Below are 144,179 nucleotides of genomic sequence, written 5' to 3' on the forward strand. Positions count from 1 at the left end.
ACGAAAAATCTGGACAGTTTCAAAAGAACAGAGAGAAACTGGAGACACTAATTTGGAAAGTTCAGTGCCAGAAATGGCCTTAAACAAATAAATGGAGTATGTTTTAAAGTTCGTTACCTAGGTGGGCTGTTCATCTACCAATTACTTCCCCTTCATATCAGTATGCACTCTGACTTCCAAACAGCATGAACACCACCTTCCTGCTAACTGAACAAAAAAGCATCTTACTTGTTAGTCTGTAATAGGAGAGTGGCACTTAACTCATTTGAATACAGAAAGAGCAGAGTGGGTTATTCAACAGTTTTATAAAGCATACTATTTTCTGTCAATTTAAACTACTATAAAGTATTTCAGTTGTCTGGCAATTTCCAATTATCGTCTCCTTACACATACATGTGTTTGTCAATTTATATTGCTCTTTAACTTAACTGTACTGAATCCAGAACTGAAGGCATGTACTGTATGCATTTTCAAAGCAAGCTCTCTGAAGGGAAACCTCCTTTATTGCACTGAAACACTCCTGTGGAAACAGTAGAGCTCCGATGTTGCACAGAGAATGGATACAGTTGTGGTGTGATCCTGTACAAACTCAGATATTCATAGTAGTTGCAATTACACAGAAAGTTTTAGATTCTATTAGATTACTAAATTATTACCAAACAATCCAGGCAGATTGACCTGACCTAATCGACTGCTTTGATCTGCCTGTAAAAAATGGAAAAAACAGAAATCTACATAAACTCATTGAATTGTAATCCCAAATGAGCCAATCAGACTTTGTCAATTAGCCATAATCACAAAGCCACTTATTCCTGGGTTGCAGCTGCCCATAGCCTGTTTTTCAAAAGCAAAACAGGACTATACGTGGTCAGGACACCATAAACACATGCACACAAGACGATTCCCATAATAATTAATAGTAATTAACTGTATTTATATAGAACATTTCATTCAAAATGAATCAATTAGAAAACAAAGTTTTTGCTTAACCAGCTTACCAGAAGTCTTTGGTAATTGACACAAACAAATCTTTTAATATGGTACTGTCCATTCAGATTTACAGAAGACTTTTCAGAAAGTTCCTCATAAGAGATACATTCTCAGAATTACTAAATGGCCAAGAAACAGAGGGTATACATGAGGAGTGTCTGCTTAAATTGGGGTGATGTAATGAGTGGAGTACCCCAGGGATTTGTACTTGGACAATTGCTCTTCCTAATTTAGATCAATGATCTAGATTCTGGTACAACTAGCAAAAGTCTGCAGATGATACCAACGAGAAGGGAAAAGGCAAAATATATTCAAAAGGACTTAGACTAGTTCAAGACTAAAGTAGACTGCATTTGAATGCCAGATGAAATTTAAACTACATTCAGTGTCATACTTGATCTGTGTCCCTTTGAATTTCTTTTGCAGGGTGTAAGCAAGAACATAACACCTTAAGATATTGCTGCTCTGGAATCATTTCAGAGAAGAGCAACCAGACATGTTCCTGAGCTCAAAAGCGATGCCCTACACTAACAGTCTAAATAAATTGGACAATGTTCGTTCTGAATCGAAAAGGGGAGTTTTCGAATTCACACTTTCAAAACCCTCAAAGACATCGACAAAGCAAATCCAATAGAGTTTTTCTGAAACAAGAGTGAAACATGAACCGAAGGACACAAGTTGAAACTATGTGGAAGTGGATTTAAAACTAAGAACAGGCGCAACTTGCTGGGGAGTACAGGACAAGCTGCCAAGCCATGTCATTGAAGCCGATACTCTGGCATCCTTGCAGAAACGGCTGGATCAGATCCATGGATCAATTTCCTACTGAAAGTAAGCCAAAAAAGCTGGAATGGCCTCCACTCATTTATGACAGTTCTTATGTTCACATATGGGAGGAGAACCTCCACATCCAGCACTGAAGTGCAGCACCCAATTAATAACACGCTCAGCAAGTATGCTCAGCACTAGCTCCTCCATACAGTGGACTAGGGGGGGATGTGAGAGACTGAATTAGGGGAGATCTTCAGGTAGGCCACATTGTTCAGGGCAAGAGTGCTGCTTTTACAGGAGTGGAGTTTGCACTCCTCCTCTTACGAATGGTGCCATGAGGTATTAAATCTCTAAATGACTTCAGTTATACTGTAAATGTCTTGTCCAAGAGACGCCGCTTCCTGTAGCACCCAATCCCCGGTAACCATATTGGGCATTGCGTCCGGACATTGTGATCTAGTGGGAAGAATGCCATCTACTGGTCCAGTCCACTCAGTGGTAATCTGGTTTTCTTTGGAGATCTCCCATAGCTGTATTAACTAGGACTGTCCTTGCTTAGCTTCTGAGATCCTACAAGGAGATAACTCTGCCAGAGATGCCAATTATCCAAACAAGCGTGTCTCTAGAAGGTGGAATTAAACTAGAACCAAAGGGAAGAAACTTCAGGGAAAAGATGCAACATCCACACAAAGGGTACCCCAGTCCAGAATCAAACACCGCACTCAAGAGTTGTGAAGCAGCAGCTGTAACCAGCACTCAGGAGCATCGTTTGAAAATGATGTAGTTTTCTTAGGCATCCCAAGCAATCCATCAGGGCTGCGTAAGACCAGTGAAACAGTCTCTGTCTTCACTGCAGTACTCTCATCAGCTTTCCTTTGGCATCATTAATCTTTGATCCCAGATAAACTGGAGAGACAAATGTGGATAGGACGCCTACAAGATATGGCACTGTTCCCCAGCTTTTCTTAGTCAGGCAAGGCCAAACTGTTTCTCTGCCTTACCTGTACTCACTGCTTACAGCAGTTTGTAATATCTGTCCCATGAGGAATTAGGAATGGCCTCAGCTATTTGCTCCTACTGGATCGTGCTACCTTTTTCAGTTCTAAAGGGAGCTTCAAGGGTGTTATTTTTAAATTAGTCAGAGAATGCTGCTAAAAATGACATGTTATAGATTGTGTAATATAGTGTATCTTTTTCAGAAAGTCTCAAGAAAGAATGAAGTAATTTGGCTTACCTGCCCACCTAGAATAGCTGTAAGAAGAACATAAGGTTTATGCATTCATTTTCTTTTGAATGGTGTAACGTACAGTACGAAGTAAAAATCTCAACATTGATTTTGTATGCTTTTAATCTCATTTGCCTTTTGTCATTAACCTTCATTCTTTTCTGTCACTGCTTATCGCTCACCACCAATGCACTCTGCATGGGCTTGCTTGTGGGCAGTTGATCACTGGCCTGATTTCAAACGTCAAAATGAGGCGTTTATCAAAAATATTATTAATTAATTATCAGGGCCCTTGACTTACGTTTACAGTCTGTAACCTCTTCCAGTTTGAAAATGTGAACTATTGTTGTTTACACTGAGACGTGGCTTAAAATGACTAGTTTGGGAAAATGGAATAGCACATAATTAAGATTTAATTTATCTCTTCAAAATATTGTTGTATTCAAAAAAGAAAATTGCCTTGTTAAGAGTTTTTTCTTATTTTCAGGAGAAAACAATAAAGTATGACAGAAATATAATCTTAAATGCCCTCAATCACAACGATTTAGCTAAACAAATGCTACCTATTTTGACTTCACTTTCTGATCTGCACAAATGTAACTTTCAAAAGTAAAAATGAACAATAAAGTTATTTTAGTTATTATTTTTAAGTCCTTGAAGTGGTACTGTATAGGTAAATTGCTCATGGGAATACCTGAGTTAACTAAGCTTTTATAATAACTGTAGCCCTAGAATGTTACATTATTATAACTGCAGAAAAATTGTATATCCTGTACCTTATCCTGTATCTGTTTTGCTCTGCACAGTCAATATTTATCCCAAAAGTGTGGGTCAGGTCTTTTTCTTTCATACTTCGATTACATTTTTAAAGTAACAAAAAAATATCTGATTAGTGGTGAACTAAAACATATTTTGTTGCCTTCAAAAATGAGTATTTTCCAGGACCGAGTCAGGATTATTCAACACTTCTATTGCATTTCTTAAATACTTTTTCCTGCATATCTCATAATTATTGAATTGATAGTGCCTCAATGAAAATGAAATGAGTTCGGAGCTGAGGTCTGCTGTAGAGGAAAATAATGAAGACTGGTGAATCAGTGTCTCTGGTCTACATGTCATATTGAAATCAGAATGCGCTCTGTTTAAACTGGGGCAAAAAAGACAACATTTTATATTACATTATAAGGTTATTTCCAAACCCGAAAAAGTGTGACTGTTAGTTCATATAGGAAGTGTACAGTATGTTGACAAAGAAATGTATTTTACCACCTGTCCAGAGCACAACACTATGCAGTTTAAGTTCCTCAAAATACTGTTGATTTTTTTCTAATTTTGTATAAAAAGAGGAAACGTATGTCTACCATAATAAAATGAAAGATATAAACAGGCAATCAACTGCAATTTTTTTAAAGTGCCTGTGAAAGTGTAATTTATAAGACTAACAGGAACAAGAAAACCTGAAGAAAGAAATTCTGTGAACACCATGATAGTCACAGTGTTAAGGAAAATGGGAAAAACATAAATTAAAAACATAATTAAAAATGAATAAACACATGATAAATAAATATGCTTTGTATCTATTCATCATGGCTTAAGGCAATTTGGGTCCAGAATGTCTAGCAGAATGTCATACCTGCTAGAAAAAAAAGATATTAAAATTCATGGATGTTTAGATCAAACTAACTGGAGACTTGCTTATTCATCAAGACATTAAGGCAGAACAGTGTTAGCTCATTATAGAACCTTAGTGTGCTTTAAATTAGTAATTATTAAAAAAGTCTTGACCATATGGAACATAATAGAACATAATAGAAGCTGACCTTTTTGGGTTTAGTACAAGTACAGGCCCCCAGGCTGTCTACTGTTGGTCACAAATAAAAAGGATGTGATTAGCTATATTCGGGTGCCTAAACATGTAACAGTGCGCTGACATGTAAGAGAAAACAATGTGTAACAATAGAGGACACACAGTTGTATCAGTGGTGTGGTAGAGTAACAGAAAGTGGTAGTAATTTAAAAAGTTTTTCTTCCCCTGTTCTATTTAACAAATTCCTTGCATTTTAAACTTTGATGTTGGAAAACTATAGCACAACTCTCCATCTATTTAAAGTAAGGTCTTCTCCCTATGATTGATGTTAGATATAACAATTCCAAGCGCCAAGGCAGGGATAATTCTTTACAGATGTTGTCAAATTACAGGTTGAATGGAAAAAACGTCTTTTCTTCTGGCCACCCACAATAGTCCCCTTGCAAAAGGTACATGCCATATCCTGTAGTGTACTGTAGGTATGGTATTTCCCAAGCCAGACAGAGGCATGTGGTTTGAATGACTTCCAGTCGCTGTCTAAAGGAATGACTGAATGGTATTTTCAGGTGCCCTGAGACTGTATGAACTAGATTTTTAGCTTTTTTACCTAGCTCTTGCATTTCTGCTGGAGAAAGTAAAAGACAACTTGTATTTAGACAAAGAACAATTACAGTCCATTAACAAAAGTATTGACTTTATTTTGTCAACAACTTTAAAATAATTGTAAACCATTACTTTATTAGCTTCTTTGTGTCTTTTTAATTGATCTCATGTTTTTCATTACTAATACACATTAAAGATTAAAGTAGCCATGAACACATTATTCAAGCATCACTTCATTTGAAACATAATGAATGAAATCAAGGTATCGATAATAATTCTGAATTCTAAACAAATAATAACAAATAACAGACAGACTATGAGAGTTGTTCTCTCAGATAGGCCCTTTAGCATGAGCCTACTAGCAGTGTGTAAGTAACACTGAGCAGTATATATGTGGCAGTCTTCTGTGAGACAATGTGTGTGACTTACATAACAGGGTGGGCTCCCAAGAGATCAAAGGCAAAATTGCTGATCCTGAAGAACAGAACATTGTGTTTCTTTCTCTGCTCCTGAGGGATAGGGAGAGCAGGCTGTAAGGTGGTGATGATCTTTAGTTCAGGGAAGCAAACCCAAGCCCATGTGACACCTTACAAAATCAGACTAAGATCAGAACTGAGTCCTGAAAGTCTTGGGTCAACAGAAAAAGCACTGCAAGCAAAGCCAAGGATGCAAATGAATAACAGACTAGATCAAACATTAAAAGGAAAACTCCAACCCTTAATTGATCTCTCATGTCATGCCTAGTACTGCAGTTATCTCAAAAGTGAAAAACCGATATAGCAATGGATAATATCTCTCTGATGAAATTATTGCGGAAATGTACTGCTATGTGAAACCTATTTGATGCTATAGAGGTTAGAGTGGGGATCTGCCTGCAGGCTGCAAAGGAAAAAGTAGATGTTAAATTCACAACGAAAAGCAGAAAGCAAACACACAATGTTTTGACTGCTGAGTCGCCTTCGAGTGTGAAGAAGAGAGAGGAAGGTATTAGGGATATAAAGAAAGGGAGATCAAATGATAGGGCATGTGAGAATGGATAAGGGAATATGTAAATGAATGGAAAATTTCTAGAAAAAAATTAGTCACGAGGACCTGGTAGGAGTTGTGATCCAAGTTTAAGGATAACTTTTGCTTCGGATGTCTTTCTGGAATACAGGTTCTGGAAACCCTGTAAAAGGATGCTGACAGAAAGGTCAGTGTAATTCTTTATCTCTTCCATTAACAGTGACTCCCTTTCATCTCTCTCCTCTCTCTCCCGTGATTATACTGTCCTTTTTTCTCTGCATCTTTTACAGGGTGTCTTAGAGTTTTACCAGACAGACATCAGAAAAGGTGGATCACACCTTCTACCTGCACTCCATGACAGAATCATTTCTTTTTTTAAGACTTCTCCGTTCATTCAGAGATTTCAAGTTTTCACAGCTCTCCCTCAGACTCCTATTAGTCTGGATACTCTCACCTGCAGTGGCCATTCTCACCTGCTCTGTACTTTGTCCTCCTTTGTTTCATATCCCTGTACCTTTCCTCACTCTCTCTCTCTCACCTGAAAGATGTTCAGCTGCTGAAATGCTGTGTATTTTATTTATGCTTTTCAGTATGAAATTAACCTCTACGTATTAAAACCTATTTGCCCCCTTTCCCCCAATGAGGATTCAACTCACTTAATGAGCCAAACAACTATTTTCCTAATCTTCTTTTTGCTTTGTTTTCTTTAAATAAAGAGTGACGATTGTCTGGGACGAATTGCCCAGCCAAGCTGTTGATGGTGACACACTGGACTTCAAGGAGACACAAGTAAAGGCTAAAACACAGAGAGGAGAACACATTTCAGCTGTGCGGCCTTCTTCAGGTATGTTTCCTTTCTATTTTCCATGCAGCTTTGCAGCCAACACACTCCGACACAGCTCCCCAGCTCCCCAAGATGAACTGGACGGGGATTTGGGGATCAATCCTCCAACAGCAAATCAAACAAGCAAATCAGGTCAAATGGCCTTGGTATCTATTTGCTCTACGTTTCTTTTGGACTGCTTTTGGTAGTGGGGTGTTTGCATGAAAATAACTTACTTCCTTCTGTAAAAGGAGATTAGTACATTTCAGGTTGCTGGTTTGTCTGTGAAGTCTTTTAAATCTCTCTTAACCCATGTAGAGTCTCCATATAAGCGTAAAAGTCAGCAAGGTACTTTAATATTTCCCAAATCAATCTATATTTCCCTTTCTCTTATTTCTTTCTAAACCCCTGACACAGACTCATGCTGCAAAGATTCCAAAAAGAAAAAAAAAAACATTTTTTGAAGCACAAATAAGTCAATTAATTATATGTACTTAGAAAAAGATGTAGAAGAGCTAGAATTTGCTGATGCAGTTTTAATATGTACATGAAAAAAATATTTAAAATTTTATTACGCAGATCTTTTTGAATTTTACAGATGAAACAGCATAGTTTTCTTTTACTCATGTGTCCTAGATTCTTCTACAGATAAGCCACAATGAAGAGTTTCATATCTCCAATCTTAATCTTCTCTCACTGCATCACCAACACTGAATACTACCAGTAGGTTCTATTATATGTGAATGATCTTAAAGGATTTCCTTCAGAGAAATAATGAAGTCTGTAGTTTAATAATATAATAGTACCTCTAATAATCCAAATTATTTTTACATATGCTCTTGGCCCATTACTGAAAACCTGTCTCCTGCTTAAAGTTTGAAAAGTTAACATCAAATACTTCAACGGGCCATCTATAACATCTTGAAAATAGCTTAACAGTCTTAACACAAAATATTATTTTTTTAGAAAAAGTACCTTTTGAAAACATCGTACCATTTAAAAACAGCTTACAATATGTTAACCTCTCAACTTCTATTACAGCTTATGATCTTTGATGTAACACACAACTGTCTATTAACATCAACCTTTTTTTGACTGAAAATGCAACTTTTTAATATTATTGATAATAGTGATTTGATAGAAAATAAATGTTTTCCTCTCCATTTTAATGAACTGGCATGAAATATTATCCTGTACATATTTTTAAAAATCAAACACTGAAGGCTATTCCCTTGATTAAAACAGAAGACAGGAGTGATAAAGAGCTACGGAAATGATCGATCATAAGCCAGTTTTTTCTGTTTTTGTATTTGAATTCACAATTTTTTTCTTGTACAGCCCACAGTATTCTTGCATTTTTTAAACTGTGAGTCCCATACAGCAATAGTCACAGAGGCCTAACAAGTCACTAGGCAGGCAGGTAACAGCCTGAGTTAGTGGCGTCTGAACCCAACCAGTTACTCAACTAACACACTGTCAGTGCTTTTGCTGGATTAGTAAACACATGATACGTAGATCTTTTTAAATTTATTTCTCAAGGACTAACACCTATCCTTTACAAATTCAGGGTGCAAGAAAACATTAAGACACAAAAAATTGACAAATGAGTGGAGGCCTTTTGGTCTATTTAAACAATTTGGTACTTAGTAATTAATTGTTCAAATATCTTAATTACTATCTTTTTAATCTTAATCATCAAAATAAAATGTCTGATAAAACATCTGAAAACTGTTTGCATGTGTTTGTGTGTGGAAAGATGAAATCATGCAGTAAAAATAATATTATTTACTTGCAAGAAACACATCATATAATATGAATCTTCTTAAAACATTTCTAAACATTTTTGTTTCTTGTAGAACAGCCACAGAAAAGGGGGATTTTACTGCTTACTGGAGGTGAAACAAGAAGTGTTGTAATTGGAGGTTAAATGTCCTCATATTTTTTCAGAACTTAAGATGTGCAACTTGAATATGTCACCTAAGCAGTTCCCGCTTCTGTGAAAGCAATGCTCGCTGTCAGCAGATTTCAGTGACCAATGACAGACCAGCAGCTGCCAGAGCTGCCCTTGCCAGGTAACTGGAAATGGAAACGAAGGCCGCTGAGTATTTCACAACAGGGCCTGTGTGAAGGCAAAAGGAATCAGAAAATTCCCCTCTGTCACATTTTTATCAGAAGAAAAAAGGGAAGAGGTGAAGCACGAACACGGAACACTGGTTTAAGTGTATTTTTAGAATTCTTGTTAAAGAATTCTGGGGTTTTCAAAACATGCTGTAAAAGTCATACTTAAAATGACAATCATATGCAGGTTTGTATCAGCTTTAGGGGAGGTGTATGGCTCGTTTCAACTGAATGTCTCTTGTTTGAATGTAAGCTACTCCGGAAGACAGCTCTTCATGCGCTGTAAGTTGTTGTCCATATTACACTGCCTATCCTGAAGCCTGTGTTTTAATTAAGAACTAAAATGGTTTACAGGAAAATCACAGATCTCTTCCTTCTCTTTTTCATCTTTCATATCATGTGGCTGGAGCTGAACGCTATGCAAGAAAGCCATCAAGTCCCTGATAAATCAGGATTTTGCTCAGGTGGTTCCCTTGCACATTGAATATGGTCTGAGAAACAAAGGTTGAAAGTTTGTTTCATGCTTTTCTTTTCATTCAGGTGACATCTCACTTTTCACTTTAGAGATATCATGTCACCCCATTTGCCACTTCAGAAACTTGAATTTCAACAACTTGTGAAGGTTTCCAAGTTTAATTGAAACTGTCGTCCCATCCAGGGTGTATCTTGTATTTCCAATATAGACTCCAGTTTACAGGAATCCTCCCCAGGATTAAATGTCTTTCTGATAGTCAGTGATAGAATAGAATTAACCTGTTGGAGCACATTTTTATTTGTGAGAAATCTTAATATACATCAGTGTACCAGAAACAGATACATGAAAATGTTTTTGATATGGTGAATATCTAATTCTGACCAACGTATTGGTGACAATTACTACTATATTGTTTACAAAAGACATGTAGGAATGAGACTATGTTGCTTAAATTATATCCAGGCTTTAGCAAAATACATTTGAAAAACATTTAAGTCTTAATATTGTAGTTTAGATGATTAAATTATTTTTGTGATGTTGTACGACATATGAAGTTCTGAGCTTAGGTCAGAAGGTTTTCAGACTTCACCAGTTAAAAAAGGTTGATCTGGCTGTAATTGCTTTACAGAGACAAGTAACTGCTTTATTAAAAAAAACTGCAGCTCTGAGTTCATTTAGGCCTAAAAGGTAATTTCCCATTCCTGATGAAAAACGGAAGAGGACTAGGTAATGTTTTAATTTGCTATTAGGAATAATTATAGCTTGGCCAGGGGCTACCTCTCTACCAGCTTAAACAAGAAAACGTTTAGCTAGTATTTATCTTTGTTAATTGTCCTGAATAATAAAAAAATACCTAATTGTCTGAGGAAAACACTTCAAGAAATATATTTACTCAGGGTATAATAGACAGAATATGCAGTGGAATGTATTTACTGTTCTACAGTATATAAGTTTTATCTTTTTAATATACTCATCCAAACGTACAGTAGCACCAGAACTGGTTCCCATTATACATGTTGGAACTGTGTTTGTGCGAGAGCTGACTCCTGATCCTGGCTTTACCTAGAGCTTTGTGACAGTCCGGGCTTTCACTTGTCGTCCATCACAAACTAATACAACGAGCACTTGTGATCGTCGCTGTTCCGTGCGGGGTCGTGCCCCCCGCCACCCGTTCAGTCCAGCGCACCTGGGACGCGAACCCAGGTCTCCAGTGTAATGCAACAGGGCACCAACCACGTGAGCTAAAGGAGAGCTCCCTCAGCCCAGGCAGCTGAGGATCCTGCTACGTGCAGTGAGGGCGCTGACGTCACCACACTAGCTCCGCTACACACTGTCACAGATATCTGACACACTGACAGACCCCCACTACACTGTATCAGGGCACACTGACAGACCCTCACTACACTGTGTCAGGGCACACTGACAGACCCTCACTACACTGTGTCAGGGCACACTGAGAGACCCCCACTACACTGTGTCAGGGCACACTGACAGACCCCCCCACTACACTGTGTCAGGGCACACTGACAGACCCCCCCACTACACTGTGTCAGGGCACACTGACAGACCCCCCACTACACTGTGTCAGGGCACACTGACAGACCCCCACTACACTGTGTCAGGGCACACTGACAGACCCCCACTACACTGTGTCAGGGCACAGCATAGTCATTATGTTCTACAGCTGAGAAAGGAAAGATGTTGTCATTTATTTATGGGAAGTTGTGGGATAGATATTTTTGTGCCTTAAAAGGTTGAAAATGTTATTCACAGAAACCATGTGTGTAGTAAAACGTCTGTTTACACCTTATTAAGTAAAAAATTCTGAAACTTAATACTTAAGATTAAACTGAACACACAGCTTTTCTTTTACCTTCATAAATCTGAATTGTGTTTTTTTAAAGGTCACACCACATAAGCAATACATTCTTACTGATAAAAAATCAATGGTAATCTTTTTTACATTCAGTACTTTACATTTTGTGTCACTGATCATGATTTTTAAAATACTCCTTATTAATGGCTGTATTTCAGAGTGAATTTAGGAAGGCCTAATAATCACAAACGATAATGCAAATCAGTAGTTGTAAATGTTCTGAAGATGCAAATAAATATTTAAATGGCTGTACATAAATTTTAAATTACTAAATATACAGCTTTGCTTTTATTAGATGATATAACAAGCTTAGCACTCATCCCTCCAGGTTGCACATTACTGAAATAGAGGGTAAAGATTTTCATGAATAATAACTGAACAAAAAGGAACAGAGGCTGAGTTACCTCCGTGGTTCGGCACTTCTTTGTCCTTTACTTTCTTTAACAATTCCTATAATCACTTTGTGGTGTGGCAAATTGTAGCTTGCATGTTCTGTTTGTATATTTCCTCAAGAGCTCTGGCTTCCTTCCATCTTCCAAAGCCATGCTTTGTTAAGCTCACACAGAAGGTGTCTCTAAATCGTCTGTGTGTCCTGTCCAGGCTGGAGCCCCACTGTGTGTCCTGCGCTTCTGAGACAGGGTCCAGTTTCCTGTTATCCTTACCACCAGTAAGCATCTTTCTGCTAAAGGTTGGATGGGTAATCATACAAAGGCAATAAAGTCTGTTTACAGCAAAAATAACAGCCATTATAAGATTAAGAAATAGTTTTGTGTATTTTTCGTAATACAATAAAGTTTTAGGATTTAATAATGATGCTCTGTGTCTATTGTTCTTTTCATCCTAATGTGCTTAGAGAGGTGCTGTTTCTTCATGCACATGGGGACAAGCAACATCTCCACTGTAGAGCAGGGCAGGTGGAGAAGAGAGGGATTGTGTTGGCTGGATTGTTTAACTCAAAGTAGAGTTTAGCCAGACACTTGGGTTAACACCCCCAATCAAACGAGCAATGTCATTGGGCTTTTTAACAACTACTGTAAATAGTCAGGACTTTGATTCAGTGCATCATATGCAGGACAGCACCTTCCTCTTCTTAGGAGTGTCGCTGGTCAACATTCTGCTCAATTTGGGAAATTCTGGACCAGAGGAAACAGAACCATGTACTTGCCCGCCAACACCACACGCAATTTTTAGTTTTGCTTGGAGGCCTCCCATTGCAATGCTGAACTGAGGCCCAGCTTGCTTTGCTTCTGTCTTCCGACAGGATCGGACTACAGGGTGACAACACTGTGAAAATAAATATCTTCAACTATTCCAAAATATATGTTTCTGGTTAAGAACTTCCCATGAACAAGATCTATGTACTGTAGATAAGAAGGAGTTAAACTGCTTTGTGATTGGGTCATTCAAACTATCCTTAACTGTAACTATTGAACTATTATACCTTTTTAATTAGTGGATCTTTGGCTTAACGTGCAGTGGTTAAGACTGTAGTATAAACTGCAAATTTATGCTTAGGAAAGGCTATGGAGCTCCTCTGTTGGTAATTGGATTCCTGCCCAAAATCACGCTGACAATGCCATGATTATGGAATTACTGTGAGCAGCACTGCTTAACGAATTGAGCCCAAAAGTATGCAATACAGCAACAATAGATCAAATGCACAACAAAATAAAAAGGCAAGAATGCAAACTACTAAAAGAAGGAAGACAAAATGCCAAACATTTCGGACCTGATCCATGAAGCCCCATGAGTAGATAAACCAAAACCATCAAGGCGGTGGGGCTGCGTGTTTATGGATTAACACAGATGAGTGTTTGTGGATTTCTCTCTCATTAGAGGTCATGGATTAGACTTATAGAAATATTCAGTATTTTGTGACTGTTTCCACAGTTTTTTTCTTAATGGCATTGTACTCGGAGAAACAGAAGAGCATCTTTGTCACCCAGGGTATTTTACAGCATGTTTTCTGTATTGAATCCTTCTAATTAAAATGACACGGACGAATCTGTGAACTGACTGCAGTACATTTTGTAAAGGTCACTCTCAAGCAGATGTGAATCTTAGTGGAATGGTGGAAACCCATGCGAGAGTAAACACTTGACATCTCATTGGGACAGTTTCCTCTGATACCAGTTGTTTTATTGACCTAACCTGTGTGTTTTGCTACTGTTCCAGAATTATTCAGTCAATTTGGCTGGAGACCTTTCTAGGCACTCATAATCAATTCCTTTTCTTTGCATTGCTCCTTTTTTCTTAAAAAAAGACCTAAAGCTATTAGTTATGATACATAATGTGGATGAGAAGAAGGCTAGAAAAAAAAAACCATGCAAGTCGTAATTCACAGCGTGAAACGTGTTTTCTCATCATTTAAACTCTGCTTCATCTGAGAATGATCTTTTCAGATGCATGCTTACATTTTTTGTTCTAAATATTCAACCTGCATCACTGTTTCTCTTCTACATAACCTCCCGCCATGTATATTGGCATAACAAGTAATCCCCTCCTTTTCCTCTGCTCCAGACAAACCAAAAAATTATAACAACAACAATAATAGTGTTGGAGGGAAATTTACAGGCAGTATTAAAAGAATGTATCTTCACACAACAGTACCTTCTTTATTGTGTCACAGATGGTATGTTTTCATGGTAAAACGCCATTATCCCTTCTCAGCTCTGTGGCAAGTGGAGCAGTGACATGTTAATCTGCAAGTGGGGTTTGCATTAAAACTGCAGCCGCACGAGTCAGTAAATAACTGCAATGTAATGAGCTGGGATGCTTGTCAGGTTCCTTTTACCTATAGTATTCTGCATCTGGAAATTACCCTTTGTTTATACAACAGCAATAAAGATAGACTCAGCATTAACATTTACATTGGAAATTGTCCTCTGTAAAAACCGTTACAATAATGACACAATCCACACTGTTAGAGAGACATAAAAATCATTGCGTGTCAATCCACCGAGCAGCTGACAGATGCTACCCTGGAAAGAAGAGGTAGAATTTCTGCAATTCAAAAACTAAGGACATAAGCAAATAGTTTTTTTTTTTCTTTATTTTTTAGCGGTAAATAACAAATTCTGCTCAAGAATAACAACATTTGAGCATCTGTTATTTTGCTTTATTGCTATTATTATTAGTCTAATTAATTTTATTAATCTGGTACTGTCTTTCAAAACATTCTCTTTGGCTTTATTTATTTTTTTCCTCTCTGAAATTACTGTTGTGTCACAGTTGAGCCAACTCTATTTTCCATTTTTTATAAATAGCCACAAGAAAAGTATTAATTATCCTTGTACAATTTAATGCACCGAGTGCTTTAACCTTTCAGGTTTCCGTTAAACGCCAACATAACAAGGCATATCCATGGCAGCAAATGTGATTTATGACAAGAATCTTTAATTTCTGTTTTTAAATAGGTTAGACAGCAATCTGCATACATTTAAATGCGCCCGCAAACACTTTTTTCCCTTGTCTCGGGGCCCTTGTTTAATATTCAAGGATGATTTTTGTCCACATACATTTTGGTCTGTGTCACCTTAGATTAAATTATTACCGTTTTGCAGCCTTTGCGGAGCAGGCCTGAGGCCCTTATTTACTAGAATCAATGAAACAGTAATGAAAATCCATTTTTCATACTATCAGACCCTGCTGGCTTTTATTTAGTTAGCTGTGTCTAAGCAAGCAATTCATTTTGTGTAAATGCCACCCCAAGAAAAAGCATTAGCACTGAAGGGGTTAACAAGGAATGAGGACCCCTGGCTCCCCCAACAGTACAGCACATTCAGAGTTCTTGCACAGATTTTTCTATAGAACTTATGCAAAGTAATGTACATTGATGTGCGGGACAACTGCTGTGCAGTGAATTCTGAAACACGTCTATCCAGCTCAAAATTTATAATCTATATTTAAACACACACGAAATTAGCTATTAATATTAGCATGGTTGTAGAATTTGTATTTTTAAAGAAAAAATCCTCTCCTTCTGTTTATACTTACGTAAGTAATTTATTTTAAACAAACATATTGGGTTAATGTGTCTTAAACAGGCTTCTGGTGCAACCTATAAATATTTAAAGAACACATTAAGCTTGGATTTCTGTAATTTATCTGCGTGTGCATTCAGGTCTGGAGACTTAAGATATTTATTAATCCAGCACACGGTATTTCTATTTGACCCCATGAAGTTTTATCAATTTATTTATTTAGCTTAAAAATATATTGTTTTGTGTATCACCTGTGTGAGCTGGAGTAATTTTAAGCAGGAAACGTAATATGGACAATTGACAAACAGTAGATCCTCAGAGGTTTCTCTTTCCTTAGGTACTGTCTTACCAAATTAATAAAAACATTGGGGTTTAGACGGGGGTCCCACATAGAGCACATTATCATAATCTGTCATCAGTGCCCATTACCAATGTAGACTGGAAAACAAATATTGCATTTCTAAGCCAATTATGGAGATATAATTAAAGTGTTCATAGACCTTTACACATAAGGTGGTGTGGGCTGAGAGGGCTTAATGTGAATTAATGGATCAGAGTGTAGCATGCTTAAAAAAAGTATTTTATATTTTATCACACACGTGGAAAGGTCATGGAGCTTTCATTTTAGGGGCTCATGACACCCAAAATATACTTCCCTTTTACATAGATCTCCATTTCACTTAGATGGAGTCTATGTTTCAGGGCTTGTAAGATGTACTGTAAATGAGTAGGAATGGTTTGCAGTGCTGTGACGCGCACTAATGCATCATGCTACACTGGCCTGGTCTCTTCTGCATCCGACTGAAACAGCTCACAGGTCAGGACGGCTTCTATCCTGCTGGTCTGCATCAAATTGGCAGAGGTGACCAAAAGTGCAATAAGGCACTCTGTCACCTGGCCCACGATCAGGTGTGTCTGAGGGTCTTTTTACTGACGGCTTGCTTGATCCAGCTCTCCATTTGTTAATGCTTGAGGATTTTTGAGGTCCTTCACCCATGAGAACTTACAAGGTGAGTGTGAGGAAATGCATAAATTACACAGAGCGAAAGGTGTTTATTTTGTTTTTTTGAAGTTGGTGTTTCTGTCTTTAATTAGTCCTAATTTTAATCACCTCTGCTTCATTAAAATGACTGTCTTCCACTTTGTTATTTCTCTAGGGCTGTGCCGAAAATAGAAATTATGTTGCATAACACTTTCACTATTGGCTTTGTGTTCAAATATATGCAGGTAATCACAGCCTCCCTGAGGTGAAGGTATCACGCATCAGTGTGGATTTGTGGAGATATACAATATACGAGATACATGCAGTTACTGATTGAGCGTCGAGTTTCACTTCATGTTCTCTAGAGGGGTGACAAACATGGAGGTCCTGTGTTCAAAACCTCTAGATTTTAAGTTCCTGACTAATGCCTCCAACATTTCACATGGGCACATTTCACATTTTGTAATTTGTATGAATCTTTAAGAAAAACAGATTGCCTTTTATTTTAATATTTTTAGTATTGGATGTGTTTTGGAGGTGTACATCATTTTTTCTCATGGGGAAATTTACATTGTTGTGTAAATGAGTTGTGCACAAGAGCCACAACATTTGATAAGAAGGCACCTGATCACAGAGTGGCCATTTCAAACACAAATTCAATTCAGCCTTAACTAAATCATGTTTTAGATTTGTTGCACACTGAAAAACAAAAGGTGGAGACTGACAGGGAAGATGACCTAATCAAGAATGAGAAGAAAGAGCAGCTCAATGTTTTCTATGTTTTATTTTTCAGTACAAACACAATATTTAAATGAATTAATACAGTACATTATAATTTTACATTTGTATTTTGCTATTTGTCATTGTTTTGGGAAAGTCTTTTTGATAGGGGCCTTGGTTCGTCTCAGCACCAGCACCTACAATGGAAACCCCTGAAACTGCTGCAGGCACACTCACTCTTGGCTGGAGCCCAGATGAAGTGAAAGCTTTATGAAGCAGTTGAATATTGGAAGATGAAATTGATTAAATTACTTGTGTTTAAATTCCAGGCTCTGTACATGTTTCCTTTTTAATAAGGGAAATAAATATATGTTATAATGACTTACCAATATAAGTCTAATAACCTGTTTTCTCACATCCCCTTCAGCTAAAGTGTGCTTGGAAACCACAGTAAATATTAACAGGCAAGTTTTGTCTTTCTCCTTCTGTCACTGGGAGATTGTACAAATTTACAAAAGCCCTCCTAACAAAAAACACAAATTTCTTTACATGCTCTTTGAGTTTCAAGAGTGTTAAACACATTCCAGCCTTAACTTCACACAGACAGTGTCAGTGCATCACAGTAAACTAGGAAGGGCTTGGTGGCTGAAGCGATGTGTGTCTTGTGTTCACACTCCAGATGGCTTTTGTCTGCCATGTTACTCTGTGGAGCTCATTGACAAGCTGGAACTTCAGGTTCTTATTCCAGAGATGAAGGCAGCTCTCAGACTGGAAATTCCATGTTAGGAGCTGAACTACAGTACATCCCTCCCCTGGCAGTTAACATGAATTTGTGAATTAGGCTGCTTCTCTCTCAGTACAAAGCAATGTGTGGACAGCCGCAGTTAGCATACTAATATGAGCATCTAATCTGATTAATTACAAAAAAACAACTATATTTTTTATAATTCTTCTTTATACCAAATTTACTACTACAGCTACCACTTCCTCGTCTAACAATGACAGTAATACAGAAGAGCAGTAATAATAATAGTTAAAAAGGATTTTTTTTTCTAAACAGACCGATTAAAATCTGAGAAGAGAGTTGGAGACTCAAGGCTTGTTTATGATGTTCATCTTAATATGGGCCATATCAAGAAAACCATATTGGAAGTTGCCTTAAGCAAAAATAAGAGGTACAGTACCATCTGACAGGTTCTTATACTCATGTGTCTTATAGATACTGTACATTTTCCTCTTTTTATGCCAAAATAAAAGTAAATATTGCACATTTAGGCAAACATTTGACTACAATGTCTATATAAATATGATAAATAAGTTAATTAGCAGCTATATACATTTTGATAATAATGCAAATTTTCATCTGTGGAATCTTTAATGTCCAACTATGCTAGAAAATGTCTGTTGAGTTTGGTCAATGGCCAGCTGTTCCTATAGGGTGATAAAAAAAAAGTAACCACATAAAGAAAACTGCCTATTTATGTGAGGATATGTATAACACAATTTTAGCACAGATTAAATCCTGAAATGAGATTTGTACATTTTTAATCCATAATATCTGTCCTTGAATATTATACTGTAGATGTCTGAAAGCAGTTGAGATTTACAGAGACCTTGATTAGTCAACATCGATAAGTCGATGATCAACATGTCAAAGAATGCTTCCAATACTTATCCAATCAGCAAAATGTTAAAAGGTTACTTTTGATGACCAATTCAAAATCTTTTATTCACTTGTGAGATTACAGGATGAATTACTAACGAATATGCTGTCTAAATGAATGGCTTTATTTCGGCACACAAACCTTCTGTCTGTCCATCTTTCATGATCTATTCCTATATGTGCTGTAACAAGCCTGAGGTACCTCCTCTCACTCTAAGCTTTTGCTTTATGCCAAGACTTCATAAGTGAGAGAGAGAGGGTGTGCTGAGAGTATGTGTGACGAAATAAAATTTAATAACTGAATAAAAATGTAAATAAAGATTTGCTTAAAATGACTTGTCCATGAAATAATTCTCCCTCCCCCTTAAGCTAATACTCTGATAGGCTATATCCGGCTAGCCTGATTTGGTGCGTGACCTTTGAAAACGTTCTCCAGCTTGATTAAAGACGTATTAAATTTGTTTAAATAAACCTCGTTGTAATGGCACATCATTTGTAAGAAGCTATTAGGGGCTGGAAATTGTGGCACTGTATTTGCATGAAAATGTGCCCTGCTCAAATTGAGGATCACTCCTGAATGAACAGTGACGAGAGGGTGACACTTTCATAATTTTTCTGTGACAAAAAGACGATGAAACTTCCCACTAAGCTCTACAAGAGAGGCGGAGATAATGTCAAACAAAACCTGCCTGCATGTGTTGGAATCCCTCTGCTCTGCACACCTTTACCACTGTCTTAATTCTGAACTCCGAAAGAATAAAACATACCAGGAAAGAAACTGCTGAGATTCTGGCATTGCACTTACATTTTCCATAATCACTGTTTACACTATTTACAAGTCAGATAAAACATCAAGGGTATTAATGAACTGTTGCTGTTGACAACTGCCTGCGTGTGGGAGTGAGGAAGGTGTGCCTCACAGGGGGTATTCCCTTGGGAGAATTTTTGTCGTCTGGGATTTTTAAAACAGGCCGTAGAAAAACTAACATGTTTTATATGACAGGCAGGCTAGTGAATGCCTGTCTGCGTACTGTTGCATTAACATTCCCAGCCTAGGGCTTTCGCTATTAATGTGCTAGTCACCCCACTACAAATATACAGTTCTGTGAAATATACTTATAAATATCACTGTTGATTTCTACTTTACTACTCAAAGTCTCTCTTTGCTCTACCACTATCAGGATCAATCCATCTGAGCAGTTCAACGAGACCACGCAGCTCCCAGAGAAGACCCGTTACTATCATTGCTGTTTGTTCTAGCTTGTGCCATTTCATCAAGCACAAAACGCACCATTTTTGTTTTGAGGAATACTGTATGTCTTTTGTGTGGCCTTCTTAGACTTTTCTGATGAAGGGCAGAAAAGAGTTCAGTAAATTTGGGGAGCAAAAACAAAAGAGTCTGTCACCTTAAAAGAAAGGTTCAAAGAGTCTGTAATTCTCTATCCAGAAAGTGCAGTGTGTGCACTGGAGCGTAAGAGATCGAGAGTTCTGACAGATGGGGAAGAGGAAGGCTATTTAGAGAATCAAAAAGCTGAACCTTAAAACTTTACTCTGGAAGTGCGTTGGAAATCAAGGTTATTTTTAATCACACTATTTTAACTCACTTCTGAATTCATATGCTTGCGATTCATATCTTCTTAGTGCTGAAAGTTTTTCGCTATAGAAATGAGTCCGAAATACTTGCTGGTCTTTCTTCCAAATCATTATTTGCATGATGCATTTGTACAACCCCCTGGACGCTGGGGGGCGTGTGTAGCTGAATTTAAACTGGGGATGTTAGTAGGGTGCTCACATGACTGCAGGGTGACAGCCTCACCCGCTGAAAAGTCTGAAACCCTCTGAAACCCTCTGCTATTTCCCAGCCTCCAGCCTTAATCACACTGATACAAAAGCCATTAAAAATATGTATTTTGTTTTTCAATATTGCACTATTTTACAGTATAGTCACTCTGCAAGTTACAGCAGAAGTAAGTAAATGAGTCGATGACTCATCTGATTTTGGTTTGATTTCAATTCTTATTGACGATTTCAATGGGAGGTGTGAGGTGCACATGGGCCCCACTGATTTTTTATTTTGTGTTCAGAAGGCAGTGATCAGTCAGCAGGGGCTTCTGCCAAAAGTTAAAACTATAAAATCCTAATCCTATTTGCACAAACAATAGTTATGGCACTGGCTAGATGGTAAAACAAAAAAAAAAACATTATTATTTACAGTGCATTATCTCATGTAAGAAAGAACATCATTATACCGGAAATATGTTCTTCACATCAGCACATTGTACTTCCTCTTTTTAAAATAAATGTTTATATTGTCTCTACAGTAACAGCATCAATTGGTTTTATCAGATAATCAAAGATAAATTTTAGACACCTTCAATAAATAAACAAAATGCTGTTAAACTACTTAGTGAAAAAAGCTGATTAACTGAATGTTATCAAAGGCTAAGTAAGAAAAGAAATTATTACAAAGCATCATTCTGAACAATTTGCTACGCCTGCTTATGAAATACCTTTGAAATGCCTTGACAGAGATATAATTCAATGGACACATGAATAAATAATGGAAATAATAAAACAAAATATAAGTAGAGTATATTTCAGGACTATAGCAAGTCTCTTATTCAGCTGCCATAGTTTCAGATTTCACTGTGCTTTTTTATTTAGCAACCTGATCATATGATGGAAAGTGTTATGATTAAAACTAAGGTAAGCGGACAAACACAACATGAAAAATTAAATCTCATACTGCAAGCCTCTGTTATAACAAAGCACTAATCCTGGGGTTGTGATTTACAGTACTTTAAAGATTATTGCTTTTGGAGTGACTGTTCATATGTGGTAGAAAAAGGACATCCAGAGGACTGAAAGAGGAACCTTTGTTGTTTTTATTATTATTCCAAATTATAGCAAGAATATTTTATTTTTTTATCCCATCTTACAAAAGCAAAATAAGTAAAAAGAATAATTTCTCTGAGAAAGGAGCATGCAGGATGAAGACATTTTTAAAAAGTGGGATTTTAACTTCCTGCAGATCTGGGTTTGGTTCCTTACCCTGTAGTCAGAAAAGTGTAATAAATGAGATGATTTGTTGATATTTGCTCATTTGTTGTTTGTTTTCTCTTTTTTTCTGGAGGAAATAAGCAGTAAAAACACTTTATGGAGGAGGTCGGTGAAGTAAATCATTTCATGTGTGTCAGATGAAATTACTGCACTATACTATAGACTACATTCAGGAGAACAAAGATGTAAAATGTATCTGACATGGGCCTCTGTAAATGTAGGCTTTTTCAATCTGGTTTGGCTTGGCTTGGTTTGTTGATTTATACTCACAGCAATATTAAAGACTTAATTTAACATGCTTTGGGTTATCTATGTACAGTATGTGTGGCATGTTGAACCAGAGAACAATTATGATATTTCAACCTATTACAGCATCCTAACAACACACAGTGCAATAAAAAATAATGTTTTTCTGTTGAATAAACAAATATTTTAGTAATTTAACATAAATATAATAAAATAATAACAGAGCATGACTGGCCACAGGTACAGGAAGGTCCCCAATATTCAGGAAAATAGTAATTGACTGGCAACAACATAATGACTTGATCTTTGCCAGCAGAACATCAACTACTCTGTAAAACCTACTGCTTACATAGAAGTAATCAATATGGAGTAGTACAGTAGGAACCTTCTCCAGATTATACCATTGAAGAAACAGTATTTCTAAAAAATAACACACACGTAAAGATAAAAGGCTGACAACATAAAGCGTTGGAGGTCAGTACAAAGAATAAACATACTTAATAACAAGAGTATTACTGTACTTTGTATTTTTAAAATTGACAGCGCTTTTCTAATTAAAAGGGGAAAGAAAGGACATGAAGAAGGCATTCTGTACAAACGAAATAGCTGTATAATACATTGCTAAATTCTGTGAATAACAATATTTCAGGGAAGCCTCTACTTCTGTTTTTTCTGGACACCATCACCCTCTGAGAGCATTGCATCTGTTCCCACCTTTGCAGGAGGAAGGGTGTCTGAGGGTGTGAGTTCTCTAGGCTGGCAGGCAGGCAATCAGGTTTGTGGCTACTGACCCGTTCCTCAGTGGTTGCGAAAGGGCAGCTGATGAAACAGCACCTGACATTCTGGCCCCGGTGCTCATGTGTCAGTGGGTGATTCACTGGCTGCTCTGCAGGAAGAGCAGCCTGCTTCTGCAGCAAATATAATATACTTTAGGTAGAAGTAATAAGCATTTGTCCCCAGGCCCTGTGTCACACTTCCCAAGAAGACCCTTTATGTTGAGAAACAATGTTTACGTCAGGTCCTGAACATGATGAGGAACAGTAAACACAAGTGGTTGTGACGTGCAGGTCACTCAGAATATCACCGAGAGAAGTTTTCACCAGAACAAACCACACGCTGTCTCCTCTGAAGTACAGTACTTCTCCTGAGCGCACCCCACTCTTAACATGATAACTGATGTAATAAAAGTCAAAGTAAAAAAAAAACAAGGTTACTTCATTTTACATAATGGAACCATGGGATTATAACATTCTGACAACTGCAGACATTGCCCATCAGATATCTGTTTATCATCTCTAGATCTGAGCAGAACAGAAACCCGCATAGCCCGTGGTCAGTCACTGATCTCACTCATGATTTTCTTCTTAAAAGATGGTTGTATTTCAAGCTTATTTTGTTAAGTGAAATGAAATGGAATATTTCTGGAAGGTAATCTGTATTTTGTTTCTGTCTAAATAACATATATTCACATTAGATTTTATTAATCTAAAGTAACAAAATATACTAGACTTAAAAATAATTGATTCTTCAGTGACAGAGATTTAAATCTATCTTCTATCTTCTAGAAAAACAGTTAATCATAAATAAGACCGTTTAAAAAGATTTACCGTAAGTAGATACCCTTTGTTTTCACCAGACTTCAGGGACGTCTCTCTGAGCAGCTGCTCCATAACCTGCTGTAATTGTTGGACCCACCGATTTTGTGGTAGCTCATATTATCTGATATGGACATCATGTGGTCTTCCAGTGCTCTTTCGTACTGCATTATTGTTCTGAGACAGTCATTAGCTTCAGTGTTTAGCCTAGCGCTGAAGTTATCTAGTTCTGCTGAATTTAGCTGAATACAAATAGGTTATTGACTTTACTAGAAGTCTGATGATTTAAGCCACTGTACAGGTCAGTGACCTTACTGTAATATCATAGTGGAGTGCACAGACTATATTGATGTGATAACACACTGTGTTTGTTATTTTCCAAGGAGAGGTTTATAAAAAGTATATAATAACAAAATGGAGAGTACTGCTATATTAACAGCACATCCCAGTTTACACATTTTTATGTAGCTCTGCAAATACCTATATAAGACTAGAGGGTTTAGAAAGCATTTCTCACTTTCATGTCTGCTTAGATTATTTGTCTGCTATGTCTTTTAAGAAAACCTTCTCTTATGAAGTGGAATTGCATGGATTTCTCCTTTATATTCCCATGTGAAGATTGGTAAATTACAGTTGGTAAATAGCCTTAATCTAAGGCATGCATTACTCTCTGAAAGATATTTATGCAAGTTGGATCACATTTAAAAAAAAAAAAACGGTTGTTAAATAAAAGTTGGAATACATTTGTGATAATATGATTCTGATCTAGTAGAAAGAAAATGTTCATGATAGTTTCTTCCACCATATTCCTGTATAAATTAATATGATTTTAGATATTCGTTTCATGTTGCAATATCATGTAAATATCAATCTAAAGTGGTGAATAAATTGAATTTTATACTGTCTTTCTCTGTTAAAGGAATTATGCCCTTCAGCAACTGTTTTTATACAGGGTCTTAATGTTAATTTTTGCATAAATATTAACTAATCTTTTGGCAACTGTGAACTGGGAACATTAATGCAATGTATATTTCCTGTCAATTACAATACATTCCTCTGTAAATTCAAGATGTATTGTATAGTCTTACACTACAAGAAAAATAATTTGCCCTTACAGACATTTGTTTGTGTTTTAGCATCATTCATTAAGTAGACTGTGTGATGTACTCTTTTCCCTCCAGATCCTCTCACTACACATATTATACACAGAATATTATACACAGTGTTTGTTCCTGGCCTCTTATGGCTCGGGCTATTTTATTAAATAATAAGAAAGGAATGACAATTAAAACATTGCATTTTTCCACTACACATGCAAAACAATGAGGATATGAGGATCCCCCTTAAGTAATTTTTAATTAATGTGTTTTCAATAACTACTACAATTATGTTATTGCATTAACACCACAAAACAAGTCAGCTGCAACAGGTTTGAAAACACATTTCTTTTTTTATCTGAAGAAATATGTTGTCTTGTTCTGTTTTACTATACTATCGTTTAATTCCACGGTCAAAGACTATTTAGCTGAAAAAAAAAGAAATAAGTAATAGGTTTATTCCATGCTGAAAAGAGAAAAATGAAAACACAACATTTCTGCTGTAGAGCCTTCTTCACAAGAAGGCTCCACATCAGAAACACTGTGCTTCCTTTCTGCTCTTTACAAGCAGCCTACTTTGATTTCCTTTGCAGCCTACGCATGCTGACGCAGCTGCCCACCTTAACTACTAAAAAAGAAATAAATGTGTTTCTACCTGTTTTCAGAAAGACCACATTAGGATAAAAGATTATCTTCTAAATGGGACGAGTTCTGTTATTCTCCATTAGCCCAGTCCAGACTCTCACTCTGTTTGAACAAGTCTGCCTGTTAGTCTACAGCTCCTGCCCTGCCGAGCTGCTTCAATGCCGACAATACACTTCTGAATCATTAAATTGCTTTTATGGAACGTGTCACAATTCTGTTCATCTATACAGTGCTAAGTAGACAAGAAAATTAAGTGTTCTTTTGATAAATGAATGAGTAAATTTAAAAATAAATAACAGACGCCTTATCTTCATTTGAATAAAAGAGATTTCACTAGGACTGGTATGCTTGGTTCCTTGAACATACAAAAATGTGCAGCCTGCAATGTTGCTTCTGACACATTACTTGGTCCCTTGTTACTTTCTAGTATTTATCATTATGAAGTTGGATGAGCACTTTCTGCAGAAAAACCTTAAGCTTATGTTAAAAAGGGAACGTTTATCAAAAGATTCTAACTTTTCAAGTAGAGGCAAAAGTAGCAGAAATGAGGAAAACCTGGGGCTTCATGCTTTACTGACTTTCTCCCTCTACTATATCTTCAGTTTACATCATGTGAAATGAGATGGAAGTGTAACGTTTACGTTGTATAAACCTCAGGTCCACACAGGATGCTGCAGCTGTTTAAAGTTTACCTGTGGAAAGTAAACTATGTACAGGATATAGTTCTCACTTGCCTCCCAAGCAGCTCTGGCGATAAACCTAAATTCAGTGTTATACCTGTTTAACATCATTTTAGTATCTGGCAATGTAGCTGTGTGTCGCTATGTGAAACCCTGAATATAAACCATTTAAATGTCTTGACATGTTAGCTCTGCAAATGTGAGTTATCTGCTTGGTTTGAACGTGTAAATTTTATGTTGCATGTACAAAGTGCAATAAACAGGCTTCAACTTAATTATAGAAATGAGTAATAATTTACAGCTTGACATCCTTCACTGATTTATATGGATCAAAGAGGATTCAATTTCAGAATGAATAACTGTTATAAATAGTTAAATTATGAAATCACTGAGTTACATTTACAAATCTGGAAAACAGGTCAATGCAAACTATAGTGCTTGAGGGAACTGGAAGATAAGGTTTATCAGAAGTGTATATAGACTAGATACTCCTAATCCTTTGGTTAACAGTTGTGAACATATAAAACAAATAATCTGGAGAATGAGAAAAGAAACTAAAAAGATAGTATTGTATTTTATAGATCATGACTGCATACAAACTAGACTATAAAATCATTGCACAATGACAACCAAGATAGGGATAATTAATTCACAGATTATTTTAATGGTCCACTTCCCCTATGTGATAGGCTACAGTTAATTATTTTGAAAAAGAGAGAATAAAATATGTATTATTTAAACTGCCTCATATACAGTGACACTACATGCAGCCATACTGTATATTTTCTTCATAGATAAGACATTTAATTGAATAAGGAACATACAGCTATGAGTTGACTGTATTAAAACATTTCAGCCATACGTATCTATGGTTAAACTTACAATAATGAAAGAATTCAGTGAGTTGCCCAAAGCAGGTTAGATCATTTGAAGAAAATGAACACAAAGCTGACAAAAGACTGTTCTATTACAGAAAGCATCTTAATACCATTATAACTCTGATAACAGGCTGCTGTACCTAGGCTTTCAAATGTGTTAAATCCTATTAAAACACCTTCATTTTCATATGCATCTCCTTATAGCCACAAGTAAAGTGAAATCCATTAATACATCCCTTCTCTAATGCATGAGTATAGAGAATTTAAAGATTAGGGAATTATTACAATTGTTAAATTAAGGGATTTTTAATTGTATTATCGTGGCATTGATTTGTGTGTTAAGAGGTTGCAAAGCTTTAAACATTCTTAGAGAATACTAACAATGTGAATCTCAAACAGTGTCTGAGAGCAAATTGCACATTAAATAGGTTAAATTAAGTCAGTATCCAGGGACACATTTTCAGTCAGGTTGAAAGGAGGCAGTGTTAAAAATATTCAGAGAGCAGGATATAATGGGTTAAGCTCATTGAATTCTTCAAATCTGCGATGTAGTACCTTGTAATTGCTTCAAATTGTAGCCGACATAATTTATTTTCTTTGGTCGGTCTGCCTTTGCCTCATGCTTGGCTGTGGCCGAGCTCTGAGAGAGACACACCTAAAGCTCTTAAGTGTCCCCAGTGGCCCATGTCAGTTGTGCTTAGAGATTGTGGTGCTTGGCCAGGGCCCAAGGATTAGGTGTTCCTGAGAAGAAAGTTTTCTTGGCTCTGTGAAGCCTGAGAATGTCATGGGAATAGCCTGTGCTCACTTTTTTCCCCCCTTGCAGGCCACATATCAACAGGGCATCTAACCACTCAGAGACAGGAGTTACACAGAGGTATACATTAACATAAATAGAACATGCAACAGGAGAGAATGTAGGAGGAGTGGAGGGGAATTGGTGAACAGAGGTCATTGAACAATGGGCTCATTGTAAACTGCAGGACAGAAGAAAAGCAGAGTGCAGCCCCATCTACAGGCCAGCCTTCCAGTTGCAAATGTCTGCTATCTCCACAGTTCACAGGATCAGCAACACACTGAAGCAGTGCAGTTTCCGTGGTTCTAAAATACATATTGATGTCCTAAAAAAAAAGAAAATCCAGCAGAAAATGTTTGCTGTCCATCCAGTAATAAATGGAGAACGTGGTCTCATAATATAATTTTTTTTCGTCAAACATTGCAAAGGTTTCCAGTTGTTTCTCCTCTTTCCTCTCTATTAAGCCTCGTTCAGTTTTAACTTTGTAACTGTACGTCCATTTTTCAGAGAGTGTAAGGTGGTTTCTTGAACACCAGATTGTGTAGTGCAGCCTCAACCCCTTCCAAACAGAATCAAATTAGAGACAACCTAGTAAAAGGTACAGTAGTGAAGTTTCGGTTCTCATTTAAGAAAACTAATAACAATAGTGAAATTTGTCAGACATTTAAGACTAATACTTGGAAACATCTCACGTGTCTTATCAGAAAAAACAAATCATAGTAGAAATGGAAAAACTGAATGTATTATTTCAGGTTTTCAATGAGCAGCAAAGCATGCTGAAAAAAAATAAAAAGGTGTATTCTTCCTGAAACTGGCAATGTGCATTTTTTCTGACGTTTCTTCAGTGTTACTCAGTTTCCTTCTGACTGACGGACATTTCAAGTTCAATTCTACCTAGAAAGCTTTTTTTTGCAGATGTCGTCGGTGAACTGGTCTCCTGCTGTGGGACTTCAATGCTCAGGGAGTACGGTTTAACTGTGTTAAGTCCAGACTGTCATCACTTCATTGACAGCACTCTCAACATTTTCATAAATTAACTGCATTACATTGAATTTTGTAGCAATCTCCAGTTTGTAATGCTTATGTTATTTTGCTTTTACATGATTTATCCAGCACGGAAATCCACTATGCTAGCACCGCTAAAAGCTTTAAAGAAAAGTAAACATTCCCAGAAGCGAAGAAAGTTTTTTTTTTCTTTTTTTTTAAGGAAATATTTGGCATTGCCACTAAGGAACTGCTTTAGTCAACATTTCTTAAATATTTTCATCAGTGAAAAAAAACACATATTTCCAAAATGATGAGAGATACCAAGACCTATGTCTTTTATTCCCAACCAGATAAAAAAAGCAGAAAGGACATTATTTCTGTGGCATGCAGTTTCAATGGTACTGGATCTCACCTTTTGTAGTTGTGTCTTTCTTCTCAGTTCGCTTCCTGGAATGTTTTTATGGCACATTTCATGCATTAACCTAATACTAATCTTTACAACCAATCAGTATTTTCAGTCTTGTTCTTAGCACTTTTAATAGCAACGTGGTTTGGTGTCTTTTTGCTTCTGATTAAATGTTAAAATATTAAAATCCTGTCTAACTGTGATAGTCCAGTGTTGTCAGCAAAAAGGAAATGCACTTGTACTCACAACAGTGGTGAGTTGTAACAGGTATGAGAATGGAAGGAAGACTGCAGCAGCTTGCCAGGCTAGGATCCATTAAAAGACTGGACTTGGATGTGTCAGCAAGTGCCTCACAGCTGCTAACACATTTCATGGGCAAATACAAGGATTGACCTCCTCTAAATCGGGATGAGGGATAGTTATGAAATCGGGATTCTCTCAAGCACACTGGGGCTGTTAGCATGCACATCTATGCATGCAGGGTCTGGAGAAACCGCTCATCTGGAAGGAGAGTCTGAAGGACCGGTTCTCCACCTACTGTATGTGCCCTTGTTGAAGATGGCTGCCAAAAACCTGCAGAAGCAGCCATTAGCTACTGTCTCCCAGAAACTGCTAAATTTCAATTTCCTTTCAATTTCCACTAGATAAGAATGGGCCATTGGTCCCATCTAGCCTTCTTGGTCTAATCTTGGTTGAAGAGTATACAATTGGATACAGGATTTATACTCCTGTTTGACACACATCCTGTAACACTTGAGCTACATGGCCCAAATGAACCTGAAATGTGCCACACTAGAAGACTCATCCTCTGAATCACAGAATATGAGTAGTGTTACACACTGTAGTCAGCCTTTTTACACTCTGTGAGCCGTCTGATATTTACCATATCCAGACTGGACTGAAGATCCTATTTTACTTTTCCTATAATGTCATTTTATGTGCTTTCAAAGCAGGACATATTTTACTGCAGACTGAGCCCATCTAGGGAAGGATTCACTTTTGGCACACAACACTCCCTTATCTTCTTACTCTATTAATCACCCTTTAAGGACGAAGCTTGATCTTTGAATTTTATATTACGTTCAATATAAATAGATATTTATCACAATAAAGGCTGATTCCACATCGGTTTGCTGCAGCCTTGTAATCTATCACCTTACAGTGAATGTATTTAAAATATTGGCTTCTAACTTCGGATCAGACAATTCCATAGCTGATAACGGGCAATACGATGATTTTACAAATGTTAACGATGGGCAAAAGGTTGAGAACTTTCAATTCAACATGAATAGAGGGCAAGTAGAACTGTAAAGAGCATTCTTGCAAAGTCAGAAATTTGTAGGTTATGAGTTTTATATTAGCTTAATGTGTGAGAAGCCACTTTAATTTTATACCTGTTTATCGGTATTTGTGTGAATGGTACTGTTATTAATAATTATTTCCAAAGTCTTGCAAAATCTGTTATTATGAAGATATCCACCAGAGGAGTCATTTGCAAATTTTGTGCCTGTTTATAATTTGAATAGTATCATTACTTTGTGCTATCAAAATACCATACAGGTACAATACCGGATACACAGAAAAATCTTTCATTTGAGAAAGGATTAATTTCTCCAAGGACCCTAACGTTTTAAAACTCATTTACGGATTTGTCCTGAAATTGATGTCTACTGTATCTTGAAAAAATTATAATTAATTAATGTGCATCTCAGAGATGCATTTTTCAAAAGAGAAAACCACCAGTTATGGAACATAAACCACCAGTTTCCATTATATTTTCCTTTTTCCATAAAGATGTTGTACTTGTCTGACAGGAGAAATCCGGAATTCATTGTACACACCAGGGCCCAATTAACCTGCGAGTACACTGTATCTTTGGACTGTGGCAGGAAATTGTATCACCTAGAGGAAACCCACGCAAACACAGGGGGAACACAGTCTCCGCGCAGATAACATCCCAGGAACTGAACAGGGGCCCAGTGCTGCAAACCAGAAATGATAACTACGGTGCCACCATGCTGCACTTAAAAAATACAACGTTTGAAAAAAATTGAATGAACGAAAGCTTGACATTTTTGACTCGGTAGTGCTGGAGAAGAGACTGGAACATAAATGAAGGATTCCATCCTGATATAGAGCTATTGATTGAAATAGTTCAAGACTTTGAATTTTAATCACATTATAGTGTACAGTTAGACATCAATCTATTGGGTAGTTCTGGAAAAACAGAAAGATGAATTCAGATAAAAAACAAGACATTCATATGAAATGTGTTACTGAAATGAGTAGTAAAGATTCCACACAAAAGCTCGCCAAAAAAAATGCAATAAAACTGTGAATACAACCAAGAAAAAACACAAACAGGTGCTGCACTTTGTAGCAATTTAAAAAAAATATATGTGTGCTCAAAGGTATCTCAAAGGTATTTGAAGGTATCGTCATGGCACAGCAAGTAAGTTCTTAATCACAAAGCTGAGCTGAGTTCTATTAAACTTGGGCACCCCACTATTTAATGATGCCAGTGAATTGTTGAAATAAATGTGACACGGAAAGCAAGGACCCCACACCAGCAGGTTGTCTTTAGCTGAGCTGGCTACTGTACTTTCTGTGTGCCCGACCTTTCTGCGGTTCTGTATGGGCTGTGGGGTGAAGCACTGCCTTGTTCCTTGAGACTTCTTCAGGGGCCATGGGAATAAAGAGAAACAGGGGTAAGACCCCGCATTGCTGTGGGTATATTGTTGCAGACTGGAACTGGACTGGCACAGCCACTGTTATTCTAGTATAAATCAGATCTATGATGAGATCATCGAGAGTGAGACATTTTTCAGGTGTGATCTTATTTCACCAAGCTATTACAAAATAACACACTGCCTCATTTCATCTGCGTGAAGTGTGAACAACAACAGAATAACAACCTTTTTAAATTAAACATTTATTTAAAAAACTAAGTTAAATTATTACCTGTGTTTAAAAACATACACAGTGCACACTGTGCATTATTATTGATCCCTACTGCAACGATTCAATAAAAACCAGTGACATATGTTTTCTGTAGCTACTTTCTGCACATCTCCTCCAACACACTCAAACACAAAGTGTTACTGAAACATCAAGAATTAACTTTTATTTAAAGATAACAGCTGTTCTTCCAAAATTATAGGACTCAGAATAGATATTTTTTTTCAGTATCGATTGCTTTAGTTTTTACACATCCACTCTATAGTAATTCAGTGAAGTAATTCATTTCTTTACAGAACAACTTTTCAGCTTCGGCCTCTTTTTCTTTTTTCCACAACCCAACTGTAACAACAAAGGTTTATAAACAATAAAAAATTCCAGACGCCTGACCTCAGTGATGCTAGTCTACCATTGAGATACAAATATTTACCCTGTGTATTTGGCACTGCACTCCACACCTCGGCTACTCTTCAATGCACATACTTCTCTGATGGGTTATGCTTTCCTGAGCATGGCTTCTCTGTGGTTTTACTGTTTAACGTGTCCCAGTGGTATGCTGAAAATCTGCTCTTCTCAGCACATCATGTGACAGTCAAGCAAAACCAGCAGAAGTACTTATTTTGATATTCAGTAAGACTGACAAGAAACAGAAAATTTATGTTCCACAGCTTACATACAAATTGATATCACAATGGGATTTATCAAAAATACAAGCATCCTTATCTGAACTAATGGGGAGACATCACATAGTATTAAGTACAATATTTAGTACTATATTTATCAAGTACACTATATTTTTTGAAAAAAAAACATTATCTGCAGGACTTTTGTTTTAAGTGACATTTCAGATTATTGTGAAATAATGTTTTCAGCGTTGTTTGCTCTCTAAATCTAATAATGAAAATACCTGTCAAGAAATTAATTGATTTATTGACTTTAAATGTATTTTTTAACAAATTCAAGTAACTCAAAAACATTAAAAAAATAATTTTACAGATTTACCATCACTAAAGGGTGTGTTGTTAAGAAACTAAAAACTAAAAGTCACCCGTTTAATTAAAACTTGTCCTTTCTTTTAAATTTGATGTAGATTTTTGGTGGATTATCTAAAAGATGCATGTTCTTCTTTGAATTCATTTTGGAGCTAAATGTGATGGTACATTTGTACAATGCAAAAGAAATCCTGGTTGTCTTTTTTGTGGATCACAAGGTTTAAATACCCCTCAAGGGGGCAGGAGACTCATTAAATGAATATCTACAGTATATATGTATAGATTGTATTGCCTATATATTCAAATGTTTTATTTGGTAGGAGATCAGGTACAGATGGTCTAATCTCCACAGTATAAAAACTGGACTGATCCCCTGAGACCACTGCTTAGTTCAGGATCAGCAGTCATGGCAGTAGGGTTACGTGAGAAATGTTAAGCTACAGCAGTGAGTATTACACAGTATAGAAAATGTCTATGGATTTTAGAACTTGATTATCTATCCAGAAAACAAATATTAATAGGTTAATAAGACCTGCATCAAAGTATACAAAATCAATAATTATTCGATTATGCAAATAATTATTGTACTTTAATAATACTCCCATTAATTAAAAAAAGTTTAATAAATGCATTGAGATATTAATGAAGAAGGCAGAGACTGTGGTACTGTAACTACCTTCTACTTTAGGAAGTCCTTAAGAAGTTCAATACAGTTCAGTCCCCTTGTGACACTGGTATGTGAAATGCAGCTCTATGTCTGGGACATTGAAGGAAATCCATTAGGCTTAGCTTATTGAATTTAAGGCATAGAGGAAACATTCTTTTCCTTAACCTTCCTTTAACCAGACGTCAATATTCTGCAAGTGTGATGGGTTGTTGTATCAAGTTTTCTTAGAGGTCCACATCAATTTCTTTTGGCTGCATTACACAGTCGTCTCTGTAATTTATTTTGAAGTGAAGAACAGGGATTGAGCCTGAATTGTCAAAACCAAGCACACTTATTACATGCATTAAATAGATCACTTATTTTGTCTTTCTTAATTATATTTATTTATGCTTATGTTATTCATTATGTTATTCAGTATACTATGTTTTCTCAGAGATGATTTTAACTGTTTAATGTAGATCTGTAAACTGGGAGAATGCCTATCCTTCTAGTAGCTATCTATAAAAAAAATAAACAAAGGAAACAAAAAACTTAATTGACTTTCTTTATAATTAGAATGTATAATAATGTCAGCTCAGCTAAAGCAATTCTCTGCAGTACTGAAGTTAATGATGAGTAACAGACAAAAGGAGAAAATAAGCCAGCACTTCAATATATTTCCAGCATTAAAATAAATAGGAAACTAACAGAAATCTTAACTTCTACTTCTGGCATCTTGCAGGACATTGAGAATAATTGAGGACAGTTACGTCCAGGTCTGAAAGGTAAGAGGAGTGGAAAGATTGCTGAGTGACTATTTAGCCTCCTGGTCATATGCAATAAATTGTTACAGCAGCAGCTAAAGGATTTAAATATTGCTGCATCAGTGAGCAGCCTGCATACCTGTAATTGTTCTGTGTAAACATGAAAGCCTTGTGCCTCTTTTCAAAGGAGTTATTAGTATAATGTTCACTTACAGACGTGCTTGCATATTCTAATTCTCAAGGTAAAAAAAGGTGTCAGAATAATCTCAAATCTTCATCATGATACACAAACAGGAACAATCATTTCCTGAAATCAAATTGCAGCAGTAATGCCTGTATTACTTTTGATCAGAAGCTCACTGACACTACCAGCAAAGCTGAAAAAAATCCATTTAATCTGATAAAAGGGCTAGATTATAGAGCAAATTGAGATACTTTACAATGATAAATTTCAGATGGCACAGTGGATTAGCACTTTGTCCTTTTATCTGTGGGCTCTTGGTTAAATGCCAGGCCAGATCAAAGCTCCATATCTGAGGCTTGAAAAGGATGTGAAATGACTGATGTGGTAACAGTTCTCATCCCGTAAACCAGAATGATTTTCCCCTTCCGTGTCAGTGGCACTGGTGTGCTTTAACACCATATGTATGTTATATTCTGTAGCTTGTTACACACTGTATTGATGTTCAATAGAATACAGAGAAGAAGAGTATAAATTGATGTGTGAATCATTTTGAAACCCATCACAAGTTTATGGCTAAACTGTTGCGGTCTCATGAAAATGCCTACCAAAAGGTTGTGCTGATATTTTTTTAGAACCTATTTTTCAAGGAGAGGAATAAGGTTTTTGACTGAAGAGGATTGTAATCCATTAGATTCTAGAAAACATAAATATGATGGAATCCCTGCTTTTCCCAGCAGAACTGCAGTCAATGTGTATAATATCAACAAGTTGTAACAGGAGATAGTCCAGGCTCCCGCGAAGCGTGGTTCAGGACCCTATGCAGACGGTATAATCTTGATGTAAGTGGAGAAGGACATCAAGGGAGGAGACGAAGAGGATCAAGACGGGTTGACAGACAGGGGGGTGTGGCGACAGTGATCGGGTGCTTGGGGGGCGTAGAGAAGGCAAACAAGTTCAGGCAGTCCAAAAGAGGAAATCAGGGGTGCAGTCCAAAGTCCAAAACTGGGGGATCCAACCAAGACGAAACAAACACAGTTAAATCCGGAACAGGATCCAGAACAGGGACAGGGAATAAAACGAAGGTAATGAGGCCAGGCACTCCGAGCCCCAGACTCAGATGGTCAGGACGCCGTGATGAAGCCTATGCCGTTGGGTCTGTCCTGGACCCGCTGGTAGGCGGGCTTCCAGGTGTCCATCTCCCAACGCTGAGCCTGGAATAGCGAGAGCACCAGGTTTAAATAGTTGGGTTAAGCGGTTAGAAAATGAGATAGATGTTAGCAAATCAAACTAATTAAGTAACTAATTAAGTTACGTCCAATGGAAGTAACTTTGCCAGTCCCAAGCAAGAGAGTACAGTGTTTTGGGTGTGATGCTCTGAAGAATATTATTTTGAGAGAGGGTGATGAAGGGGTTACTGGAATAACTTCTGAATGAGGAAGAGCTGGTAAAATCACTGCGTAGCTTCTGGATTCTTAGCTCCATGTAGAGTCAATGTCATGAATTAGAGGCAGATTCTGAAAATGTTAATTTTTGTCTGACAGTGTGAATTACAAAAACATGGCTTACAATGACATTATGCAAGGTTGGTAATCAAAATCTGCGTCTCTATGTTATTACTGTTTTTAAAAGATTTCCCCAAAACAAAACCAAACTGATATAAAACATTTTTATGTCAGATACTAATTGGTTAACCATGTTTCACAATCATTATGTTATTGACATCCAAACCACTCGATATCATGCAATATTTAAATTTTCACGATTTTTAAAATCAAGACCAACTAGAACAAGAAAATGCAAATGTATTTCACAATTAAATAAATCATATCTGAATATCTAAATCAATTTCAAAAATAGAAAAAAACGTATTAATAAAGAGTGGTACAAAAAGAAGTGAAACAGAACCGCAGAAAACTGCTTGATTTTCATATGTTTGAATTTTGCAAACATTACACTTGCTTATAAGGAACAATACAGCAGTTTTAAGCTTATTTCAGAAATGCTACTCATATGCAAATAAATCAATATTGAACTAACAGTATGCAAACATTTCTAGTCTAGAGTTCTAGTGTGGTAAATGACTACCTTTGGTATACATTATTGTAATACAGAGGAAGGGACTGTTTAAGGGTAGAAAGATGGATTGTCAAACCTTGCTATAAGATCTTCTGTGTTAAATTCATCTGGATGCTCCATAAACACTTTGCTCCTAATTAGTAGCATATGGAGTCACATATGAGCTCTATGTGTTAGAAATAAGAATGGTACTATATGTATAGAAAACTGTCAGTCTGATCAAAAAGTTAGTCTCAGACCAGCTCAACTATGAAACTGATATACCTTCAGGATTACTTAACAATAAATATTTAAAGTCTAACTGTACTTTTATTTTAATTGGCATGGAGTTCAAAGGCCACACACTTTGATCTCCATTCCTTTTTATCCTTTTATGTATTTTAAAAAGGTATTTTATTTATTAAAAACATAACACAGCCACACCTCTGGCAAGCATGAGGTATGAACTGGCATTACTTTTCTTTGAAAACTAATACAAATTAGCTCTTACTTCCATCAAAAGAACAAAGATGCTATCAAAATAAAGATAAATTCATTTAAATCGCAGCATTCTTATTTTTTCTGTTAATATAGTCATATTTTTGCTATGAATCAGTAGGGCACACATATTACAGCATTCTGTATTTTTTATATGCAGTAGTTACAGTTTGTGGCCAGATTTCTGTTCCCAGTTAGGCAAATCTGCTGCCTCTACAGTATGTCAGCACAGTAACGGATAAAATGCTAAATTAGAACCCAAGATATCACTGCAGCACGTAGACAAGGGTGTGGAAATCATAAAGAGAAAAATGTGTTAAATGACAAATAGAACCCTCCACACACATGCACAGTCACCACATCTTTCATGCTGAATCTTCATTTTCATTAAAGAGAATGAAGCTTTTGCATTATTATTATTTAATTTGAAGAAATAAAATCAAGTTTTCAATAACTGATTTTTCAATTACTTTTCAATTGTAAATTGAAAAGATGTAGATAATATATACATCCAGTAAAACATGGATACTGAGGATGAGGTGGATGAGCAAAGCATGTGATGCTCTAGAATTGTAACGAAAGCTCGGGAGCTCCCCAGTGCATCTGTGAAGGCCCCCATTTCAGCCCAGGGTGAGAACTGTAGCTCAGAAAGCACTTGTTTGAGTCTGCATTGTAATGGGCCAACAATGGTCTGAATTTCCCAAGTATTTGTATATTACTATCTGATCATCTCTGGTGATCGTATGAGTTTGACCCATTCAGTAGTGTCTTCTGTGGGTTACCAGTTCCTGCAAACTGGAAGTGTGATAGAGGACTCCATCACTTCTCCATCTGAACCTTACAGACCTTACTATGTTGTAGGGTCTGTCGGGCTCGCAGAGAGGACAGTGGATGGCTTGACAATGAATGCTATGTGAATGTGAACATGAATGGAAAAGTATTATTCCTGAAGCAGGGAATAATCCACAGCAATGGACACAGTGTGAGCAACACCAAATAGCCCATACTAAACAGCCAATAAGACCATTCACGAAAATGGATTTAACAGCAACAAACAAAATTAATCAGTTATATTAACAATATTGTTTATTCTGTTTGTTTTAATATGCAAAATTATTGTATTAGATATTAATTTAATTTAAACATATTTATAAAAATTTTGTAAGCATTCTATAAAGTGTTTTTTCTACTTATGTTTTGCATAATTGATGTGTTAAACTACTGAGCCCAGTACTTTCTCAAAACTGATTTGCATACACTTTGAGTTAATCTGTTCTGTGCTTCAAGCAGAATGTCTTTCAGCTGTAGTCATCCATTCTCTACCTATTCCATATCTCTTCTGTCCCATTTTAAGAACTAAAAGGGGCTTGTTAGCCATGTCTGCTACTGTACAGTATATTAAGTTTCAGTTGATGACAGCAATTGCAGTTTTTTCTCAAACTAGGTGAGAAAAAGTAAAATCCCATGATAACTATTTTGTTCTGATTGTGTTGCATAAGACTGTAATAAAATAGATTCTGAGACCCTTGATTCCTTTAGGGTAAGTTTCTGAGCGCTGCTTTCAATGTGAAGTGTGACTATGATTCAGAATAGCCCTCCACACCTTTCATCTTTCCTGTTGCATGTACTAATATTGCTGCAGATTATAACTGTATGCTAATGTGGGGTCTTTTGGTTCTTAATAGTTCTGGCATTTATGTATAAGCATTTAATTACCTGGTTCCCCGACACTGTGTTTTTCCCTAAGTTTCTCTTTTTGAATCTACTCTGTGTGCGTCTCTTGCGGGGTTTCTATGGATTCCTTGCTCATTCTAGTTTAAATGTTTTTGAATTTTATGTAATTCTTGCCTCTTGACAAACGATGCCTGAGTCATTCAGACACAAAATTCGTTGAATTTGTGAAGACATCCTTTTCCATGGAATCTTAAAGGAAATGTGGTAACACATTTCTTAAATTTACTGTACATGATCCCTGTTTAAGGAATTGCTTTCCATTTATTTGCAATTATACTGCACTTCCAAACTTTGAGTTTACTTTAAGTTACAATTTGAAAATACAATGATATGCTATTGATTCTGAAATATGAAGCTATCAAAAACTGTTAAATCTAAAAGATATTAATGTTTTGTTTAGTAACATATGAAAGGGTCTTTCTAGGCAGACTTGTGTTTTTCTCATTTGTTTTTTCTTAGCTTATAAAATTCTTATTGAGTGCTCCATTATGCATTTGTCTTCAAGTCCCTTGGAGTTTTAGTGCACCCATTATAATAAGAACACCAACTGGTGCCTGACAAACTTAATTTCCTTTAGAGTGAAAAGAGTATCTCTTCTAAGGTATATGCAGGCAATGCAAATCATACTGTATATAGTACACATATCACATTTAAAAGGCAGTAACAAGCAGAATCTACGCATTCAGTGGACTATTATTCCTGTTGGTGAATACAATACAATATGAGCATTCTTTCTTTGTGTGTCTTTCTCATATTAGTGTGATTGTGATGAATACATCAATGTACTTTATTTTTTTATAATCAAGCAGATGTTTTGCATTTCACAATTAGTGCCTGATGCTGGGTGAATTAGTGTTCAGTTAAATTATAATATCACTGTTAACAAAAAAACATCACAACCCAGATATACATCTTTCTTGTTTTGACTTAGCCTGGGAGAAATTGTATCAGGCACAGCTCTTTCATTAGCTATTCTATACCTTTAATAATGAAACAACATAATTTCATTTTAATTATATTATTTTCTTTTAGCAAGGTCTGTGTGTTTTCTTACACTCAGCTGTTTGTCCATACTGCATATAAGGCACTGTATAATTGTATGACACTGATATCAGACTTATAGAGAGATGATGGTAGTTGGCATTGGGCTGCAGGGAACATTTCAACCATGCATTTCACACTCATTCTGAATGAAAAGTATTGAATAACATCAATAAAAGTATCAAATAAGTATTTTAAAATAATGTTTTACAATTGTGACTGCTAACAGTCGACTCTGTCCATCTCCCCGGCTCATTTCTACATAGCCATCTAAGAGAATTAGCTTCTTTTCATCATTTGTCTACTCAGCTAATGTTGCCTGCCTGTCTTTGTACAGAAAGCACATGGCTCATACATAAATCAACGGAGTGGTATTCTCAGGCTGACTTAAGCATGTTGTCTTAGATTTCATTTTGATTTTGCTGTTATACAGCAGGAAAGTTAACCAATGCTAAGCAAGGGGCAATGATATTGTTTTCTTAATCAAAACTTTAAATTCTTCAAAAAAGGTACTGTAAGAAGAGCTAAGGTAAGAAAATGGAGATGTAACTGAATGTTAAATTAGGTCCTACAGTAAATGCATATTTCTGATATACTTAATACACGTAAATGTAACCAGATTCCTTTGTGTTTTTAGGAGGTTTGAGTGCTGGATCAGACTGCAGGCTGCAGAGTAAGAAGTAAAGGTTAATCCCACTACTGAAAGCAGAAAGAAAGATAAAACACAACATGTGCCTGAGTGAGAAAGGGCGCAGGGATAGAAGGTGGGCAAACAAAAGAGGAGCTTGTGAAGATGGGCACCAGAACGAGACTCTGACCGAATGAAACTCTGAGGGATGAACTCCAGGAAAAGTGTGAAAAACTGAAATCCATAAATGAATGGAGAGATTTCAAAAGAAACGAGTCGATCATTAAGGTGTGATCCCAGTTTGAGGCCATCTCCTCCCTGTATACCCCTCAAGACAACAGCCTCACAGCTCTCAGGCTGGGTCCCCCAACCCACACCCTTTGAATGATTAGCTGAAATGGGGCTCACCCTGAATGTTCATATTCATCCAGAGAACACCTCTTTAATTGACCAGCTTAAAAAGCCAGCTAACACACCTCCTATTTAAGACTCAGGAACAAGTGAACAGGCAAAGGCACAAGAGAAATCAGACAGAAATCCACAAGACAGTGTCTACAACCTTGCTTGCATCAAAGCAAGCATCAAAGATGTACAGCTGGTACTAATTCCAGTGGCAGCCAACATGTTACTAGCCTGTAGGTTTCACAGTCGATCCTCTGTTGTTCAGCCATGTTGATGACAAATGTTAATTCCCATAACAAATTTACCTGTGGCATGCCTGTTCGAGAAAATAAAATCTTCGTGAAAGCATTGCAGTTATAAGTGATGTCTGATGCTCAGTATATATAAAGTTATTTATGTATTAAATGAGTCCTAAGGCCTAGTAAACAAGTATTGCTCTTCAGTTTAAAAACATGTAAAGTTGATATAATTATTTAATGGTCTACACTGTATGGATTTTGCTACATAATACAAAATCAGTTTTTTTATTTCAAATTTAACAATAAAAACTAGAAAACTGCAAGCAGCATCAAAGTCTTCTAAGAAATTCTCTACCTGCTTATGTTAAAAGTGTGAGTCAGCTAAGGGGAAACTAGACATTGACCCCAGAGGTCTGGAGCACTGTGGGATTGGCACTGACAGGAGGGAAAAGAGTGGTCAGTTGGCCATTCTGGTATAATCGGGAGCACTATTTCACCATATTGTCTCTGTATTGTCACTAGAATGATACCAACCATGTGTGAAGTTAATTGGCCCAACAGTTATACATTTATACCTAACACTATTTTGTTCGTGCTGATTTATTGCAAATATAGTAATGTAACTGTGAAATGAGTTTAGGTGAGTGGTTCCATGAAGCATCACGTCATCTGCTGCTCCTACAACTGTGAATTAATTTGCTGAACATCTCCACACACATTTTTATTCTCCTGGAAATCCTCCCAGAGTTCACTGGTCATACTTTGGCTGACACCAAATTCACACACCACAGATCTTTGAGAAGGGCCCGGTTCCATCATTCCAAGGGCAGTGCTAAAAACATAAAGCACGCTTTAAAAAACTGCATTTAAAAACTTACAAAACTATCCATACTGTATGTTTTATTGGCATTGCGTTGACACTGGGGTGGCAGCTAAGATTGTTTTCTGAGTCTTTCTGAGACACAGCAACACACCTTTTTTTAATGCTACAATGTAAATAAATGACACAGAAATAGTGTTTATTAACTATGAGATCAGGAATTCTAAGCTAGTGATGTCTGCAGCTTGAATGTATGATAAAATATAACTTGTTTTTTTTACAAAAACTTACTCAACCTCACAAATGCCTCTATGAATTCGAACTACGTAACATTTACTGTATGTATTGCTGTTGGTTTTCAAGCTGGCGTGTAATGGCTTTACTTGAAAAAGGAAAACATATTCCAGGCTCCAGGTTCATCTCCCACTCAGGAATTCAAAACCATTGGCAGGAACTGTAAGAGGGTCTGGTCCCTGTTATTCTCTATTGGGGAATACAGGCCTGATTAATGTAAAATTGTTTCCAAGCTTGCTGTGTGGTTATCCAAGCCTAGGGTGATCTGATGTATTCTAGCTCACGTCTCAATTTATACACACTCTTCCTTTCTGACTTTCACTACCTCGTACACTAATTGATTTTTTCTCTTTTTCAGTTTGATAAAAAAAAACACTTTTTGAGAAAAAGTCATATCTGATAGTTGTGATATTTTATTTTTTAAAGTAAATACCACAGCAATACCTTAGGGCAGTCTGTCAGAGTGGTTTTGATTAAAAGTGGCACTACTGTAGGTATGTAGGTACGTCTGACCGTGAAGCTGACATTCTTAAGTCACAAGGGAATGCAGGTTCTTTCATCTTGTTAATGGACATTCCTTTACAAACGTCTGTAGTCTACCTGACTGCAATCCTTTAAAGTTTAATTCACTCTACATTTAGCTGGGTCATAAATACCATATTAGGTAGCAGCCGCATGTTTTATGTAGTCCCTATGGTGGTGCTTTTGTTTTAATGAAGCCATTTGCAACTTCTGAGCAAAAAAAGTAGCATATTTGATGGGGTATATCCATCAAACCTATTCCCACATTGTGTTTTATACATGGGGAGGAATAAAATGAGGGAACTGATGCCCATCCACTGAGAGGAGCAAAGCACCAAATGGGGTCTTGGAGTCTTGAGCTTCAAATGGTAGCAATTTCAGGGTGCAATTCTGTGAGCTGCAGTTAGACCTGGACAGAACATACACTGTGAGGCTTTAGAAATGTGACAAATGAGTATTGGAACCAATAGCATCCCTCAGTACATTATTACATTATGTACATTCACACAAGAAAGAGTTCAACTTAAATACAGTGCACCACAAAACTAGAAACAATCTTAACATGCAGATTTAGCAGATTTTACATTTAGAATTGGAGCAACCTTAATGCAACACCCCTTTGCTCTCATATTGTAAACTCTGAAAAACGCACATAACAAGAAAAAGAGGGCAGACTGCAATTAAAGAGCGGGGGTAAATTTGGTGCTGAAACATGAATAGAAAATTGTCACAGCGTTTGTGCTAGAGCTTCCAGAGCTTCTCTGGGCGATTCAGAGTAGAGACGCGAGACTAATTTGCATTGGTAAAACACAGCCACAAGCCTGTCTGAACATTTCAGGGAATTTAACAGAACATCAAGGTTTAAAAATGTCTACAATCCCAGGGACTTCCATTTTACTTTTTCCAAACATGATTACATGAGTGTTTCTGTCTGTGTCTTTTCACAGGGGGTCAAAGACTCCAATACTAGAAAGATATCAGAAATTGTCCTTAAACTTTGTTTTCACATTCCCCCAGCACTCCTTGACTCTCGTTGACTGATCTCTTAGATTCCCAGCTCTTCAGGCCCATTTTGACATCTCCCTGTTTTTTTAATTTGTAGAATTTGAAACCAACTCAACTTACTAATATAATGGCCAAGACCATGTGCAGAATCTGTGCTTATCAAGCCATCTTCCTCCTCCCCGTACTGCTGGTCCACTCAAGTACCCAAAGACACATCGATAACCCTAACCCTAACGCCTCAAGCTTACGAGTACCTGGAAATCCAAGGTTAATGTGTGTCCCAGCCAACCCCAACAGTGTTTACCCAGTTTAAAGAGCACTATTGTCCTGGGCCCCATTCGAACCAGCACTGTCTGGACTACAGGACTCGACCTGCATTATGAATAGAAGCTAAGATCCCCTGCTGTGGCCCCGTTTGCCTTATAAAACAGGCAATGTGTAGCCCACAGTGAAAACAAAAGTCTTTCTCAAGGATCAATTTAAGAAAACTGATGCAAAATCAAGGGATATCATTTTACAGTCCCTCAACACATCAGAATATATGTTTGCTTAAATGAAGAATAACAAAAAGTGTGCAACTGTGCGGTGAATACTATGACTGATGTGAAATGCATGACGCAGGAAAGCACGATACCTACTTATGAACTAAAAGCCTCTTTCTTGGGTCTTAAATCCTTATATGACAATTTGAATAATCCAGATGGATGCAATGTTTTGCCGAGCTAGACTGAGAAAATCAAGACCTTGTGAAAAAAAAATCAGGATGATGAAAAGATTATTAATTGGATTCCCCTGTGTTTTAATATACAGTATATTAGTTTCCCAGCATTCTGGCAGACCCAGTAGAGGGTTACATCATGCATAGGCCATAAAGCAGGCCCTCCTGTGGGTGGTAAGGTTGTCAACACATACTGTACTGCTACCTTACAGATCTGCTGCCAAAGCCACAGCTTATAACTCAGAGCAGAGACCTGTTTTTATACACAAGGTAGGACTTAAACTTTATTTTTGACGTGGGAGGTATTTTTTTAAATGACAGTGAGTTCTGTTTTCATGTTAGGTCTGACCCCTGAATTTATAGTTCCTAAAAAAAAACTGCTGCGTTGTGAGATGTGTAGTCGAATTGAAGGGAACTGTCACCTTACTGCGACGGCTGAGACTTTGTTTAATTGATCGCTTTGCTCCATTACCTTTCATCGTTGTACAAACAGACGTTCTATTGATTCTTGCATTAGCAGAAAGACTTTATTTCAATTGCCTGTTTTGCATTTTCTTAGTATATAGTCACTGTTACTTTTGTCACACAAAATGACGGCAGCCAAAAATTGAGACAATAGAACGGTTTTGTGAATTTTGAGAGAACTTTGGTGTAACCTGCTTGGCAGAGGGCCAGCCACCCAACCATAGCAACATGATCGAGGAGAGGGTGATGTATGGCATACATGTATATGGAAACTGAGGCACTTACGTCAGGCTTAGTTGTGAGCTGAGATAAATTAGTTCAGCTGCCATCATCTCTGCAGAACTTTCGGTAGAACACCATTAATCAAATCACCTTCCAGAAATAAAAGGTATCTTTTGAATAACAAACTTGAAAGTCATAATTCCATGACTTCTGGAACTCTTTCTTCAACCATATCTGATTAACCTTTATACTATAGTTATCATTACAATATATAACAAAACATAATACAATTAATTAAGTTAATTTCAATTGTTAATTAATTGTAAAAAGATTGATACATCAGTAATTTTATCATATTAAGAAAAGAAAGTGAAATATCTGAGAAATTAAAATGCAGTGGAGAGTTGCCCAATATTTCATAAATTTGTCCTACCATATACTTCATAAAATATCAGTTTTGAAAAAATACTATTAAAAATACATAAATCTTGAGAAGGAGGGCAAAGCAGAAAGAGGTATTGAAACACCCGAAGATGGCTCCACAGCTGAAACATTGTGTTTTCTTTCTTCTCTTTTCAGCATGGAATAAAGCTACGACTTGTTCCTTTTCAGAGGTATTGAAATACTCATATAAACTTTTTAAGAACTACTGCATAAGGGAGTGCATCCTCAAACCTCCATTTATCGCTGGATCACTCATCAAAAGCATTAAAATGTTTGAAACACTAGGATATTGGCTGTCAATTACTTCTTTTCTCTCGTATGCCAAGCAAACCTGAGAAAAACATTAAAACTGTGTTACACTCTCCGTTCTGCCTGGCACGCTCTGATTCCTCACTGCTCCAACAGCTGTCACATTCACAGGAAGGGACTTCCAGCAGAAAAAGACTGACAATAATTCACTGAAAAAGAATGCTGTCTTAAAGAAAGGCACATAGGCACAAAATATATTTTACAATTAGAAAAAAATATATATTTTAAAGTTTCTATTATTGTCACTGTTTACATAAAAATGAGAAAACTGCACAAGCAGGAGGATGGATATATTTTAATTCTTGGCACTACTAGGACAAGTACATTTCTTACATTCAGTTTCCAACCAAGTCCTGTCACCTTGACTTGTTTTTTTGGCGAAAGCCCCCACATGCTCTTTAAAACTGAGAACAGGAGGCACTTTAACCAAAGCGGAGGAGTGGGGAACAAGCTACAGTACCAGCCATGTTGTTGAAGCCGATGCCCTGCTTTCTTTGAAGAAATAGCTGGATGAGATCCTGCAATCAATTAGCTTTAGCGACCAAACCCGGAAGCTGAGCCGAATGGTACTGTACATTCCACACTGCCCTTTTCCAGAGGGAATGCTGCACTCCATCTTCCATTGGAAGCCACTTGCACAGACGATAAGTTAGGGGTGGTGTCTCGCGACAGGCACAACTCCAGCCTGCCCCCACCAGGACTCACCCACAGGCGCTCGTGGACACAGTGCCACTCCCTAGATAGCGGTGCTCTCCGCTGCACCAAAAGACTGGGTCTCTTCCTGCGCGAGATCGCAGCGATCTCTGGGTTTAAAACTAAACCCAGTGTGGATCTCTGATTGTTAACATCCTGATCAGCTGAAAGTAGGGCATTTACATGGTGTCTTTGCTTACACTAAGGATGGAATTGGAGGAAATCCTCTACAGGATGTTAGTATTGGTCAACAACATACAGTATACTGTAGCTCATAGTTCACTATTAAAAAAATTATATCACAGACACATTGCTCGCAAATCTAAGATTTTGTCTTATCAAACAAAATACTTACTCAACTGAATTCGACCACGTTCTCCTGAGCCTGCCACAGAGTAGAGGGAACAGAACGCTGAGCTGAGACGTGCCACCTCTTCCCTTTCTCTGTGTTCCTTTTAGAAATCTTAATGTGATATGACATTCAGACCAGTAGTTCGAGGTTTTAAATAAATGATTCAAATGTCTCACAGTGGGATTAAAGAGTTAAAGCCATCCTAGCAGCATAATTTCACAAACTTTGACTTTTCTCTGGCTCTGTCCCTCCTGGGATATACAAATGGACAGAATTCCTCAGTAGTGCTTCTGTTTCCATTACCATGTGAGGGCAATACATCTGAGACTATCATAATCCAGTGATGAAATACAAAATGTTGCATTGCCATTTTTCTGAAAGTGAATTGAGATTTTGTTATGCCATTTTAGGTGCACTAATAGCTTCTAAAGCCCCTTGGAGTATCCTAATGTGAATTTAATGAGCTGATAGCGAACAAATGACAGGAATGCAAGGGTGAAGGTGACAACCTTTTTTTTTTCTTTTACGTGATGTTTGCTTTTTGTCCCTGTCCACCTCCTGAAAAAAAAACAGGTTTTATTCTTTATTATTCTATAGCGTTAAAGACAAAGTAGGAGGTTTGTCACTAAGCAAAAATGGAACAAATAATCAGATATAATATTTTAAACACTTTAAACTTAGATCCACTTAAATGTACGTGTATGATAGACCTATTATCATCTAATCACAGGTCTCACAGTGCTTCCGTTATTTAATCACCAAAGAAAGAAAAAAGGAAACAGCTCTTAACAGGTGCACCAGTCCACCTGCAATCACCTATGAGTTTTGAGCCATAAAAACATGCAGTGAAACAATGATCTGTTTTTATGAAATGAGCAACCAGCTCATGACACAAAAGGAAAATCTCTATGCTAATTTAAGTGTTACTGTTAAACAGTCCCCAGCCTGTACACATGAGGTATGAGCACAAGGAGGATAGATAGGATCATTTAATAACCTGAGAGTATGCTGTAGGCCAGGACCTCACATGCTACCCCTCTGATTCTGTCTCAGTTCATACTGATGGTCACATGATTGATCAGCCGAGACTTTGTAGATTACAGACCTTGCCAATGTCGGTGCAATGGCAGAGCACAAAAGATACCAAACTTGTTTAAATTTTACTGGATTCCAGATACAGGTATGTGCAGTACATGTACTGTGGTCAGGTGGTTGAAAAAGAAATATAGGAAACGTTTGCTCTGAATCGCTACTCATGGAGAGAGACCTCTTGTGACACCACAGTCAAGCACATTTTATTAAAGTTATGCAGCATTTTTTTTGTTTTTTAAACCTGACATTTTCTACAGACATACTGTATGTTTGACATCTTTATAAAGAGTAGACATTTCTGAGGTTACAAGTTATTAGTTAATATGGGCAGACTGGTTACGATCCACAATACTTGATTGGATTGGCTACATTCATAATCAATATTTTTATGTACCATAGGTCTACTCTTTAAAATGTAATCCGATTGTACTGTTGACTTCCCATACACTACCAGTTATATGGATAATTTAAAAAGCTTAATTCTGTGTCAAGTAACTTGGGTGCATTAATATAGGACTCTGGTAATTCCCTGGAAGACACAGTGGTCTTTGGTGAAGGGTTTGTTTTATTTTATTTTTTTAAATATGGACCAAATGGCCTTCTCTGTTTTGTAACCTTTCTTTTATTCTTGTAACAGTGCTGAAAATCATTGGTTAATTCTACTTTCACTATTAAAAAGTGCAATATTGAATGTAAAAAGTCCAAAGAAAATAACTAGTGTTAACTATCCTTTAAGAAAAGGTCTTAGATATCTGACAAACTGTAAAATGTGTTTAGAAATCCCTGTTCATTGCCAGGCAACCAGGCAAAACATATCACATATGCTTAACAACCAGCAAGTACATATTTTGTCATTGTATGGTTTCCAGGATTGGTCAGTTACAATGATATATTACAGTTCAAGGAGCTTCCAGGAGGGACAAACACTTATTTATTGCCAATAAAAACTCTTTTCACACTAAAACAAGAAACATCAGTAAACTGTGATGGCTGGCTTTTAAGCCTAAGATTTAATTAATGTTTAAAACGATTACAATTTACTCAATTAAAGAACATCACTCGGTTAAAAGCATAATTTATCTAATTTGGGATTTACACATGAAGCATTTTCATGAGCCTTGGAGCTGATTTACAGTATAAAGCCACATCCCAGTTTGTGGAAGAGAGCATTAAAGCTGGACTCTTTGACCAAGCCCAATTCTTTTGGTCCCAGGGTGCAGAAGACCAGTGATTTTAATTAAGAGTTACAGAGCACTTGAGAGAGAACTGCATCACCCATGTGTTCCTGGACACTGACACTAGCATTCTATTGCATTACACACCTTGAAGTATGAAATCGGAAATGCTTCAGGAGCTTAGATGAACATTTTATTAATGCATAATTTATTCAGGATTACTAAGTAACTTGACTGCAATGTAAAATGTGTATCTTATCTTTCGGTCATTTTAAAACATCATACTGTATGTTGACTGTAATGTTAGCAATGCATATGAAATAATTCTCCATCACAATGCATTACTGTAGTCATATGTTACTCTAGAGAACTAAACAGGAGAAGGTATTGATATTTTTAAAATCCCTCCATAATGACAAGATATAATGTTATGATTTATTCAAAGAGAATATTAGGATTTTCAAATAGAAAACCAAATGTATACAATCAAATAATTTGCACTATAATGTGGACATTTGTCTGGTTGGACACGAGAAAGGTAGGAGTTAGGGAATCTATAATGTGTTCTTTTGTCTTCGTGCCTGGTCTGAAGCTGTCGGATTATGCTTGGTGATGTTTTTAACGTCATTATAAGCACAATAAATTCGCACACATGATTGATCTTTTCTGTATTACATACACTATTTTCCTTCCTTATTATTATTCTTACTCTGAATTAAATAATCAAATTTAAAACCTTTTACAGTATATCTACATATGTACAGTATATCTTTGTATCTATCTGTCAGTACATCCGTGTACTATTTTGAAGAAATCTGAAGAACAATAAAATTTTGCTCCTGAACTACTGAAATAACAAGTATTTTTGATAGCATATTTGCTTGAAAAATAATAGCACACTGAAATGAAACAGCCAAAGGCTTAATTTAGACTGAATTGATCTAGTCCCAAACACCTGCTTAGCAGCACATACGTAAGCTTCGCTTCAGACAAAGTTTCGCTCTTGGTGAGTCTGTTGTTTCCCCACTCCCCAGCAGGGTCCGGTAAAGCTAATGGACTCACAGCAGTTCAGACTAGTACAGTTATTGCAAGCTTAATTCTGTCATTAACATTTCATTAATGGACAGCCCTACTGGTTGCTTGCCTGGGTGCCTGGTGTTATTGATGAATGCCAGGCTAGAAGAAAAAGCTGCTTCTTAAGGTGGAGAGTTCAGACTAATTTACGATGCCGTGTTTAATGATGAACTACTAAATAACTGTACATACTGTATACAGTATATGTGTGTATTATATACTGTACTTTCAACTGTAGATCTCAAGAGATTTCAGAAGCTCAGCAACGCTAAGCATGGTTTGTGTTAGAATGAGAGACCAGAATGCTGCTGTAGTTTGTGCTGGTGGATCAGTAGCAGGCGCTCTTCCCTGTCTTCCCAAATTTCCCAATCCAAAGCCCAGTATGGAAACTCGGGACTGTTCTGTAAGGGGTGTCTTCCTTTGGATGAGAGGTTAAACTGAGTTCCCGACAACCTGGCCGTTACCGATCCCAGGACACTGTTGGTGAGAGCCAGGGTGTTAACTGTGGTGTCCTGGCTAGATTTCACTCTAGGGCTGCACATTTAGGTGTCCCTAAATGTCCTAAATGTAAATAAATGTATGCGTCTGTATCAGATCTGTTGTGCTCTTCAGTCAGGTGAGGCTCGACTCCAGTGGGGGATGAAGTGAGTTGTGCCCCCAGTTGTGTGAGTTTGGGTACTTGTGGGTTCTCTTGGAATGAATATAATATGGCACCACATACTGTATTCAAAAACAAAAAAAAAACACACGCAGTAACTGTTAGTTGGAACATACAGTTTGAGTGATAAATGTCTTCAGTTATCAACAGTGCATTAGATATATGAGATCAGCTAATAATCTCTAGTTACCATATGCTTTGACAGAGCTGCCAAACAAACACTTAACTACAAGGACTCAAACCATTATGCAGGACCTGCACATCCCATTCAATGGTGTTCAACACCATCAAATGCTAAAGCAAGGGTCAGCAGCCAAGTGCTGTCCAATGGACTGGGGACATTTTAATGGACTTTGTCATTGGCTAAAATACATGTTGGTTTTGGACACTTGCACAACTGTTTTTAATATTTTGTTTGGTGAAACAGATGCTTAAATTAATCATTTTTGACACAACAGTCTTTGTGAGGACATCAGTGATTAACCATATTTTTTAAAAGCACGATTCTCATATGTTTGATTCTCACATTTGTAGGAGAACTATTATTAGTCTAAACTGTAATATGAAATATGTATTTTCATGTCCTTGTACTTGTATGTCTCATGAACCAGGTGCGCAGTCTAAAAAAATAAGCTGTTTCTTGTTTTTTAGGAAACAAATTTATAGGGACGGGTCTGAGAATGTGTCAGAGAATGAAACCTACAGTTGTGGTTCTGTGGCAAAACCTGCACCTTTCAATTAATTGAAAGGTTAATTTAACCTCTGAGCGGGAAGATGTAGTCACATAAAGCAAGAACATTAGTCTAAGGTCATGATTTTTTAAAAGGATTACAACTGTCACTGTTTAGGAGGTCCCTGGTTGTAAAATTAATTTATTTGCTTACTGGTGTCAGTCCTTCTCTCTCGGGCACATAAAACACACAGCCACTGGTAACATTAATTGTCTGTGTGCTACAAAATATCAAAGAGTACTTTTTCAGCTTTCTAATGTTGTTGTAGTGATACACAGAAGCAATCAAAATGAGGTAATTACTGTACATTAGGATTCGAAATGTTTAGCCGATAAGTTGAGTGTTCAGTGATTTGCCTTTAAAGTAATTTCACAGGTATCTGAATGACTTTGGGACATTATCTAAAGCATTAAGGTAAATCTTGAAGATGGCATTTTTCCAAGCATCTTCAATCTTGCAATAATTTTGGAAAAGAGTGAAAAGCCATGTTTGCACATTTATTTCTAACATTTTATTTAAAAAAACAGCCCCGCATTACAGACATACTCATCTATGTCCTTTGCTTCTGCATACTATATTTTTTATTCTACTAAATGGATTAAAAAGAGAAAATTCAGATAATGGACTTATTTCTCAAACAGGCAAAATTATTCATTTTCTTGAATAATCAGGTTTCTCTCAGCCCAGGGTTATAGAAAGAACTATTATCCCACACAATAAGCAGAGAGCCTTTAGACTTTTTAATTTCAATATTAAAACTACTTCACCCCCAATATCCACAATATTACAAAAACAATGTGGAATAAACAAAAAACAAACGAAACCAAAGTAATTAAATTATATTTTTAAATTTAAGTTTATTTTGTATTACCAACACTAAAAAATGCCAGCACTCAAACTTTGCATTAACAGCGGATCAGTGTATACTGTATGTAAGCACTTATGGCACTCTTAACAAAAATATATACAGTAGCAAAGGAATTGTAATCTGCTATACTAAAATACAGTTACCCTTTACTTGTAAAAATACGGTTCACATTTCTTTTCACATCAGCTATTATGTTTTAACTGTTGTTTGTTGGGAGCATTTTTTTAAACTGCATGTAACAACATGTGAGATCATTAAACACGTAGTGTACTACTGTACATGTTTTCTAATCTAAATCTGAATATAAGTACAGACATACTCTCTTTTTAACCCTTTGCATGTGTTTCCCAATTAGCTAAAATAATGTCTAATGCATATTCTGATGCATAATGAAAACACAGTAGTCTATGTTTTACATCAGCAATTAATTGGGCACATCCATAATGTTCTCTATCCCTTATTCCATTATCAGAAAGCCATGTGTCCCAGCTAAGGTTTATGGCTGCCTTTCCCAGGAGCTTAGGGCACAAAGAACAACTACACATTGGACTGGACGCCAAGGTGTACACACGGAAAAAAAATTAAAGACAGCAATTAAACTAGCCAGTATGTCTAGCAGCAGTGTGAGGAAAACAGAGCACCTGGAGAAAATCCAAATGAAAATGGGGATAACATGCAAAACACATCCACACAGAAGGTGCCCCAGCCTGGAATCTAACCCAGGACCCAAGAGCTGTGAGGCAGCAGTGCTAAGCTCCACATTATCATAATGCCCCTGTGTAATGTTATTTACATTTTAAATAGTAATCAGATTTGATTAATTCTTTAGTATTTTTCTTTGGGATAATATTGAGTCATGTAATTTTATAAAAAAAGAATGCCAGATGCTCAGTGTTTAATATTTCAGTGGAGTTAAAACTGCCAAAATTAAGCTGATTATAAAAGTGTATAAACAGCCATTTTGAAAAGACATGACAAAGACATAAGACATATTTAGTACAAAAGCAGAGAAAGATACAACTATGCCCTCTCAAGTAAAGAAGAGGTTTGTGGGAAGGGTTAAGTGCAGGAATCAGCAGACTAGCCACTAGCTTGGCGACAAACAGGCAACAACCTGGAAGAAAGAGCATCACCACACAAACGCAGAACCATCACAGTCATCTGATCCATCTACATAGTCCTTTCCAACCTGCTGTAGCTACCTGTGTAGCACAAGACATCCAAGGAAGAAATAACCTGGACAACAGCAGGATAGCTATTGCTTTCCATCAGCATGAAAATGATCTGCACACTGGGAGGACATTCTGAGGTAGCAGTGACAGCTAGAAGATGAAATTGCCATCTTCTGTGGTCCAGAAAACAGCTGAGGTGGCACCAGAGAGTGGTGCGATGTTATTATTCACAGATGAATGCTGTTTCGACAACCTTTGCAAAATCAGTGTGGAGCTCGCTGCTGCTTTGCTCCATCCAAGTGTGATGATGTAGGGAGAAATAATTTGTTAATACAAAAATGCCTTTGGTGAAGATTGAGGGCAGCCGTGCTGCTCAGTGCCGCATTGACAAAGTCCTTCAACCAACACTTTCTGCAAGCCAGTCCAGAAGTGTTAGTTTCCTGGCAAGCCAACGCGAGACCACACGGTGCAGGATAACAATGAGGCTGTCTTAAATGTATAGCGAAGGCCAGCTATTCTCGTGACCTGAATCCACTAGAACGTACACTGAACCCACATCTTAATGCCACCAGCAGGAGCCATCTCTGGCCAGCTGTTCCTCTGACCCCAGTTCAGTAGAGTACACACGGAACCGACGTCATCAACAGGACACAACCTTGACCAGCCAATCTTCGCCTTCTGAACTCAGCTGTCTGTCCAGAGGCTGATCAGGCCTGTGCTTCGTCGGGATGGTGTCAAAACTCAGGGAGGTCCTGTTGGATGAATGCTCCATTGTGACAGCGTGCCATGTTTCTTACTGAAACCTGTGATTCTTTGATCTGTGTTTTTGTTCACGTTTTGCTAAATGATTTGATTGAATCCATTAGCCTTGAGCGTTTTATTTCATTATATATACAAATTACAGTGCAAAGGTTTTAAACATCTCGTACACATTCAGGATTTCAAATACAGGTATATGTAATGTACTGTATGTTAAGAACATCAACCATTTACTCAGCATCACCACTAGTCTTATCTATGGTTATAACAACTTTGTTATTAGTACAGCTACTTATTCAGCGATGAAGAACCCTAGCTCATCATTTAACAATCACCATTAATTGAAAACTTCCAAAACACTACAAGAAGTAGAACAATGCAAACATCTGAATATTTTGCATAGCCGTGTGTATGACAAAAACTGTGTTCTCTGATACATACATTTTATTGGCTTAATTAAACAGTATAGTGATTTCATCTCTTAAAAATATTTTACAGAAAAAATATGTATTAGAAAAGCATTTGAATCCTCCCTAGTGGCTACCACCGCTACCACCACAACCACCACTAGATAATTGATCTTGTCTTGTGTTAAGTGCCCTTGCCTTCTGCCTGCAACACTTGATTTCCGATGTAGACAATTATCTGGTGGTAATGACCCCAGTGTCAGATATTAATGCTTATTTACTACCAGTAGTTAGTAGAATTAGCAATGACTTTACTAGGTAAGTTATTTGTCCTGTTGCCGGTGACATTTAACCAATTTTTAAACAGTTCAGTAAGAATTCACTGTGAAAAAACTGCATAAAGTCACAGGATTATTAATGTGAATGGAATTATAAAAAAATCTTACATGGACACTCAATTTATCTTTAGTAACACGAAATTCACTTTAAGAAGGATTCTTTACATGGACTGATCTTTCAGTTTCTGAAGAGTAGATAGCAGCTGCTTACACCATATCTCCAAAGACCATACTTCTGGACCACAATACTGTATACCTTTACTGGCATTTATGTTTTTTTCTGTAATTTCATTAATTTCAATCTTGTAACAAGATTTTAAGACAAAATATAATCAAACCTCATCAATATATAAATTATTTTTTTATTGAATAAAATGTAATTTGTTTATGGTAGACAAAAAAAGTTTTTAAATAATTTTAGGCACAAAATTGGTTGTTGGATATTAATCATTATAGTTATAACTGTACAATGATCCTGTATCTAAATACTTCTTGTGGTATTATTTCTTTTTTCCCCATCATTCTTACAGTATTTATAAATCTTATCAATCTGAATCAGTGCTTCTGGCTCTCTAAAGAACTCAGTTATGACATTTGCTTTATATGAACATTCATAGCATACTTCCCAATTTAGTTTTGAAAATGTACTAAAATCTGGACTCCTAACATTCAAAACTCCAGTTGCTTTTTAAATGAAGCATTATGATGATTAAAACTGCACTATGGGCTGCAGTAATCGGTCTCCTTCACAACACAACATTTTTGCTAACAGGTCTCACCCATGTATCATGTCCCAGTAGCCCAAATACTGTAATAATCTAATCAGTGCTATTTGAGAATCATATGCTTTCAATGCTGGTTGTTGTGAAACATAACTCATGCCCTTCAAATGTTCTGGCTGTCTGGAGTTATTTAGATAGGCTCCCAACTGCAATTCACTTGCCAAAACTACAGCACCAATAGCATTAGAAGATTGGTGCTGTAAACTGCTGACAAAATGTCTCTTGGACATTTCTGTGGAAGGTAAACAAAACAACTGCCTGTCTTTGCCAAACCAAGGCCCAAAGCTGGCATCTTCATTTGATTGTTGCCAAAAATCTTTGAATTTCAAAAACAGTTTGGACTGATGTGTTGTTCAAGAGAACTGGCTTGCATATTGGGGTGCAGAATCTACAGAGTCAAAAGGTTTCATGATTTATTAAGTACATTACTTCTAGAATTTGCATGGGAAATACTGTATGTTGCATTTTGGACTACTGTATTTGCAGCTTATTAGTGGATTCTTAAGATCCTGTAAATGAAGGTTATGTCAATTGTAATGATATGCCTTTTTTAAAAGAGTAAGGAGAGGTTTTAAATAATAGTATTTTCCACAACTTAGTCATGAATAATATTTTCTCTATTATACTGTACAGCAGGAGCAAAAGTGGACCATACTGTATATCAGATGTAAAAAATAGTATTAGTGTTGATAAGATACTTAATGTTGGGCAGTACCATTGTTCTCCAGAAGAGATAATCAGATTAATCCACAACATAACTGTTTCTTTTTGCTATGGCATATTCCATTTTATACTCATTTATTCCATTTTAATATTCAAATTTAAAAGCCTGAACTAATCTTGGTAATTTTTCTTTGAAAATTATCAGTCCATCCACCCATTTATTTTCAGTGACCTCTTTATCCTTAGGGGGGTCACAGTGTAAAATTATTATTAACAATAATTATTCATTTAGCAAACACTTTTGTCAAAGGCAATGGTTTCCAGTGGAGGTACCCAACACCGCTAGTCTTTGTTGTAGAGAGGCTTTTATAAGCGGTCTTAAATAGTCAATGAGCAGAGCTCTGACAAGCACGTGAATTCCTCCTAATTAAGCAACTCATTTACATGAACTGCTTAGAGCTCAGACATTACAAAAACAGAGAAATCCATATTTAGACAGGACAGGGCACCCCTGAAATGCAGTGCATCAATTGAACCTCAATTGTACACCTCATCCAAAGGAATGGCAACAAGCAGGTTCAGAGACTCACAGAAGACGCCTCTGGAACACAAGATGTTAACCACTGGCCCACTAGTTGCAAAGTATTGCCATAACATTTTACAAGGGACATAGCTGTCGAAATAGTGGAGAAGAAGAATGTAGGCTTGCAGTGTCCTGAAAACAGAAGCACAGAAGCTTTACAAAATTATTAATAATAACCTTTATTTCACAGTGTGGCTTTCGGGAAAATATCAAATCATTGCATGATAAAAAAAATAAAAAAAGAGAGTCAAGTATGCGCAAGTGAAAGCTGGAAATTAAAGAAAATGTTTTAAGTGCAGACTGATTTGTAAAATTTAAGAAGAACAGACTAGTACCATCATTCCACAGTCTCCCAGTATTCAGAGCCTTGTCTGAAACATCAGCCCAGGTCTGAAGAGTGCAAACAAGGTGTGTAGGGATGTAACAGCTCACTGATGTAGTCAGGGACCAAACCAATCAAGGCACTAAAGGTGAGCTGCAGATTTTTAATCTCATTCCAAAATCCACAGGGAGCTAGTGCAAGCACTGTAAAACAGGTAATACTGTATATCCTCAAGCATTTTATTTTAAAATGCATGGAAGCTGATCTCAAGAACCTGTAATTTAGTAATAGGCTATGCATTTAAAAACCTGAAGCAAATGATAAAAAATCAATTTCTGACTACACAGTAATGTATGTCATGCCATGTGTTATTAAATGTACTCTTTTATTTTAGCTCCCTGTATCTCAACGTGGAACATCGTGCCAGACATTGTTTCACAGCATCTTTCATCTGTCAGTTCCCTGTGGTTCCTTGGAGCATTAGGAAAACTATGTCTGAAAGTATTGTAATAACCCTGGTTATCAGAGAGGATATCAGAAAGGTACGGGTTTTAACAGTACACTACCCCGAGGAAACAGTAGATGCTATAGCTTAAAGTAGGGGTCGGAGCAGGCTAACCTGAATAGGTGTTAGCAATCGTTATGCTTTAAAAGCTAGCTAGGGCTCAAGGTGGTGATTTCCCCGAGCTATTGCAGGAAGTCCTTATAAAAAAGAATACAAAATCACAAGTCCTAATAATCAAAAACCAATAGGCAAGAGAAAGTCAAAACCGGGCTGGGACCGTTCAATCAGGACAACAAACCCAAATCGCAAAGGCAGAACCGAGGTCAGAAACTAGCGAGCGTATAGGAAGCAACGAGGAGATCAAACTGGTAGAAGAAGGGTACTGGAGCCAAAGAGAATCCGAGTTAGTGAGCGACGGTAAGGAAAAAGAGGAGGGTGAAAGTAGTGACGGAAGTGAAAGGCGATAGGAAGATGAGGTGCTGCGTGTAAGTCTGTGTAAGTGGGTGTGCGTGGGAAGGTGTCAGAGCGTGTGGAATGCGTGACAATAGGCGGTCAGACAAGGTGGGCTGGTAGTCATTCTCCTGTAATGTGCTCTTGCTGATCCACTATGTAATTTACTATAAAGCCAGCTAACTCTGGGTTGGGTGGGATAAGGAGGGAGTTCCCAAACGTATTTCTCAAATAAAATAAAAACTCTGCCCACTCATCTGTCCCAGGAAGGGAAGCATATCAAACTCAATTTCATGGTCATACGTACGGTACCTGAGTACAATGAACTGGTTACTTTCATGTTTTTCTCACATGACAAATGACATAATAGATGACAAAACATTGACATAGAAAATGGCGTACAAATGACATCACAGCCCCTGGAGACAGGAACATGGTACATGGTATCAGCTATAATTCCAGCCAGCATTTACTGTAGATAGCAGCTATGTGCAAAATTCAAGCAGTGGCAGTAGTTTGAGTTCAATTCGAAATTCAAGTAGGAGTATTGCTAAAGTCAAATATTCTTCCCAGGTTGGTGGACTTTTAAGTCCAATTACATGGAAATCAAGCTTCCCTGTGTCGTAATCTGTTTCAAATCTGTTTTTCCTCATGGTGCTAAAAGAACATGAACCATTCTCTTTGTCTGCACCAACATACTGTAAATCCCTACTCGATTTTGGAGATTCAAATAATAGGAAACCACACTCTAAATTGCTGTGGTTTCTTACTGAGGTGCATGAGACACTGTCTACCTGCTAAAGAAAGGGGTAAGGCTGTCAGAGTGCAATGGAAGTACTGCTTTTCCAATGGACTCATTTGTTCTTATATGTACAGTATGAAGATTTCTCAAGTGATAAAGACAGAGAAAGACATGATTTTATTTCATAGGGTATTTTATAGCTTTTCACTTTTAATAGTCAAAGCAAATTGATTTTATTGTCAGAGAGAGATGTTCAATCTGTTACTACCTGATAAGTCCATAAGGTTCCAGATAGTTTTTATTATAAATGTTCTTTATTTATTCTTGGAATCAGTACAGTACAGAGAAGAGGAATTCAGGAACTGATTCTTTTCAGCCCAAGAGCTATTCAGAATATTCAAAGTCATTGAATAAAGTCAACCCAAGTCAACCCAAAGGACATCTTCTAAATCAACAGTGAAATACAAACAAGTCAATACAAGTAGAAACTACAGAGGAGTTTATTTAAAACTATGAACATGTAAAAATGTATTTGAGCCAATGAATAGGGGATCATGGACCAAACATGTCATGTTGGAAAATTACTGCCTTGCTTTCAAAAAATGACTGATAAATATGGATAATAGTAATCAAATGATTAGATGGGTTAAATCGTTTCCTTCTTCTGTATAACATTTCTTAAATTCTTATGTTCTGTTCTCTACAAGAATTAAAATAGTAGATTGCAGTTACACAGTTCGCATGTTTATTTTACATTTTCTTCTTCTCCTATGCAACATACTGTATACAGTATAGTAGATTCTGGTACACATTAAAAGTGATTTGAAACATATTCTCTCTTTTCTCTTTAAAATGAAAAGGGCCGCAATAATGTCACTCTGACATGTTACTTGGATAAACTATCCAAAGGTCTATCAGATAGCGCATTGTGGTTTTATATGATAAATATTGAAACCTTTTTGTCATCTGTGGGTTTCAAACTGCTTTACCTACAATGAATTTCAGATGGACAGGAAGTTTAAAACATTAAAAGGACTCTAATTTCTTGCAGAACTTGACACCTTTAACTTATTTAAAGAAATACATTATCAGACAAAGGCTGGAGAGCAAATGACATTAGCTATCCAGCTAAGTGAACATGTGTTATATACTGTAGGAAACAGGAACTAATGACAAACATCAGCTTGAACAAATAATTTGACTTTCATTAATTATTCATAAAAATGTGAACAATGAGTAGCCTGAAAATCTCCATCATTTCATAAAGGTAGTGTGCTCTTATTCATGTATGTACAGTATGTACAGTATACTGATGGAAAAAAGAAACGTAACATTTTCTGGGATGAGAATACTATAGTTATAGTTTATGTAGTTTCACAAAAAGTTGTCAATTTGTTTTAACCCCTCTGACCATCAATACAGCTTGTGCAGTTAGGCACGGCAACTTGCCAATCACACGGAAGCTCGTTAGGTGCACTTTTACCCAACGAGGTCCAGGTGGAGCAATGCCTGATCAGGTCACTTTTAAAAAGACCTTAATTCAAAGCTTAGGTCACTGCAAGAAAAAGGCCACACTTAGTCAGTTTTCTGTGCATTCCATAATGCCTCGAATGTCACCAGAAGCAAGGGAGAGGGCCATTGGCATGCTACAGGCAGGCATGTCATGTGCCAGCGTTTGCCAAACACTATGGAGTAAACCACTGTGTCCCGACTGCAGAGAAGGTTTCAGCAGACCGGCAGGACAGATGACCGTCCAAGATCCTGTTGCTCTCGCGTGACCACACCAGAGCAGGACCTTCTACCCAGATCTGTCACCCGTACTGCTGCTGAACCTGCCGGCAGACACAATGCCCACTTCAGTGACAGGACAGTAAGGCTCCATGCTGCAGGCCTTAGAGCAAGGCGACCTGTCAGAGGCCCTCTGCTCACACCTCCTAGACGTCACACCTGACTGGCTTGGGCCAGACAGAGGCTGTGATGGACTCGTCAGTCAGCAGTGGCATCAGGTCCTCCTCACGGATGACTCACTCTTCAGCCTGCTCCACACAGACAGGAGGGCCAGTGTATGGAGGAGGAGGTGTTGTGTTTCTTTTTTTCCATCAGTATATATGGTTTATGTGTGGAGCTGCATCAGCATACATTGTTTGCAAGGAAACAAATTAAATTATCCAATATAATTTAACATAATGCTAACACAGATATAGGCAAACGCACATTTGAATCTAGTAATCTATCTGTGGCTTCATGGATGGCTTTGAGGAACAATAGTGTTTGTTCAATGAGATGGCACCCCACAGACATCAATACATTTAGAACAATCCCAGCAATTGGTTTTGGACAGTCAGCATAACTTTGCTGTGATACTTCTAAATATACTGTCTTAGACAAGGTGTAACAACTGCAAAAAATCATTACGCGGTGAAAAACAAATTCTCTGTACAACCCTTTGGTGTCATCTCAGGTGCTGTCTGGCCCACAACAGGTGATTCGTGAGCTATGCCAGGTCTGCCCATTGCTCTTTGGTGGAGTTTCTATAGTTCTTGCCACTATGGTTTCAAAGACACACCTAGTTGGGAGTGGTGACTTTCTGCTTCCCAAACAAGACTGATTTCAAGCAGAATCCATTTTGGTATTTTCTCTGGATAACTCTGCTGATTTTTTAAAGCTTCTTATCTTGTTCCAGACGCAATGTGCCTTCCAGACAGACTACCTTCAATCATGCCAACTGCAATCGGTCAATCTTTGTTACTCATAAGTGTCCTCCATCTTCTTATTTGAGTGAAAACCATGGCTTTTTGTGAGTTTGCTATGCACATTACAACTTAATTGGCAATTAGTGCGCAACCGAAACAATGCATCCAATTCTGTTTTGCTAATCACGTGACTTACATTGAGTAAAAGCCCATCCCAAGAGAAACAAAAGCACGGCAAAATAATTAACACAGTAGTCATCATTCATCATGAATGGCAGTGTGCCTTTTGATATGAAATTTGAAGTATTGGGTTTTCATTTTGGATCAGAATATATGTCTACAATATTGTTATACAATGACATGTGCAATACTTCTCTTAAATTAATAAAATTATGGAATTAACTTTTGTTCCAAGATGAGCAAAGAAGCTGTTATGTAGGTCAGAGTCTCTCTGAGCAGCTGTATTATTGCAAAAGGGCATTATGATCTACGGATTTGTCATGTTAAATGAAAACAGAACTTCTCTGCCACTATCTGGTAAGGAGATGAAGCTGTTCAATTTGTTCTCTCTCAAAAAATCAAAATAGAGACCATTTTCCTCAAATGCACCCCCTACATGTTGTTGTATGTATGAAATTGATGCACTGCTACTGAGGAGGCGAAAGCCAGTCACAGCAAGATACCTCTTCAAGAGCCTTAGTAAATAAAAATGAAGATTTTCCTTGCTCCCATGTACTGAGACTTATTTTCCCTTTTGCACTCTAAACATAAACATTTCATACCGATATTGAACTAATTTGGTACCTTAACAGCAATAAACGCACTCAGCTCATTCCTAAGCAGGAGAAGAGATGTAAATACATAAGTAAGAACGAGGGCAGATTTTTCATCCTGCACTTAATCTAAAGTACAATGCTCCTAAAAATATGAAATAGTTTCAAGGGTTCTGTTGGCGCAGTTACAGTAGTTTGTCGTGTTGTAAGAAAATGCTTTGCATGCTCAGACAACAAGACTCTACACAAACAGACACAAACAAGCAGCATTAGGTGATACTGATTTGTTTTTAAATGACTACACAGTACAAGTTGGCCTGACAACACATCATAGTGTGGAAAGAAAGTACTCTTTGTACCCCCTTTTAAAGTGATATCTTTTATACGAGTTGAAAAGTTAAACTTTTTAACTGAAACCATGTCTGTTTAAGATAAGTACAACTTATTTCACTTGCCAGACTGTCACATGCTCGTTGCTTTGAAGCAGCAAATTAATGATGGGCGAGAACAGTAACCATTTTACAGAAAGAGAATGACCTCTTTCTAATGGCACATTGCGAATGTCATCTGTCTGCTACATCTAATTATGTGAATCGCACAGTTTAGAAAAAAAGAAGTGTCTTAAGGCTGTTTAGGAATAAAAGGGACATTTAAATGCCGAACGCTTTGAAAATTACAGATCCCTCAAAATACCTTCCATAGACACTCTTTTCTTTTCTCCTTTTTTGTAGCTTATGGCTTATGTCATCCTTTCGATACAACTAATTATGTTAATTTCATGCTATGAGAGCAACTCAAGCCTTTTCAGTCTTTGTTTAAAAAAAGAATTTTTGAGTGCCTTAGTTTTAGTCATAAACAGACCTTTTTAAACAAGGACCAGTAAGTAATATTCCGTTCTGAAACAGAACAACTCTTGTGCTAAAAATACAACAAAGGCCCTGGAGTTATGGCCATTTTTTTCTACTTTATTAGGTCATTTAGCTTGGAAAAAAGTATGAAGGGAAGTCATTCAGTTGTAATCATTTGCATAAAGCTGGTGTCAACATTGAGGAGATGGCTTCCTGCCTTTTGTCTAGTACAATCGGGGAATAGAAACTTAAAAGTTGTGATTGCCAGTCCTTTCCTTAACCTGCTGTGTTGGTATACAGGGTGTAAAACCAGTCTTTTACACTCTGGTAACTCCTGTTAAGGAAAACGTTCTCACTAGAATTGTCTTTTTTCTATTAACCATTCAAGTGGTTGTGGAAGGTGTTATGCATTTATCACAACTCTTAACTATGTGGGTTACTTATGCTGTGATAACAATGCATAACACCTGAAACATTACAACAATTAACAAGACATTTTAATCAAATTTAATATAATTTATATTTGCAATTTATATATATATGGTATAATATGTGTAGTATACAGTATGTAGCTTGTTTTCAAAAAACACAAAATTTAGTTTTTTTCCTGCTTTCTGTTGTTGATTTTTTTTTCTAATTTGTAATAAATATTTTATGCTGTGGCTATACATCCCAGACAGGATTTGAGTAACATAAAATATATTTTTCAATTATAAAATGTATTAATTTGATTTTCTAGCAATGTGATACTCCAAAATATATAGAGAGAGAGTACAGTGGAGAAACACGCATTATAAATAGTTCATTTTAAATCCCTTAAAAATATTTTTCATTGGATTCTCCAAAGACATTTTTCCAGAAACGTCCATAAAGTCTAAAAACAATATTATGCTTATTTACTAATTTGAAACATTTCTGTGAATCAAAATTCTCTGTTACTAAAATCTCAGAGCTGGAATAGTAAATAATTAATGTTTAAGTTTATTTTTCCTTTCTTTACATCCATGAATACTTTGATGTGTCACACATTAACTAAGTATGTTTCATTTTGGAATGATTATTTTAGAAATATGTATCAGAACTCGTATTTCTTTATTATTTTAAATTTTAGTTTCAAACATGCAAAAGTCAAACATTTCACTGTAAACAGAAGAAACACAAAACTTAATACAAGCAAAAGCATTGCAAAAGATTATATAAAAACTTAAATGTTTTAAGAATTATTATTATTATTATTATTATTGTTGTTGTTGTTGTTGTTGTTGTTATAGATCAATAATTTCATTAGTTATATATAGGAAATTTCATTATTTATATGTTTGGGCAACCCCATATATTCCAACAATTTTTTAAAAATGGAACATTTGTATCATTTCAACCTACAGTATTCATGTTATCATTAATATGAATGGATGTATTCGGTTGGGTCTGTAAGGGGTAAAAAAATGTTTGTTTTCATCATAGCCCCCCCTCCAGCCCCAGCCCCCACCCCCCCTCCAGAATACACACCCTCCATGCCGTCTGTTACAGTTATGATGTGTGGATGAAGGCTCTTTCCCATGCGGTAATGACTGTATACCAAGATTTCAAGGGGCTGTTCATGACAATCCCATTTTCTGTGTAATTTCATGGTTGTCTTCTTGAATGAAGATATTGGCTGCTCTGAAGCAGGAGGTCAGACTTTCCTGCTCCATTTCAGTATTGTTCCGGAGTATGTTTCCTTTCAGTTGATGAAAAGTAATTCATCATTTACACCCCTGAATTCTGCCAGCTTTTTTTTTTCCTTTTTTTAACAACTTTTTTTGTCCCTGTGGTACCTTAGGCTTGTGAAAGAGATAAATAGGTTCAATACAACACCAGGCCTAGGATCCTGGGAGCAGGTTAGGCCTCAAAGGCCCACTGCTGCCCCTTTCTCATGATAGAGTTTGTCACCTTTCTACCTCTGAAAGTCAAATCCTGTCGACTCAGGCATCTTTCAGGATCCCTGAAGTGGCTTTGGCACCCAGTGGGGCATGTGAGCTTAAAATTGATTTTTTTTTTAAGATCTGTCAAGTTCCCTTAAGGGATGCAGTTGACAGCCAGCAGGCCTCAACCTATCACAAAGCAGTGGATGTGTAAAAGACACCTAAGGAACTTCCTTTGAGAGGCCAGAGGGCTTCAGCGCTGTGACACATTGAGAGGGTGCTGTTGCTAAGAAACCGGCCTGTACTACTGGAACCCTTTCCTGCCAGTCGGCCTCTTGATCGATCTTGGAGGCTAAAATTAATTGACTGAAGGCCCCCAAATTCACTTTTAATCGTATTTCATTTCATTTCCTGTCTCAAAAGTTTAAACATCAGGGGATGCTTAACAATTTTACAACATTTTTTTAAATTTTATATTTAAGGCCTGTCATGTAACTATCTGATGAAATGTCATTCATTCAGAACGTTTAAGTTTTTTTTTTAATCACTTGCAGTTATAGTCGGCTTTGCTTGAAGCATTCTGTACAACTGCTGGTTGAAGTTTGAATTTCATATGATTTTATGTCCTACCAGCTGGACACAGTAGGTGTCCAGTGTCCAATCAAGCAGGCTTTAATAAAAAGAAATCTTTCAAGACAAGACTTTCAAGACAATAAAGGACAGATCATCCCAGCTCATCAAGACATAGGATTTTCAATGACCCCATTGGAACATTTCTGATATTGTACTCAGTCATTTAAGCATTTACTTTCGCTCTCCAACACATTCCATTTATTTTTTTAATTAGGCTTTGAACAACACACCTTGCCTATTTTAATGAGAAAAGACAGGAAACTGTTCTGCTCTGATCTCGTATAAAAAGGAAAATCCGACATATATAAGGCTTTGATTTGGTTTAAGTTTTCAGTACAAGTGTTAAATCCACAGATTTTTTTAAATCTATTATATACATCTTATAAATAACAACATGGATTATAATAACCATGGGATGTAAAAAACATCAAGATCACTGGTGGAAATTTCATTATGATTATTTTTTGTTACTAAATAGGGAAATGCTTGATAACACCACTTATGATATTGTAAATTATATTAATCACAAAAATTCTTTCAGTTATTGGAAAGATGGAATGTATGTAGTGAAATATACAGTACTTAGCTATGTAGACTCCATAACAATAATTGAAGCAGTTAAATTTAATATTGATTTTTGATCTTCTTAGGAAAAAAATGCTTATTTCTTTTTAAAACCCTTACAAGAAGCTTTAAAGAACAACACATTCTTTTTAATTTTATTGGTTTTAGACATCAGATGTGCTTTCTCAGTTTTTAAGTTATTAAGGCAGAAACAGAAAAGTCAATGGCTCAGAGTCAGCTCATTAGTTGTGGACAGGCCCTGTGTCAGGTAAGTGCAATGTCTTTGGCCTTAATGTCCTTGAAAGAAGATGTGCCCCCTGGCCACACAAGTGAGGTGTACAGCCCCCAGAGAACAGGGAACATAGGGGCTGCTGCAATGGCAGTGTTGAGGGGATGGTGAAAGGTTTCTGGGTTTCTTTTCCACCAAAATCAGGATCTCAAAAACACACAACAGACTTTCATTTCTGCCTGAACACGTGGGTACTTAGCATTGTAAAATAATAATTAATAATTATTTTAATGGTTTTACATGATTTTTACGTCACCTGAAATCACGTAGGATGAATTGATGAATCGTCGCAACATGCAGATTCCTTATAATCGTCTTCAATACAATCCAAAAGGTACAGTAGCTTGACCTAAAAAATTGCTGCAGACAAAGTATAACCTCTACAACTCCAGGCTGGATATGTTTTTTCTGTGAACTGTTTTTCTAGAGACAAAAGAACAGCTCCTTCCAGGGAGGTCTTGCAGAGTCAATACCACAGCGCTCAACATTTAGAATAAAAATATCAAGGATTTTACGATACTGTTTAATTCACTTCTTGATCTCTGATGGCTCTCCTTTTACTTCCTAGTCATTTGTTTCTTGTCAGTTTTAAACATGTTCTTTTTCATTAGTGATGGTTGCGTTCAGTTTATAACAGAAAGATTATGCTCTCACTCAACAAACATCCACATTTGCAACATCTTGCATATCCTCGCCTTCAAGCTACTGTGCACCCAGGTGGCTGTGAAACTGCAGGAAATCAGGAAGGGCAATAGCTTGAAAAGTTGCTGGGCATGAACAAATCATGTGTGCAAAGGCATAAAAAAACATTTGCGTGCACAGATGGATTTATAAAAAATAAAAAAGACTTATCTAGCCATAAACTACAACTAATATCCTTGAGCAATATACAGTATTAAAAAAATGTAGTATTTGAGTATTTGAGATAATTACTTACTTTAAATGAAAATGACTAAAAAAAACAATATACTGTAATAACATACCTCTAAAAAAGTGTCTAAAACTGCTGACCAAAAATAATGTTGTCTATAATTATAAATAAACAAATATTTTATAATGAAAGAATTCTCATAACGATATTCCATCCTAGGGTACTTGAAAGAAGTGAAAATCAAGCTGGATTCTTTCTCATGTTTGTAGCTCCAGCAATTAACATTGAGTAACTGTATTTGCATCTTGTATTTATCTGTACAAAAGACCCTGTCTAAAATAGTTAACATTATAATATGACACTGTGCATTAAGTCCTCCTTTGCAATGCGTTGTGTATTAAACCTAGCAAAGTGCTGCTGTTATTACCTTCTTCCTATAAATAGAAAATCTCCAGAGGATTCGAGCTCACAGCTGTGGCTGCAGATTTGTTTTAGGAAGAGCTGTGTTACCTGTTATATTTGCTCTGGAGATGAGCAGCACCAGGTAAATGATTTTCTGCTGCTCTTGAGACCGTCAGCGGAGCATTAGCAAGCAGCACTCTGAGGCTTGCTGTGCTGAAGGACTTTGGAATTCCGCAGTACCCATTTGCAGGCAAAAGCTAGGTTAGCCTCTTCTGCATTACTGACTCATTTCATACATTAAGTGCTTTACCTTCTGGACCATACTGTGAAAGCTACTTGAAATTACTCTCTCACCTCCAGAAAAGTGTCATTTCATCACGATCAATCAGTCACTAGAGGAGTCCCCAGCACAGAAATTTAAACCCTTTCTGTTTATCCATCAGGAGGGCTTAAAATACATAACCTTTTAAGCCTCATTGTTTCTGCTTCATTGTAACAATAAAGCTAAGCCCTAAATATTATGAAGATATAGTGGTTCTATACACTCTATATATAGCACTATGTGGGCATATATGGTATAGAAATTATTTTGTAAGTGTGTAATACACATTTTACACTCTGCGAATCTGAGGAAAGGGCTGAATGTGCTCTGGTAATGTACTATCCTGGAGCCACTGATGTCTTTGATACGTTTAATTGGGGTGACCTGCATTCTCCACCCCCTCTAGATCCTCTCACTACTTGATTCACCACTGAGGTGGCTTTAGGGGGAAAACGCAATCCCCCAAAAAACAGAGATATAAAAAACTTATTACTTACCAATTTTCCACAGCTCCTTTCATCATTATTCAAAAATTAGTTTTTAATGCAAAGAGTAGTTCCAATCATGTTAAGGTCTGCATGATTCAGATACTATCATAATTACAATTAGATTACATTACTGCAATCAGAGAAAGAGGATCGTTAAGGGAAAGAATATAAATTGCTTTAGTTTTACAAGTACTGAGCTAGCAAAAATTTGAATTAATCTCCATTTAAAAATCTTCTCTCTTGTAGAACTGCAAAGCATGCTAGTTTCTTCCAGGCCATCAATACAAATTAGAAAAAAGTCTGAATTTTCTGGTGTCTAACCTTTAAGTCTTGATGTAACTTACATTCATTTAAGAGAATCAAGCACTTTGATATGCACTTCCTCCTCAAGAATTTATTACCCTGTTTTCACTTAGAAAATACATTCATGTTAAAGTCCTGCATATCTAAGACATGGTTTTGTCTCTTGCCCTCTCTGTCCTCTTGTGCAAAGTGAATTAAGAAAACACAGTGAGATTGTCACAAAGCATGGCTTTTTCTGACCTCATCACAGTGTTTCGTGACCTCATCAGGAGCCCTCTCAGCACAGATGCTGGGCAACAACCACACCTCCAGGGTAACATGTGGGGCTGCCAACAGGTTGGACTGGACCTGCCATCGAGGGGGTGGTGCGAAGGAAGGACAGGGTGCACTTGAGGCTCATTACACCTGGCCATCAGCCATTTCCAGAACTAGCCCTGGGCAGTGCACTCTGCCCACACCCAGAGCACTGCAGGGACGCCTCCTCTGCCCGGTGGAAAAGTCAAGAGCCTTGTTACCAAGGGTTTCAAAAGAAGCAGTCAAGGGAGAGCAGAGTGCTTTTGAGAGAAGGAAGGTTTTCAGGACAGGTTACAGCCCTGCACGCAGGAGAGGGCCTGAGATGCCAGGGACTCTACAAGGGGCAGCTAAGGAAGGCTCGGGCACCATCTCTCCCCGCCCCACACACACACCTGGCAATGGACTGAGAAATCAAGGTTGGGGGAGCAAGAGGGGACCACTTTGTTTGGGCTGGCTAGGACCAGAGAAGAACCACCTATGGAACTGCACAGAGGACAGAACTGTTGGACTGCATTATTAGTCACATTTGTTGGGTGGCTGGTCACATTTTGGTATTATAGGATCAGGAGGCTCTGACCCCCATTCTGAGAAGAGGAATTCACCAAGGTGAAAACCTTGCAAAGGTGGAAACGAGGTGGAGGAGGGATGCATGCAGCAAAAATATGAGAACAGGTTTGAACACTCTCCATCATGAAAATCAGTCAATTTTCAATCACTTCTTCCACTTCAGGACCAAAACTCTGCCAGCAATGGGACAACTCAGGATACACCCTTGGCAGGACACTAGTCCATTGCAGGGAACACAGACACAAACACACACTCACACCAGGGACCATGTCCTTTCTGAGATCTTTGATGCGCCAAGGTTACACTCCTGTGCCTGTCAACGTTTTATACAGTATATATCGTGTTTTACCTCTACCTCTTCCATCTTCTCTGTCCCTCCTTACTCCAGTGTATCCACCAATGCTGTGTTCTTTACCAGTAGTTTCTGTCTCATACATTTTGTTCCTAATGTTTCTGTCATGAACTTAATTATTTGAATTTATTTGACAATTGCTTTTCCCTTGATCTTTCTTTTTCACTCTACTTCCTGGGAATCTCATTTGCAGGTTTTCTGCCCCTCCATTCTAATTTAAATGTTTTGAATTTTCAAGCTTTCAAGAGTCTGCTTTGAGTTTGGAAGTGTTTAATTACACTAATATTCAACATGGACAAAAACAACTGGGCCTACAACTGCCGTTGCTAGGAATCTCCTTATACTTAAGATGATGTCAGCCATCTTGGCCCTTGGTTCCCTGGTGAATATGTCACTTTCAACAATATGACAGTGCAGTCTGTTTTCTCCTGAATTTTCTTGAAAATCAGTACATTTGTCCCTTCAGCAGACAGCTACTGTACTCTTTGGATTTGATAGATCTTTTCTCTAAGCAACTGTACATATCTTTCAGAAAGAAGTAACACAGAAACTCATATACCGTATACTGCATGTGTGCAGTGGGTAAGAAAGTCCTTTATTTTATTTAAAAATACAAATTTCCTGTACGTCATTGAGCCATTACACTTATTTACTGTACCAATCCAGGATGAGCATCCTATCGTAGAAACCTCTAATTAAACCCAAGCCTTGAGCATAGTCTTCACAGCTACTCTAGAGGACATGGCTCAACTCAGGAGCTTCAGCCAAATTCAGACCCAGAACACTGGAGCTGTGAGGCAGCTGCTTTACCATCCATAACTTCCAGTGGCCTACTAAGTGTCAATAAACAAGCCCGTTCAAAAAGCTTGTTCTCTTACCCAAGAAACAGCTTTAAAATGTTATTATTAATACACTTTATTACTACTTGGATAAGATAAGTGCTTTTAAGAGTTTTTTATTTTAAATGCATAGCTGGCTCAAGTGCCTCGTGCATTGTTTGTAAGAAATTAATTGTACATTTTATTTAAAAAAATGAATTAATATTTAACTAATATATTTCACGATGGCCAATTTACTGAGGAAGTTTAAAGTGCTTACAAAACGGACTTTAGAATTTCTCCTGAAACAAATCTAGGTAGCCTTCAGTCTTGCATGTTCGATATCCTTATTAATCAACCATTAGGAAGGAGTTAAGATGTTATGAAAATAAGCTATGGCCTTTGTTCGGTGTCTGTCATGGCTCTGGTTTCCCTGACACAATGCTACAATGCATGACGGTTCAAAGTAATTAAAGTTCCAATCATTTACCTTTCTGCTCTCCGTGTCAAGTCTGCTAGACCTCAGCTTTATGTCCATTATTGATTTTTTCATTTCTTTCAGAGCGTGATCCTTAAAAAACAGCATTTTTTAATAACTTTTCACTGAGTTGTTAATGTGCAAACCTCACGTTGTTAACCATTAATTAACCATTCCGCGAGATAGAAGATGAACGGTTTTTAATTATGTTTCGCTTTGTGGGCAGAGAAAAAAAAATTCTGGCAGCAAATAAAATGAGAAAATGCAGAAAGTCTAAGAAGCCAAATGATTATGTTTTTTATTCTTAATAAGGTGTGAAGAATTTTTTACTATTAATATTTAATTAATTTAGTGAAAGGTATAAGAATGTGATTTACCCTCCGTGTTAATACCAAAATTAAATAATAAAATAAAATAATTTAAAAGTCATTCTTGTTATTCTTTCATGAGTTACCGGTGTATCTCACAAATAATTAAATGTATTACATTTGGGGTTGCTGAATTATTTTAATATATACTGTCTTGTGGGTATGTATTTAAAATTGCACTCCTGTCTTATTGTAACAGACATAAAAGGGGAACTGCAACACTATTTTTATATTTCAGGGTTAGAAAGAATCAACACTGATGAATGCATTTCAAAACACAATGAAAGTAAAATTTAACACAGGAACGTGTCAAATCTCCAATTGACAGTACATCACAAAATAGATTCACAGCAGCAAAACATCCGGTGACGTGAAGCAGCCTTATTACATTATAAACAAACAGGCTTGTGAATACATCTCTTTTAATTCCATGGTAATATTACTCTCGACTTCCAGACAGTTTTCATGTTGGAACATTTCTGCGGTGAAATGTCTGCTGCACAATCTGTGCACTCCGGTAAAATCACATATCATTAGTCAGTACAGTGACTAGTGAGCAGGAAGGGCCGCTTCACATTGCAATTCCTGAGAACTCGTGTGGCAAGACCAGGGGTTTGCGACAACAATGGTGATCATACAGCACTTTCACAAAGTTCATTATTTTGTGCTTTATTCAAAATCTCTAAAATTGTGCAATACCGTCAATTACTTTGTTATCGAGATTTAATAACTGTTCTGAGAAATTCCCCTTTAACACAGTGTAACAGGATACGATACTGTCTTGCGCTACAGTAGCTTTAATTCCCCCCTGCTGCTTTATATGTTATCAGTCCTTATTAATATATACAGTAAGACACTCTATACTATTGCTGTCTCCAAGCAAACATCATTCACAGAATAAAAAACATTCTTTCTGGAACTGTGCTTTATTGTATGAAAAGCATTTCATATTAATTAGAAGAAAGATTGCCCTTACATCCACCTTATGGTATAAAAGGATGAAACCAGATCCACTGCTGTTTCAATGTCACTTCAACAACACCGGAGGAATGTGTGCACTGTCCATTGAAACATAAGCAGCTGTGTTAATACCACAAACATATCACAAATTGTTTAATTTATTGCCTTTCAGCTTTGAATGAAGTAGTGTAGAATTCCAAACTCAACTTTGCCGCTTTTACTGCAGATCCACTATTATGACTACACTTTTATACACCTTTATACATACTGTGTTCCTGGAAAAGGAAGCCCTCGATTCACACTGCTGGTGTAGCTCACCAGTTTTCCATAATAAGAATTCTTTACACTTACAGTATATACTGTAGCACTTTTCTGGACACTCCACTTAAAGCTCTTTACGGGTAATGGGGACTCCCCTCCACCACCACCAATGTGCAGCCCCACCTGGATGATGCAACAGCAGCCAGTCCACTCACCACACATCAGCTCTCAGTTGGGAGGAGAGCAGAGTGATGAAGTCAGTTCATAGATGGGGATTATCAAGAGGCCATGATTGGTAAAGGCCAATGGGAAATTTGGCTAGAACACCGGGGTAACACTCCTACTCTTTTCGAGAAACATCCTAGAATTTTAACACCATGTCCAGCAGAAACCTTAGTTTTTTCCCAGGAAGTCTCCTATACAAGTATTGACCAGGCGCACACCTGTTGAGCTTCAGTGCGTTGTCAGTTGTGAGCTGCAGGGTGATATGGATGCTGGCATATACATTAGGAACGCAGGTACAGGGAATGGGGGGTATGTGTTCTAGGTAGGCTCCCAACTAGAGAATTTAATTTCTAAAACACAGCGGGGCAGGACGGCTGTACTGAACACCGAGGAACTTGGATGTGCAGAGCACCTGGCTGTCGTGAGAAATCACACAGCAGCATATGCTCCAGGATATTTTAACCCTGTCCTGTCACTCCTCGGCGATCTGACATCTGTTGCGTCCTGGTGGAGTCCTCCCTGACCCCTCCCTGGGCCGCCACATCCGTTTCTGTGCCGTCCGGAATTGGTCCTGCCTTCCGGTACGGCGGTGCAGCAGGGGACTCTGCATTGCACGGTCCCGCCCGGTCCAGGGATCGCCCTCCGCAGCTCGGCCCGCCTCCCTGCCCCGCTTTCAGATGATGCGCACTGCTGGTGCGTGAACCCTTGCTCTCGGCTCCATAACGCCGCCTCGCCTGCCCTGTCGGTCTGGAGGGAGGCGTGTTGTAGCATTAAGAGCCTGTAAATATGAGGCGATCTGTACCTAAAAAATTCTAGAGGAGCTTCCACCCATCTATATCTTGCAATTGCGACATTGTATCTCAGAATTGGAACTTCATATCTCGCAATTGCGTCTTTTTTATCTCAGAATTGAGACTTTTTATCTCTCATTTGCAACTTCGAAATAGCCCACATTTAATTGTCCTTTTGTTATTGTAACGGATTCGGGTTCTAGGGCTTGTGCCCTCGCTGCTCCCACCCAAGTTCATCCCTCACTGCATGGGCTCGAACCCAGGTCTTGCCAGCTGAGCTAAAGAACACTTTCTTTAGCCCCGGTGGTCAGCATCCCTGTTAGGCGCAGGGGAGGGCGGTGACATCACCACACTGCAGCCAGATCGTACAACCTGTATGTCGGCCGGTCCGTTACACTATATTCATACATCGTATAGAATCATAGGGTCTATAGGCCTGAAGACTTGTCTTGTGCAGTGCCCTGATAAAAATCTAATGAATTACTCTAGTTTTTATGGAATCCCATTTCCGCCAGTGAGGCTTCCATAGTACCCGGGTGGAATAGTGGACGGTGGGCTTTTTAAAAAGTTTTTATTTAAACACCAGAAATACAAAAAAGGAGACTGAATATATTCATTGTATGTCTTGCTTTTTGATTCTTTAATTTTCGAATAGAATTTAAGTAAAAAAGGAATTCTACTTTAAAAGCATTAATAGAAGGAGTGGTGTTAGACCATTAAGTTTTGTGGATGAAGTATTTTGCCAAAATAATGAACAGATGAATAATGAAAACATATCCTTTATCCAAATCAGATCTAACAAAATATAAAATATCAAAATCCTTAAATGTGACATTTACCTTTAAATGTTTAAATAACTTTTTGCACATCTATCCCCCCAAAAATTGTATATACAGTATGCAATTAGCTAACAAGTGTAACAAAGATTCCTTCTCATTATTACAAAATACACATAAATCATCTTGTTTGTGTTTAAATCTAGAAGGTGTCAATTTAACAGGATAAAATCTATGAATGATCTTAAATGAAAATTTTCCTTAACTTTATTTGTAAGACAGAACCTATCATCAATTGTCAAAACTAATTTCCAGTTTATATTCCTAAACACAGCATTCCAAAAGGAGACACAAGACGGTATAACGCCACAGTAGGCTTCTTTTGCCAGATAAGCAACCTCGCCTGCCTACGTTCATTGCTGGCGCCAAAATGACATCAAAATTATGAGACATGAAGACGCAATTGCGAGATATTAAGTCATAAATAGGATAAATAAAGTCGGAATTGGGAGATTTTAAGTCGCAATTGTGAGATATGAAGTCGTAATTCTGAGATGCAATGTTGTAATTAAGTGGTAATTCTGAGATTTTAATTTGCAATTGCGAGACCGAAACTCCTAATTCTGAGATACAATTGTGAGATACCATAGCGCATTTTTTTTACTCCCTGGCGAAAACAGGCTTCCATACATTTCATTGACAGGTGTATCTAATATTGTTATATATCTTCAGAGTAACTCCACAGAATAACAAAATCATAGAGCATCGCTATTCCCCTCTTCGTGTCTGGCAATGTGTTCATACTATAACCTTTGTGCCAGTATATGCGTACACCTTTTATACATTTCTAACATAAAGATTAAAGCATGGACTTAAGTTTAACATCTGGACTTCAGTACTTAATAAAGTTTTTACCGGTACATTTTTTAAAAAAAATCTTAAATCTTAAAAATCAAGATCTTAAATCCACTCTGAGCCTCAATACCTTTCATTCCTTTTGGGCTACATTCCATAATGCATTACTTCAGCAATCAAAACATTCACATTTTGGTGAGTACAAGGTGCAGAATCTACAAATTCTGCCAAGTACACAGGCAGGTTGTCTACACTAAGCATTTTGACAGATTTTGACAATTGATTAAATGTCTTTGGCTTTATTTTGATTATTAACCATTCTTGTCTAACCGTGATACGCTTGAGTAACCTGGGTGACTGCTGTGTAAATTTAAGACCAAATCTCTGTATTGGTGAGGAAGTTGATTTGGTCAATTGGCCCTGCTTTATCTAGAAAACACCTCTGCCCCATTGGTATTTTGGAGTAACAATTTTGGGCAGACGCTTCAGCAGTGGAGACGAGTGTACGTTAGCTTTTGTGTAGACCATCCTTATGAATATGAGCCAGTGGTACCAGCATGCAGAATGATGCACTTTGTTATGTATAACAATCGAATCAACTCTTGGCAGGTGGACTTGGCAGGAGTCTCTAGTTGCTTTTGAACATGTAGTGATCAATGTAATCTGACTGCTCAAAACTACATTGATCACTTCCTGGAACTTCAGCTTCCCTTCTCATGAGTTCATCCTGATGTGACCAAATTACCAGACACTGTACTGTACATCCTCACGCTGCTCAAGTGACAATGACTTTCCTGTGAGATGATTTTTGAGATGACCTAGGATGACATGTGACATTGATGGCTTGTTAAGGACTTGTTACTACGTACTTGTTTGTTCTGGCTTTACAAAAAACTGTATAGAATACAGTAGCTGCTTCCAACAGTGGCTGCAAACTGCACTAGGCTGACTTCCACAGTTGACCCCTTTTCCTCATAACATAAGGAAGGTCATGTCTGTTTGATAAAATAGCATTGCTCCTGCAATAGAGAAATTGTCATTTTCATAATAACTTGTGAATTGGTTGCATTTATAAGCAATCACTTTTTTGATGCTCAATATGCTGTAGTTGGCAAATGTTCAATTTTTGGGTAAATTGTAGTTTTAGCATGTATAGCCTCTTACTGTATATACAGTAGATTGCATTAACACTCATTGCTTTATCCTAGTTTTGTAAGGTATGTTATTAGAACGTTTCTTGTCATTATCAAATTAATTACTATTCAATTAGAGACAATTTGATAAATAAATCCAGTTTCAAATTGTCTGTTATTGAGAAATAAAAAAGTATTATTGGTTTTTTTATGCTTCTGCAAATTGAAAGAGTTTGATTGATGTTGATCAACAGCAGTCCAAAATGCCAAGCACCTTGGTTTACTGTACACCGTTATTTCACAGGAGCGTTCCTTTGCTTTCTGACTTATTTCTCCTCCTCGTTGAGCTCTGACAATAAACTATTGTCATTAACAATTCAGTAGGCTTCAGATGTAGGGGGGAAGCCTTCTAAAGATTTCTTTTTTTTATGAAAGTTAAATGGTGATGTATTCCTGTTCTTTCTTGTGATTACTGTGTCACACATTAAAAATGCCATTTTAAGTAATCCCATCCTTCAGGCTTTACAGCCTCCACAGGTATTAACTTAGGAATAATCCTAAGCTGTTTGAAACTGAAAAAATATATAAAGATCTGGCACTTCATGTTTAATATTAGAAGATCTGCCTGGTAGGTGCGATATTTAACTGCTGAAGACTAATACAGATAGCACCAAGTCTAGCATTTATCGTTTTAACAAGGGTCCAGATATATAATCTGAAGATGTACATCTATTAACTGAAGCTGTGCTGGAAACATTATAAGCTTGCAGTCCTATGCATTGTACTGCACATTGACACTGCGGCGGTGTACAGTACTTCATCACTGTATCACAGCTTGCAGCTCCTGAGTTTCATTCTTTCTGTACGTTTGCCCTGTACCCATATGGGGAAGAGGCACATGTGGAAAGACAAAGATCCTAAACATACAAGTAGATCTAAAACAACAGCTGAAGGAAAAGAAGAAAGTTTCAATTTTTAATTTGGCAAAGTCAAAGTCTGGACCTAAATCCCATTGAAATCTTATGGCAGGACATGAAGTGAGCTTTTGATTCAAGGAAACCCTTAAATGTTACTGATCTGAAGCAGTTCTGTAAATAAAAAGTGGCCCAAAATACCCAAAAGCTGATGTAAGTGACTGAAATACAGTTGCAAGAGATTTGTAGTTGAAGACATTTCTGTTGAAGGACAGTTGTTACACCATGACCATTTACAGTTATACATTTAATCAGGTGATCTTCATCTTTTATTAAGACTTTTATAAAGATCTAATTATGTTTTAGGTCAGAAACATCTAAGAAAACAGTCCAATGTTTTTATGCAATGTAAATCTAAACGATCTATTTAAACAATTTAAGATCAAATAAAATCAAGCTTGAAAAATAAATCATGTTTGAGGGCATCAGAATTATTTTTGTTATCTAATTTGTACTGCTGGCTAGTTGATGAGCCTGGCTTCATGGACAGATAGTGTGTCATTATACGGATATTGACTGGAAACCAGCAGAGCATACACACAGGGTTGCTGGTGCAAGTCTTAGCTAGGGATATTAATTTAATTACTTAGTAATAAACGTCATTGTCATGTCTGCCCATCTCATGATTTATCTTGCCCGTGACAGCTTCAGTCCAGGAGGAACCTCTATGCTACTCATTCTACTTCAGAACCAAGTGATCCAAAATACTGGGGCACGTTTCAGAGTGTAAAAGGCAGTATTTGGCTGCAGATCCCTTTGAGTAATAACTAATAAGACTGCAACCCATTGTGCTCCCCCAACTCTTTGTGTAATTATCTTACAGTTCCTTCCTATTCTTTGGGTGATCCAGCTTCATTTTTTTTCTTCCTCATGCAACTGCATGCTCAGTTGGATTTATATCTGGACCCCAACTTGGCCAAGTGTAGGATTTTACACTTCGTCTTCTCCCGACAACCTTCCTGATTGTATCGACTGTACTGTATGTTTCGGGTCATCGCTGTATCGCTACTGTATAAAGCGAAGTGCCACTCAGGAAATGTTTCTGCAAATTTCAGCATCCTCTCCGCTGCCATCGTCATTGTGTTTCGTCATCAGTAAAGACGAGAGAGCCAGGGCACATCCTTGGGGAGTGTGAGCACTGGGGCAAATCCCAACGCTCAGAGTCCCTGCCCCAGTACCACCAACCCCACCCTCCGCCTGGACAGCATTAACATAACAGGTCCTAGGAAGAGCAAGGGCTCAGCTGTATAAACTGCAGCGCACGCTTAACAGTGGAGTGAGTGTTAAGAAATTCACAGATCGCAGCAGAAATAATGAAAGGAAGCAAAAGGCTGAATGAATAGCCTAGTGATGCAGTTAAGGCTTTTTTGTTTCAAATTATGATTATCTTCACACAACTATGATTTAGACAGATTACAATTAGGCTTACTTTTTTTACTTATTGCTTGAAATAACAAAATGTTGTGCAAACATCACTTTCACGTCTGAAACTGTCTGGGTGTACTGTACAACACGGTAAATGTGGTACTCAAACAGTTTCTGGAAAAAAAGCTTTCTTAAGATACACCAGCATTGTTAAATATATTTTATGTTGGTCTCTTTTGACCATAAACATTGTTCCAAAACTCCCCTGGCTCTTCTTTGTACCTTTGAGAAAATTCTAATCTTGCTTTACTATTCTTGGTGCTGATAAGAGGGTTATATCTTGCAAATCAGCCTTCGTAATTCTGTAGCCTTATTCTTCTGCGAACTGGAAAGTTTGATACCTTCACCCCTGTACTGTGGTGAATTTCACTGACAGTTGTTTGGGGATTTTCCTTAACAGCTCTGCAGATTTTATTCCTGACCAAACAGACCCTCTGTGTTTTTTTTCTTGTTCAGTATATTCCAAATTGTTGCTTTCAGCATGCCCCAAAGAATCCAAAATCTGCGGTCAAGGCCAGGTGGGTTGATACTGTCGGTCCTCTGAGACAAAGACACCTGTCACGCAGTTATCCCAAAAGGTACTGCGGCGTCAGGCGGGGGCGTGTCCAGTGTGGAGGCGGAGCCCTGGAGGTGGGGCGACGCCTCCCCTGTGTGGCCCCAGCTGTCCCGGCTCCGAGAGGATGAGCCCCAGCTGGGGGGTCCTATAAAGGCACACTGGACACCCCCCGCAAGGGACTTTAACACCAGCAGTCCTGGAGGAGATTGCACCCGCGTAAGGCGTTCTTTTTCTTTTTCTTTTTCTTTTTCTTTTTGCCTGTCCCGTCCCGTCGCGTGTTTTCACCGGGGCAGATACACCTTTTACACACACACAGTTTGTGTTTTGTGCCTTGCACGCCCTGCTCTGCCAGACTGGAATGGAGATCGCGATGTACAGCGGCGCACCTTTCTTTTTGTCCCATGTTTTCACACGTTGTGTGTTGTTTTCGGTCCCTGCTGACCTCGCACCGGTGCTTCCGACCCTCAGTTAGGGGCGCTGACTTTATACAAGCGCTCCGCCCGACCCCACACTGCCACATTTCCTTACTTTTTTTAAAAAAAAGGACATTCAGCTTTATCAATGCGTTTAATTCACCAAAGAGTGTATATTTGGATTTTCCTCATAATATAATAGTCAGGAGAAATTATTAGAGTTCAAAGTGAAAATACCAATTTAGGTGTCTCCGTCCCAATACTTTTGGCAGGCACTGTACATCAGTTTTGAAAGTGCAGAAACTTGTGATTGACAGGTGTACAGCATGCACCATTTTCGAATGACTAAAATGTATTTAATCTATAACTATTAAAAATAAAATCACAAATTTAATTTTCAGCCTAAAACACCCTCACACGGGGTGTGAAAAGCATATTCTCCTTTAATTCTCCTTTAATTTTTAATTTAAAATACCATGATTTATGGAAGAAAAGTCCAGATGATATAGAATTTTTTTGTCCCGGGTGGTTTAAGAACTACTGATTTAGTTTAAAGAAAGGAAGAGAGATTAAAAATCAAAAACAGAGAGTTGGTTATTGCTTTACTATTGATAACCCTATCTCATAGTCCATTAGCAGAATTTATCCCGATGGCATCTGGAATCACTGGACGAGCCACAGATACTCGATCACCAAATGCAGTATGCAAATGATAACAGGTTTGAGCACTTGTTCATAGTTACAGTCTCAGGGGAAATATAAATTGCAACCCAATTAGCATAAATTAGTAAACACATACATACATATGTATCATCATGGCTTCTTTCTAAAAGGCACAAATTAATGGATGTCTGCCTTTCATTACATGGATTAATAATTCAATTATTACACTTATTATTATAACCTGTTTAAAGACTATAGGTGCTTAATTTAATGAAATAGCATGATTTCCTTTTAGAAACGCTTTCTTTAAATATATAATAATTACGAAGACAAAAAAGCATCTTGTGCCCCTTAAGGTCTAGCTTGAAGAAGAGAGAAATCTGAGCAGCAGCCACCACAGTCTGTTAAAGTGCTGAGTGTCTGTATTGCAGATAAGTTGCTACGGAAGGTCAGCGCACTGTCTGTTTCTCTGGAACTCCAGACACACACAGACACGTGCACCCTGGAAAGATACTGTAGGTCTGTTTCAAAGCGCATGAGCCATTTGATGAGGAAATACTATAAACTGTGCCAAATTGTGTTGAACTACAGGGCAATATCAGTGCATCCTCTGTATCCTCCATTAACGCGTTACAATTTGACCCAAGACAGGAAGTTAACCAAAATGGCCCATAATAATGGCTACATTTTTTCTTCTTTTCGGCATTTTCATTTATGCTTCATTTTAGTCCCTAATGCAGACAGATGACTGCTTCTTTTCACAGTGTGTATTCACATGTGCCTGCCATTTTTGTATCCTCTCGGAACTGCAGTAAATTGTATTTTGACTTTTAACAAAAATAATCTCTTCTTCTAAAACACGTGAAGTCATAAGGTCAGTACAAAAATTCAGACAGCAGATGGAAAATCATGAAAACGTTTTTGGGGAAATTACTTCTTTTGAACACAGAACAAGGCCACTTGCTATTGCTGGACAGCAGCCACATCAGGCCAGTTCAAGAGCCTTGCTCAACAGTTTATTTTCCCTTCAAACGATTGTCTGACTTGTATTCTATTTGTCACCTGTTTATGAGACGGAAAAAGAAACCATTGCAAAGTGAAAGCCAGGGCAGCTATTCTGCCTCCTAGTTATAGATAAAGTACAAATTCATTAAAGTTTTATTCAAGCAAAATTTGTGAAGAGGTGTAGAAGTGAAGTTGAACAAAGTATTTAGAATTAAACTCAAAATAATGTTTATGATAACTGGCATTACGTGTGTATCCCCACCTTGGCTCTTACTAGGAATAAGCAGCTTTCTGGGAATGGGTGGATGGTGTGAATGATTAACTGTTCTAAGTATTTGATAAAAATGCTTTATGAATTTGAACCGATTTTAAATTCTTTGGCAGCTGTTTAAGTCTGTCTGATCTTTATTTTAGCGTGTAGATATTAAGATGAATTATTTCAAAATATGAGTAGCCAAAATAATGTCAGGAATACGGGGACCTTTTCCAGATAAATAGCTTTGTCAGTTATGTATTCATTTATTTAAAAGTAGTATTTTGGGCATCTTTCCTAACCATACATTTTGAGCATGGCAACACTGGAATATTTAATAGAAAAGCTAAAGCAAATCAGACTTCAAAGCAGACATTCCATAGCGAATATCAGTTAGAGCAGAGAGCCACTTGGCGGTCATATTTGTATATTTTCAGCTGGAGATACTATGAACACTTCTGGAATCTTGAACTGTGACCCAAACAGAGACTGCAGTGACCCTGGTGCTCTTACCGTGGTACAGCATGTGAAAGCAGAGCTAAGCACAGTGGAGATCTAGTAGTTTAGCATGGCTAGGTGTCTGATAAAGCATGATATCAATTACAGAAAATGCAGTAGAAGCGTGGTGAGCTGGGAATGCTGTAAAAACCGCCATGAAAGTTTTTATGAGGTTTTCCTGCAGCTCGGAAGAAGAAAAGAGGCAACGTTCAAAATGGGCAAGGTTTTGTCTCATTATACTTCTTACCCCTTACTGAAGCAGGTACAGTAGGCATTGAAGACAGTTCATGAAGTAAAAATAAAGAGAAAACGGAAAAGCACCAACAAATCTTATTAAAGGTCAGGATGAATTTCACCTTTGAAAGTCCTTTTATTCTAATTATTATAGTAACCAACATGGCTATAAGCCAGGCTTTTGCATCTTGCCTTTATTACAATTAATACTCTACTGCTTTATTAGCAATTCTATTTTATGTTGTTTGATTACATTTATTTTTTAATCAGATAATACACTTTGTTTCAGTTTCATAATTCTTTAGAGCTTCTGGGGCATTTCTTTTGAAATGTGAATGTATAAAAAACTGCTTCCTCAGAAATGCAGCTCCATTTTCATCAGTAGGCGTAAGAAGCACAAAGACTCCTCAGTCTTAATGCTGTCGTTTGCTTATAAAGTGATTTAGAAACAGTTTGTCAAAAATACAAACCACATTGTTCAGCATTTCTGCGTGGAAATGAAAAGTGCAAATCACAAGAAGAAACATTTTAAAGCTTTATTTAATTTCTATCTTAGAAAGCTTAACGCAAATTTATATTGTGAGTACATCTGCTAGATTGGATAATTCAAACCTCTATCGAAGCTTACACCTGCTTGAGGGAATTAGTTTGAAACCTGAATAAATGTTTAAACCTGTCAGACAAATGAGATAAACGTATTCAGGTCCTGTTCTGCCGTTCATAGGCTTAATTCTGACTGAAGCAGCCTTGCTCACACCTGCATAAAGGTTTGTGCCAGTGCAGGAGTTGAAAGAGGAGATTTTTTGCAGAAGGCACTGAGGCAGTCATAGGCAATTAAAAATCAGAGGCAAGGTCAAAGGGATCAACCCATCTACCCACAACTGATACTATTAAGAAGCCAAATACTGTGCGTACCCCCCCATCCATTATTAAAACAGCTTCCTCTGTTCAGGGGTGTCAGATGGGGACTGATGAGCGCGTTCAGCTAAAGACAGTAAGCGGATGTTAACTTCCCACTGAGAGAATTTCTCCAGGTCGAATGGAAAACGTTCTACTAATCATCCGCGCCATGGAAGTGCCAGCTGCGGCCCATGGTAGGATTATCATTCTCATAGACCTCTTACCGAGCTTTTAGCTAAATGAAAAATCTGCTGTAGCCTAGGGAGCAGGCAGCGAGCAGATAAGAAGGAAGAGTGTTTACTAAGAAGCTGTGCTGGTGCAAATAGAACAGGTTTTTTCTGTGATGTAAAAATCATAAGGAAACCATTAGGTTTAAAAAAAAGAAGAAAAGATCAATGTATTTACACGTTTCATTTGCGGCAAGTTTTTATGGGCTCATTAATTTAACATTTCTCTCTACCTTCTGTCCTGGGGGCGTCTTGTGATTTGTTATTCTATTGTGCCTTTTCCTTTCTCTCTCGTTGTTGCAACACTTGGTTAAATACTGTAAATTCCAATCTTGTGAAGTAATAGGACTGCATTTAAACTTTTTGGAAATACGTTTCAATGACAGCGTGCCCACATCAGCAGTCACTGGATAATCATTTTTGGAGAGAACACAATGCTCATTCACGGAATGGGGAAATAATCTTAAGAGATTTCGTGCCATTGTGTTGGTGTTTCTAACCTAAGGGTAATGGATCTCCTTTAAAGCTCTATTACTGACATCTGAAAACTGAGGTTTGAGCCAGACGTGGTTAACAAGGGCAATGATTTTGGAAGTCACAGCTCAGTCCCAGTGGGCTGTGGTCCTCATTTCAGAGTTATCAAACCATTCTGTTTGTCCGAACACAGAAGGGAATACTGAAATAACAATTAAGAACTTGCACTGACACCCCACCAAATAGTAGTTCAATGTAACTGGGGCTTCCCAGGAGAGGCCTGAAGGACCAGCTGCTCTTGACCCTGTGCACTGTGATCTTCCCTGAACAATAACACTGTGCATAGAGGCACTTCTTTTGGGAAGACTCAATTTATTTTAATGCATATCCATAGCTAATACAGCTGTGGATGGGAAAAAAATCAAAGAGATTTTGTTAAATACTATTATACTCAAATAGGAAATTTTAAATAATTCAATTATGTTCAAAATGTCCTTGATTTTTGACACCAAAAAGGCATTAATGCTCACAATTGATCCAATTAACCCAGTTTTTCTTTGCAGTGGCACAAATATTTCCTCCTCGTGATTAAACAAACTAACTCCCGGTTAAAGGCAATGGGGATGGTAACAATGTTTTTCACTTCAACATAAATATCACAAGAAAAATGCAAGGGAGGCTTTTAGCGGTCTTGTTCTGTTTAGTGCACATGTATCACACTTTGTGACACATATTTTATGCTAAAACCTGGACTGTAACTGAGTTCAAATAAAAAAGTTTCACATACATGTAAATGACTAATTGACCCAAGCCAGCCGATTAATCCTGTGGTTTTATGAAAACAAACGTTCATTACAACAGACTTGGAAATGGGAAAATATTATTTATTTTATAATTGCAATTACAACATGAACTCTATTAATGGACATTTTCATAATTTTTCTGTGTTTAAGAAACAAGAAAGGTTACAAAGTATGAATCCATTTGGCATATCTACTTTAGTAGCTAGCAGTTAAGTGATCCTAGGATCTCACCCACCCATATGCTAAAAGAAGTATCGACTTCAACATTGCAGAAGAAGTGCCTCCAGTTCCCAGTTTGAAAAGGACTTCCCTGTATTGTCCACTGATCCCAATATGATCACTCACCTCTTAATTTTTATTTCATCCAGTAAATCAATGCTTCATCTAAACAAATACAAAGCATATATACAGCTAAATACCATAGCTTTCAATATGGCTGCTTTTTGCAGCTGCAAAACTGCAAACGACTTAACGTAATTTGTTCTTTAACTCACATGCATTCTTATCGATACTGTTTACCAGCTGGTCTTTTGTGCCAATCAAGAAGCTATTGGTAGAATCTGACTCTTGTGCAGTATACTGTATAATCACTAATGGAACACGCACTACTGAAACAATCCAAAATGCACTATTATCAACTTCCTTCCTTGCCAAAAGCAGGCCATTACAATAACACGTGATTCCACATGTGGTGGTTCTTCCGTTGACTAACTACACAAACAACATGCAGGACTTATCAGAGGCAAGGTCAAAGGAATCGAGCCACACAGTATAACCACAACTGATACTCTTAAGAAGCCAAATACCGTGCGCATTTGAGTGCGTACCTCTCAAGTGTCTTGAGACGTCAACACGTAGAGAGAGTTAGAAATGGGTTTCCTGGCCCAAGAAATGATTCATACACAGATATTCAAGTTATTACGGCTTTAAACAATGGAAGGAAGGGACTTCCAGTAAGTTCAGCACACTCTGAAATACTCAGTGGTGCTGGCCGCGTGTAGGCTGTCAAACAATGTGGCAGAAGCCTGTGTGTGATGGTGTTTAATCCAATTGGTGATGGAGCCAAACTTGTAAACTAATCTATGCATTAGCCCAGCTGGCATGCTGCAGCCGTTTGCTCCTCTGGAACCTGAGTTAAGTGCTGTTCTTCAGTAAGTGATAAGCATAGAATTCCTTTGGAAGTAGGTTTATGCGCTATTCTTTCCCAATGCAATCAGTTTAGGACATTTATCATTTTACCTGTCTTCAGGACCTATTAAAGATTAAGGTCACCATAAAAAGAATCTTCTCAGTGCTTTAAATACTTTTAAAATTCATAAGGCAAGAAGCTTATGCTTTCATAGCACAAGTCCTTATAACAATGAAAATTCTAATATTTAATATAAGAATAGCTGACAGCAGATTTTTTTCTTTCCCCCTATCAAACTCAAATACCCTTAGAATTTGACAAGGGAAAGACACTTAAACTATATTGCTGACAGATTTGATAGACACAAATCCTGTCCAACCACACACATTTTTTTTAAGGAGACACAAGGAAGTGGGATCAGCTCCACGACATATTTAAACCTGTACATATTTATTAAAAATAACAGTTAGGGGAACTATAGAGAAGTTTTAATAGGGGCATTTGTTGGAGCCTTTTAAGCTGAATCAAAGCAGTCTCCAAGGTAAAGCTCGGTTGATCCAATACCATATTTCTAAAGTTATATGGTTCAAATCCTTTTATCACTGAATTTATATTTTACTTCATAAGCCCAAGGCATTTAGCAAACCCTGGTATTGCCAATAAAAACTAATGAAAACATATTCTTAGTTTCTTATTTTATAGGATCATAGAGGACTGTATCTCAGCCTTTGGCATATTTGTTCTCCTGTAACAAACCAAAGTCTGTTTTGTACAATCGTAAATAATTGATATTCTACAATAAGTTAAATGTTGGCATATGTGATGTTGTATAATTCTTTTGGGGATTATTTTAGCTTTAAATAAATATTATCTATGCAATTTGTGTCTGAAGAAAGGAAATCATAAAATAATGAAAATCGGGGAAACACTGAAAGTGAGTTAAATATTTTGAATCCAGTGTTATTTTAAACAGACATTTAAAGATGTGAAAAGGCTTTAATATATGAATAACTAATACTGCTTCTAAAACATTTAATAGTGGCTTTTGAATAATAATATGACTTTAGATTAGGTCTTAAAGTGAAGTTAATTTGTAGAATATGCAAGACATATGCACTATGCAAAAAATATCCTTTACTAATTCTGTAATCATTTCTCATGTAATTATTGTACTGATAAGCAAAGACTTTTTTGGGGGAAAAAAAAGGTGACCAGCTATGATTTATGATATTGCTTAACTGACCTTTTTAGCACTGCTTTTACCTTTAAGAGTGTCAGGGTTTTGATCTAACTCTATTGTAATTGTTGGCAGCTCCTAAAGCTGTTTTATAATTTTAGCTTAATGACCATTACCTCTATCTCCTTTCTTTGTACCACATGGTTTTGAAGGACGAATTGTAGCCATGCATGTATTATTTAATCAGTTATGAATGCTTATTATTTGATTTATTCACTCTTATGTCTTTAATCAGAGTAAATATATTAAATGTTATTTTAAAATGGACTTGTTAACCTGTATCACTTTCAACTAGTAAGACATACTGTATTAGGCACCAGAAGAAAGAAGTCCAAAATAATGCCCTTAATTTATCTATTTTGCAGCTGCTAAAATAAAGTGTGGTATTCTACCATTAATTTAAGATTTAATGTAGCTGATTTTTTTGCTTCACCATTTTGCTCATTTCTCCATAGGATAGATGCTTTGTAACATACACTTTTCTTCCCAGCTTAATGTTACTTTTCAGAGTTGGGACCACAAAATAATTGTTTTTATACCAAATGCGTTCAATCTAAGTTCTTCCGTCAAGTCAACTGGTATTCAACTCTGACATGAAGGTGAAGCACTTCCTGGAAAGACACTTAGCCACCTATCTTCCTGGCTCTCGTTTTCCAACCACTGCGGCTTGCCAAAGTTTATATTTTATAAATGTTGCCAAAATAAATACTGAGAATCAGTGGCATCTACAGCAACAGTAAACAGAGTGCAAATGCTGTCAAATGCCAGCTGCACACTGTCTTGTGCACTTTTAAAGCATTTTCTATTTACATCTCTGGATTTTCACTTTTCATGATATAAACTCAACAGTCCTTATGTCTCACACTCGGAACTCAAATGTTTAGAATTTACTGTATTTCCTGTTAAGATACTTTCAAGAGCTGAAGTATACAGGGAATGTCTGTGCCATGCTGGTCTTTGGGAAACAATGAGGTTATTGTGAAGAAGAAAAAAATATCTATATACAGTACTGTATGTCAATGTATTTGTTATCATATTTACTCACAGTGAGACACCAAAATGTATTACATTAAAGCAGTGAATGCTCCCATGCCTTAATTACTAGACATAATCATGGTACAGCACAGGCCACAATATAACCTATCTTAAAAATACAACTGCTTCTCGGTTTTCTGTAACAGATTCAGAAGAGGAAAAACCCATCATTGTAATGTAGTTCCAGCCAAGCAGAACCCTCATTTTAGTGTCTTTGTGTATTGCACTACAAAGAAATAAGAATTTCTGAAAACTGGGAACATATGTAAACTTAATCGTTTGTAATGGAACATTTAGTCAGAGAGAACCTTAGGTTAAATTAAAGCTGGGTATTAGGATTTATTTGGGTACATGCTGACTTCATTATGCTGCACATCTGGATATCTTTTCTAAGGTCTTAATATAAACTGATTGGATACAGCCAACTGCTGTACATTTCAGTTCTTCATAAACCTGGTCATTTGAGAGGTGGGAAAAATGACTGCATCTCCTTTTTTCAACTCATATTTGACAGTTGATTAAAATAAAGATCAGGAAAGGCATTGATACAGCTCAAATTCAACATTAAACGGCCTATTCTGCAAGCGTTGTATGTTGTTCCCTTGTTTTATTGGTGCCTTGTCTTTATTTAATTGCACTTCTTTATGATTGTTCCTCTCAATCATCTCTCAACAGTAAATTCTGTATGAATGACTAAAACATTAGAATTAATTGAATTCATTTTTTTAGCTGTCTTCAGTTCGTGAAGGGATTCATAAGAACAAGAGTTCAGTCAGTTTTAGCACATTCTATGGGAAATGTGCACATCATGTTAGCCTTGAAATAAAAGTGCTTCATGGTGGTGGACAACCAGGACATAAGATTTCCCGTAGTTTACACATACAGTACAATGGAGGTCTTTAGTTGTATAAAAGGAAGACTACAGTATCATTGTAAAGAGATGCCTTTAATCACTGGCTGGAATCCCATCTCCACTGGAAAAAAGTAGGAGCTGAAATGTAATCTTTCTGTTGCTTCATGTGACTTTTTGGATACTATTCATGTGTTAAGTGTTTTCCTGAATTTGAAAATAAGTTTTTTTTTTCCTGTGGTTTTGCTTTTTGTTTTGTTTCTGTAAGGTGAATGTTGTCCCTCAATAGAGAATAGAGAAGTACAAAATAAAAAAAGTATTATTTAATCTGACTTACAGTATGTGATTCATGAATACAGTATGTTCTACAGTCTCAGGTTGTAATAAGATTAAGTAGTTGTAAATATGTGCATATTGTGGTGATTGTTAAATCACATCAATTGAATATGAACGCATAATTAATACACGACTCATGCTACACAGCGTGTTAGAAAGTCTATATCACCTTACTTTTAATTACAGGAGTTCATATTTCCATATGTAGTTTACAATTACTGTTTCTTGATGACTACCAAGGTTACAATTGTGGTGTGTCTAAAAGGTAGAATATTTAACAATAATATTTGGCTATCACAGGCTATCAGATGTTTCTAAAAATAGTGCCACATACAAAACAGAGAATTTGAATTTAGAATTTATAGAATAATAAATTAATGGTGACCATGAAAAACTGAGATTATGTCACTCTTAAAAAGAATATCTACGTGTGACTATAATATACTGTATATGCTCATATCCAAGGTTCATGCCTGATAAATGGAGGTTTTAGTCAAAAATAGTTTCTGTCCAGTTCTGCAGAAAGTTCATGTTGAAGTCCACTGAATTTTCACAATATGCTGAGAAAAAAAAGAGAAGAATACAAGAATCAATTCTATTGACATATTTATTAATATTTAACTTTAAGGCCCTTTCAAGATTTTCTTAATCTTTTCTTTTTCTTCCATCGTATACATTTGCCATTTTTTTTAATGTTCCAAAGAAACAAAAACCTAAAAAAATGCCTATGGAGAGAAACACATTTTTCTTTCAACTGCATGTGCGATGTGTCGTTTTAAACAAAACAGAATAAAGGTATCTGTCAAATAAACAGCAGAAATGTTTATTAAATGAAGTTGGCAATGGTACAGTGGTATATATTGTTCAATCACAATGAGCTCAGAAACATTCTTTTATTTATCTTTTCTTCATCGTATTAATTCCATGATCTCAGTTACAATACAGCTGTTCCTGCTTGGCCTGTTCTTTAGAAAATCAATCTGGTCTTTTACCCCTCATATTTAGGTCAATGTATTTGCTGAAGGGATCAAGGGGACTCTCTTTCAAAGGGAAAAGCAAACGCTGAATACAGTTTACCTATAAATACGCCAAGCTGATTTCTTTCTTTCCAAATAAAGAAAAAAATTAACATGAGGAAAAAAGACCAAAAATGCAAATACTATTTTGAATATGTGGGAGAGAAAAGGTAATAAACATACTGTATTAGAGGTAAATAAAATGCATACTGTCCGGATTATTACTGTATGTAATGCATATGTAAAAAAAGATATGAGAGCCTTGAACTTAAAACTGCATTCTGAGTGTTACTAGCCAGCTAGTGTAATTCAGTACAAGCTAGAAAGGTCTCTGTAGGATGTGTTACATCACATGAATACACTGTATTTAATAAGGTTCACATTGATTCTGTGTGGTCAATTGTTTTTATACAGCTTTCCTCATCCAAGAAGGAATGAGTCCCCTGCCATAATTAAATTATTGTGGCACAATTGTTCTCTGCTTTCTTTTCAAAACAGCAACTATCTCCAAAACAATACACAACAGCCATTGACACAATCAAAACTACAGATGGTAAATTATCACATAAGGTGTCTGGGGCTTTTCAGAATTGCCCTTGCTGGGATTTGATATAACATTCATGTATTTTTCCTATTTGTGTCAACAGTTCTCACAGACATATACACAGACATACATTTACAGGTAATGTAATAGAGAAGCATACCATAACAAAAGCATTGGATTTACACTTGGACTCATATTGCATGGAATTCCAGTACCTGAAACCAATGCGCTTTCTAAAAAGACCATTTTCACGCCAAGGACTGCAGTCCCTAGAGGAATGAGGAAAGCCACAGAGTGTTGGACATGCAGCATCCAACACAAGCTTCCAGAGCTGACAGAAAGAAAACAACTTTTATTTTTCGCGAAGAACAAACAACACCTGCATTTATTACAAACTTTAAACTTCTCACAGTGTGTTCACTGACCCCATGTATTACTAAAATAAAAACAGGAAGAAACATTACTCAAAATCTTGCAGATAGATAAGAGAAACAAACAACAAAATAGCACCCTTGAAGTTTTTCTTACGTGTTGACAATAGGCTTCCCGAAAGAGTGTTATTTAAATAGGCACGCAGGACGCACGAAGCATGAGACGTGCATACTGATACCTTGTATGTAGCGTGTACTAACAGTTAATGAAAGAAAGAATTTATCTATGCAAGCTTTAATCCACTTGGCCAGAACTGCTATAAACAGCCAGAACTGAACACTCGAACTACAGCACTAGAACACATAAAAAATAGTAACACAAGTTTTTAAGGACATTGTAATTAAACTTGTTTTTTAAGAAATATTTTCACATCCACATTTAGTTATTTATTTAATGAAATTTAATAGAAAATCACCAATTTGATTGCTCTTTGGGTTAGTTTCTGTATGAAAAAGGAAACTAGAATTGAGCAGTCCATAAAAAAATGAATTTCTTGGACTACATTACGTTCTCTGAAATAATCTGCATTTGCTTATATCACCTTCAGCCGATGTTTAATTGTGCTTTGAAATCAAAAGCTTTTTCACAGTACACTATCTAGCTGAATGTAACAAAACCTACATGGTATTATTAATAAAGTGTATGAATGTTAACAAAGGTGATGTGTTATGGCTCTAGAGCTGTGTACAGTATGTCTGCAGCCCGAACAGTATCTATCAAAACAATTGGGAATCTCCAACAGGGTTAACCCCCTTTTGCAGCATCTGAAAGAAGAGAAACAGTTTAATCGCATGTCCATAATGTGAGCCTTTTGGTTTGGATTTTTCTTGTTTTCCATTGAAGAGATTTCAAACTACCGTACATGCAAATGTAAACCACAGTATACTGTATAAAAGCGGCCCTGTTTTTCACATTGTGCACTTTTCTTAAAATTTGAAAAGTTCATATGTGTTATTAAGTGTTTTTAAACAATACAGCACAGCCCCTGGGGCTTTAAACCCAAAAGATATTAACACTAGATTTCTAAATCTGTTTGGGCTTCTGAAGACCTAATGAGATTCTAGCTTCTTGCTCAGTAGGTAATAGACAAATTGCTTCCTAGAGTTTGACAGGCAACGTACAGTATAAATTGCTCAAATATATGTATTGCACTTTGTGTCAAATATTTACACGTCTCATTCTGTGCCTCACAAAGGAGCCATTGTGATTAGTTGCCAAAATTATCAAGAGTCAGATTTAATTGTTAGTGTTTAAAGGTTTTCCTGTTTATTTTCACAAATAGTCAAGCATAAATACTGCCAGTTCAAAGTAAACTCCACATTCTGCATTCATTTTAGAGATTATTGTTTTACCGAACTATCGCATTGTTGAAAGTGTAGACTGCAGTGCTGTGTTTTCAGCCAAGGTTTTGTGGTTAAGTTGCCATGTGTGCGGAATGAGGCAGTGGCCTGTGTCCTCCAAGAGCTCAGTCAGTTAATTGGAAACGTACATTGTCAACTCAGCCAATGTAAAGACCTAATCAGGGAAAGTTTCTGGAACTAAATAGACTTTATTGAAGAAAATTGAAATCATGGGTGACCCGAGTTGTTACCATTTATTAAGATCAGTTATGCAAGTGTATACAGCTATTGCCTGCTCCAGAAATCTTTGAAGGTTCAAAGAAATAAAAACAATCATAACGGTAATATATGTATTTATGTCAAATATGTGTGTATATTTTCGTTTCTGTTTGTTTTAATGGGTATTTATGACAGTTGTCAATCAAAGGAGAGAAAACAGAAACCTTGATATGCTGTGTAAATGGAGCGTAAAGCAAACAGGACATGTGCAGATTTTTCTAAATCACTGTTGTCAACATCTTATCAAAATGTCTCTGTTGCCTTTTTTTCTGCCCACTTTTGTCCATGATGAGTTCATCATTCACACACGATTCATCCTTAATATACAAGGCTATTAGAATATGGTGTACTATGCGTTTCCTATCAATTGCAAAAGGGGCAAATTCACACCAGAGCTTCCATTACTAGTTTAAAAGAAAGTTAAAACTGCTGGTTAACCAAACATATTTGACCTTTAAAAAAACAGTTACGTTCAGAAAGGAGTGTTAATACAATAACGCAGACCACAGAAACTGGCGGTAGTTTTCTCATGGTTTTGTGATAAAAATAGAAACTACTTCTCTGCAATAAATCTGTTTTTTTCTTCACACAAATGACAATTGACTACAGCATTGCCAATCAGAGATAATTAAGAGTGGTTAAAAGGAAAGAGAAGGAGATAAATCACCTCACATGTCTGAGTGAATGATCTGCAGCACTAAAGAAGGGCTGAATGCGTTATGACTTTGTGTAATATGAAGGCGGTACTATAATTCACGGACATGGTCACAAAATGAACTGAAAATATTACAGAGGAAATAAAATCAGCGACCCAGTAAAGTTTAAGGGTATTTTTTGCTAATAGAATATTAGAATGCCTTCTGGTACACAAATTCTTGGGTTTGTTTGATTTAGATAGTTAATGATGCAAGGCGCCCATAACATTTCAAAACACTACATGATGGGAAAGGAGCAGATGTATGGAAATAAAACCATACCACCATGTATCTTGACAGTTTCAAATATTTAAATGAAAAAACCAAACAAATTCTGATTCCTAAGTCTAGAAACAAAAGGACTGTACTGCATAAAACCACAGATTCATTATATTAGCAGCTCATTCTAACAACCCAATTTGGTTCTGACAACTCTGCCCCAAGTAAGACTTTGCTTTCTTTTGTTTTCCTGAAATTTACATTACACTCACCTTTTTCATGTTAGTCTAATAAACTGACAGGAAGTTTTCAGTTCTACCTAGAGTTTTGTTTTTGCCTCCTATTATTTCTGTGAATAAAAGATCGTTCCTCTGTGCTATGACATCAGTTTGAGTCACTGTTGTGTCACACTCGTGTGTAGCAGAGGCTATTTATTATTTTATTATTAATATTTATTATTATTTATTCAAAATAACATTTTGCACATTTACACACAGCACTTCAGAGAAGTGTGTTTTACAGAGTTAAACTGGCACTCCAGCTCTTTTGGGTAATTAGCAATAAAACTACTGTATACACAACTGGTATGTTTTGAGATTGGTGTGAAAAAAGGAAAAGATTGACAAATATAGGTTATATTCTCCTGCATAAATGATAAGTTTAATATTAAAACCTCAATCTAAATTAAGTACAAAAATAGAACTGGATTTTAGTCACATCAGAAAAATTATTTTTAAACCTTTTAATGTTTGGGTTTTCTTTCAGTAAATATTTCCATTTCATTAACTAAAAGTTTGTTTTCAAAACTAGATAAATATTCATTCTTGGACATGAAAAGTGACACACATATCACTTGGATATTTCTAAGTTGGACACTCTTTTCACTCCATCTTTTCATCTCAATGTAAACTAAACTGAGTGAAACTGTCCATCAAATATAGTACTTCATTCACTCTGTTCCTGTTTATACGACAAAGGCGGTTCCGAGATGAAGTTGCCCCCATCACAGGGATTCAATGTCCCCAAGGGGTATTTTCACACACAGAGTAGGGGAGGAGTTAAACATCATATACAAATGGTGCCCATATTTTCAGTAGTAGAGGCAGATATCAAACATCCTGGATGTAAATCCTCCATTGTAAATATCTTTGACATGTCATTAAACAGCAGTGACACAGGTTGTTCACTCAACAGAAACTGACTTTACAAATATTGAGAAGCCTTCTCAGCTACAGGTGGGCAATTTTTGAGCCTGTTAAAAGGCCTCGGGGACCTTTCCGTCAAGATAAGCAGGTCTATTAGTCCAGGAGTCAGTACTAGGCAGTCCGTTTGTTTTGTTCTTTTATGTGAGCACAGACTGAGGTGCCGTGAAGCTTGAAAGAGTGTCAAACATCTGAAGTGCTCTGATAGCTCCCTGCAATGCTCAAAAAATTAACTCAGGCTCCAAGATCAACCCTCAGGAGCTTAATTACATCAAAGAACAGGAATCTTGTTAAATTCAATCCAAACAAAAATGATCAGTAGTTTTCAGAGCTTTGTTTGACATTGAGAAGACATGAATGAAAAACACGCACACACATATACACACACACAGGCAAAAGAACCACTCAAGGATAGCCTGTCAAAAATTTTTGGTTATACATGATGCTATTATCAAGACACATCAAGTTGAAATAAAGTGACCTAACTGACACAGGCCCTACAAATGTCATGAGAAGAAGAAGAGGAACAGTGGGTACAAAGGTAGCTTTGCATAGTCTCCCTCTGGCCATTTTATTGACAAAGATGACAACAGTCCCATGATGCTCCATTATCCTTGACCGGCGAGCAGACATCAAATGGGTACCGAGCTGTCTCTGTCAGAACTGAGAAAAGGCCTCAAAATACAGAACACAGAGGCTTGTTACATTTTGTTCCACCTAGGTTTGTCAAAACATAGGGTTATTCAGTGTGTACACAACCCTTAAGGGGATTTTTTGTTCAGAAAAAAAAAGAAAAAAGAAAGAGTAAAGGAACAGACGCACTCTTGAATCCTTAAAGAGTTTTTCTTCAAGGAGGCAATACTCTGCATATGTTTACTAAAAACCTTTACTTTTTTCTGAAATCGAGATACTTTGAAGGCAGATAAAACAAACCTCTTCTCTACGAGACTGATCTTGTCTTTATGATGTTAGAAATAATTGATAAACAAGCCTTCTTTTCTGACCTGTCACATATTCAGGGTCAGTAATTCTTTAATCACTGAGTCAGTTCCACCAGGAATCCCTGCTACCGTTCAAGTTCACTCTTCTCCTTCTCTCCTTAATAAAGCATATTGTATCAAATTAAAAGGTCTTGGCTCCAGGCATCTGCTGTATTGCTGTAACCAATTGCCTTACAAAATATTTACACTGGATAGGGAAAGAAAGTAATTGAATGCCTTTTGAAAAATGAGAACCATGTTATATACAAAGGTCCAACTTTGAAAAGCTTCTGTAAACTTCTTACATTTTGAGAACATATGTTAGCAAAGGATAAAAAAAAGAATCCTAAACTTTTTAAAGAAATCACAGACTACAGAGCGTTAAGAGGAATATTCTGGATGTTTCTCTCTTTCAAAGAGAGTTGTTCTTTTCTTGTTTTCTTTTTTGTAATTGTTTTCCTTATGTAAGCTATAGTCATTTACTTTCAGATGCTGTACTGTATGTTTTGAACATTGAGATTTGTTTTTAAGGTTCTTATTAAAAAAAAAACAATTTAACTGGGTTATAGCCAATGTTATTACTAATTGGTAAACAACTATGTTTTTTCCTAAAAAAAAATCAGATTTGTTTCCTTTGCTCTATTGTAAAGTAGACTGGAATGTAGATAAAAATCACATACTGTGGTATTATTTGGTGCAATTAAAGTGTACTTAGTATAACACATAGGTCCATCCTTTCAGAACTAACACTACCCTGGTGGTTCATGCATTACTGCACCACCGCCCAGGACTCTAATCAAGGTATTAAACTGCAATCTGCATAACTTCAAACGAGTGAGGATTCTGATTCTTTTAGGTTGCACCTGGTGTTTCTTTGGCATTTTCAGTCAGAAAAAAACATACAGCATCACTACCTAGAATTTAAAAACATGGAAGGAATACATCTTTATCTTTTGGTGATTTCACTCAGTATTAGACAAGCAACGCATTGCCGGCCCTGATTATGGAGAGTTACAATGCTGCAGGTCACCTTTAAGTCGTTAATTTCTAAGCACTTGGAACAATTTCATTTTGAGCACTGAAGCAGGCAATTGATTTAATTAAGTAGTTCAGAGATCATTTGAGATGAAACTTCTAACGCCCTAGCTCTCAAAGACCACAGTTGGCCATTCCTGACTTAATTGAACTAATAAAGTTGAAATTAATGAAAGAATTTGCGGGTGCTCCAAACCTCTGTGAACTGGGGGGAGGGGTGATTAAGGGGTGACCAAAGAGCTGCTTGATTTGGGCTTTCCTGGGCCAGGGCTGGCCACGCCTCTTTCACACATGTGCTTGAGAAGTGGGAAATGTGTGAGCACACGGTATGGCAAACACTGGACATGACCATATACAGAACGTGGGTTTTTCATGAGAATCTTTATTACTCGAAGTAGAATTCTATGATCCAATACATCAACAATTCCACTGAATATTGCGCCAGGAATAATAAACTTGCTCCTTCCAAGTTTCTTACATTGTGATAGGATAATGTAATCTAATATTTAGGGAAAAGATGTTGATTTTTTCCATTTTTTCCATCACAAAGATCACAGCCCAATGGACACGTGTTGTAGTAACAACCTCCACATATAGCACTGGACCTGGGTGGTGGAAGTCTGGAGACTTCATTGCAGAGCGCACCACTCCGAGATCTCCTGGGACAGCTGGATCTCCAGCCTCTGCCTCCAGAACACTGCAGTGTCGGTCCTCCAGGTGGCAGTGGTGCGCAGTCAGATCATGATAAGAGGAGACTGCCCAGAAGCAAGTCTCTTGGATGTAGACTGTGCTCGTCTTTGGTTCTTCTAACCAAAGAACCAAACTAAATTAGGCTGATGGCCATTCCCACATTGGGGTGAAGAAGGGAAGGGAATTTCCAACTGAAAAAAAAACATAAAAAAATACAGAGTATGTAAGGAATTAATCATATCATTAAATGTAATCATCTCTTGGAGTCTTTATTGCATGACAAGGGTGGGATGCACCAGGTTTTATTTCCAGTAATAAATAAATATTCATTCCTCTGGAATCCACTGTCGTGCTATGCTCCAAGAAAATGACAAGAAATGAAAGAGACAAAAAATGAAAAAAAAGAAAATTTTCAGTGAAAAAACATATGATGAAAAACACAAAGTAATCTACAGTTTTATAGTTACGTGTGAAGAGCTGTGTTGTCTTTGGTTACATATGAGCCTTCTTCAATTATATCAGTTCCAGTCCTAAGACTGCTAAAAAAATAAGCATAATCATGAGATAACAATCATGAGCCTAAGCCAATGACTTAATCATATAAACTGACACAGCTACAAAATAATTAAATTCTATATAGACCATACTCAGCAATGAGGATTTGAAATGATGCAATGATGATAAGAATAATCCCATTTTAAAATATTTCCACCAGAAGGATATCTAAAGAAAAACAAAGCATTAGCTAATAACAATTAGATATGTTCTATTGTTTAAGGGATGTCACTGTACAGGCATTGAAACTAGAAATAGACAACATAAACACAACAATATAGCTCATTTTTCCAGATTTAACAGAGGAAGAAAGAAAGGAGCAGACTGATCACTTCACCTCCAGCTCTTCCTTCTCTGACCTTACAGGGCACTGAAAACAAAGTCATATCAGCATTTCTCCATCATCATCCGGCAGTTTAAAGCTGAACAAACTTTTTCCGAAGTAGACGAGCTCACAAAAAGTAAGGTAAAATCAGCAAATCATCTGATGAACTAATTACTAGGAGTAGTAGATGATCATCAAGGAAGAGCTAACAGGAAATTGTTCAGATTTAAAGAGTTTCGGAAATGTCTTAGAGCACCTCACCCAGTCTGCATCTTCCGCTGTGACAGATGAGTGAGCGCCCATGGGAGCTGACTTCATGGTGTTTCCCAGTTTGGGATCATTAAGAAGCAGCTGCCGTGGCCAAAGGGAGTCACTGTAAGCTATGTGGTATGTTGGTCTGTTACCAGGGAAATATGGATCTAAAGTATCTCTAGTTTGCTGGTCGTCCAACTTTGTGTTTTTCCTCCTCATATTTTTAATTTCTAATGCAAGGATATACTACAGGGCAGGAAATGCTGTAACCGAAGCTGTTCGCCAAGTCCTACATGTTTATCGATACCACACTTTTAAGACACGTTGCTGCATTGGGAGTACATTGTTTTGTTTATTTTTAAAGTCACAGTTGATTGTTTATACAGTATGTGTGTTTACTGAGCTGTAAGCACACCTTTTTATTCTAAATATAAAGTGCAGGAGTTTACTCTTTATTTGACCCTTAATAAGAATTTATTGGAATATACGGTGCTCCCTACTCCTTGCTCCCCAGTAGTTCCTGGCCTTCAGAAGGCTTGTGTGCTAAAACAAGTTTAAAATGGTAAAAATGTATTTTGTTTTTGGTTTCATACATTTAAATATACATCATAATACACATTTCTTCATGAGGCAATGTGGTGGCTTTTTTTCTAAGGATCAGCGCCTGTGGCTGGGAGGTTGCTGGTCCAAATCCCGCGGCCGGCAGAGGAATCCTACTCCGTTGGGCCCCTGATCAAGGCCCTTAACCCCAGCTGCTCCAGGGGCGCTGTATAAATGGCTGACCCTGCGCTCTGACCCCAAGCTTCTCTCCCTGTCTGTGTGTCTCATGGAGAGCAAGCTGGGGTATGTGAAAAGACAAATTCCTAATGCAAGAAAATTATATAAGGCCAATAAAGTGATCTTATATACTTCAAACTGTTTGGCATTGTGAGATTTGCACTCTGCTCCAGATAGGGTTTTCTTAACACCACAGAAAATTGGAAACGATGAGTACAGGATTCTCTTCACTGCTTAGATAGAATTTAGATATTGACAGTGATTGTTGAGGAATTTATGAAATTATTAAGCCTTTTGCCAAAACCAGATTTTGAACCAAGCTTTTGTGTCTTGTGGCTATACGCATTGCCTACAGGTTCACGATCAAAACAAATCTATTCAAGTTAATGTACAATAATTTTTACACTTTTTAATGTAATTGACAAGACTGGTCTAGAATTGACCATACATTTCCATGACCATAGTTTATTAATTGACAAAGTGGATATGTCAAATCTGACAAAGAAAATAAAAACAGTTATACACCTATCAATGATGCTTCAACAGACCTCTTCACAGGGTCCACGTCAGAAGTAATAATCAGAGCAGTGACATGTACTGTAATGCTTGTACTGTATGCACCAGACGTTTCACTCTCAGTAAGAAATGAAAGAAAGAAATGCTGCTTTTCAGTATAAGAGCATGGAATTGTGCAGGGGAGGTTAAAACTGTCTGTTGTCTGGAATTCCATTTTAATGGAATAGAATGAAAACGTTTAAAGTAAAGCCTGTTTCTTTTTTTCTTACCAGTACTGAATTCCCAGATGGGAGCTGGAAAATATTTATCTAATATTTACAGGTGTTCAATGCAGAAAGCCTTGTAAAATTTGTATCCAACTCAATGTGTCATAAGTCAAAGTTCTGATAAGTAATACATTTAAAAAAAGAAATCTCACATTAATTTTATTACAGAAGGGATGTCTTATTGAACTTGATTCAGACTTATTTCTGAAAATTATGAGATAAGAATGTTATTGCTACTACATACTGGACTGGCTTTTAGGTGGACTCCAAGAGATAATGGGCATTCAAGCAATTTATAAATGAGCAGCACCACCCACTGAGTGTGATGCAAACATTTTTAATAACGTAATTCTGAATGCTTCTCCAAACTTTTACAGCACGATACTTAATCACCTTCTGCAAGACATCTGGGTGGCTAAATACATAAGTAGAAAACAAAACAGGCTGATGAAAAAAAGTCTGAAAAGATTATGAAAGTTAACAATTGTATGACAAAATGCTGTCTTATTAATCAAAAGGAAAGCCTGACAGCAGTGGAAAATATATAAATCCTTTTCAGGATTGGTCAATAATTTGCATATTGTAGGTTTTTAAACACTGTTGCTGCAGAATTCTGAACAAGATTGATTCACCAATGAATATATATAGTGTATATAAAAATTCTGGTATGCTTTACATAGCATTAAGACTAGGAATCAAAGATTTCATACTTATTTCACAGCTCAAATTCAAAGGATGCTAATAGCTGTCAGAAATCCCCATTATGGGCTAACGTATAATTTGTAGAAGTCAAGTAGCTCATTTTTCTGCAGGTAAGAAGGAAGCCCGGTAGAGCAATTATTTCAGAAAGACAACTTCATCCAAGCTGCCTGCCAACCCACAGAAAAAAAGAGCTGGAAATGCATAATTCAACAGGAAGTAGCTGTCACAGTCAGGTTTTTGTATGTTCTCACTAATTTAAGGCATATCAATATAGGCATTAGCTGATAATCAAATGTTTGTTCATTTGCTAAACTATTCAATCTACCCTTAATGGTTTCCATGAAAAAAAAATCGAATAATTTAAAAGAATTTAATTTCAAATAATGAAATTAAACATATTGAGTTTGAACCAACCAAAAGGAAGGAGAAACCCTCTAGAAATATAATCTTAGTTATCAGCAAGAACAGGGAGTGGTTTGTTTCCCATAAGGTTTTTAAACATTTGCAGGCTTCCTCTGAACTTACGCTGAGCGCCATATGAAAGTGAGAGTGAACACAATACTCCAAAGACTCCTCCAGCTTTCAAAAGCGTTGTAATCTGACAACAGGGCTCTTCTGGCCAGAACAGGTAAAGAAATGCTTTCATGTGCCCCTCGTTCACTGCCACTGAGAAAGACCATTCATTTGACTGAGGGTTCTTATTATTTTGGCTATACAAATACAGTACAGCTAGAGTGTATGGTGCACCTGAACAATAAGGTCTATTCCTAAACATATAATCAGACTAATGCTATTGTAAAACTCTGTAAATTGAATTAGGAAATTGAATTATAATGATCAATTTATCTCAAAAAAGAGTTTTGATTTTTATTTATGCTTTTGATTTTTTTAATTACTTTTCACTACACAAGAGTCCAAAACCCTTCACACCGAAGTCTGGGCCAACACTCAATGTGACCTATACTGTATGTTCAATACTTCATGTGGCAAGTTAGAATTCCAAATTTGTTTTCATTTTCTCATCTCTACAAACCACTAATTAAAGGAAGGTGTCTAAAGTCATTTAGGGATCCAAACTGAGAGTAAAACTGGAATCAGTTCATTGCTAGTTCCTGAGTCTAATGTGCAGTTATTCCTTCTGAAAGAAAACAATAAGACCTTGAAGCACTTGTAGATAAAATGTGTTTCTACTGCAAGAATTGCATTTCTTACTTCCTCATTGTATGATATATAATTAGTCTACACATTAGGTTATCCTAACGTTCAAGGTCTTTCCTGATTCAGAACTATTCCTCATTATATATCCTTGACAATTTTGTCCTCAAGCACAAACTAGATTATTAACTCAGTTTGTGCAGTCCTTTTCAAAAAGGCTGAAATATAATCCCAAACATCAGGCAGACATACTGTAGAATCACATAGAAATAGACATTTAAGAATAACTGTATTCAGTTATGTCAGAACAATCACAAAACATCAAAAATCCACAAATAAAAATCCCCCCAAATAATTTTTAAATAGATAAAAGAACAACCAACCTCAGATTTCCATTGAATAAATACATAACTCAAAATACACATATAACATAAAAAATTGATACTTTCCCTTTCTGAAATGACCTTTGACAAGCTGAGAAAAAGCAAAACCCTACCCAGGGTAAGATCGTTCAGACATCTCCATCTGTTGAAACATCTTATAATAAACAGATAGCATCAATTACAGAAATCTGAAAACAAAGCACTCTTTTAAATTATCTATTAATTAAATCAATCAATGGCCTACTCTATTTTCTAACCTCTCTGATGTTCATTCCTAAAGTTGTTTAAATTGGATCCTCAAACCTAGCATACCGCTCTGCTTTCCAAGGAATGCTTTCATTGCAAAAGAATGCCTTTCTGTCAAATTCTTTCACCAAAAATCCTGTGCTACCCCTTCTGCACTGTGCCATATCTTTGCCTCCACTTGTCAGTTTTTGACGCTGGTCTGTGTGCTTTCAAGAAAGGTCTGCTTGAGGACGCCATTGTTCCCAAAGTGGACCTTGTTTTACTCTCTCGTACCCAGTTCTACAATGTCCTCATTGTTAACGGACCTATGGGAATTCCCTTCCTCCTCAGCCACAGGGGAGTCAAGTCCTTTGCTTGTGTCTCCTATTCTAGTCCAATGTCTCCATTTCCCTTTAAAGCCCTGTGCAGTGCCTCGTATTAAATGGAGTTTTTGTAATAGTCATTGAGGTCAATTATGTCCTGATCTCATTCCGTTTTATAATCTGTGACTTTCCTGTACAGCACCTACTGTAATGTCTCCTTGTTAAGTTTAAATGCTTTACATTTACAGTAGCCTACAGAACTATTTGATTGGTTGTTAAGTAGTCAGACTTCTATATTTTCCCGTGCTTAATGTTGCATTATTGTTATTATTCATATGAATTAGAAATATAAATTAATGTGCAGTTTTGTTAAATCTGCAAATGTCTGTCTGCCATCCTTCATTTCTGACAATACAAAATAGGATAACTAAAAATATCTGATTCCTTTGACGTTAAATGAGATTTAGGCATACAGTTACTGTACATCATTTGACAGTAATCATTAGATTACACACTTACACACATACGCACATAAAAAGCTGGGTATTTATGAAAACAATAAAGAGACACCTTTATAATAACCTCATGCAACAACTGAATAACACATTATTGTTTTGTTCTGTATTTAGTTTACATAATAGCAGAGATAATGCCCTTGTTCAGCACAGTTTAAACAACTTTATATCAATTACTAGCCAACAATAAGACATGTTGGAGTTAAAAGGACAGATAAAAGAGGTGTTTGGCTGATTATCAGGGATTTAAGGGACAAATGTGCCACAGCATTTTGTAAAACACAAAAAGAACAGAAGCATAGCCCTTTTATTGCTCCTGCAAAGAGACTGTTGAATACAAAAATTATAATCATTTTTTTAGTAAAATGGTAGAGGTCTTTGACTGTCGTGGACTGTAAGCAAGCATTCCACCTCCACTATGCCGGCTCTTTAACCACAGACACGTGTGTATTGGGCTTGTACAGCTGCTTGTGAGGCAGGTTCACTACAGTACATGTTGTAGACCAGACGGTGCACTGAGAAATAAGAGATGAGGATTTCTGTTCCTGGTGGATCTTAGGCTCTCTGATTTGAAAGATGTTCATTCATACAGTCTGTAATGGTAAGCCCAATCGTGTCCTTTGAGTCTACAATAATATATGTAGCAGGTTGATGGTGAGACAGAAGGCAGGGCACTAGCATTCAGTAAGCATGAAATACAGTACAGGACTATGGAAGAATGAAAGACTGTTTCTCATTCATTTTACAAATATACTTTATTTTATTGTACATTTATACACTACATAGTATCAACTCAATGCAAAAGAAACATGAAGCAATAACATGAAAAATTAAAGAGAAAAAGTCAAACCAGTTAATAAACACAATCTCAGTACTATCTGATGCATAATTACTTTATAACCAAAACTGAGTTTTTTATTCCTTATCCTACTTGCTAACTGCTGATATAGTAAAGCTCTGTGTGCTGTCCGTTAAGTGTTAAAGCCCTGACCATGTCTATGCACTCCTCTTACAGCCTCCAGACAAACCCTGCTTCAGGCCCCTGACCAGTGCAGTTAGTGGGTTAAACAGTTTTGGTTTCACATACTTTACAAAGCTGCAGTGAATGCATGATACCTCATTCATTTTGTTCCAAGGCACCTGACACAGCAGTCAGCATGCACAGCATCAGCAGGGCTACACTATCTCCTCTGCACCCTTTCACCACTTCCTTTTAAGCCTTACAATATTGCGCCCTTGATGTTTTCCTTGTGCCCACATGCAAAGCTATCATTATCTATGCCTCTTGACAATCCTCCCTGCCATCTTTCTTACATCCTCAGCTCTTGCCTAAGGCTAGAACACAACTGTATGGTTGATCTTGTCTCCTTTACATACTCCTCTGTCATGCTCTTCAAGTGTGTTCTTTAGCAGCAACTCTGTGGCAGACCTGATAGACACCTCTGCGGCTCCAATTTTTTCTTCACACTGGAGCAGAAAATGAACAAAACACTGGTTTTGCTAAAAAATAAAAGCAAAAATAAAAATGAATAAAAATTAACCGCAGTATGCCATTATCAAATGGAAATCCAAAATACATTCCATTTAAAGTAATTTACTTTAAATTTAAATAACTTTTGAAATGAAAATTAAAAAGTATTTGGATGTACTGTAGCTAAAGTGTAAAAAGCCTTCTTACTGATACAGTTTAAGAAGTAATCATTTGAAGAGGCACTGTATTCCATTAAAGGTGATTCAAAGAGCTTCCTGAAACTGAATGAGCTGGATGGACCAAACAGCCTCCTTTCGTTTGTAAGCATTTTTATGGTCTTATGTTTAAATTTGTATACATTAAGTACTGTAGGTGGGCAAATATTGACGTCAATGCCCACTAAACCGTAGAAACAGCAGATGCATATGGCTTTTTCTCCTGGAAAAGGGAATTTACCTAGTATGGCTAAACAATGAAATGTTTATTAGGTTGTACAGTATGTATGTGGCATTTATGTATTCCTGCAAATATGTACTGTCAATTACATCAGTTGACTGCTTTCAAAATTACATCATACTGCTGCTTTTCAGAATTCAAAAGTTTTCTGTTGTCAGCACCCTATCAGGTGAGTAAATACTAAAGATATTTGGCTTGAGGTTACAAACAACTGTAACAGGACGGTCCAGTTTTGATTTTCCTTCTTTCCTGGGGACACTGTGTACCGCTCCAACAGCCTCTTGGAATGATGCCCAGGAACAGGAATCCTAACCCTCTGCTGCTTGTGATTGGCTGCTTGCAAAGAGGCTGTTGCTCAGAATCTGAAGCAAAACAGGCTGTGGTCCCCCAGAGTCCAGCGCACTCTATTCCGCTCACTAGAATAGCTGGCCCCAGGGCACTCGTTCAGGTCGCTGGGTGAGTCCTGTAGTCCAGACATCACTGGTTCCAGCCTGGGCCTGGTCAATAGCTACTGTATCTGTGGCTGGGATTCCCCGTGCAGCACTGCACTCTTGGATGAATAGGTGTGGCTGAGCTATAGTTTCCCTGGCTTGTCCTGCCACAGCAACCTGTGATATCAGTGAGAGACTTGCAGTGGAGCCGGCAGCATGCCAAATGACTCAAAAGTGGCTCAGGTAGGCAAACATTATCAGAGGAGCATGTACTGTACACAGGTCCTCAACCTTACTGCTCAGGACAGAAGTTGGAGCTGCAATCTGAATTGAAGCAACGGGTGATTCCAAATTAGGAGGCTGTAAAATAAAGGCCTTTTGATTAAATAATATTTAGCCTAGAGAAAGTAATTACTTACGATGTAATAAGTGATTTTACGATGTTCTCAATGTTATCTTCATATTCTAAAAAGTATAAATAATACCAGGACAAATTGGTTATTTATTCATCTTAACCATTCAACTAATTCTGTACTAAATTTTATGGGGTTTAGGGGGTGAAATGGTCACATTTTCTTTCCATTTTATTTACCAATTTAACATTCTTTTGCTAAAAGAAATACAATTGAATAAATCTTTTTGGTAATTTGCACAAGAGAAGGAAATCTAAATTAGTAGGATAAATTAGCAGAGGAGAATATTATCCCATTTCTCCAATTCCCTGTTACTTAATGTTTATTCAAGCAACAATTACCAGTAAATGCAATTAAACTGTACTGAGGTTTTAGTTACATTAATATCATATAGAGTATCCACCAGGAAATTAGAGTTTTGTCTCTAAATTGTGCATTACAAGTAAGTGGTTATTTGTAATTTAACTCCATATTTTCAAATAGACTTTCAAGTTAGTATTCCAACTGCACCTCCTTCGTTTCCTCGCGGTTACTGTACATACAGTATAGCACAAAACCTCCCTCTGTCATAGATACAACTATAGGTTTATTATTAAAAAATAAAATAAACACGTTTTTTAAATTAACATACGTAAAACAAATTTGACAAGCTGGTTGATATGAATGATAGTCTATACCTCATTCAGAATTAGACGCCCCTGATTTCGATCTCCCCTGAGGGGATCCCCATCACAGCAGCAGCAGACTGGGAACACCCCCTGATTTTGGGATCGCCATGTCATGGTGACACTGTCCCAGCCTCGCACCTGTGATCTTCACAGCTCCTTCCTCAGTGCCCATCCCAGTGACATCAGAGTGAGGCTTGGGCAGGCGACTTTGTGCTTTTTTTTCTCAACAGAGATGCAGGCTGCCAGCTGTGACAAACAGGCCGCTGATCTCTGTGAGAAACAAGCCTGGAAAACCCACGTGCCGTTCGATCAGCTGATGGTTCATCTAGCCCAGTGGGCTTGCACAGGGGTCAATTCATGGGAGACGCTGAACGTCAGGAGGGAAAATACATTTAAATGGTCCATGTTTCTTTTTCTGGGCAAACATATAGACCCTAATGCTTAAGAAGATATATCTGATAAATCTTAATATAAGTAAAAGGAGAAATTACAATAGAAATCTGTTTAGATTGTTCCATCTCCTATGTATTGCGATAAGGCAAGAGTTAATTAACATTCATTCCCGTAATATTTTTGTTTATTTTCTATATAAAACTTGAGGTTCACCAGAAATCATCAATGTACAGTCAAAAAGTCTCCAGACACTTTTGTCATACAAGAGGACAGCTTTGCAGTAGTATCAGTTTTTCATGGAGTTGACATGGGTACAATTATACACTATGAAATTCAGTAATTATTCATTGAAACCCCAAATATTTGGGGTACTTCTCAATATATTAAATGAGGGAGTACACATCTTTAGGAAACAGCAAATCAGCATTTTTTCATGAGTATTAATACTTTCAAATATGAGATATTTTAAAATACTCACCAAGCTCAATATTAACTTGCACAATGGACTGCAAGGTATGTATGACAAAAAACATCTTTTAGTTTAGATCAACTTCAGGTTGTGAGGGATTTTGAATAGCCTTTGAGTCTGAGAGCACTGGCACTGGGATTCAATATCTGTGATCCTATGTGGTCGGTTCCTAATAGTGTTCATAATTCATTTGGATATAAAAATGCAATGAAATACTGCTTAGCTGAGGCTGTACTGGAACTGTCATGAAATTTGCCATTCACAATGAGATTTAAGATGCATGAAATAGTATCTTTCATTAAGGTCTCTGTCCTTAAACATCATCATCCTCATTGTTGAATGGCTTCATTAAAGTCTTAGATAATTTTAGATTTTAGAAAACATCTGGGAATTGCATTGTAAGCAAAGCACATGGAACACAAGTTACAACACAATAACCCCTCAAGCTGCATAAAACTTAGGTAAATGTAGCAGTTTTCCAAATAGTAATTAAAGCTCACACCTGAAGAAGGCTCCACAGCCGAAACGTGTTTTCTTTCTTCTATTTTCAGCATGGAATAAACCTATTACTTGTTCCTTTGCAGCCTACGCATGCTGACGCAGCTCCCCACCTGAACTACTACAACCCCTCAAGAATATTTCTTTCACTGTCATTAGTCACTGGAAGCCCTGTTCACAATATCAATTGTGAAGGTGTTCTTAAGTTCAGTAAAATTGCAATGGGTAAAAATAAAAGTCCATTTCAGCAGCTGTTTACAAACAGTAAGAGTGCATCATATTCTCAAAATAAGATGCTGCGTCGGAATCCTGCTCTTCATTGGGCTACAGGTAAAAAGACAGACTGCATGGGAAACAAAATCAGAGGCATCAGTGTTAACAGCAATCCCATAAACCGTGGTGCCATTGCTTTCTTTAAATCAGGCATGCTTTATTTTAGCCGGTCAGGTCAGAAACGTTGTAGGCAGAGAGAGCTTGAAGAGCACATGCTCCCTGCAATGCACATCCACTTTTATGTGCAGAAACGTGAGCACAGATCACACAATCCAGTGCAGGAGGGCTGACTGCACCAGGCGAGGGAGGAGACAGGGGCTGTGGACTGAGATAATAAAACTGAGCTGAAGCCTTTTAAAGCAACTGAATAATTCTTATGGGGGATATTAACCCTGGGCTCCCACCAAAAGCTGAAATTTGTTTGTACTGGAACCACAGAGAAATGATTATTCTGCTTTAATTACTATTTGGAAAACTGCTACATTTGCCTTAGTTTTACACAGCATGTTTATGCTTTTAGGGTTTGCAAAAAATGCTCCATAATATTCTAAATGATGCTTTTGACTTTATGAATGTGAAGAACAGACAAAGAAGCTACATTTAATAATTTGATAATTAATTAATAAGTATACCTATATTTACATTTATTGATGTATAGTGTGAAAAAATCAAACTATAGAATATAAAAAATAACTGGTTTATCTGGTTTTGCACTAAATTCCAAGTACATCTTTACAAATTATTAATATTAATTTTATGCATTCCTTTAAATATTGTTATGAATGTTGGTCTTTCAGTCTCTCTTACAGATATCTGTAATATGGCCTTTAGTAGATAAAGAAATGGAAATAGAATCATATTAAAGTTTAAAAAAATCCGCAATCCATCATGTGCTACTGTGATATATGTACTATTTTTATGATACATTGTGCTGTTTTTCATGGATTTAGGATATCTGCAGTGTGTCATATTTCATTTAGTTAAATGTCAATGAAAACTCTGCACACTTTTTGTTCATTTTTATCTTGCACTTCACTTAAATGCTTCTAAAATGTTTTTAAAGCTGTATCCTGAACATATTTGCCTGTGTTTTGACTGTGTGCATTTAATAACCTGCACATATTATAAAAGTAAAAACATATAGAAGACAAACAGTATACAGCAGATCTTAAAGCCAGACCTTAACGTGACAAAGGATGACTAGTTAAAGATGAGTTTCTCGTTTTCATTTGTAAAGAAATGGAACGTTTCTCTCGGGAACGAACGAAAGGAGGGGTTTACACTGAAGTATGGAAGTTCTTTTTTTCTCTGTTTCATTTTCCTCTTTTCCACAGTAGACTCTTTGCCAGATTTCATGTCTCTAGATTTTATTTGGATATCAGTTTCAAGAATATTGGAGTATGTTGGGAAATTTCTTTTATTGCCAACCAAAAGCATATTGTTTACAAACCAAGCCATCAAAATTCCCATATGCACTGCAGATTTTTTTACATGTATATTCCAACAGAGAACTACAGGAAGTGTGGTTACAGAATATCTAAAATAAAAGGAAAGAACTGATGAGCATTCTGGAACAAAGTTTGTAATCCATCAACAGTTTTTCCTGCGCAAGCTTCAAATTACCTTTTCTCCTTTTGAATAGCACCATGTTTATCCACCTAGGAAAGCCTGAATTATCATCTCTAGATTTAATGCTGCATTTTCTGATTTCAAGAGACCCTGTTTTCTAATATTCAGTAAACCTGTCCTTAATTACTGCATGCAATGTACTGTACAGTATATAGCAACATTTTAGTATTTAAATGGTGCTGGCCTATACAATACAATAAGGTCTTATTTTTACCCTGAGAAACAATACAGATCAGTATTCCTACAGTAGTAAGTCACATTGTATGACAGATTTCCTTACAAAATTCGGGTGACGCCACCCACAAAAATGTAGAAGACAAAAGGAGACTGCGCATTTCTTTATTGTTGTTCTCAACTGCTAAATGATGTGATCGCTCTTGAGAGGAATGCGCACTTCATAGTCCTAAAATGAGACAAAAGGCACCTCAGTGTGTGCGCGTGTATCCTCTGCAGTTACAGGGCGATCTTTCCTGAAGCAGCCTTGAATGAGCAGTGCATAAAAAAGAGGGGGAAAAAAAACAACTTTTGCAACCTTGGTGTCTCCTTTAAGATTTACAGCCATGCAGCTTCCCTTTTTAGCAAATTAAACTTTGTGTCAAGGCTGAAAATTAAATCCAAGCCTCCGCGCCCCGTGCGCAGGAGGAACAAATTGGCACCACATGCCGACAGTCAAGCAGCAATGATAGGAAGCAGAGGGAAGCACAAGGCTTCCAAGTCGAGGGGAGTCGAGGGGAGCCACTGGTCAAAATCCACGGGGATCTGCGCTCAGTTCCATTTAAACTCAGATATAGAAATCCTTTTTGTTATTGAATGGGATTTGAAAGATTATAAAGTTGTCAAAATAAAACATTTCGAGGGGCTTTTTACATATCATATAACTTTCCAAGATAATTTATGCCTACACGGTTTTTGAAGATATGTAAAACACTCTCCCTGTAGCCTTTGACTAACATGCATTAAGTCACTCTTTCTGCTGGCCGGCCTCCCTTGTTCTGGACGTTCCTCTAACATGTTAAGCATCAGGATAAACAACGTGCATTGCAAGCTGTTCATCAGAGCAAAGGAAAATATTTCGACACGAGAGCAAATTTCCAAGTTTTTTGTTTATTGCTCTGGGGCACCATATGTCATATGGTGTTTTATGCCATAGGTATTTATGGTATAAAACACAAAAATAAAAAATGCAGAAAGTGTATGAATAGAATAGATACGTATCATGCTATTTAATGCCATTCATCGAAACTGGATTGGTTTACTTTTTCTTAAATAGGAATAAAACTATAAAGGCCATCATGTGCAATTCTCAGCCCTGAGTGTGTGCCTTGGAAACCACCAAATTTATATTTTTTTAAATCATTAAAAAGGAAAAATAACAAGAAATATTTACTTCAGAAATGTTCTTAGAGTGCTTTGTTTATTTAGCAGATTGAGGTTTGGCTGAAAGGAACTTCTGCCCCCTGGACGACAGTGTGCTGTTCGTGTCCTTCCTTGTCAGGGAAAATAAGCGCGGTGCGTCACGAGAGCACACGCAGCTCTGTCGCTGAAGCCTGGCTGAAAGTATCACTGACATGAGTCTTTTCTTAGACTTCCTAACACAAACTACATTTACAAATTGGAGCTCCATTTTAATTATTAAACTATAAACTCTCAGCATACTAAACTCTGCATTTAAAAACCCATGCCTTTTATGGTTGTACTGTAAGTAAACATAGAGAATCTGTAAGCTATTAAAATAGAATATCTCCCATTATTTCCCATACTGTACACTTACATATCTATATTTTTTTAGTTACAGGAGATGAAGAATTTTCTTTTGAAAACACACATTGTTGTATTTAATGCTTTACATTGTACAAACTTTGATTTAGAGTATATTACACATCCTTTAACTCTTTAGGTTGTGCACAATGTGTAAGAAGACACTCCTATCAAATAATTATATTCGTATATTACCCTTTGCATTTTCTTTTACTGACATTGAATAGCATAAAATATGGAATTACTGTGTACTCGTGCTGAAACAATCCAAAGCTTGTACATTTTACACATTTCGGATCTGCACATGGAGATGAAAGGCATTGGCTTTCTAAGGCACATACTGTAGATTCATCGGTTCTCCATCTGATGTTTAGTCTGGCTTTAAACACGCCCTTAACACTTATGAAACACTTGGTCACCGACATACTGTACTGTAGGTTGTATACTGTATAATATTCAGGATGATACTGCATATCACACTTTCAGTGTAAATAGTTCATTTCCAGAATGATGAAGCCTTTTTATGATTTAAAAAGTATTTGGAGATATTTATCAACATTCCAATTAAAACTATAACTGTACAACAACAACAAAAAAATACAGTTCAAACAAATTTGAAGGCAAAAATGAAATTAGAAATAAAACAAGTGTAGGAATATACTGCAATTAACAAAACCTCTCCGTGTTTTAACTGGCATATTCCACAACCTATATAACCATGAAAAGAAAAGGGAGAAAAGAATGAAAGAAATAATCCTGATCTCTGTGGAAAATGTGTGCAAGTACTGCAGTTGATTTTAGTCACATGTATTATAATTCTCTTAAGATGATATGACCTTATTTCATTTTGGGTTTTTTGCATTATTCAAAGTGGAATATTTTCGATTTTGATTTCATTCAACGTCATGCTTTATTCACAGGTTAAATGCAGCGGTTTCAACTACTTTAATAGCAACAAAAATATGATTATTTTCACAGGGACGCTCTTATCGCCTTTCCAGCTTCGTTTAATGTCTGCATCAGTATTGGAGAGCTCCAAAGCTCTTTAAAATATAGTCTGGTCTATTTAATGCATTATTCGCTTATGGTATACTTGTACTGTACACATTTTTACATATTTAAAAGCGAACCCAGCGCAGTACAAAAGTGGTAGCACATTTTTTTCTCATTTTAAAGGTGTGTCTGTTAATTGTAATCACATGAGAGCTGTCCCAATTTCTCGTTACAGGTGCCTCCACCACCTTTTACTACAATCCCATTACCTTTTAAAGTTAACGTATCTGCATCATTTGGATTGACAGCAGGTGCAGATTTTCTTTCATTAGCTAATTTTTTCATCCAGTGTTAGATTTTGATCTTGCAGCTTAAACCTCATGCTTTATTTAAGAAGACCAATGAAGGTTCGCGTACTGAAGAACAGCGCTCACATAAAGATTAGTGTTGCTTTAAGATACAGCTGTATCGCGAAGCCGTCAGAATGTACGCATTAAACTGTTTATTTCTGGGGGCATGTTTTACATCGTCACTTGCCCATACATAATGTTTACACTGGTGGTGATTCAATCCAGAAACTGACCAAAAAAAAGAGGCACTGAACCCCGAAATCCTCTGGGATTCCGCATGAATTTTAGGGAATACTTGTTCGGTTCTCGAGCATAATCCGGCTCTGTAACACTTTGTTTAATCAGCACTCATTGTTTTTAAAATCTGTTTTATTCCCCGTTAACACACTTTTAATTACATTTTAAGTAGGTCTTTATTGGGTTGTATTGGGAGGGAAGTGAATTAGTCTGAAAGTACTGTTAATCCCAAAAAAATTGAACGACACAACATAAATGGTTCTTTAAAAGGTTGTTAGAAATAAACCTGGCTCATTGACTCTGACAACCTAGGACACTATGGGACTCATGAGAATCCTTCTCTCAGAATTTATCAGATATGCCTGGCTCAGGAACAACTACAGAAAGAAATTCAGCAGGCCACAGATTAAATAAAATTTCAGTCTTTATGTATATCTAACAACCAAAAAGGCAACGGGCTGTAGTATGTTTCTCTGTAAATTAGTGTAATCTATTTGGAAAGTCCCTAAAAATGCACAGAGACTGCAGATTGAAATCATGCCGAGCATAAACTGGATAGTTAAAGTGTTTTATTTAGGTGAAATAGCTTTGATTTTTTTGTACATGGACAGGAGCAGCATTGTTCAGAAAAACTGTCAACAAATAGTCATTGCTGTGGAGCAGAGTAGGTGTGAATTATGCAAATGCTCTGACACATACTTGGACAGCTTTTGATAAAGGCATATTCCTGAATCTTACACCAATCCCAACAAAAAAAAACCTACCTTGAGGCATGGACTTATCTTATTTGCAGCTTTTTAAAGTGAGGATTAACATAAGCACCTCTTCTTTTGTATCCCCTCTCAAAATAATTTTATCTACACAGCTCTCAGCTACCTCCTTCATTTATCAGGTAACTGTATATCCTCTTTGTAGATGAAAAGAGCCTTTTCGGATCTCCTTCATTAGCCAGGTTATATTTAGAAATATTGGATTTTGCTTTAAAAAATTAGAGGGGCTCTGTGGTGTGGCCAGCAAAACAAAGCACAGGGGGTGAAAACTGAAGTTCAGCTCAAGAGTTCAAAGGTAAACAGGATGTGGGAATTTAAGTGATTTGGCTGAGGCTCTTCAGGGTCAAGCACTTGTAACTTTGAAGCGAACCTTTTTTTTTAATTATTTTCCACTATATTCACTTACTAACCACTTGTTTCATTAAGTGAGAGTTTTAAAAAACAATTTTGACATTTTCCTCTCAACATGGGATGAGCCTTTTAAGAGTAAAATGTAGTAAAACTTCAGTATGGATAATTTAGAAAATTCTTGTTTTGCACCGTTCCAGGCTTTTAAATCTAATGTTAATCCTGCCCTCTTTAGTCCAATTCCCATAACTGCATTTTTGCAAAAAGTACATTTTACCACTGGCTCTCCCTCTTGGATACTCCCTTCGCCCTCTGGAAATTGCCCATTAAAAGAGTTTTTTGGCAGGAGGGCTGACAGGAAACAGAACAGGAAATGATATAATGGTTCCAGAATTGTGCGTTTCTCCCATGCCCAGCTGCTCCGAGCGTGACCTTACTGTTCACTGGGAAACTGTGAGGTGGCATGTTTGGCCGTTAGGACTTAAATATCTGTACTCTCAATTTTCAGAAGGAGAGTTCCTGTTCTGTGACATGTAGAAAAAAAAAGTTTTTTTGTGGGCCTAGGATAAAAATAGAACTCAAGGAAGCTGGTTATATGTTTTTACAGAAAGTTAAATAGTCCAAAATAGATTGATAATTTCCGTTTAACACTTGTTGGAATTTGGAATGCCTTTCTTTTCCCCTTGAATGTTCTTTTTTACTTTTAATTTGATTGTATTTATTTTAAAATAATATGAACCTTAATAAAACTTTTTTTGCAAACTTAAAGCTAAGACAGTCAGATACGTACAGTACATACATTATGCACATTACAGTACAGCCTATAACTATATTCATACCCTTGATGAACTACAACTGAAAGTGGATTTTACAAACAAAATATGAATTAAAATGTGATCAAAATTAATGAAGAGCAATAGATATGGCAATAGCATATCTTGAAAACAGAATTAGACATATTTCTAAGCACTCAAATTAATATATACCTTCTAAATATATTACCAATAAACACTTCAAATTGTATTCTATAAAGACATCCTGTGGTTTAACTAAGCCTCATAGAGTTTGTAGAAATGTCTGGATGTCACCCTCATTACAGCTGGTCACTAAAGGAGGCTGAACCCCAAAGTACAATTCTCACGTTATGTAGACATGAGGAAAGTAAGAGATAAAAGATTCTTGATCATTCTACTAATGGGTATAGAAAAGGCCTGAAAAAACAGATGTGATTGTGGCGTCCATCACCAGCAAATTCCAGCGTTCTGAGACGATTGCTACCAGGAAGAGGACAGGAAATTTTGACCTGAGCATATGGCCATGAAAGTGGCTTGGGGGGCTGTCTCACACCCAAGGGCAAAAACTAGGAAGCTCCAGAAACACAACAGGGAACATCAGGATACAATGTCTTCAAGACCACCTTTCAGAAACTGAGCTGTGACAGAGATCAATGACAACATAAAAAAACTAAGATGATTTTGCCAAACTGAATGCCTTTCAAGTTGGATAAGGCAACATGATGTGACTGGAAGAAACATATAGTAAATTGAGTCTTTTGTTAGTTATTGGATCTCACCAGGGGTATGATTGTCACAAAAAGCTTGTGTTAAAGCTCATGTTAAAAGAACACGTTGTTCCTTCTGTGAAGAACAGAAATGAATGGATCTGTCCTTCTTTAGGCTTCATTTGCATCCTCTGGTTCTTAAGTCCTAGTTAAAACTAAAGAACAAGCAAGCATATGTCAGTGCTGACTGGGATATTTTAGCCAAAAACGGGTGCCTTCTGGGGCATTCTGACATAAAGATCTTGGCAGCAAAAAGACCCCTACTCTTTCAAACAGTGCCCTGTGATCTTCACAAACCAAGAAGTCAAGAGCTAGGTTTAACATCTCATCCGAAGAACAGCACCGTGTTACCCATCATTGGGGTGCTGGTTTAGAAATTCTGAAGATCATCACAAAAGAGCTACATCAGACACTAATTCACCTGCATACAAATGGGATATGACTAATCTGGTTTCTGCAGAAATAGGAAACAGAAAAAAGAGGTTACCCCAGTGACATACCCTCCATTATTAGAAGAGTGGGGGAAAAATAGAGATGCATACAGTAGATAGTCCTATTTATTGAGAGTGTCACAACAGAATCCGTGGGACAGTCCAGGATGATAGTGATGTATACAAAATACCTAGGTCAGAGCACAGATTGCACAGGGTTATTTGAAGTAACCGGCAGAGTAAATAGGAAAATGGTGCAAGTACCCTAGTAGATGCTGGCAGACAGAACACAAGACCTAATCATAGCTAAGTAAGTTGCTGCGTCAGCATGTGTTTCACGGAACTTGTGAGGGCTGTGAGGATCAAAGATCTCTCCAAGCCCATAGTTTCCCATTTCACCTCTAACATACTGAACTCGTTGTGTTCTTAAAGACGGCTTTTGAAACTCCTATGGCAGAAAGATATCCGAAACCAAAATGATCCTGAAACTAGGTTTCCACCTTTCCCCTTCTCTCAACAATAGACTCATTTTCTTCTAACCACCTCTATTCTTTTGCAGGTTTTGGCTTCACACCTTTCTTCACCTCTCTTGACTTCACATTACTTGAGTGTCAATACTGCTTCTCTCCTGCTCCTGTCTCCTCACAACATCCGGCTTTTGCTCTCCTATGCTTTATCAACTGCCAGTTTTCCTCTCTCTCACACACCTGAAGAAGGCTCCACAGCCAAAGTGTTGTGCAAGTTTTTCTTATGTTCTCTTCGTGTTTCTTTTCTTCTCTTTTAAGCATGGAATAAACCTTTACTTGTTCCTAATCATAGCCAGCTGTTTAACATCCCTATTACAGACTCCTGTTCAAGAGCCTTTTCTGTCTAAATCTTCCTTAAGCCACCATCTAGAGCCTTAAAAAACCAATAAGGACACTCCAGAGAGACAGCTTCTCTGGTACACCTCTCTAGCACAACTGGTTTCTAGATCCATTGAAATGAGGATCTCATTGTGCCAGACTGGCCTAAGAAGGAACTCTTAGGCTGCAACCTGCCACTGTCAAAGAGCCTCTGACAACTGTAAATAGGCTCAGTAGGTGAATTATTGGTAGAGGGTTGATGTCCACATACTCACACAGCTCTTGTGAATGGTGTGATTGTTATAAAAAGGGTTCGCATGGCGTTAGTCGTAGTTGTCATGGTATGAAAGGGAATTCTCTGTAAGTAATTTTAAGTATAAGACCTGTGAACAACTTGGAAATAAAGCCTCATGCATATTGGACTGTAGCAATCGTGAGTTTTAGGTGCAAAGAGCCCTGAGACTGTTCTGTCAAGCTCACCCACAGGCTTTTACATACTGTATGATCCGAATCCTTTTGTGTAAAGAAGTGCTTTCTGGTCCCAGGCTTTCTTGCACTTCCACATAGTTTTAATTTTGTCCTCCAGTCTGTGCTTTACTATTGACCTTAAAGAAGTCCCTTTTTCCCTTTACAGAATATCTTTTCTTTTGCATAAATAACAATAAAAATACAATGATTGACTGTGGTATTCAGCAATACCAAAGTAAATCTTAATATGCCAGAAAGGTGACATTATCAAATGTTGACATATAACGTGAGTTCTTGTCTTTCCCAGATTTTTTTTTCTGACTGGTTTACATTATCCATATGTTCATATCAGCTTTAACTGAAAAAAAATAGCAATTGATGCTAAATCACCAACATACAGTACTGTACTACAGTATACCAGACAGCAACATTATGTTAATTAATACACCCACTCCCCAGGTTAGGGTACTGCTCCGTGTGTCTTTATGTAACCTGAATTTCACATACGTTCAAAGCAGCCCTCTCTTAACCACTTTCTGAATAAGGCATTGACATCCCAATCTGCTGAAGCTCTGTGGGCAAGTGAGGAAGGAGGGTCAGGAGAGCAGAACTGTCCTTTAATAGAAACAGGTATTTCAACAGGTGTGTGTGCCGAACACGATGTGTGGTAGAGAGCAAGAGAGAGAATGTAGCAGCAGCTCACCGTCATTTGTGAAGAAAATGAGAAAGAAAGGAAACATTCCCCTGTTTATATTAGAGAAGAGAAATGACATAGAGAGGAATAAAAACGATGTTTTAAAACCCTATAATTAGAATAATTGCAGAACAAGTACAGTATACACTTAAAATATATACTGTACAGTAAATTAATTAGAGAATTTCCTTTTAATACATTAATACATACTGTGTATTTCATTACCCTACACTGTACAGTTAAGTAACTAAATACAACACAAAATACACAGCAACAAATTTAATAATAAACTCACTTGAATGCTTCCCTGACACAGTTATAACAATCAACATAAAACAAGGTGGTAAGAATCTTCTTGTGAAATACTCAGTACATTAAAGTCAAGCTACTGTACGCCAGTGACCATTGTCCTACAAATCAGATTTAATCTTCGATCAAAGCATCACACACAAGAGTTGCCTACAGTCCTTAATGTTGAACTGGAAATGGATCACTAGAGAGCTGAAGATTGACAGCTGCCCAGCTTTCATGGTAAAAGGTGATATTCACCTCTGGAAGTTCTTTCTTGCCATCCATGTTTTACCCAAATGAGCTTCCATCTTGGCAAGCACAACCGAGGAACTGCATCAGCTGACTTCTACCAGTGACATGGTTATATGTACAGTAGGTGTCTTACAAGCAGCACCTTTCAAGGTTATAGTGTCTTTGAAGAGCATGCAGGTTGCTGTGAATTAATGGAATGGATTTTAATTAACACTTGCTGCTTCACAATGATGAGAGGCAGAGCCACATCCTGCACACAGGCCTCCAGGTCTGCTGTTTTCATGTCTAAAGTCAAAATCAGCAATCTCGGCAGCGCAAGTGGGCGATGTGGTTAGCGTGGCTGTCTCACAGAGGCTCAATGCCAGACCTTGGCTGCTACAGTATCTGCGTGGAGTATGTCCTGTATGTTCTCCCTGTGTTCACCTGGGTTTCCTCCAGGCGCGCCGCAGTCCAAAAACATGCATGGTAGGTTCATCACTTTCTGGAAAAAAATGTGGCCCTGTTGTGAGTGTGTATATATTTGTGTTTGTGTGTCTGCCCTGTGATGGACTGGCGTCCTGTCCAGGGTGTATCCTGCCATTCACCCGCAGCTTGCCAGGTGGGGCTCTGGCTTCCTTTGGACCCTATAATAAATAAAGCAGAAAAGGGACAGAGGGAAGCATAACTGGAGAAGGTTTCACAGTTGAAGTGTTGTGTTTTCCTTCTTCTTTCTTTTTACTTTTCTCATTAACCTCTACTTGTTGCTTGCAGCCTGTATGCTGATTCAGCTCCCCACTCTCACTAAGATAAACAGACCATACAGTTCAGTTCCAATAGGCACACATCTCTATTTCAAAATGTCACTCTCCTTCACGCCGTGAGCTTTTCTGGCTTATGCCAGGATCTGCTTTCCAAGTGGGGTTAAAATGTCTTTGTAAAGTTTTGAGATTTCAGTAACTTAGAGAGCACTGCTTTAACAGGCTGTGGATTATATCACAGAAGATGAATACTTTGACTTGTCTGAAGGAAAGGATCCATTTCTCTATATGTAGTATTTGCTGATACAGTATATTTACATGCATGCATCCCTGCATTTTGAAAGTAAAACAACAGCAATAAAAATATTTAATATGAGCAGAAATAGTATTATTTAGTGGCTGATTTATTTCTTACAATGATTTGCATTAGGTTTAGCAAAAAAAAATGTAGAGCAGTCTGGATATCCATCCCAAACCTAAACCTCCTTTATAATGCTCCTTGAAGATCTGAAGTGATCTGCCTGCCATATTTAATTCAGTGGACTAGATTCGCCGTACAATTCTGTTTAAAACAGGACACGCCGTGCATCTGAGTGGACTCTAGCATGGCCAGTTTATGCTTTGAATAAGCTGTGCTTGCAGAAGAATTTAATTTGATCTGCAGTTGTAATTGTGCATGAAAAAAGGGATAGTGCAACTTTAAATGTAATAAGCACAAAAAGTAAATTAACTGAAGAGAGCCCTTGTGATGTGTTGACACTTGCTCTGTGCTCCTACAAAAAAAAATGTGATGATAAAACACCACAAAGAACTGCGTTATGAATTTTATTAATGACTGGAAGACAGTATGCAAAACATCAAAGGTCCATGGAAAAGATTAATGACCCCGTGTGAGACTGTTTAATTACCTCCAGCTAATTAGATTCTTGACCAAATTTTTAATATCTGCATTCCTTCTAAAGCCTAATTGAGATTCCACCATATTTATCAATCTTTCAAAAAGCCCTTAGTGTGCAGCTTCCTGTTCCATTCCACCCTCCTTGCACTTTGCCTCCTTTTATGGACAATTATTAAATAAATAGCACAAAAGCTGTGCTTTCTAAATTGTATATGAATAATGCTTTATCCATGCTTATTTTGACTATGGTGGGCTATCATCAGGATCTGTTGTTTATAATGAAGTACTCAAGCTAGTAAACAGACGAGCGGCACTGTAAACTGTCCTGGTAATATTTTCTTATCTGGACCGTGCTCAGGAACCCCTCATGTGGTTTCTCAAAATTAGACTCTTTTTTTCTCTGTTGTCAGATAATCCTAAGTCTGTTTACCTTGGTACAGACCCAGGCAATGCAGAACATGGCTATTTTGTTTTCGTCGGCTTGTGAACCGCCCGTGTGCTCTAATAGCTCTGTTTTGTTTTTCTTTTCCTCTTATTTACTGTCTCAAACAGCAAGGCATCGCTGTTCATGAAACAGCAAACAGAAATGCTGGTTTTCATTATTGGAGCTAAGAAACAGAAATAAGCTCTGTCTGTGGGTTAAAAAATAATTGCTTTAATCGTGAACAAAACTCATTATTTTCCAAAAATGTGCTCGTGTTTATCTAGAAACACCTCCTAAAAAGTGACTGAATTCGGCTGCTTTTAAACATTTTACATTTATCAACTATGAATGGGCTTACAGAGCTCCATCTGCTGTTTCTGGAATATTATTACAGAATGTACAAATTAAAATGTTCATCTCAATAAAGTCTTACAACATCCATCACATTTTGTCCCGCGCTAATCCCAAACTGATTTGTTAGTATAAATGGCTTGTGGATTGACCCAGTGTAACCAAGAACAGTGCTGCATGCAGAAATCAATGATCACCAAAGGCCTATACCAGGCATGGTGTCAATTACAATTAGAATTACTGTAGTTACACAGAGAAGCAGTTCTCTTAGAACCAACAACTTAGGTTCTCTATGGTTCCTATTTGTAATTGAAATAAATTGCTTGTCAGAGTGAAACAAACTATTGCCAATAGACCACAACCCCTTAGTCAATGTCAACAAGAACAAATCACTCTACCATATTCTGTTCTGGTGTTTGCCAAAGCTGAGGACTATTAAAATACATTTTCTTCACTTATTATTCAAGCATACACGTTACCTGAATAAATCAAAAGGCTGTGTTGATGTAAATGAATGCATTTTAAAAGGCATATTTTTGTATGTGATGCTGCTACTGCAGCATGTGGAGCTGCCAAAATAAACCAATAAATGTACAAAAACTGGAATTGCAGCTCCATAAATCGCAGGGCTATCATTCTATTTTTTGTTTTAGTAAAACCCCGAAAGATGCCAATATCTCACTGGGTATCTGCTGTAAAAATAGCAGACATCTGTTGTTGTACTGCACATAGCCTCAGGCCCACACCTTGAAGCCATACATGGCTCTCTTTCATATATATGATAGAACCACTTTGTTTTTCCTTAATCTGACATCACATTTTCTTATGTATTTATAGATATGTTTGTTCATACATGTATTTTTTTCTACGACTATTCTCAGCTGCTCAAAGAATAGCCAGAAAACCAGTACTGCTTTAACAAGGATGGAGGGGTTCTTATATTTTAGCTTGTTGTAGCTGGGGCTTTGTCCATTATCTGCAACCGGCACTATCGTTGTGAATGTCGTGTGCAGTACAATACTCTATGAGTGTAAATATGCGGGCCATTTGATATTCTCTTCTCTAAACCTGTATACAGGTGTGAACTGCAAAATATCTTCCATGAAAAGTGTAGGTTTGCATTGCAAAATATGTTCTGTGAAAAATAAAAATGGAGATGAATCTATATAGGATTACATATCTTTTACAGGTAACATGAATTTATGCAATTTGAACGTGCAGTACATTCTTTCAACTAAAAATTAATGCTAAGGCTAAACCACATTTTTTAGAGAAGCACTCTCCTTAACTCTTAAATATGTAAAATCGTCCATCTGTAGGGGCGCCCGGGGAAACGGGTTGCTTTGTGTTACATATGTGAACTACAATTATGTCGTCTCCAGGGAATCCTTACTGTCACATTACATTTACCTTGGTCTGGATTCACTTTTGCTCTTTCAAAATCCATTCAGCAATTCACTGATGACTAGTTCCAGCCTCCAATAATTCTGCAAAACTCTCTCAGCAGCCAGCTTCACTTTTAATACAGCTGGTAGCTGACAATTAGATGAACTCTCCACCAACTCCACCCAAAAGTATTGGAAAGAAAAGGAGAAAATTTTGTGTACCTGGACTAATTTACATTTGCTCTGGCAAAGGAGGCCATTACTTACTCAATCTAATTCAGTTTTGATGTACAGTATACTTGCACCTTTTGTTGACATTTGAGCATTCACGTTTTGAATAAAAATGCTTTCAAAAAGTATGTACATATAATTTATGATTCAACAAAATGAGACATCATGGGAAAGGGGAGAATATTTTTGCAAGGCACTGTCTGTACATGTTGTACACATGCAAGTATCAAAAAGGCCTTGCACGACCGCAAGGATATTCAGAATGTGGGAGAATATTTGGGTTTGACATTACTTCATCATCAAAGGCTTTAATATCTGTTTCTGAGTATGTAAAATATCTTATGTTGCTCCGAACTTTCCTTAGGTTTTTTTCTCATTTTCAGTCCATGACTTTCTTTAAATGCTGTTTCCCATCTCCTCTCCCACATATCTGCGAGGCATGAGGTCTCGGGTTGCGCTGTGGATGGCTCCCTATGGCGGGCAGCGCTGACCTGCGAATCGTGACTCCCAGGTCGGATCTGGCTGGTGGAGGGCTGGCTTGCTGTGAAATGATGACCCCCCGACACGGGCCTGCAGCCTGCGAGCGCGGCCTTCATCAGTGGCAGCCGTGTCCATTATCCAGCTCCGCTGTTTGTGTTTCTGAAATGAAGTACAAAAGCAGAGTGACCAGGCTGGCAGCAGGCCCGCCTCAGAGAACTCATGTGCGCGGTCTGGATGTTTCAGGTCAGTGAAGGGCAGCCGCAGTGAGCTGGGCTGAATCACAATTAACAATTCCCAGCTAAACCATGTTGTGCAGCAGAACAACTGATGCATCCTGAAAACTAAATCCTCTTGCTCCTTCCCAAACCTGAAATTGCAACAATATAGTTTCACTTTTGTGACAAATAACAAAACCCCGAAAAAGTCTATGAATATGAAATTGGAGAAAAAATTCATTTGATCTTTGTAAAAATCTGTTAGCAATTACTGTACCTACAAAGCCTTCCATCAATTTGTAATGTCCCTCAAGGGAAGCCTAAAACTGAAGGGCAGCTTCTCCATAAATGTCCTGTCAAAGAAAATGGAATACTTATTGAATATCAAATAGTTTGGTTTCCTTCTCCTGTGTAATGATACTATTACATTCCAGTTACACATTATGAAGCCCCAATCCTACGTTGCCATATTTCTTCCTGCATTAAGCTGATGCCTGAGTTTCTTTAATTTCTGTTTGACCAGTTTTAGAAGCACACTGTTTATTTAATCATTTAGATAAGAAAAATATTGCTTCCTTCAAATGACCGCAATAATGATGTCATACAGCTGCAGCTGTATGTTATTATGTTTGTTAATACTTTTGCTATTGTGCCATAATTCTCCTCTGCTGGTTTTGTGTTTGGGTCTGTACTTTTTCTAAATCTGAACATGTGAAAATCTTGTTGTTGTTGTTGTTGTTGTTGTTTCACTTTCATTGTACACTTTTCTAACAGAGCAGATCAACTCAATGGAGATTGTGAGGAGTAAGCGGGAGTAACAAACTGTGAGTCCTCATCTTCTAGATGAGAACATATAACAGTACATAGTTTGAAAAAACAACTTCTTTATAATCTCTTCATAGTAGAATGTGATGTTTTTTCCTAAACAATAATCACTGGTTGCAACACATAACGTGATAACTAAAAAGATGAGCCTCTCATTTTGAGAAAGTAACAATTTACAGTCCAGGTTAACATTGAGCTAAAAGCTAAATTAATTGATCAACACGAACTGTGTTAATTAAATTTTTATAAATCTTTTGGTACATTAACTCTGTGCATACATATAGTTTCACTCTATTTTCCTCCTCAAGCTAAAAAGATTATTAAACAAATTGAACCCCCAAGCTAGTTGATGAACTCTGTGCTCATTACTTGTATGTTAACTGTTATGGATTACCAAGAAAAGCCAATGGATGGTGATTGCATTAGGCTGGAATCTCTTTATTTTACAGCCTCATTATTATGTATATATATATCATATTTCTATTTTCTGAATTCAGAAATCTAGATATTAAGGACATGTATCTGGGGTAACTTGGAACATTTTTAGTCACAAATTAAAACAAATTACATTTTTGCTCCTCATTTTTTATTTAATTTCTCTGCGAAAGAGAGCAAAGTCACTGGCATAGTTAAGCACAACATTATCCCCGGTCCAGTGGAAAACCAGTGAACCACTCAACAAAAACAAAAAGAGTGTTATCATGAAACTCTTGGGCTCACACATTTCACACCTGCCCCACCACAAGACCCTCTACATGGAAACTCTTACGTGAAAAAAAAAAACATTTTGTTTAAGTTTCTAGTATTCTATCCCATACCGTTTTTTTTTGTCTATTAACATTTAATTTATTTAACTTTTTTTCACTATTTGGTCTGTGCTCCTAAATGATTCATTGTATTGAATAATGAATTCAATAAAATGGAATGTCAGTTGTGTGGACTCTTACAAGAATGTGTTACAAACTAACCTGTAGCTTCACGGTGCAGAACAGAAGAAAGATTACAAACTATAGGAGAACATTTGGCCCATCTACCATTTGGTAGTCATCCAACTGTTTCTTGAAAGAAGACATATCAGCTTCAACATCATGGCTCTGTAGTGTGTTCCACACTCCCATAACGTAATGTAAATAATGTGATGATATAAACACCACTGTCTTTTTCATAAATAGCCTCGTGTATTATTCTGCACATTAGGAACTGGACACTCACGCAGTGACCATTCAGTGCTTTAAATGTGAGCAGGGGAACCTTCCATTCTGAATTTCACTGAGAGTCACATGAGCCACCGAATTACAAACATATTGAAGCCAGTTTAATATGTTAGAAGAGAATCCAGTAAGTAAGGCACTCCAGTGGACTAATCCCGACTAAATAAAGACATGTATCAATATTTGAGCAATATAGAGAGAGCAAGGGTTATAACTCAGTTACGGTAGGTAAAAGAAAACTGCCCTAAAATTTGCACTTCAAAGGGCCAAAAGTAATACCAAGGTTTTTAACTTTCTTCGAAAGTTTTACATCAAACCCGTCAGCAATGGTTTAAGTACTATTGCATCCATATCTTAATGTCAGAGAGAGAGCTCTGAAGAGGAGAAACTACAGAAGACCAATCTGCACATAATTCCCAGAGTCAGCTTCTCAGATTTACCATCATGGTGGCAAATACCCTGAGCAGGAGGATGTTAATACTAATCAGCAAAGGTCCCAGCAAAGAACCCTGTGGAATACCCTGAGCAAGTGAGACAACGTCAGATTTCAAATATCCAGGATCTACAGATTGATTTTGCTAGCCATATAGGAGACAAATAAATGAAGGGAAGTCCTACTGATCCCTACTGTAGATCATTTTCTATGCAGTACAGTAGAAGGCTGTGATTGATACTGTAGATTAAACCAAAGATACCTTTCAAAAATAATAAGACAGCCTTTGGCAGATCACCAGGTAGAAACATTTAACAGATTTTGTGGTTTCTACTGAATTCTTCCATTGTACAAATGAAAATAAATGTTATACAAGTGTATCCAATCTACCACCCTTCAGATTCTTCTGTTACTCTCATTATCCCATTACAGTACAAGCACTCTCTGGTCTCTTCATCTGTGTCAGGTTTAAGTTTATTAGTTTACCTTAAGGAAGCTGTAACTGTTCAGTTTATTGTTGGCTTGCAGTGGAGTGGAGAACTGCCACATTCTGGTAAATAAGAACGAAAATGTTCTTCATTTTATTTTGCTGTATTTTCCCATCTCACAATCGATCTTGTAATTTTGATTTATTTATTTTTTAACTTTTACAGTACTAACATACTGTATGTACAAGCTGCTTAATTTTGTTTCAGTGCCCAGTCCCCAAAAATTTTTAACATCTAACATCTTTTCGTGAAGTAACTTTAAAGCTTGAAATTTGCAATAAGTACAAGGCAGCAAGATTTCTTGGCAAGTTCCAAATAACATGCTAAAAACTGAGACTTATTAAAAAGGGTGCCAGCTAACCAATATCCACAGGTCTTAATCTTAACATATCAAGAATAGGCTCATTTTATATCAAAACTTAACGTCTCTTCATTTAAATTATTTTTAATCAAAGCTGGCTCACCTCTATATTCTGTACCTAGCTTTTTGTTTTAATTACTACAAGGGGGAATGTTATCATTTTTACTGTACAATAAAGAAAGCATTAGCCTTATGGTTTGTTATCAGAGATGTATTAGATATGGTGATTCCTTTCCTGTCTCGCTGTGGTTTAGGTTAATAGATGATGTTTGGGTTAGTTTTAGACTAAACACATTACAATGCACAAGACACACCTGGTCTTTATCAGATAAGAAGCCAATCGTAACTATGAGAACCAAATCAAATTCTGAAAGCACTTCCTGCCCAGTCCACAGACTTGCTAGCTGGATTTATTTTTTAAGAATCAGTGACCGAGAATAATTATATCGCAAAGGAGAACAACATTTTTTTAATGAGGAATTAAAGATAAATTGTTTATAGTGCTTTTACGGACTTTGTATTCGACTGCTTTGTGTATTCAGTAAATAATTCACATAAAAGCTGCTTGTTCCAGAGCAGAAGAGAAGCAACAGCATCTGAAACATATGGGGGAAAATCACATTGAAAGCAGCGAGCAGTAAATTAATCGTAGCAGATGCCAGGATGTCTGGCTACTGTTTACTCTGAGGAGTCGTGCATTCTTTATGTTTTGAAATAATTCTATTGTAACAATGTACAAGTTTGGTTTAGTTTTACTTGGCAATAGTTGCTTATTTCTCAAGGTGTGTACCGATATTAATCCATTAAAAAACATGCATTGTTCCCAAAAGAACATTTAACCTTTGTACCTTATTTAACGTGTGTGCCACAAACATTTATCTTATTCAAACTGGACAATATCATTGTTTTACTGACCCCGCTGTTGGCACTAATAGAGGCTGTGCTGTTCTATTATTAGATGGGTGTCTGGGTGCCTTTTCATTTTTTTTCTTTGACTTACAATGATTTGCTGAATAATACGTTTACAGAGAAAAGCTTTAAGGACTTAATTTTGCCAACTACATCGACAAATAATCACTTTGGTCATGATCACCTGGAGACTCATTTCGCCCAGCAGAACAGTCACCTGAGCAATGAGCCTGAAGTAAGTTGTACCACCCAAGACCCTGCTGGGCAGTGTCTGAAATAGTTTTTACTTCTGACAGGAAAATGCATGTGTACACTTGAATAAGTGACTCATACAAGAAAAGCTAGAAATAACATTGCCTTTCTTCTTGGTTTTTGCACCTTTTTATGCAAGTTTAATGCATGGAGTTTGTAACAGAAATGTGGGAGGATTAGATCCTAATCTCACACACATCCATTTGCCTACGTGTATAAGCCTCGCACCCAGTACTGTATCTGTCTCACATCCCCCCACCTCCTTCTCCACACCCTTGCAGCAGCTCCCTGGCTCAATCCTTGAAGGGAACTTTGTCAGCTTTATCCTCTTGGAGAGGCTGCCATTCCCACCATTCCCTGAACAGGAGTCATGCCAAATACCTTATACACGTGTCGTCTCTCTATCACATTCATTAGCATCTAACGAAACTACAGAATTTACAATTCTGCTGAACTAAACTCATTGCATGAGTATGTCACACTCTATGTCACAATAAAACTGATTGATACTGTGCTACTTTGGTCATGTTCTGAATTACTTCTCTATCTAATCCCTTCCTTATTAGATGGTTTCCTCGACATGAAAATGAATCGCAAAAAATTGTTCAGTTCAGAGAGGTTACTGTGACATGTGGCTGCCTTTTAAATACACAGATATTTAATAAATATTTAATTATTTGTTAAATGACATTATTCATAATAAATCTCTGAGTGGGATATCAATCCACAGCTTTCAATGTGCTGGCTGTTATAGCATTTCTTCCTTTTGATGTTATTTCTATCCCCTTTCACACCATTAGCAGAAAGAAACATTAACTACTAACTACAAAACAGGCTAGATGAGACAAAGTGCCCCCTCACGTTTGTAACCCTTCTTATGTTCTTATGAAAATATGTGTTTATCAGGAAGCACAGCATGACTTTTGGACAACTTCCACATATTCTTTTTGGAGCAGGGCTTATCCCAAGCCTGTATCTAAGTGACGTAATCCCCCAGGAAACTCAATAGCCTTCATTTATTCCCCGACATGAGCCCTGTCTTTTGGTGTAGTGGAATTCACCACCATTTTGAGAAGCTAGGAGTCAACTCAGAGACAGTAACTGGGGCCCAGTGGGGAACGATCCATGTTAACAACATTTGTGCCACAATAATACAGAGAGGGATCATTGAGCCCCACAATAGTGACAAAATCCTTAACAGTGATGCCTCCAGGTGTAACGAACAGTTCTTTCAGGACCCTATGCGGACGACACAGTCCGACGGAGTGGGGAAACACTGGGGAAACGTCATGCAGGAATACGGGGCAGAAGACAGGGGGGCGTGTCCAAGGTGCGCTGGTGCACGGGGGAGGTGTGGCCGAGGCGAACAATCCGATAGATTAGTCCTTAGGGAAAATCCAAAACGCAAGGGTAAGTCCAAAACCAGGAGATCCATCAGAACAAAGAATTAAAACCACAAAGGACGGGTCGGAACCGGCGGACGGGGAACAGGAACGGGAACAGAGGTTAAAACCTTAACGGGACCAGGCGCTTCCAGGTCCTGGACTCGCACGATATGGAAATCAGATGCAGAGCCCGGATGAGCGTCAGTGCCTGGCTTTTAAGGTGGGCTGGGAATGGGAAACAGGTGCACAGAATAGAGTCTTGAGTGAAAGGGCTGGAGCACCCTTAAGGAGGGGGGACTATAATCGTGACACCAGGTCACTGTTATTGTTGCAGCCAGAGGAATAGATACAGTATTTAGTGGGAGAGAGTGTTAGAGAACTCATGTGATTGAACCCCAGCAAGTGCCAAGCTGTACACTCTAGACATCCATTTCGACCAGTACTGGCTTATCTGTTTCATCTGTTTTTTTGTCATATACTCAACATACAGTATGTGCAGGAAAATAAGCAGGTTAAAACTGGTGAAAACTAACTGCTCAGGTTTGAACGAAACTCAGAAACCCCTCTCACGTTTTACACTAATTTGTGTATTTCCTTAAGTTTGAGAAAAGTAAGGATGCATTTATGGGATGTGCAGAATTCAACATACCAAAGGAGAAATTTACAGGCACTGAATCTCAGACTATAGTAATCTACTGTGCACATACTGTAACTATAAGACACAATCAAACTAAATAGAAGAATTACAGTTATTCAGCTCATTAAATAAATGTACCAATTACTTGAGCAACTAAGATCAACTAGAATAACAACTAGAGGACACCAGAACCTGCTCAGGATCTCTTTTATATTCTCAAAAAACTTGCTAATTAGAAGCAGGCTGGGTTTTTGTTCTGTTATCCATGGATGTACAGTAAGGTATTTTCCATCTAAGCCTCACTGGATATTGTCAGGTAACTGTGCAAATTGTGTATTATACTGTAGGTCAGGTTACATTAAATTTGTAATTTATCTTTATCAAAACATCATCTTATTTGTTGATTTTTCCTCTGCTTTCAATATAATACAACCACTGCTGCTTGCACAGAAACTCTCAAAGAACATGAATTTAAACAGTTGATAAGATAAGATGGATCCTAGACTCCTTAACAAACAGGTATTGTCACACCCTCTGCTACGCATAGGGTCTTTTTCACTATCCTGCCTCTCCACGGTTCGTCCCTTCTGACATCCGTGACAGGTATCAACAGGTCAGACTGAGGACATTGATCTCTGAAATTCCCTACATTTCTATTGGTTCACCAAAGGGCTATCTTGTCCCCACATCATAGTTGTACATTTTGTAAGAGCAAATACACAAACATACATCGTTTGCTGATGACACCACTAATCAGTTCATTAAGCATCCATAAAATAATCACAAACCCATTCTAAATAATTTTATTTAAAGTTGTGATGAGTTCTCTTTGATGCTAAATGTTTTGAAAACATTAATTTCAGAATAATGCAACACCCCTCCTGCTTACTGTAATTAACGGTCAGACCGTCAGACTATAGAGGTTGTCAGTGACCACAACTCTGAGATGGGATAGCTGTTGTGATGCCACTTACTGTATAAAAAATGCCAACAAAGCCTTTTTTCTTAGAAAACTTAAGGGAGATAAAACACTCATTTTTTAACACTTTTATATGAGTCATTTATTGAAAGTGTCTCAAATATTGGTTTGGCAAAAAAAGTACAGTTAATTGTAAAAGGTTGAGAAAATTAGTGGAACATAAGTAGCAGACTAATTCACCAATTCAGTAATGCAAATCGACTTATGTATCCTCTACAAACGGAGGGTTGTAAAGAAGGCCAAAGGCATTATGGAGTGTGTCTCACCCCCTCCATTGTGAATTTACACTTCTCCCATCTGTCCCCTGTCTGTGTGTACAACTAACAGACTCAGGAAATCTTTCATCCCTGCTGCAATCTCTCTCTCAAACAATGTAAAGTAACACTCTTACATCCTGGAACACGATTGTACTGCTTTCACCGTTCGCAATGTTTGTCTGTCCTTGTTCTTTTGTGTTGCACTGTGCCATAAAACAAATTTCCCCCCCGAGGATGATAAAGCTAGAATTGATTTTAAATGAAGGCAGGTGCACAATCTAAAATCTAAAATGTGGTCAGAGTGTATTTTGTATGCTAACATGGAAAACACAAGAAAAGTTGTGTTTGGATTAAACCCGTGCAGTGCTATCCCCTCCAGACCTAGAGGTCATTTTTACTGCTCGGACACTGACGCTCTGGCAGTTCCCAGCATGAGGCTCTGGACACTGAGAGACCTTGTTGTCAGATCTGTTGCTTCCAGATTGTGGAATGGTCTCCCAGCCTTTTTCAGATCTTCCGAACCACTCAGCAGTTTCAAGTCCTGTCTTAAAACTCTCTTTTATACTCTAGCATTTAATTCTGCTCAATGTATTGTTTTTATTTGTGTATCCCTGTCTCTTCTGTTTGGTTGTTTTATAGTACAGAGCCTTGAGATGACATATCATATAAAATAAAGGTTTTTATTCTCCTTCTTGTTATGCATATTTTTTATATTATTCTTGTTCTTGTTATTTTTGTTGTTATTATTACAGTATTATTATTCCTATTAAGGGTATTTATTACTCCTATTAGGCGTAATTATCTTCTGAATTGAAAGCTCAAAGCACCAAAGCATGACACAGACTACACCTGCCTTTTCTCAGGGTTGACACTCCAACCTTATCTGAAGAGTGATGTGTTGCAGGTCATCAGGTCATCAGCCAAAATAAATAAAACACATAAAATAAAACTTTTAAAAGATAATATATTTTTTATGACACCTGTTAAACATGTACAAGAAACTTGAGAATTTAAATAGTGTTGTTTTTGTGCTTTGAAGTTTCTGTAATGCAATTAAATAGTTTGTTATTTCAATTTATTTTGCTACCTCAAACTAAGCTCTGAGGTCTTCAGCTCTTCTACATGCCTGACCCATTTTCGGAAAGGAATATTCTGTTTGTAGGGAATTACATAACATTTCTTGAAATAAAGTTTACATACTGTACAATGTATTAAAATGAGAGATTTCATATAAACATTGCTTGTGTGGCTTTTCTGTGGTATCTACACAACTGAGCACAAGCATGTACAACTGAGAACGGCAGCCCAGGATTTGATAAGCTGTAACTGCAGCTGTCAAACAAAACAGGCAGTAAATAGAGATTTTAAAAGTTGCTCACATGCACAGAGTACAGCTGATCATACACAGCTCCTTCAACTTTTAAGTAACTTGTAACTCCCTTCTTATTTGTAGTTAGACAAAATAAACGACAAGTTCAAGGAGGTGCTTCCATTGACAGCCGAGGAGGACCCAAAGAGAAGAGTGATTCCCTCTCGAGATGGCTTTGCTGTCAGTTTGGCAGCTTCCGTGTTTCACCATTTTCATTTCTGTGACCACCAGGGAGCTCACTGTTGGCGTAGGGTCATCGGCGATGTGTCCTCTCCCAGACACATCCTGCTCCAGTCAGAGCTTTCTGATGACAGAATGAGACTTTCTTAATGCACTAGTGGGTTCAGTGACCGATACTGGCCTGTCATTTATATCATTTTTTTTAACTGAACAGAAAAGGACGCCCTCTTGTTCTTAGCATGCTAAAACTTCATTCAGATTGTCAGACGCTTAAGAACTGACAAAGTGCCTCTTCCGTTTGCAGTTTTAAAAACAAAAAGACTCACCATGGATGGAACAAGTAAATGAAATATAAGCAGAAGAATCCAAGCAATTTGTCAAAACCTCTGGGATATGGATTTGCACACACCCAGGACATAGGTTTCTCCCTGAAGGCATATAATGGCAATAGGCAAAGTGACGAGATAAAACTCTAGCAGGCCAGTGTCCCGGATAATAAGACATTCAGCACAGAGCTATCCAGAGTTCTTGCTTTCCTTTTAAGGTCGGCCACCGAGGTCTAATTCAGAGAGTCTTCTACCATTTGGGAATTGGAAGGGAGCCACATGGGAAAAGACCACAATTCACCCCCTTTTCCTCTGTGAAAAAATGCTGCCACACTACCCAGCCCAAACCTTTGCACTGGCAAGAAGGGAAACACAAATTGCTACAAGAGCTCAAGAAAGAAAAATGAACGCTGATTCAAAACAAGTAAAAAAACTTAATTAATCTAACAAAACAAATGTCACAATTATTAGGAAACCTGAAATCACATGTTATTGGTTTGTGGATTTTGTCATAGTTTGACCTCAAATGAAGGACAATTGGTCCTTTGTGTAAAGTAACTGCCTGGCTTTTAACAGACCTCTGTATGCCAATTCCTCTGCAGGCTAGAAATTCTACCTTCACTGCCATTCAAGCCCATCTAGTCACTAATCTTCTTGGTGCAATGAAGGAGCTTAACAGCTTTGCCACACTATCCCTTCCCAAATGTCATTATCACAATGTACTGTATAACTGACTCAGTGCCTACATTTATAATTTTCTTCATGGAAAGTTAACGGCACTCCATTGACATTCAAAGGCATTCTCCATCTTTCCTGTTCTTGATAAATCACCACTGTGTATTTTCTTTAAATAATTCATTCTGTTTTGAATAAACATGTGCTTGATGTAATTTGATGCAATGTGTAGATCTGCAGCATGTTTTGCACATTAATCAGCTCATTAATGAGGTGTTAGCATTGCGCTTAAAATAATTCAATACTCTCTGAGTTCATACACATATTTGGATAGAACTGTGTCCTGGTTTACCTTTGCTTTGCTGCTGTTAACATTGATTGCAAGTCTCTTTTGCTCAGCTGCTGGTAGTACTGAGACTACTATACCTTCATATGTAATTGAGTTCTGAGTTTCAATTTAATAAGGGTCAGTGATACCTTCTATAATTTACTTCATATAAAATTACTGGAGCACATGGACCTTTGAACTGTAACCATAGACTACTATGGAATTTATACCTGGGACACCAGCTTAAGTACATACATAGATTTAGGTTGAGCTGTCCACAGTGGTTGAGAGACAGAATGGTTGTTTAAGCTTGTGGAGAAAAAGAGCTTTTTGGAATACCCCCAAAGTCATTTAGATGCAATTCAGAATATTTACATTGAGGTACAGTGTTCAGACCTTTGTTATTTATATTAGCATACTAGGCCTCATACTAACAGGTCTTGTGGTTTCATGCAAAGTCAAACAGAGATGGCACTTCTCATTATTAAAAATCTGTTAGTGCAAAAAGTGCAACTCAACCAACACATTTTTACACATTAAAATTGCACCTTTTTAAGCAAAATGCAGAGTGACTTCTGTTTTGCCACTTGCACAGCTGAGCTAAAAAGAATGTGGCTTGAGGACAAATCAATCTGTTGTTCTTTGCCCTTGGAAAGATGTGATGCTCTTTGTAGGTCTCCAAAGTTCTGCACTGTGCTAGTCTGTTTTCGAAAAACACTCTGTTTTAGAAATCTGGACAGAAATCTAATCAATAAAGTTACTGTTGGCAAAGTACAATCTAGCAAAAACCAGTCTCAATTCAAGCACTTGGGTATCTGACTCACAACAGAGATGAAATTAATCAAAAGCCCATCCTTGCACATAGGACACTTGATATCATTACACAGGTATTGAAAAAGGAAAGAAAGTAAACGATATTGTGGAAAGATGCTGGGAGCTGCAACAGCTGTCAATATGAATTGCTGTTCAAGTAAGAAAATGTAATGGCAGATAGGTCTAAAAAACAAGTTCAAGATAAAATTTGATTTTGATTAAGTATTAAAAAACATGTATACCATCATTTCAAACTGAGCAATCTCAGTCCGGTTTTCTTATATTCCAAAATCTTTTCTAAGAAAAGCCATACAAAACTTTTTTTTTTCTCTGGAGTACTTAAGTGTTTTTCAATAGTTGCCACACTTAAAAGACTAGAAGAGCTGTCCAGGAAGAACCTCTGAAAACAGTAGTATACCCAGTAACAAGTAGTTCAAGTGGGTAACTGCGTCAGCATGTGTAGGCTGCAAAAGAACAAGTAAAGGGTTTATTCCATGCTGAAAACAGAAGAAAGAAAACACAATGTTTCGGCTGTGGAGCCTTCTTCGGGTGACACCAGACCTCTCTTTTCAGCATGGAATAAACCTATTTCTTGTTCCTACCCAGTAACAATATCACCTATATTGTGAAAAAGGGCCTCCGGCGTCACTCAACAGGAACCCAGCCTCTTGAGCTAAAGGGAAATCTCCCATCAGCCCAGCGGCTGCAGACCCTGTTATCCACAGGGAAGGGCGGTGACGTCACCACGCTGGTAAGCCAGCTCTCACAAGCAATGGAGGCCGTATGCGTTACAATATTATTCAGTTTTTCAAATAAGTGTATATTTTATTTTTGGATTAAATCCTTTATTATTTTTGGGTGAGGGCCACAATATGTTTCAAGCTAGAGCCCCATAATAACATCCACAATTTTAATCTTTTCTCCGTTTTAAGAATTTTTCTGTGCATTTCTTCTGATCCAAAATACTTCCAAGAGATATTCCAGGAGAACATAAAGTCCTAAAACATTTCTGTATGAACACTAATTACTATTTACCTATGCAGTATGCATTCAAGCCTAAGGTACCTGCCAACAATATTGCATCCAAACTAAATCACACCACTTCTCCCCAGCAGTTTCCAACAGTCTGCCTCTGCTACCTCATTGACTCTTTGTCTACTCACTCTGCAAGTTCTACAAGCACTTCAGAGGAGAGGATGCAGTACAAAAAGCCAGGCCTTGATTATCCATGCTACCTGATGATATAGTTGCAAAAAGTCTTCTTTTTTCAAGACTTTGCGGGTAACTGTTTTAATATCAGCGGTGAAACATGATTATTACCTCTTAATGCTGAAATTACGGAGGGTTTTTTTAACACTAAATTTTTCCTGCCTTGCACCCTGTGGCATTAACATCTTTATCTCTCCATGTGTTTCTAGTTTTAAAACCTTTACCCCTGCTGTTTGAAAAATATTTCTCATTTTCCTCCCCCATGGAGTACAGAAATCCCCAAAGGCAAACCATTAGTGATCTTTCTGCCTTTCCCCAAACACTTATTACTATCACCCGCGCTACTTTCACTGCCTCATTGGCTTTTGGTAAATTATGCAAATAAGGTGATGTTCAACATATACTTTTCTTTTTTCTGCAATTGCGCAAGTTTGCACAGATTTCTAGAACAGGCAGGCCATTAAAGTGACTGGAACTGTCAGCAAGATTTATGCATCGATGACAAATTAGATTGAAAATGTTTCGTTCCTAATTTTCTGTGCACTTTTCACAGGTTTAGCTAAGTTATGTATTTGCCTTTTGGGGAATGACTTTTTCATGCAAGAGCTCGCATTTTTACAAATCCGAAAACTTTATAAAGGCTGCTTGGTGATTGATCATTTGTTTGCATAAAGTATGTGCAGACATTCTAGATTTTACTTAAAGAAGATATGCATGGTTAACATCACAAGCTTTGCCACTGTCAAAAGTTTTAAAAGTGAATTCATTAAAACTGATGATATCATTAAACAATTGGTTTAGGGTATAGTATTTCCATAAACCCCATTGTTTTAATAAAGTTCTAGACAGCTGTAAGTGAAAAAAAAAAAACGTGACCAAAACTTTTCTTGTTTTGTTGCATCACTAAACATGAAGGGATAGAGAAACTTCAAGTCCTGTCTCAGTAAAAAGAGTGAGGGAGAAATAACTTGTATTATTCAAGGCTATATTGACCCGTATTCTGTAAAGGTATTGACAGATCTTATTTTTAGACGTCTTCCCTGTTCTTAACATCCCTTCTTCTGGTTAGATGTAGGAACATTTTCATTCTAACTGTGAAGCTGTGTGTGAAGGTTTTGTTGAGGCAATTTCCTTCTATTGCAGACATTAAATACCTGCCTCTTATCTGGATTAATTCTCTAGAAAGTCTACTTGTGCTGCTGACAACTATGATACTGCTTATGCTTGCTGAGAGAATTTACTTCCATTAAACTTGAGGAAACTTGGTGCATCAATGCAAGTAAATGCTGTACAATATTTAGTGCATTTAATGAATTAGTAAATGAACTGACTGCCAATACTGACATCAGTGTAATACTGTATAAGGTATTTTACTGACTTTCACATTATCTTCTTTTGCAGGAGGTGAGTTTCCCATTCCTAGTAAATAATTCCTTCTTTCAATTCCTTCAGATTAAAATTAAAGTCTAAAGCACGTATTACCCTTTTTTCTCTGGGTCAGAGTGTTGTACAGTACAAAGATCTGAATGTATTCATTCCTTATACATATATTGTTTCTTTATAAATAATTATGGAGACAGCAGCAATCAATAAATAGGAGAGAGATCTTCAAATGAAAAGGGATTTATCTGCCTAGAGTGAAATATGTCATAGCAACCTCTTGTATTTCAGGAATACAAAGGTTAAATTTATCCTATATCATTTTCTGCACAGGGCAGACTTCTCACAAAGATTTCTCTTTGAATGTGTTCACAGAAAGATGTCAACTCTGTAAAGATAAAATATCTCTATGAGCTGTAGTATTGTCAGACAATAGACCTGTCTTTTATCTTTTTCTGGGATATCACCCATCTAGTTAGTTTGGCTGCTAGTAAAATATCTGAGAATTTCATCCAGACCTTTCCTGAAGGATGCCAGAGTATCAGGTTGAAACAGAAGTGCAGGTAGCTTGTTCCAGATTCCCACAAGTCCTTGTGCAATCATGTGTCTCATGATATCTCTGGAGATTACTACAATAATAACAATAGTACTTCTCACAACTGCAAAGAAAGTAGTTTTGTTGTTACGGTGGAAAGAATGAGTTAACGTATCTGCTCCTCAGTGGGTAAACATGTTGCCAGAGTACAGTTGTATGGAAAGGATAGCAGTAAAAATCACATTTGTAGGGACTTCAGCTTGCCACAGCCTATACCAGGGATATGCAGATTTGGATGGATGGATGGAATATGTGTATTGGGAATAAAAAGGTTGCTATACAGTATACTGTATATGTTCATGTATATGGTTAGCTGTGTCAGCATGCGTAGGCTGCAAAGGAACAAGTAATAGGTTTATTCCTGCTGAAAAGATAAGAAAGAAAACACAACGTATTGGCCGTGGAGCCTTCTTCAGGTGTGGGCATATATATATACTGTATACTGTATATGTTTATTCTAGAAGGACAGGGGAAAAAAGGGATGACACCAGGAGAGTATACCTGCAGTGTTATCTGCCATGCCACTAGAGCACCGCCACTGAGCTGCTGATGGTCAATATTTAGCTGTGACTGTTTCCACCTACTCTCTAACTCAGCACTTGTTAGACTCCAGTTTTGTATGCTTTCCAATTCCCTTATAAATCTGTAATACGTTCAGTTTTCGTAAACGTTTCGTCTGTGTTAATTTTCTTCAGCTTTCAACTGAAACAAGTGGGAAGGAAGAGAGAGCAGGGAAAGTGAGGCTGTGGATTACGTTTCGCACTGAGACTTCCCTAAAAGAAACATCTCACTGTTGTGTAAATCATGTCTTATCACACTGTATATTAACTTTCTCAAAAAGTTTTGCATAAGTTGAAAAATTATCTGAACTGAAGCTTAATGAACAAGGGCATATTTTAGAAAGGTGTCACACCTCCTTACCACGTAATTGTTTTTCATTTATTTTAACATGTATAGTTGAAAAAATAGGCTGTTTCAATGAATAGATTAAGGCCTGTGAGTGCAAACAAATGACAAATCCCTCTTAACCCCATGAGCTGCTTTCTAAACACTCCCATCAAATATCACTCTCAGAGAACGTTATTAAACACAACTTTGCAGATTTACTTCCTACAAAGTGCCATTTAACAAAACCCAGGCAGGAAGGAAGCATTGCGAGGGAATTACAGGTTGCCAGTACATTTCTTGCTAAAGGAGTGACAGGGGATCATTTTGCTTAGGGGGCCACCTCCAGTGTGTTGTGACAACCAGTCATTACACCTCCGAAAGCTGCTCTCAGCTGCAGGTTTCTGTAAGATGCAAATGGCCACAAATGGGCTCCAACTGTGGAAAAGCTAATAACGTGTTTTTTCTCTTAAGGTGGAAGGTTTTCACAGACCAATGCCTTTTTTTTTCTTCTCCAGCAATGAAAAAAAAAACTACCCCTCTCACTTTCCCTTCTGTTCTGTCAGAAGGGCTTTTGCACACACCTGAAGAAGCTCCACAGACAAAACACCTGGAGTTTTTTTTCCTTTTTGGCTTTTCAGCCTAGAATTCATATCCACTTGTTCCTTTGTAATTAAATGTACAGTATTTGTGCAGGCATGTCTGTATGCATTATTATGGTATTTTTTCAGATCACCCCATATAATACATTAAATATAGATATTGTTTCACAGTTTAGATAAGCAAAATATCTAATTCACATAAATACAGTATAGTGCTTAGGCAGAGCAGAAATCATTTAGGGAGATGAATAACAAAGGGAATCCAGGTTATGAAAAGATGTTTTCACCTCTGAAAAGACATTCTACACACCATTTGACCTGTTTGAATTTACAACATGTGTCTCTTATTAACTTATAAAATACCTAAAACTATGCACAAAAAAATGCCAAACTGTATACTGCATGAATATGAAAATGCAACATTTTCCTTCCTGGCTGTAGAAGATCAAAACTCATAGTGTCTGTAGGTTTGTGCACCCAGGGACAGGTAAGCCCTTCTGAAAAGCTGAGAGAAAATTGTTCAGGTACAAACTCAGATCTAAGGAAAAGGTTTGTCATGAATTCCCAAACTCACAATCCACACTTGACACCTGAAGAAGGCTTCACTGCCGAAACGTTGTGTTTTCTCTCTTCTCTTTTCAGCATGGAATAAACATGTTACTTGTTTCTTTGCATCCACACTTGCATACCGTATGTGAAGGAAAATGCAGAAAGAAATCCTATTATGAGCACCTCGTGTCCTTTCTTAAAAACTTAGACACAAAAGATTCTAAAAGTCATAAAGTTGTTGGCTATAACATGAAAACCCATCCATGGTAATTGATCACAGCTGAGCATCCCACTGATGAACGAACACCACATTACCTGCATGTTTTCTGCTGGGTTTAATTTGTTTGCATTTCAATACAGTGTTTAACCAAGTGCTTTAATCCTGAAGTTTTATAGCAAGATAAAGAATATATAGTAATATATTCTTTTAGGAAATTGAAAATAATACCAGAGAACACTACAGTAAAAAGATCATCCTTTGATTCTTTTTGTTTCAAAATTAAGTGACCTGTTACAAGCTTTAATTGAATTTATTCACTGTGTCATTTGAAATTAAACTCATAAATACAGTACAAACTAGTATTGCAATAAAGCAGCATATTCTTCACTAGTAAAATAGTCAGATGTATGCGCTGTTTGAAATAAATGAAGGAGCTGGTGATTTTGTTTAAAACTCATTGCGCACCCAGTTCTTTGGTTTGTCTCAATTTTCAAGGTTCATAAAATCCTAACACAACCTGAGTGTTACCACTGGGACTGATTATATTTTGCAAAGTGCCTCAATTCCCAAGCTTTTAAATGAAAATAGAAGACGTGGTACAGCTTCTTTCAGCTGTATTTAGGTACACCAGTTTTACAAATCCAGCAACACCGATGTTTATGTTACTGTCAATATCTCAACACAATTACCTTCAGCTTCGACCAAGAGCTAGTATGCTATCCTCAAAATAATTAATGGCTTTATGTCTGATCTTTCAATGTATTTACCTTTACTCACAAGAGCCTACACAATAGGGTGGTGTTCTTTGATTGAACCCAATGAAGCAGGAATGTTGAAGGCATTGAAGAAGTCAGACTCATCCAAGCATAAATTGTTTTTTTTCTTTTAACAGAGTCATTTTATAAAATGCCACAGTAGAAAAACACAAAGAAAGATGATTTTTATGTTCATAATGCAGAGATTTCACATTTTCAAATTCTATTTGTTTTGCAAACACATTTTGAATACATACTAGACACAGGCCTTTATTTTAAGAATACATTTTAAAGTGAGTTAACTGAACAAAAAAAGGAAAATTATTTATTTGTTAAAATACTGTGTTTATAAAAAATGTGTGTGTGAATATCCTACTTGTTACATGAGATTCTGAGTGTGATAAACATTCCTCCTTGAGTCACTTCCTGTATAAGTAATAAGAAACATTTTATATATCTTAATATCAGTACATGAAAAGTGATTAGTCTCCTATTCCTCCAAATCCAGTCATACCCTGAGCAACCTCATAAATTCTTCAATCCCAGATTAAGATTTGATTCTCATATGGCTGGATAAAATCCTTGCATGATTAGCTACAAATTACCACACAGCCTAGATGTCTTTCGACCTCTTGAAACATTAGTTGTTTTTTTTTGTTTGTTTGTTTTTATAGAGGTAATCTTTTTGAGTTACAAAAATGGCTGGGGTAAGACAGTACACTGTATTTATAAATTCTGCCTCCTAACCTGTGCCAAGAGGTACAGTAGTTTATGGCTCAATCGTCCTCACAGATGACTCTTAGTTTGAAGGTCATGTCAAAATGCCACAAAGCCAGGAGAAGAGAACTTGACCACAGCCTTGAGTCTGATCTGTGCTGTAATGTCTGTGGACTAGATTGCCATGTGAGTAGAGAATCTGCAGCACATTATGAGATTGAGGGAATTTAACTATTTGATCTGTAATATGCTTGGCCTACTGTAGTTGACTGAAAGAGT

The sequence above is a fragment of the Lepisosteus oculatus genome, chromosome 12 (genome assembly GCF_040954835.1).
Source record: "Lepisosteus oculatus isolate fLepOcu1 chromosome 12, fLepOcu1.hap2, whole genome shotgun sequence".
In the NCBI taxonomy this organism is placed as follows: Eukaryota; Metazoa; Chordata; class Actinopteri; order Semionotiformes; family Lepisosteidae; genus Lepisosteus; species Lepisosteus oculatus.